Source organism: Tiliqua scincoides, chromosome 3 (assembly GCF_035046505.1).
Source record: "Tiliqua scincoides isolate rTilSci1 chromosome 3, rTilSci1.hap2, whole genome shotgun sequence".
Taxonomy (NCBI): domain Eukaryota; kingdom Metazoa; phylum Chordata; class Lepidosauria; order Squamata; family Scincidae; genus Tiliqua; species Tiliqua scincoides.
In genome coordinates, this window is record NC_089823.1 from 60,818,498 (window position 1) to 60,942,468 (window position 123,971).

The window sequence follows — 123,971 nt, forward strand, 5'->3', positions numbered from 1 at the left end:
CATGTGCTGCATCCTGTGGTGAGGGAGGTGGTCACAGAGGCCTCTTGAAGGTATGGGAACATTTGTTCCCTTACGTCGGGACTGCACTGGTGCTGGAAAGTTGGAGAGGATTGGGCCCATAACTTGAAGAACATATACTGGAATGAAGTTGTGTCAATGTTACTGGAATGTGCACTGAACATGGGAATGCCCTACAGCCCAATCTCACTAATGGGGCTTACTTCTGAGTAGACACGCATGGGCTTGGGCTCTTTGGCACTGGCGTGGTGTTGCCACCTGAAGCCAGACTTGAGCTTGGCGAGTCAGCCAGGCTCCTGCCAGGCCAGCAGGATGGGCTCCCCTGGGCACCTCCGTCTGCGGCTGCTTGGAGAAGGGCTTGCTGCATCCAAGAGGCGGGCTTCACCTGCAGGGGCTCGCTGTGCCGTGACTTCCCCTGTGTGGCCTCAGGAGGGGGAGGAAGGGGGGGGAACGCGGTGGAAATTTCCACTCCCTGCAGTAGTAGCAGCAGCGACCATGCGGAGGGGGGAGGCGCTCGGAAGAAAGGGGGGCGGGCCCGCCTGCAAGCCTGGTGTGCGGCTCGCTCTTTTTCCAGGCAAACAGTGCGCGCCACGCAGGTAGCTGCCCAGATGCCAGAGGAGCTTGGCGGGTCTTACTCCTAGGTAAGTGCATGCAAGTGACACGGTGCCCTGGAGGAAACAGCACTGCGCGCTCGCCAAGCCAGCGGCCGGCCGGAGGAAGCTTCGGGAAGGGCGAGCGGCGGCGCCTGACGCAAGCGATGGGGCGGCCCCACCGCCTGTGCGCAGCTGCCGGTTTGTTTTAAACAGCACCGCCCGCCCGCCCGCCCGCCGCCTCCTAGTCCGCACCACCTGGGACTGGTCGCGCGCAGCCTCCTGCTGCAAAGATGCCCCGCTATGAGCTGGCTTTGATCCTGAAAGCCATGCAGAGGGTGAGTGGCTGTGCGCAACGCCGGCGAAGGGAGTCCGGTCCCCGGGCGGGCGGGTCGGCGCGCCCCTGTCCTTCTCCTTCCCCCTCGTGTCCTCTGCCGCCTCCTCTCTAAGTCCCCGCTTCCAGTCTCGAACCTCCGCCTCTCCACTTCTTCCCGTCAGCCCTGCATGCCCGTCCCCTCCGGGGAGGGAGGGCCTGCTTGCTTCCGTTTCTCGCGGGCCCCTTTGCGCAGTTGCCAAAGGCCTGATCTCCACTGGAGTCCTGTGAAAGGATGGCTGGTGGGGGGGAGGCAGGTGAGGCAGAGCCTCCCCACTGGAGTCCTTTGAAAAGCACCACTGCCGAGGGAGGTGCTTTTCAAAAGACTCCAGTGGGGAGGCTCTGGTTCACCGGTCTCCCCACCCACCACACATCCCTGCTCTAGACCACTGTGTCTCAACCAGTGGTATGAGCACCACCAGTGGTACTTGAGGTGCTGAGCCATGCCAACAAATGGGCAGGAGGCTCGGCTTCATGCTTTTCCATCCTCGAAAATGCCATCCCATCCACCCTGAGCCTCTTACTGGTGTTTGCCACCTTGCATTTGGCCTCCCAACCCCAGAAGTACCTGGTGGTGATGTCATCGCCAGTCACTTCTGGGGTGCTTCGAATAGGTGGATCATGTGAGGTGGTACGGTGGAAGACAAATGTTGAGAAACACTTCTCTAGAGGCATGAACCGGGAAGGGTCTGCTTGCTCACATGTGAGGACCATTTACACAGCAAGACATGGAAACACGCATCCCCCGCTTGCTACCTGGTGCCAGTTCTGGGTGACTGCTCTGCCTGCTGACAACTGCTTCCTAGGATTCCTTCTCTTTCTTGTCTTGGAAACTACCATGATTTGTACTAGATGCTGGGATACTTAATTGGCAAGGGCCATCTGCTTTCTACATACTGCTCCTTTCCCAGAGATTTTGATTTCCGGTGTACACAGAAGCATGAATGAATTGCATCCACTTACATAGGAGAGAGCTTATCTAGGACTGAAGTTGTAAAGGGCTATAGCAGGGAATTCTTTTGACTGTTTCCAAGGTTGACGCATGCTTCACTTCCCTGATGATAGTGACTAAAAAAGTCTTGTAGAAAGCCTTGTTGTCTTCAGTGTCAGTAAAATTGATGTTGAAATACTGGTGGGGGCTGCCTACGCTACTGCCCATATTCATGTTGGTGAAAAGTAACGAGGCAGGTGTGGAGATAATTTAAAAAAGAATCTAGTCTAGGATAGTAAGCCATGTGTGCTCTTAACCCCTGTAGGTGTTGACAGTCACCATCTTCTCATGATGAATTGTTCTCAAAACACTGCCCTGAAATACTTGTATGTATTGACAGAATTGCCTGAATGTAGTGCCCTCTAGTTGTGCTTATGGAGAACCTTGTGTAGTGATACAGATCAGAAGTTGTAATCTGTATATTCTGCACACACAAGCACAATAGTTTAGATTTGGATTTTGTGTTGTAGGCTTTTTGGGTGCTGTATGCATTCTTGTTTTTTGCAGCTACTGGAAAGCCTTGTCTTCTGCTTGTTCTGTGTGTGTCTGTATACTTCTGTATCTTATTCTAATTTGGAATTTTTATAAAACCCCTGGTTTTTGCCATAAGGTAAAGATAAATGCCAAATGATAAATAAAGTGGGCAGAATTTAAAATAACCTAAAGATAAAGTGGGCAGAATTTGAAATACTATAGCTTTAGGGGACCGCAGAATTACAGTCCTGTGAAGTACAGAGATGTGCTCATGTGCAAGTACTATCTTCTTTTTGAGTTATTCTTAGATATTAGAGCAAGGGTGTCCAAAGTTTTTGGCAGGAGGGCCACATCTCTCTCTGACACTGTGTTGGGGGCCAAGGGAAAAAAAGAATTAATTCACATTTCAAATTTGAATAAATTTACATAAATGAATATATAAAGATGAACTTATATGAATGAGTGAAGGTCTTGCAATAGCTAAGGGCTATAAAAGGCCTTGCACAAAGCAAGTCTGGCCTTTCCTTTGCTGCCGCTACTGCATCACAGATGTGAAACAGCAACCAGTGGAGGAAGCCCTCATCCCACAGCTCACGCAAGAGGTCAAACAGTTGCCCTCATGCTGAGAGCAGTTGCCAATGTGGGCCAATGTGGGCTCCAACAAATCACCAGAGGGCCAGAGGCTCATTGAAGACTGGGAGCTCCCTGAGGGCTGCATTGAGAGGACTCAAGGGCCGCAAGTGGCCCCAGGGCCGGGGTTTGGGCACCCCTGTATTAGAGTAATGATATAAAATAACTGTCAAAAAGCATGAAAAAGGGAGTTGTCACTCTGTTGGTGTCAACTCTCCTCTTAATATATAGTATATAATGGTTCTCCCATCAGAGGTGTACAAAGGTTTCCTGCTTACAAAAACATGGGCTGAAGAGAAAGTCTAGCACAGCTACAGTACATTCACTTACTCTTGCCATAAAATGTGCGATTCCAACTGGATTTGACCATTTGCTGATAGTTTTGGGATGATGTCAAAGGAGTGGTTTAACTTTGAATGGTTTGTAGAAATTTTGTGGAAGTTGAGTATATACCTTCAAAAATATAAATTGGGGACTGACTAAGGTAGAAATCACAAAGAAGGAATTGGTAATTTTGGTCTGTATTTAAACTTTGCTATTTTTGTCTAAATAAACACTGGTCATGTGAGTCAATATTCATTTTAGGACATAGGGATCAATTTTTGGGCCATAAAAGGTTGATGGCTATTGATCTAAAGTAGTATTAGTTGTTGTTCAATAAATGTAATGGTCTTTAAAGCCCCATCTGATGAGAAGCTTAGCTTGCAGTCCTAAACATATTTGGAAGTTGCCAAGTTAGTGGCAACTTTGATTTTTAATCGAACTTGTTTCTAAATGAGTGAAAAAGCAGTTTAGCAGGCTAGAGGAAATGGTCTTTCTTTTTTTCTTTTTTCTTTTGGCTTTGTATAGTTGCCAGAAGAGGGTGATAAGAGGCTTCTTGCTAAAACTATTACCTGGCCAGGGCACAACAAGGCTTTTCATCAAACATCATACATAGTAATCTGGTTTGTTACTGAGCTTGTCAACTTGGTTAACAATGGAAAAATTGTAAACCTAGAATTCATTTATTATTAAACTTCTGAGTAAATTTAACTTGCTTCATGATTTCAAATTATTTTGGAACCCTGATCAATTCCATATATAACTTTTTAGTATACATGATTACAACATAGCAACTCCCTTTTCATGAATTCTGAAGTGTTTCTGATGTCTCATTTTGGTAGAAGATAAATGTTCCTAGAGATGTAATCTTATGTGAGTCTGGCAGGCTTCAGTACAGAGGTATGGGTTAATATTGGAAGTGCAAAACTAACGGGGAGGGGTAGACATGGATAAATGAGGGAAAGGAACAAGAATGGTAGGGAAAAAAACAGAAGCTCCCTGAACATCTCACCTGGTCATTATGCGCTCGTTTCCTCAGTTCCTTTGTCAGCTTTTGTGAGGAAAACTGGACATTCACTTGGTTTATGGCTAAGAATCATGTTTTACTTATTAGACAACTACATTGGTAAAATTAGGAGAGGCTAGATCCATCTTTTGTCGTTTGAAGGTGCCCGTTTGTTGTCTCTTGCTAGCTCTGAGTCTCCGTTATTTGATTAAAAATGGATGTGCATTATTGAATATAGCCTCATCAGTATGAGTGGTACTTAATTGCTCACCTTTGGCAAGTAGCAGAATTCTCCAGGTAATCAGGTGAATGACTAATTACATCCCATCCAGCTATATGGCAGTAAACCTTTTAAGTCACAGTGTGACTCGAACCCAAACTGCACATGATGTCATGATGTGACTTTAGAAGTGGGGCTTCCTGATTCACATGTAGAACAGGAGAAAGATGATGTGATTGGGGCAGGCTGGGTAGGAGCATAGATCAGCATCTTCTGCCTGTGTGCCTCTTTGATTTGTTTCAGTACAGAAAGGGAGAGGCCTGCATTTAAAGGTAACAGGATATCTTTAGATATCAGAGAGCTATGTGTGTAACTGACAGATCTTTGAAGTATCTTGAGGTTGGAAGCAGCAGCAGAGACAATTCAGGTTGCCTTTTTCAGTTTTAAATGACTTGCCCTGACTGCTTAGTGGGGTTCATAGTTGGTGGTAGGTGGAAGTAAAGAATTCAGGTGAGCAATGTAGGGTAACTGTCCCCTTGATTTATGGTCAATCTTCCCTCATTAAATGGTGCATTGTGAGACCAGATATGGTCAAATGAAGAGCTGGCATTGTAAAAGTGTAGATTGTGGAATATAAAGCAAAAGGAATTTCACAGACCATAATTAGGTGTAAGAATAGGTTGAAACAGAGTGTAAACAAGCTGAAATGGCCTATATATTTTGGATGAAGGCTTCATTTAGGCCGTAAAACCTTTTATCTTCATTATTAAACATAGGTAAGTGGGAAGCTGCCTTACATGAAATCTTGTACATGTTTACTCAGAAGTCCCACTATGTTCAATGGAGCTTACTCTAAGGTAAGTGAACATAGAATTGCATCCTTAGCCTATTTCTCCCTGTTTCACAGATGTACATATTTGGTCCCTGTTGTGTATATGCAGCGTTGGACAGAAATGACTTAATCTAACTCAGTTTTATCTATACTGACTGTCTGCTGCTTTGCAGGGTTTTAGGCTGGTGTCTTTCCCTGGAGATGGCAGGAATTGAACCTGGGTTCTTCTGCATGCCAAGCAGATTCTTCTAATGAGTTAATGGCAGCATCTCAATCTTGTTACCTATAACAAGAACACTTGCATACTGTTGGATGTAATGATAGAATGGAATCAAGTAGATCTACTCATGCAAGGTGTATGCATATCTGATTTCTTCCAATTTTTTTCTCTCTAGCTCCAGCCTCCATGCTCTTATTCTGGAGGCTGGAGAAGATTGTGAGTGTGTTTAAGGTGGTGAAGGAGGAGGCGGGACAGCCACAGTCATCTGGATCCTGCTCATAGCATTTAATGTGCAGCTTTTATTGAGTACAGGGTGTCCTCATAGAGCTCAATGAGGTTACCTTTTTAAGAAGTGCACTATTTATAGACTAGCCTCCTTTTTGGATTAGCTGGTTAGAGTTTGGGGTAGTACTTAAATATTTATCTACAAAATATTTCAGTAGTTGGCAGCACAAAGTTTTGTAAATGTTTTGTTTACTAGTTTACATGGTGCCTAGTCATTTTAAATGAGGTGTCTGAACCGCAATTGATGATTTATACAGTTGTAATAGATAGCATAAGTTAGTAACTAAACTAGTATATTGTATCTGAATTCTCTATGAGTTTGTTTAGAAAAGTCTCATTGTCATAACAGGTTTTCATTTTCAGTCTTAAAGGGTAGGACAGTGGTTCTCAAACCCTCTGGGAGAGTTTGAGAACCACTGTTTGCTGCAGGCAGCGGGGGCGGGGGGAAGGCAGAGACGTGATGCTCAGCATTGCGCCCTTGATCTGGGCGCAGAAGCGCGCTGCCACTCATCCCTGCCTGCAGCAGCCTCCTGGGGGTTGGGGGAGCCTGGCACCATCCTCAGCAGGGTTCCCCATGCAGTGCAAAGCCCTCCAGAAGACGATCACGACCACTTCCTGTTTCACGATCCCAAAACCAGAAGTGGTCGCGATTGTCTTCTGGTGGGCCCTGTGCTGTTTGGGGAGTCCTGCTGAGGCTGGCGCTGGGCTCCCCCAAGCCCTAGGAGGCTGCTGCTGCAGGCAGGGCTGAGTGGCAGTGTGCCCCTGTGCCCAGATCAGAGGTGCGATGCTGAGCATTGCGTCTCTGCCTTCCCCACGCCCCTCCCCTTAAGGGAGAACTACCCAGGGCTCTCAGGCTGGGGTGTCGTGACGCCCCAGTCTGAAAAGCACTGGGGTAGGACATTGTTGTTTAATCATTGTATTGTGTATGGTTATTTCATTCTTGTTCAGTAATGGAGGCAATGAAAAATGACCAAATGTACTTGTATCAATAATGTTGAAGAGTTATAGTCGCTGTTGCAGTGGGAGAACATTTGATAGCAATAACTCACTGCTGATATTTGGGGTTGTATATATGGTTTCTTAGCAGAGGTAAAATTACCTCTCTAACAAAGTTTGTTAAAGTAATCTCATATTGTAGAGTAGTACTTTTCAAAGTATGGTTCATGGACCAAAGTCAGTCCTTGGTGAAACATCTGAGGCTTTTGGTTTCTCTAGTGGGTTGTGGGCATCCAGAGAGATAGTTACTGTGGGACTTGGACATTGCCTCTTGGGTTGGTGCACCAAACCTAATAAGATACTGTGAGAAAGTGGGGTGCAAGATGAGGGAAGTAGGAGGCTTAAGAGCAGTGGAGGTGTAAGAAACTGGTGGGCCAGGAGACATACTGAGAATGGAATCAAGGGAGGATAAGAGGAGCCTATGTGGAGAATGGGCATTAGACAGGAATAAGACAAGGCTGACCAGAAGGGAAGAGCTTATATGCTATCTGCCTGTGTGAAAATTATACAGGAGGGGCCTTGGGATCCGTTCTCGCATCCCATGAGGGGTCCCTGTAGATACTGAAAACTGCAGATACCGAATTCTCTGGTTTGGCCCCTTTCTGAAGGGAAAACCGGAAGTGACGTTTTTATGCCTTATAAGGTATTCTGAGACCTGGACAAGCCCCTGGAGGGCAGTACTGGAGGACTGCGGAGGCTACTTGGGGGAGGGGAACCGATGCTCCCTTACCCTGTGGTGACTTCTGGCTGCTTCTCCTGCCCCACATGATACAGTGGCTGCTGTTTCAGTGCTGGCTGTACAGCAGGACAGACGTAGGATTGGGCCCCAAGTTTCATGTGCATATTAGTTTGTAATATTAGATACCTCATTCTGTCTCCACCTTGTTTTTGAGGTAGACCTGTTGGACCTGATGATACTTAATTTCACATTTTGGCTCTAGTGCTAAATAACCATTGTGATTTCTGTCTGGTTACTCAGGAGTCTTGTAATCCATGGTAGTGATTTCTTTTTTGGGGAAAAAACCCCCACGACACACTTGTGGGGTTGAATAATATCTGTACAATATCCAATATCTTCAGAGTTCAAATGCAAAATTGCAAAGTAAACATAATTTAATATCTAAAACGTATAAGAAAAAGGGAGGTGAAAAATATAGCAAGCTTGTGTTGAGGAAAACCCAGAGATACTCAGTAAAATAACTCTGTATAGTATCCTGACTGATATTTCTCTGCTAGGCCATGGAAGAAGCTCCCAGTAATGGAAGAGCTTGTTGAAATGACAAGAATAAATTAGTGGCACTTAAGTCTCATTGGTTTTAGTGGCACTTTAATGCAACTAACTTTCATTAGATCAGGCCCATTATCTGTAAATCAAACAGATGTCAGAGAAGTTAATATAGGCGTGCTCCTGTATCCACGGGGCTTCTGTTCTTGGACCCCTGTGGTTACCTGAAGCCGTGGATACTGGGGACGTCTCACCACTATCCAGAGACGAAGGGAACTGTGCTCTTCTGCTAGCTGAGTCCACGGCCTCAGAATGACTGTTAGAAGTGAAAAAAGTCACTTCTGGTTTTTCAGCAAATCCAGAAGTGACATTTTTATGCCTTTGAAAAGGCATTATGAGGGCCATTTGAGCCCTCAGAGGCACAATGTATCTGGGCACAGATGTTAAAAATATTCATATTCAGGGTGCTACCTTGGCATGCTGTCTTGTCAACCATATTATCTGGGCAAAGAGGCACCTTTTTAAAATGGTGGTTATATTTAGCAAAAGGAGAGCAACTATCTCTGTTCAGTCCAGTTAGTATCTTTTCCAGTGGCTATGTATATAAACCACTGTGAAGTCTTTTGTTGAAAAGCAGTATATAAACATTTTTAATCAACATAATTGTACAAACCTGCTTTGGACACTGCCAACTTGTTGCATGGTAGCTGTACCAAAGGGGCCCTTGATTTCTACTTCCCCTACATAGCGCCCCCCAGATCATTGTCTCTTATAGTTCTGATTTGTGTGTGTGTGTGTGTGTGTGTGTGTGTACACACCCTTAACTTCTATTTGTCTTGTGCAGTAACTGCTTAGACATGGATTTAGATGCTGACAGATCCAAGTATGTAGGGAAAGGAGGAATGATGTTCTAAACAATCTTTAAGCCATTTAAGCACTTGAGTTCTTAGCCCTTTAGTAATGTTGCCTTCATGGAATATAAGAGTTGCCCCACCAAAGGCCCATCTAGATCGGCTTCCTGTAGCTCATAGTGCATCTTCCTGTAGTGGCCCATCAGATGTCTCAGGGAGCACACAAGACAAGACAGTGGCATTCTGTTGCCACTCTCTGAAGAGTTCAGTAAACTTTTTTCTGTAAGCTATTCATATTTATTTTCATAGTATGCTGTGTTCTCTGTATAATTTGGGAACATAATAATTAACTGCCATGTTAAGTGAGTTCATACCAACTGGAAACAAGCACACTTGTCTTGCATGTGTCTTAACTCCCTTTACCTTAGCTGACTGCTTCATTTTCTGTGTTTACCCCAATACCTTTTTCCACATTCCCCCTGTTAACGAATTACCTTGTTTGTTCATGTTTTCTGTTAGTTTTCTATGACTTGAACTGACCTTTAAAAGAAGCAAGGGAGATATTATTTTCTAAGAGGTGAGAAAAAAGATGGTAGCTATTTTGAGAAATATTCAAGTTAAATACACAGTCTATAACACTTTACCCTTCCCAGGTGTAGTTGGGAGGGCCAGTTGGGTAGGCCAGGAGTATGCTGCAGTCTAGGACTTCCTTTGGCCTGTAGCCCTATCCACCTTGCATAGATTTGTATTGCATTCTATGCCGGATATTGTACCATTGTAGGAAAGATTATATAGTACTTAGTGGCATATAATGTAACCAGTCTAGTTTTGTATGCTTTTGCCAGGTTTCCCCAGATCTGTCTTCTTTTCCCCTCCCCTTATTTAACAGCAGTCATGTCATGCCTTTTTGGGCACGTGCTGTAAATCAAGTCCAAAAAAGAAGATAGTGTACACATGTATGCCGCCCCTTCTATACATTGGTGTGAGTCTACAGTTTAGTGTTGATTTTGTGTCACAGTTGAGTTGTCCTGCTCCAATCCAGGCAGACTATAAGGCCCTTCTGCTTGTGCTACCAGAGTTTGGTCATCTTTTTTTTTTTTTTTTAAGTTCCTGCATCTTTGATATTTGCAACCTTGTTTGCTTAGACTCCTATCTCCTTTCCTCCCTGATCCTTCCCTTTGTTTGATGCCCACTGCTTGCTGTATTTTTCCTGCTGCTGTAAGCACTGCAGTTGGAGAAATGCAGCATAGTACTACTATATTTGAGTGTTTGTATATTTATTCTTACTTTCATTCCAAGCTTTAAAGTTAGCCTTATAAGTCTGGATTGAGAGAGTAGACATGCATATACATGTGTAGCTGCCATAGTACTACATTTCTTTGATTTAATGCAAGGAGAGTAGTGGTGGTAGTTGTTTGGGGAGGCAAGTAGAAGCCTCCCCACAATTGTTTGACTTGCTTTCAGCTTGTTTTCAACTTGCTTGCCCCTCAGTAAAGCATTTACTCTGAATGTGAGCTGATGGTGGTATATCATAAGTGTGCTACTAACGTGCACATTGGCCAGTTCAGACAACCCAACAACCATGGCTTGTTGGATTGTGAATGCAAAGTAAAGGTGCACTAAGCCACATAGTCCTTCCTCAGTTGTGGTGCGTAGCTAGGGCTGAGGAATTCTTGTTTTAAACTAAAACTTTCCATGTTGTAGAAATCCAGGATCTGTGATTTAGTAACAAGGGTTTAGAAATCAGGATAAAATTCCAGTTTCATATCCTTGTTTGTAAAACTCAGCTCCTAGGTTTAGCCAACACATACAGTTGTGGCTTAAAAAACATGATTTCTTTATGAAGGAGAATGTGTAGGCTTGGTACTCATGATTCAACAAACCATGGCTTGTTGGGTCATCTGAACCAAACTAATGATATTGACCATTCTATAAGTACCATTTGGAATTATATTGTAAGTTGAATATGATCATGTATCACCAAAATAAAGACTCGTAGTGACTGTTATTGATGCTTTCTCATTTTGTACACAATTCTGTTGACTAGAAGCATACATATTGTTTGTATTCAAAGCAAACAACAGGTGTTCTGATAGAGTCTTTGAAAGATATTTCTTTCCTTATTCAAAATGTTACATAAAACTTACAAGGAAAGGAAAGCTCCCGTCAACTAATTATTATTGCAGAACTTTTTTTTTGGTTCTCAGTGAAAGTTTTCTCTAATTCATTCCTTGTCTTTTGTCTTTGCTGCCTTGCAGGGTTGGTACAGTAGGCCTCACTAGACTTAGCTGCAACTAAGAATTTCTCCTACATCAACAAAGTTAATGGTGATGCTCTTGTGGATTGGCGAATAAAAGTGCACGCTAAGTATTTAAGAAGCGGAAAACAAATTTTGTCTTCTCAGAGGTGTACCTACAACCGCTACCATCAAGATAGCAAACTAATGGACAAAGAATTTGATCCAGAGTATTTGTAGAACTAAACTTATTTGTCTTACTGAGGCTTTGGGTTTGTGACCTGGACGTCGACATTTGGAAATTACTTGGTTTACAGAAATGAGGGCGGCATTGGAACCAGCTGACATTGCCATTGTGGCACTGTACTTTGTGCTTGTACTGTGCATAGGCTTTTTTGCCATGTGGAAATACAATCAGAGCACTGTAAGTGGGTACTTCTTGGCGGGGCGATCTATGACCTGGATGGTGATTGGTGCTTCTTTGTTTGTGAGCAACATCGGGAGTGAACACTTCATTGGGCTTGCAGGATCTGGAGCAGCAAGTGGATTTGCTGTAGGGGCATGGGAGTTCAATGCCTTAATGCTTTTGCAGCTCTTAGGATGGGTCTTCGTTCCAGTCTACATACGATGTGGAATATACACAATGCCAGAGTATTTGTCCAAACGTTTTGGAGGGCATCGAATTCAAGTATACATTGCAGTGTTGTCTCTCATTCTGTATATATTCACCAAACTTTCAGTTGACTTGTATTCAGGTGCATTGTTTATTCAAGAATCACTAGGCTGGAACCTTTATCTGTCAGTTATACTGTTGATTGGGATGACTGCACTGTTGACTGTGACTGGAGGCCTTGTGGCAGTCATCTATACGGACACTATTCAAGCCTTGCTTATGATTATTGGTGCTCTCACACTGATGTTCATAAGTATCACAGAAGTTGGTGGGTTTGAAGAGGTTAAAAGAAGGTACATGTTGGCATCACCCAATGTTACATCAATCTTGCTGACATACAATATTTCCAATACAAACTCCTGTCACGTTGACCCAAAGCCTGACTCATTAAAAATGTTGCGTGAACCAACGGATGAAGATATTCCATGGCCTGGGTTCCTTTTGGGACAGACACCAGCTTCTGTATGGTACTGGTGTGCAGATCAAGTCATTGTTCAGAGGGTTTTAGCAGCAAAGAACATTGCTCATGCCAAAGGAGCCACCCTAATGGCAGGGATTTTAAAACTTTTGCCTATGTTTATTATAGTTGTTCCAGGTATGATTTCACGGATACTGTTTACTGATGACATTGCATGTATCAATCCAGAACACTGCATGCAAGTTTGTGGAAACCGAGCTGGATGCTCTAACATTGCTTATCCACGTCTTGTGATGAAACTTGTTCCTGTTGGTCTGCGTGGACTTATGATGGCTGTAATGATTGCTGCACTAATGAGCGATTTGGATTCTATATTTAATAGTGCCAGTACCATATTCACACTTGATGTTTACAAGCTTCTCATTCGTAAGAATGCATCATCTAGAGAGCTAATGGTTGTTGGAAGAGTTTTTGTTGCCTTCATGGTCGTCATAAGCATTGCTTGGGTCCCCATAATAGTGGAAATGCAAGGAGGCCAAATGTATCTCTATATACAAGAAGTAGCAGGCTACCTGACTCCACCAGTGGCTGCTCTCTTTCTCTTGGGCATATTTTGGAAGCGCTGCAATGAGCAAGGGGCCTTCTTTAGTGGAATAGTTGGGTTTGCTTTGGGAGCTGTGCGTCTGATATTGGCATTTGTCTATCGTGCCCCGGAGTGTAACCAACCAGATACTAGGCCGGGCTTCATCAAAAATATCCATTATATGTATGTTGCTACTGCACTGTTCTGGATCACTGGAATCGTAGCTATAACAGTAAGCCTTCTTACACCACCACCTACAAAGGAACAAATTCGGATGACAACGTTCTGGTCTGTAAAAAACAGAACTGTGAAAGAAAACTCTTCAGAAGAAAACTCTTTCAAAACACAAGAGAAGACCGTCTTAAAATATTGTGACACTTCCAATCATATCTCTGTAAATGGGAAATCTGAAGAAAATGCTAAAAACGATCAGCCGGAAAATGTTAATCTTCTAATTACTTGCAGAGATGACAGCAATCCAGGGTTTTCTATAAGTAACTCTGAAGTTGAGACACCAGTTGATAGTTATTCTAACGGGCAAGCGGCTCTTATGGGTGCAAAGAAGACTGAGGAAGAAACTGAAAGTAATGACAAGCACTGGAGTTTCATAGACTGGTTCTGTGGCTTTAAAAGTGAAAACATGAACAAGGACACTTTCCATGAAAAGGTGGAAGAAGAGTCTATTGGTCTGCAAATGTTGGAAGAGACTCCAAAAGTTAAATTGCTCCTAAATATGGGACTGTTTGGTGTGTGTTCACTTGGAATATTCATGCTTGTTTATTTCTCTTTGTGAATGGATTATGAAAGTTAAGGATATGCTTGAGCATATAGAGGTAGAGATGCAGGTCCCTCAAGAAATATTTATGTTTGTAAGAAGTGTGTGAATGTAAGTATGTGTGTGCATCTCAGGCATCTTTTACACTATTATTGTCAACCAAATTACTTTGCAACCAATCTGAAAACCACTGGGTTTATTTCTGCTTTAATGCAGAATGGGGGATTATAAAATTTAAAATGCTGGGTTTTAATGTACCAAAGTAAGAGGTTACTGTGTGCTAAAAGATAAGAATGTTAAAGCGCCCTAAAGAGGTCTAGCAAAGATAAAGTGATAAAATGTAAATGAGATTTTAAGTATACATTATGAATAGTGGTCCAGAATTTTTTTGCATATCAGAAGATGATCTTCTGATCTGTCCCAATATTTCTTTCTATTCTAATAACATTTCTTCCTAATTCACTCCTTCTGCTGTGCTACCAGGTGTTCAAGCACCTGGTCTAGCTAGGTTTCTAACAAAAGCAAATGTTCCAAATGAATGTTAGCTAATCTCTGATATTTTAAAGGGACTGAAATTTTGTAATTAAGCCTACAACTATTCTTCTTCTTCCTAAATAAAATCAAAATAAATTTGCTTTCAATAACTAGAGTGGGGTCTTAGTAGCAATGAATAAACTAACAAGCATATACACAAATATAGATGGTTGTACAGCCATGTAAAAATAATAAACTGGATGATATGGATAGGGGGAAGGCCTAGGAAGAGAGGCAGGAGACCAATTTGTATATGGAAATATGTTGTTTCTGATAACATCTTTGTATTTGAATTATGCTTGCTAATTCTCCTATAGCAGCATTTCTCAGTGTTCTCCTCGGAGCCCAGGAGCAGATGCTCTCCATTCCCGCAGCACTGTGCCACTCTGCACATGCTCTGGGGCTCCCTGATACTCCATTTAGGAGTGTCAAGGCTGTCTGAGACTGAAAAGTTTGAGAATAGCTGCTCTATAGGGTTGCTATCCAACTTCTCCACAATATATAAGAGAGAACCTAGGCACCCCTTTCATAAAACCTGGACCAAACCTTATCTGAAGCTTATCCTTATTATTTCAAGGGCAGCTGGATATTACCTGCAACACAGTGATTTGTGTGAAAATGCTGAGAGATGGATATGGAAGCAACAAATGCAAATGTGTGTCTGCTTATAAGTCTTTACTGGAATTAGGAATACTAAGATAGAAGTTTTTTCTCTTTGTTTATCATACATGTTGGGTTTATTTTTGTTGAGGTGGTGTGGGACCAGGGAGGGAGAAAAGACCTATTTAGTACTTTCCAGTTTGAAGACATTTGTGTTCTTTCAGATTGAGGTTGTATGTCTTGATTCACTGTTATGAAAGCTGCTGTTTAAGTAAGACTACAATTATCAAGGCAGAACCGATTTATACAGGAGTATTCTAGTATAGCTATTTAAGGATTATGAACCAAGGTAGCAATCCAGAACTGTTACACCTTAAATCCCATGGAAATAAAATGTATTTAGTAGTGTATAAGATTATTTCTGCATGAATGTGTTTTAAAATGAATCTCATTGATTCAAGTAAACTTTCCTCTAAGGAGAAACGCTGTACCTATGTGGCTACGATCTGCAATTCCTTGCTTCATAATATGACTCATAATGTTCACTTTCAGTACTAAGGTAAGCATTATGGCCGCTGAGTTTTCTACAGTTGTAACCCACACCAGAGAAAAAGTTCTTTCTACTCACTTAACCTGGTGGCTGCAACATGGAAGGGAAGTCTTGTGCTTTCCTCGCTCAGGTGCATATAGTTTGGGATGTAGTAGTAAATCTTTAACTTTTCAAATCTAATTATATAAATGCATTTCCATGTTATTCCACAAATGCTTAGTCTTGGTCCCAGAGCAACTTACAACATTCCAGAATAACTAAAAATCCCTCTGGGCTGAGATCTTAATTTGTGTCAAGCACCATGTACAGTGATACCTCCTTGTACCCTGCTTCCTTTTGTGTTGATTTATAATACAGGTGGGGCCTCCATATCCGGAGATTGTGTATCTGCAGATCTGGCTCAACGTGGGTCTGGGAGACCCAGGTTGAGCCAGGCTTGACCCCGCCTGAGCCCTCTGGAGGGCTTTCTGAAGCTTGCATAGGCAGCATGTGTCCACCTACTGCCTCTGCACTCTTCAGAATGGCCGTTTTGGCTGAAAAAATGCTATGTCTAGTTTCCTGAGGGTTTCCCTCCAGTGGCTTCCTCGGGTCTCAGAATGCCTTGTATGGCATAAAAACATCACTTCCAGTTTCCCTCCGGAAACCAGAAGTAGTGTTTTTTCAGCTGAAATTGCCATTCTGAAGCCCTCTGGTGGGGACCAGAGCCCCCTTTGGAGGGCTTAAGGGGCTGAAGATAGGAGATTTGATTATCTGCAATTTTCCGCATCTGTGGGGGTACGAGACTGGATCCCCCATGGATAAGCCCCACCTGTAGTTTGTCCTAAAGCAGGGGTCTCTAAACCACAACCAGCTACAAGGTTTTATCTGACTTGCAGCAACTTTTTTTTTTGTTAGAGCTTTTGCTAATGTTTGACATTTTTTACTCCTTATATATCATTTCTCAGTTTAAGCACGACATTGTTTCTATGTAATGTCACATTTTTTTTTTCTGAATTGTATCATGCTGGTTACAAAAAAAGACCCAAAACTTGTTGATCTAAATTTCATTCATGGATTTATAAAACTAAATGTTTTTCAGCCTGCAAAAATGTGTGAAATATACGATGTTTTACTAAACCTACTAAAAATTTGGAGACCCCTGTCCTAAAGTATTTGACAGCTATTCTATCTAATGGGAACAGTACATTCTGGAAGTCGGTCAGTATCAGTTTCCTGCCTTATCTTTAAGAATGTTCCCTATAGTGCTATTTCATACATTCTTGACTTTCTGGTAACATATCTCTTCCTCCCCCTGCATTATAGCAGGTTTTACTGTATATGAATGACACTATAGAAATTGTGCTGCTTTTTCTCCTATGGTTTCAGTGGAACAACTTTTTCAGTAATTTGCAGCACCAACTTCTTACTACGTGGGAATATACATATTCTGCTGAACGGTCTTGGTCTTCTTTAATTGATGTAATTTTAAAGCAGGCAGATGTGTGGTGCACTAGAATGGTTTTGATTAAGTGGCCTCTCTGTTCACAACAAGTACAGTGATGCCTCGCAAGACGAAATTAATTCGTTCCGCGAGTCGTTTCATATTGCGAAAATTTCGTCTTGCGAAGTGCGATTTAAAACAAACCAAAACAAAAAAAAATGCAAAAAAATTCATCTTGCGAAGCACGGCCATAGAAAAATTCATCTTGCGAGTCACCAAAAAAATCACAAAACACTTTCCTCTTGCGAGTTTTTCGTTGCGCGAGGCATTGGTCTTGTGAGGCATCACTGTACATGAATTGAGAGCTTCCTTGTGCACTGAGGCCAAGACCTATTTAATCCAGTAGCATTCCTTGGCCAAAAGGCATGAATAAGGTCTGCTATTCTTTGGATGTGAATAAATATGATCACTGTTAAGTTGTTGCTGGCATTTGCAGAGAAGGTTATGATGAAGATGTGCTGCCTTGTACTAGTGGGTTAGCTCAGGGATCAGTTGTTTGGCTCCCACCCTTTACTCTTCCCCAAGATGCCTTGACTTAAACCATATTCCAGGCCTTACTGCCACATCATAATAGCAATGATTAATACTCCCTCTATCCTAATCCCAGCTCAGTACTTATGCAGTATTATGAATGTATATGGCTCATTCTAGATTGGTTTTTATTTTAAATTAATGCAATACAGCCATGTTTTCAAGTGATAGTACAGTGCATATACTTCTGAATATTGGCCCACCCCAGTTTCAGCAGAATGGAAAACTTTGCCAAAGTTAATGGAAAGAATTTACTTGTCAGTTATTCTATTTGGGCCTTTCAGAAAAAAGCTCATTGTCTACTTAGTTTGTGTATTAGTTGTCATTATTCAGGCAGACATCTGATAAGTTCTGATGCTGCTCTTGGAATCTGCTATGTCCCTGTCACTCAGTGGAGGCAGTGAAAGAATATGTGAGTGTCCCCTCCTGCTCCAGTTATCATCACAGTTGGGGAAATAAGGGTGAGCAAAGGCATTATTGGACCAGTGTGAGATGCTATTGTGTTGAGTACTCTCTTGTGGCATCTAGAATATGAGCGCCTAGAACCTGGCATCCTTATTGCCTGCTGTTGATCTCTTTAGTAGAAGAGTTCTAAATATATCTTACGATGTAACCTCTAATTCAGTTTTATGGCTGCAGGAATCATAATTAATCAGACTTAACCACATTCATTCCTTTTTTGCTGTTTCTTTGCTCTTCTTACTGAACATTCCTGTTAGGATATTCTATAATTCTTTTGTTTCCTTTTAAAGTAAGAAAGTAAATGTGCAGTAGTTTGTTACAGTGCCTTTTAGTAACAAAATATAACTTATTAGGTTAGGGCATCTCATTTGTGATGAAAATACTTATTTCTGACTGATTCTTTACATCATGATTCTTTTTGCTGATTCTTTACATGGATGCTTTACATTTATGTCATGAGAGAGCATTTATATTTTTCTAAATCCTTCTCTTATGTCTTTTTCCAGTCTTAAAGCAGCAGGTTGTAGCCTGAGCAAACTATTAATGGTTGTTTCTTCATTGTTTAGTTTAAAAAGACATACTAATTGTTCTGCATACTAGGTCTAAAGAATTTTTTTTAAGCTATGTATATCAAGATTTTTTGTTATATTATGTAGCCCTATGATATGTGACTATCTTTAGAAGTGAATTTTTTAAAACCCTATCCTTAAGATAAATGTTTCAGCATTCCAGCCTCATAATAGTGCTTTATAGACCCTCGGGGAAGTTTTGCTAATAACTTTTGAGTAAGCAATCTTGAACTTATAAAGCAGTGTAAAGTCTTCTGCTCCATTTAAGTCAGTCTTGCGAATGAGTAAGATTTCTAACTTTGATGATCCTCTAGGCCAGGGGTGTCAAACATAAGGCCCGGGGGCCGGATGCAGCCCACAGAAGTTCTTTATCTGACCCTTGGCCTCTCCCAGCATCACCATCAGCTGCTCCCAGCTGCTAAGCTGGCTGAGGTGTCACTGCTGAAGGGACAGCCCACATGATAATTGGACTCTCTCATAGCTTGCAATTATGATCAAGATTTGTGTATTTTCTTTTCTATTTGGAGCTAATGAGTTCCTAGGTGAAAAAAAAGTGCTTTGTTTCATCATGACCTGCTTAATGACATCACTTTCTGCTTAATGACATCACTTACGCATCACGAATGCTATACGGCCCTCTGTATGATATTAGTTTGACACCCCTGCTCTAGGCTGAATACTATAAAAAGTTTTGTTTCATTCCATAAATATGCCCCTCTGTTTTGAGATTTGCAGTATAGACTGAAGGGATCCTTATTAGCCTCCTACAAAAAAAGTTAATTACAGTTAATTACCCCATAAACTGCCACTGTTTATACAGAGCCTAAGCCAGTAGTTCCCAAACTTTTTTGACTGTTGGCTCCTTGACCTACTGGGCCATTGGTCGCAGCTCCACGTTAGGGATACAGTCCAATGCATTGTAGATACAGTCCAATGCATTGTACAGTCCAATGCCAAGATTCCATGGCTCCCCTGGCTGGTTTCCGCAGCTCCCAGTTTGGAAGCACTTTGGCTTCTTAGTGGCAGGGATTTGACACAGTACCTGGCAAGAAATCACAACAATGGCCCTGGCCAATTGTGCAGCTGTTCCTTTTGGGTCCACTTTTATTGCCTTGCATGTGAATGTGACACTTGATCATGCTGACTTCAGACACTCATACCTTCATTTTTGCATATTTAAATAGTCAAAAGTTTTACCTGAAGAAAGCTATATGAGGGCTTTATTGTTGCACTGTATTCAGGGAAAATATAATTTCTGTCTGGGAAAGCTTCTTGTTCCTTTCATGCCAAAGCTGCTGCTGCTGTGCTTAAACTATTTTCCAGGCATAGAATGATGGAAAGTAAATGTCCACACTCTTGTCTTGTTCCTTCCCTCCTTCCATTATTTCAGAAATCTCAGCATGGTACTTCTATTGTTCCTCAAATAATCTGGCTAGTGTAAAATACCTACCTAAAGAAGGCAAGGGCTGGTGTGTGGGCTATTGTCTATGGTTGATGAACGCACTTATAGATAAAGATGTGGTGGCTTTAAATCTTATAGCTTTATTTTTCAGTCCTTATCCCAGGATAAATTAGGGTGTGTGTGACACATTTTCTTTCCATCTCTTCCTGCAAGAGATTGGGGAAACACTGAATTCACATCTAGTTTTTTAAGGAAAAGCTTAAAACATGGATTATGTATTTAATATGCTGATACTTTGTTCAGTATACTGTATGTTCTGTGCCCTTAAAAGTAAATGTTTTAAAAATAAGTTGTTAAATGTGATGTTTTAAATCAAAGGTGTGTGAAGTGTGTTGAAGATCTTTTTGAGAGAAATTGTTTGTGTATAATTTGGTGGCTTTTAAATGTGCTTTAAACAAGCTCTAGGATAGAGAATAGTTTTAGAATTAAGTCCTGTATCTAGAATTAGGATTTCTAATTTCACTGTGAAGTCTGAAAACTCTTTGTTGGCAGAATTTTCTTTACTTCAAAAACAGTTTTTTGGGGGTGTAAAGCAAATGATTTATTATTTTTGTTCTGATTGTATGTAACACAAAATAAGTTACATAGTGACATCTGGTGACACTCCCCCCCATAGCATTTATTAGCTTTATTGGGTAAGTAAAGTCAAGACCCTGAGCAAAGATGTCTGATGCCCTTTGACAATACTGTGTCTAAATATGTGCTTTTGAATGAGGTGAATATAAAACTAGTTGCTGTGCAAAAATTTAGTAGTCTTCTTCAAGAAGAAAGCAAATTCTTTTCTAATATTGCTAGAGTAATCTTTTTTTGTTCATCCTCTTAGTTTTCAGTCATGTCAATGTGATGATGATTTTACTTTGTACTTTTTTGATATATAAGTATTATAAAAGTTTTTTAGATATGCAAATGTTTTTTCTTCTGTGTTTATTGCTGTTGTACTTTTTGTACAGCTTTTTATAATTCGGTGAATTGCTTTGGTTTTCAAGAGACATTAGAAAAGTGAAAAGATATTGCAGACCAGAACCAAATGATAGTGTGCTGTATGTCAAATCCTTAAAAACCACTCAAATATTTAATAATAATTGAAACAAAGGGGCATACAGGTGCAGTGAGTCAATTCCGGAACGTACTGGACAAGGTTTCTAAAATGTCTGTGATCTGATAAGAAAGGAAACTTGTTTAAAACTTCTTATAGTAGAAATATAGATCTAGAAGTATTAAGAAAACTAATACAATTGTACATTGCTATTCCATAACTACGTTTATGATAAAAAGAATGTTTTGATCCAATATATAGAATATTATCAATGACTCCAGTAAACTCTGATGCAAAACTTGGTTCTCGTTGCTAGCCCTGTGTGTATTGTTATAAATTGTGTGCCACCTATTGTTGGTTTTTTTTTTGCCTCCTGCTGTAGTCTTCAAAATGAAACTCTTATTAGAGAGTATTTGGATAATTAAAACTGTATTTCTTGCAGTTGACATTCTTTTTCAGTATGTCATTTGGTCCTGTCACAAGTTATTGTTTGAACATGTTCTGTACAGTTTCAATAAAAATATAAAATAACCTATAAATATTTCTGGACTTTTTGGGGGTGGGGTGGGGTGGTAGAAAATGAAATAGAATATATTTTCACTGATTTTTAAATACTCTTAGTTGTTGTTTAAATGATTTATATCCTGCTTTTCTCTCTGAGCAATCAGAGCAGTTAAAGCAATATATGGAGTGCTAGCTTTAAGGACCACTTCAGACACTCCTTGAGGTAACACATATATGTTTGTTACTGATTTCCAGAAGAAGGGGAAGGGCTGCTCTTGCCTGATGGCAAATGAGCATGGCTGAGGCTTGTTAGTGCTTAACATTCTTATCCTTTGCCATGCCCCACATTTCTTGCAAAGGAAGGTCTGCTGCTGCTGCTGCGGTATAGTTTTCCCCTTTTTAAGAGGGGGGAACAACCCAACAATTCCCCCCCCCACACACACACACAGACACTGCTGAAGGGACAAACAATAACCAGTAGAACAAAAGGGTTATGAGGAAAGGTAGGAATAACCATCAAAGGCTGATTTTACCAGAAACCTGTATGACACAGGTGCATGTTGCCTGCAAAAGGAGGTTGGATGTCCCAGATGTGTTAGGGCTAAGAATTCTTGAGCCTTGGTAGCTGACTCTCTGCTACTGGGCAAGGGAGCCCCATTCTGCTTTAGAAGGCTAGTTACTGAAAACCAACACACACTGCTTCATGAGAAGGCTGGAAAGTGAAAGAGCCCAGAAAGTAGTTGAAATGCAAGTGTCATTGCAATAGACTAGAGGAGGGAAAGGAGGGGAGAACCCAAAATTTGGGCCAAATTTGAAAAACTACATGATTTATAGCTGATCAAAAATACCACAGCTTCTGTAGGAGATGCAGCTGGTATGAGTCCCCCCCCCCACCCCATGAATGGGGCAGCTGAGCAGGTGTAGGAGCAAAGTTGCAGAAGTGGGTGTCACTTCCTTTAATAGTAGCAAGTGCCTTATCATATATGTGACAATTATGCCAGTGTTATAATGATGTGTGCCACAACTGAGTTGCTTATTGCAAGAGTGAGGTAGAAGCTGTTTTGGAGCATTGTGCATTTTAGTATGTTACCCCTATAATGTCTCCATATGCTGAAGTCGTAGTTACTACTTGTACCTGGCCAAATGTACACTAAAATGCTATTAAGTAGCAAGGTATTTTAACCCCCTTCCCCCTGATGTAAGATACTGGTTGATGCATGGAATTGCTGCTAGTTTAGTGTACCTTGCATACTCTTTTGTACTGAATACAGACCTACTTCAGGTCGGTGGGGGGGGGGAGTCGTTCAGCTATGGCTTGAATAATTGATGGTGAAACCTCCTCTTCCCATTCCAGATGTGGAATTGTGAGTCAGCCAGGTTGGACATAGGCAGTGAGGGCCCATGTCCATCAGGGAACCTACCTGGCCAGGCTGGCCCTCTAGTGGTAGTGCCCAATGCATCACTGGGGGATGGTTGGGGGAATTCCTGGGGACATTAGCAGCCTGGTGTTGTCACTTTCCTGTGCAGCCAGATGTACTTGGAAACTACCACATATTTGAGAGTAGCATGAAACTGTAACTTCTCTATCTCATCTGTTTCTGGTGAGTGATTTTTCCATGAGCAGTGAGAGTGCTTTCTAGAACCAAGTGCCAGTTAAGTGAAGACATAGCGAGTTAACTATCTGTGTGAGGAGAAGGTAGGTACAATCTCTAATTTGTCCAACTTTATTTTAAATTTAAGTTATAAGTTTAGAACTTAATCTAACCTGGGGGAGGGAATTTGAGGATCTAGTGAGTGGGGCACAGGATAGCAGCTAGGTGGGGGATAATAGATATAAATAAAGGGGAGCAGGGCAGAACCTGGGCAGGTGTAGTTTAGGGAACTGATTTTAAAGAGAATTACAGCTCTGCATGTTTAGAATTGATGTCCATTCTGCGTAGGACTAGAGTGAGTAAGGTCTTAGTAAGATTAGTAAGGCAGAGGCATTTGGAAACAACAAAACAGGAGGATAAAAGAAGGGGAGAGAAACAACTTTTAAAGTTTATCTTAAATTCTAAGTTTAGAGTCTAAACTTTAAAGACAAATCAAACTTTGGGTTGAAATACAGTCCAGCCCACAGCCGTTTTAAATAAGAGGGCTAATGACTTGGAGAGAGAGTAAATTTCCAGCTAGCTAAGAGAGAGCTGCAGCCTTGCTGCGTCTGGGGCTATAACTGCTATCTGTTGTTCTGCTAATCCTTTGGCAACCAGCCTTTTTGATCAGTCAGAAGGGTAGGGGGAAAGAACTAGATAAGTGTATAAAACCAGGGCCTGCCTGCTTGCAAGTGACCTCTTTCCAGGAGCAGTGGATGTGCCTTCTGGAACCGTGCCAGGTAAATGACAAAACAGTGAGCTAAGCATCTATACGAGTTGCGCAGCAGGGCGAGGGAACCAGGGCCATAAATATTGTCCTTCCTTTGAGTAAGGAGGATTCCAACTACAGTAAGTGTCCTTTGCTAAACCCATCCAAGAAAGTACCACAACAAAGCTTATTAAGGCAGAAACCAGCAGTGGAGTGGGGGGTTGTCCAGTGTATTGCACACAGTATCATATGTGTGGGTCTTAGCTGTGGGTGTGTCCTCGGTACAAAGAGCTCCAGGCTCTCAGGGAATAGGCTCCTTTGCCACAGGATGTAGCATCCTTGCCTCAGGATGTGATGATGGCACCTGTCCTGGATGCCTTTAAAAGGGAATTGGACAGATTAATGGAGAAAAAGTCCATTGCATGTTACAAATCGTGATGATTAAGGGCCCCGATCCTAGACTCTGTGTCAGTCCGAGATGCCCTACATGGAGTCTCAAGTCTATACTGGCAAAATAGCTGGTGCAGATTTGAGAAGCCCCATTGCAGAGCTTGGGGCTTTCTCTGGGGGAAGGGGAATGAAAGTCCCCTTCCCCCGAGGAGACCTCTGGTAGCCTCGGTGGTATTGCTGAATGCAGTGGTAGCCATTTTGGCACTGCTGCTTCCAGTGGTGCCACGGCTTTAGTATTAGTCTGTAAAACCCCTGTTTTAGAAGTAGCCTATCTCAGAATGGCAGGTGTGTAAGCAAGTGGCAACGGGTTATCTTATTGTCTTGAGTGCTCCCAGAGGCATTTGGTGGGCCACTGTGAGATTCAGGAATCTGGGCTGGATGCACCCTTGGACAGATGCAGCGGGGCCTCTATAGCCCAGGAGTGGGCTGCAAAGCTGCTGCAAGCCCTTGCAGAAGTTGTGGCGATCTGCACCAAAACAAAATGGTGGGCCTGAACTCCGGAGCCCCTGTGTATTCCTATAGGGGCTGTGAAGTTGTTGCTCAACTCCTTCAGCGGCCTGGGTGCTTCATGCCGAAGGGAAAATGGTGGGTGCAAGCTTCAGAGAGGAGCAGGTGCTGCTGCTGCAGTCGTGCCTAAATAAAATGGCAGCCGGCACAGCAGGGAGGAGTGGTTGGGTCCTGCCACCTGCCGGCTACTTCTTAAAGGGACCCCACGCAGTTATGAAATCTTTGGGCAAAAGCCCCTTTGTATCCAAAAAAGTGGCTCAAGTAGCCAAGAGGAAGACTTCAGCCTGTCTCCTATCCAGGCAAAGTTGGTCTTGGAGATGCTAGGAGCCCCTCCCCTCAGGAAGACTTGATCAACTGACCTGTCTACCTGAGAGGAGGAGCTCCCATCAGCAAGGACTGACCCTGCCATGGCACCACCAAGAAGGGGAGTTCACACATAGGCTCAAACCCTCCTGTGCTCATCCATACATATGCTACCTAAAGTAGGAGAAAGGAAAAAAAGTGTTAGGTTTGATCTGTGTCTTGTATCTTCCGTAAGAAAGTTTTCGTCTGGCTCTCCCTAGGCTTGGGAAACTTTAGCTGTGCTACTTTAGAAAGCTGTAGGAGTGTGATTACTATATGAGTTTCTTAACCTTTTTCTGCCCAGTTCACAGGTGTACACATTTGGTCCCTGTTGCGTATATGCATCATTGGGCAGAAATGGCTTAACGTAGCTTCCAGTTATGAAAATGTACTCACTGAAATCTTTTCTTTTTTAAATCAAGGGCAAGCTTTTTACTTTTGTGAATGTTTTGTTTAAAAATGATGTACCGGAGACCCTCATTATTTGCAGGGATTCTGTTCCTGGAACAAATAACTGGTTTTCATGCCCACCCCCACCTCCAAACCTGACAGGAGCTGTGTTTGGTTGGGCCTGCAGAATTTTACTATAAAACTGGAAGTATTTTTTTTTTTTTGTATTTTGGGTCAGTCGTGTGCAACCTCTGTGGGCCTCAGAAAGCCTCCTGACCTGACTGGAGCTGTGCATCTGATTGGTCTTGAAGATGGGGGGGGGGGGTCATTCAGCTCCTGTGGATACCAAACCCGCAGATAATGCAGGCCCCCTGTATTTAAAACGTGGAGGAAATAGCACTCTACCCTGGCCTTCTCCTGAACATGGTCCTTTTTATGTAGGCCCTTTCTGCCTATCCTTAAAAACCACCTGGGGGAGAATTATCCTGGTTTCGAGTTTTAAATAGTCTTTCAGCACTACTTTTAAGAGGAAATCATTGTTAAGAGAATGTTTATTACTGCTTATTTGGCTGGCAAAGAAATGCTGGTATGAAGTCTGTCATGTCCTAAGTCTGTCCTGGCAGCGTTGCATTGGTGCAGGCGCAACAAGGGCCAAATGCCAAGTTTGTCCTGGCAAAGCAATGCTGATGCCGTCCTTCCCAGTAACATCCGCAGCAGCCACAGAAACACCAGTGCAGCCTGTTATCCACAGAGTGGTGTCCTGACGGCAGCATATTCTGCTGTGACATTGGTACGTTGTCCATGTGATGTCTAAGAAGCCAATCATCCCATCCAATCAGCCCTAACTCTGGTGGCTATAGAAGGGCCACCAGGGTAAACAGAGGAGGATGGAGCAGGTGCCAGACCAATGAATGGTCAATGCTGAGGGGTCATCTCCCTTCTTGTCATTGGTAATAAACAGGCACAACCCCCAACTAGTCAATCTTTCCTCGTTGAAACATTGTCATCTTTTGCATAGGTAGTTGCCATATACAGCAGTGTCTACCTCTCTGCCCCATTTGCAGATGTGGTTGTGCTCTGTCCCATGTACAGAGGCAATAGACCTCTGAATACCAGGTGGTGGGAACAAAAATCAGGACAATGGCTAATCATCTCAGCTTGTTCTAACTCTAGTTGCCAAGTTGACATGAAACATGGAACTGTGGTCTGTTCCTAAAGTAAAAGCAGAAGCTTTCACTCTTTCTTCCTCCCATGCAAGCTCATTCTTGTAATGTTAAACAATAGCTTAGCATTACTTAGGGATGAATAGGATCACTGTCATTAGAAAGTTGTTTTGAACATATTCTGACAGAAAATGTGTTTTAAAATGGTACTTTTTGGTTTAGTTAGGAAAAAAATGTGATTCTGATAACCTACACAGCACAAGATTATATGGCAGTTTGGGTTATATTGCTTTTAATAAAAATGTAGTTCTGTGTTGCAGACTTACTAAAATAGCTAACTTTCTTTCAGATTTTTTTTTTTTTTGCCTATTGCAAGTAAAGGGGTGTCATTTGTCTATTAAAAACCCATCTCTGCAAATGAAAGTCTTTAGTTTGGGCAGGAATGTTTTGAACAGTTACATTGAAAAAATAAAATTAGTCTTAATTTTTTTACCTGAAAATGAAAGAGCCACTACTAAAGATTATCTCCTCAACTCTTTCCAACTGAATGTTTTTGTTTTTATTGCATGTAAACGGCTTTGAAATGCCTCAGCCTGGAATGAATACAAATAATCCAGTAAATAGACTATTGCTTTACCAATATATTTTATTATCAGCTCCTTCTATCAGAAGTCAGCAAACTCAGTTCTTTATATTTGTCAAAGTAGAAATAAAAATTTAACAATACAGTATGTAGAAATCAACCCAGATTGTCTTGGGCTAAGGTAAGATAATTCTACATAGCATTCTGAAAACACTTTTCTATATTCTTTTCTATGTGCTGCTCTAATTAATACAATGGGATAGAAGGTATGCAATGACAGGCACTTGTAAATGTATACGGTTTGACTGCAAACCTCAGATATAAAGCTTTTCTCAAAGAGTTCCCTGATCATGTCCAACTTTCCTTCCAAAGATCCATTTAAAATAAAGTATCCTTTTTGTTGTTGTTGCATTTGTTCAATGACATTTTAATGAAGTTGGGATATTGCATAGGTTCTTGTGAGCCCATGTACGATAAAATCAACCTTAACTTCATTAGTTTAACTCCAACATATGTAGCTTTTGAAAAAACCAAAACTTTGGAAAATAACATCTCAAACTGGTTGTATACCACCTTTCCTTCTGATAATGCATTCCTGAAAATGGCTAGCTTTGGGAATTAATAGTTACTTAGGGTGCTAGGCTGTGGTGAATCTGAGCCCACTGCATTTATTTTGCCAGTACAGTTTAACTGTCTTCATAATGGGATACTCCAGTCCTCTACTTTGTATTACCCAGTGACGTTTAGAATAAGAAACACATCCTTATGGTTTCTTCTTTAGATGATTTGTTCCTTTTCTAAGCAGGTGAGTATAAAGGGCAATTGTTGTTAATTGCATTGTAAATACATTTGTGTCTCTTTGTTTTAAAGCCTGAGACAGCGGCAACACTGAAGCGCACAGTGGAGGCTTTGATGGAGAGAGGAGCAGTGGTGAGGAATCTGGAAAACCTGGGAGAAAGAGCACTACCATATAAAATCTCAAAACATAATCAACGGCACACCAGAGGAGGGTATGAGTAACAATAAGCTTTTATAGACTTTGTTAAGAAAGAATGCTTACGGCCATGATCCAAAGAGAAGCTGTGAATGTCGGAAAGAGAAGTGCATGCAGCTGGAAGCAGGCTGTTGTCTCTGCAGCTGCTTCCTGCAGCTTAAGAAACAAACTGGCTGCCAGTCAAAGCTGTGCATTGCCATTCTCCCCCGCATGTATATCGGACCTTCTTTGGACAGTAGCCCATGATCAGAAATGATGGTTGAGATCCTAACTTCCACATAATGTAATTGAGATAGCCATTGTGTTTCATATTTTAAAATGTTAATCTCTTTCCTGTATCTTTGTTCCCAAAAATGAATCTGTTGTGTTAAATCAGCTTCAGGATGTGTTGCACTAAGATTTGGGTAGAGAAAGGCATTGTGCAGATTTGGGTAGAGAAAGGCATTGTGCATATTGATCAGCTAATAAAGCAATGTAGTAAAACATTGACCCATATTGTACATTTAAGACTACTGCTTTTGACAATTGAAATATGTTGCCTTTATGTAGGCTCTTCAATGTAACACTTTTGCCAAAACCAGTCATTTGAGAGTAGTTCCGGACTGACATGTCCTCTGATCTGAACCAAAGTATAGTTTTGAGACTATTTTAATGGTGCTATTCTTTGTTAAAGTTCACTTTGTATGCTTAAATGAACAAAGAAAGTTATTATTTCCATAGTAAACGTCTTCAGCAAAACAAAATCTATTGCCTTGTCATCATTGAAAAATTCAAGATGCTTTAGAGATGTGGTGTGGATGGACTGCAGAATGGACTACAGAATTTAGCCTCTTAATTGCTCAATATTGTTTTTTTTCAGTTTAAACTCCCTGAGAAAACCTTTTGAAAGAGAACTGCCTCCTGGCAAGGATATATAAGTGTTGCTAGGCAACTAGCATTATACAGAGTTGGCATACTGTAATCAAAATAATAATTTTATGTCTTTCTCTGTACCATTTGAATATAAGTATGTATGTGACTTAGGGGGCAATCTGTGCAGTTCAGTACTATTGTGCAAACTGCAGAGATCTCTCTAAGTGGGCAGCCACTCAAAATGTGCTCAGATTAGGTATTGGCAACCTTCAGTCTCGAAAGACTATGGTATCGCACTCTGAAAGGTGGTTCTGGAACAGCATCTAGTGTGGCTGAAAAGGCCAATCAGGGAGTGACAATCCCTTCCACACCAGGAGCAAGGGCAGTCTGTCCCTGGACTGTCTCCCTGGCTATGGGCCTTCCTTCTTTGCCTCAGACTGCTGGCAAAGTGTCTCTTCAAACTGGGAAAGGCCATGCTGCACAGCCTGCCTCCAAGCGGACAGCTCAGAGGCCAGGGTTTCCCACCTGTTGAGGTTCATCCCTAAGGCCTTCAGATCCCTCTTGCAGATGTCCTTGTATAGCAGCTGTGGTCTACCTGTAGGGCGCTTTCCTTGCACAAGTTCTCCATAGAGGAGATCCTTTGGGATCCGGCCATCATCCATTCTCACGACATGACCGAGCCAACGCAGGCGTCTGTTTCAGCAGTGCATACATGCTAGGGATTCCAGCACGTTCCAGGACTGTGTTGTTTGGAACTTTGTCCTGCCAGGTGATAACCGAGAATGCGCCGGAGGCAGCACATGTGGAAAGCGTTCAGTTTCCTCTCCTGTTGTGAGCGGAGAGTCCATGACTCGCTGCAGTACAGAAGTGTACTCAGGACGCAAGCTCTGTAGACCTGGATCTTGGTATGTTCTGTCAGCTTCTTGTTGGACCAGACTCTCTTTGTGAGTCTGGAAAACGTGGTAGCCGCTTTACCGATGCGTTTGTTTAGCTCAGTATCGAGAGAGTTTCGGAGATCGTTGAGCCAAGGTACACAAAGTCATGGACAACCTCCAGTTCATGCGCAGAGATCTCTAAGTGGGCAGCCACTCAAAATGTGCTCAGATTAAGATTTTTAAAAAACCCACAACTCTTCTGTTTTTCACTGTGTGGACTTTTGAACAAAGCATCAGCCCAGCTTTGTTTCCAGTGGAAGAATACTGATGGAAACAGATTATTGCTTCATATGTTGCAAATGTCCTAAATAGGAGGCTCTCCTATGCAGGAAAAAATATGAAATGTTTTACAGATAGAAACTTGCTGGAAAGATGCAGCAAACTCACTAGCTCCTCTATCTTTTGTATTGTCTACTTAGCCTGGGGAGGATAGGGAAGTATTACTGTGGCTGCAATCCTAACCCAACTTTCCAGCACTGACATAAGGGCAGTGAGGCTCCAAGGTAAGGGAGCAAACATTGCCTTACCTTGAGGAGGCCTTCATGACTGCCCCTCAACTGCAGGGTGCAGCACATGCCCCACTGCCACAGCTATGTCAGTGCTGGAAAGTTGTTTAGGATTGCACCCTGTATTTGTGATGCTGAGAGCCAAGCCTGGAATAAGTACTATAGTTTTTGCTATGGCTGAATGGGGTTGGGTGTAAATCATCACTTATTCACCACTAGTATTCTTCCTATAAAACTGTAATGAATATAGTTGCACAGAATCCTGTTCAAGGATTGTACAAGTTAAGGAATTTTGATTCTGGATCTGCTGTTACATTCTAGAATCTGAAGCAATACTATCTCCCTGGTAGTGTGAAATGTTTGTGAGAAAATTATGAGTGGGTAAAATTGAATGGGTCTGCTATTGAAAGAAATCAGCTTCTTTCACAATAAAAGAATGGCTCATAAAATCATTGTTGCAGAGTGCTGGACTGAGTAATACTGTTCATTGAGTATCTCTCATGCCTGACAACTTTGGCAGATAATGACCTATATTATTTTGGAATACTTATTATAGTTATGCTACATTGGAAAGAACTTCATTCTTGCAATGTTGGCATGTATTCTTGTATCATTGTTTGAACAATGAATTAACTTAAAAAAATCTGTTTCAACTTAAATTGAATACAAACTAGAGATATGTTATAAGTAAACCAAAAGGCAATAATTGAAATTAGGTTGCATTTGATAGAGTTGCAATAATCAACTAGTATTTTGCTGTACTACCATCCATTATGTTTGCTTACAAAGTTGTAAGTAGTTGTGTTGGTCACATAGAGGCAAAAATACCCACAGACCACACAGTAGCTCAATACTTCTGGACCAGCTAAAAAGTAGTCAGCAGTAAGCTTCTGAGTTTTCAAGGACTCTTCATCAGGCTAGATGGTAAGCAAAAACACAGGGTCAGTAGAAAAGAAAGGGCTTGTTGGAAGTACATACCCAACATTACATGCTGAGGGTTGCTGGGATAAAAAGACAACAAATGGCTATATCCCTGTATTTTGGAAATATGAAGTCCAAGAGTTAGTCAGATATTACATTTGCTTAAAAATACTAGTTGGAAATGTTATGGCTTGTACATACAAGAATAGGGTCTGATGCTGTTTTTTGGGGAACGCAGAGAAAGATTGGGGCGTGGGAGGGAAAGCAATGTACAAAGCCAGTGCTGGTGATTTCAATGAATTTACAACCACCTGGGCTTGCATTATAGACTACATATGTAGTTTAAATCTATACAGTGAAAATATGAATCACTTTTTGTAAAACATAAGAATGTGGAAATGGTCTTGAAACAAATTTGTCCTTAAATGGCCTTGCAGTATTCCAGAAAAAAATGAAAGACAAAAAACATCTGGGTTTTTTAAAGTCCAGTTGTAGACATAATTGTCTGGAATATGATAGTTATCTGACAGATTGAATCATGAAACACACTTGCTTTGCACAAGGAATTTTTTTTCTGGGTGCGTTTAATATAAATAGATTTTTGTTCAATATTAGAAATTGTCATGAGCTGATATGAGCAGCTAGATATGTATGACTACGCTTTGCTATGGACTTTTCTGTTTCTGCTAAGCTTAAGAATACTATAAAACTAAACACAATTTGATTTTTTTGGGCTTGGAATACACCCTGTACTTCCAAATCAGAACTTCTGATGTTTGTTTTGCCAACTCTGTAAACGCTTAATTCATATTTGCATAAATAGTGACTAAAATCCTCATCCAGTGAGCAACTGCAGATCTTCTCTTAGTGCCTGTAGAGGTCTTTGACCTGATGCTGGATTCTGGCTCTAACCCCTTGTCCAGGTGGGGGTGTGTCCTTGTTTGGAAGGCAGATGTGGCTGACCTGGAGAGCCCTGTTTGTATTGCATTAGAATACTGAGGGGAGGGAATTTAACTTCCATCAAATTCTAATCATGTTTCAGGCACTTAAAAAGGGACATTTGATATTTTTGACACTGGTTCCCAGTTTGGCTCTTGCTTAATGGAGTACAAGAAGCAATTTCCACTGTAGCAATGTTAATAACGGAAGGCATTGTGGAGGATGGGAAGGATGAGCTATTCCTATATTATCCTTGGTTGTGCCTTTTGACCAATCAGAAAATTAATGGAAAAAATACACAAAAAATGCAGCGTTGTGACAAAACCATTAGCTGTATGAAACCTCCCTTCTTTCTGCACTGGAGCTAGGCCATGGATCTCTATCTCTACTCTTGCAATCATTTGTATTAATTTTGACTTGGTGCAGGGCTTAAAAATTATGATAGTTTATTTTAAAAAATGAAGTTCATTTTTATGTCTTATACCCTATGAGACATGGACATTTTCTGGTCTCTATCTCAATCTGAATTTCCCTTGAGCATTCAGTCATACTAGATCAGCTGAGAACTGTTTTCCCAACAGGTTTCTAAAGAATGCCTTGCTCCAGGTGCTTTTATGGTATTGATTAACTTTCAAAAGTCCCTTTTGGGAATATGGTTGTTTTAGAATCTTAATATTTTTTTTTGGCCTGGATGCGGTTAGAAACCCAGTTCTCCCTCTTCCACCTATACTTTGACCTGAAATGACTATTCAGTGAAAATTTCATTTAACTCATAAGTAGTAAATTTAATATTTTGGTAGCAAAAAAGAAAATTATCCAGTAGATTGTTTCATTCTATCTAATGGTCCTTGGTGGTCCTTGCTAATTTTTGGAGATAAAACAGGGCCATCAAACAAAATGGGGTTTCTGCCTAGCTTCCCCTCCCCCAAGGTATGCAGAAGTAGATTTCTTGCAAAATTACCCTCAAATGGGCAAGAAATGAGAGTACATTAGAATGCCACATGCACAAAGGAGCAAGCAAGCTGCAAAGGCTTTTGTCAACTTCTTATTCTAAGACATGGTTACCAAACCAACTTAGTTGGTAACCAAAATTTACCATAATAGCTATAGTATCTACAATGAAACAATGGAATATTCCTGATTAGTTTCTGCACTGGTTGAGTTGCTTGCAGAGAGCTGGAGCTGGTGTTCCTCAGTTCTGCCTTGCAAATGAAGAACACACATCTGTAGTATTACTCCTGGTTTTTCTCCTCCCCAACTCTTTCTTTCCTCCCTTCACCCTTACCAAGTTTTGTTAGTTCACATGAGAAGGGATAGGTATACTATTTACATGTTCATTCACAGCTCATTGCTTTTAAATGAAAGCAGATGTGAAGCTGTTGTGCTCATGGTAGAGCTTTGGGGGCACAAAAATACAGTTGTTGGCTTGAGAACATTTTCCCCTGGAAGACACAGGTCTTACTCTGCAGCCAAATAGTTGCTTTTTCTTTCTTGGTTTTGGGTAAGCATACAGAAAGCAAAGGGGGAAAAAGCAGGCCCTCTCTGAAGGATGGCCTCTTGATCATAGATAGAGATCCATGGCCTAGTTCTAGTGCAGAATGAAGGGAGGTTTCATACAGCTATTGGTTTTGTCACAATGTTACATTTTTTGTGTATTTTTTCCATTAATTTTCTGATTGGTCAAAAGGCACAACCAAGGATAATGTAGGGATAGCTCATCCTTCCCATCCCCCTGCAATGCCTTCAGTTATCAACAGTGCTGCAGTGGAAATTTCCACTGCCTGCCTATTTGAGCAGCAGAAAACAAGTTACCAGAAAACAGAAATCAAGTTCCGTACTAACCTTTTGGGGACAGAATCTGTTTCCTTTTTAAAGGCACAGTAGGAAGTAACACACTGTTCATATGGAGAATTTAGAGAAATGTAGAAAGGGGAGATATTGTGAGTTCATGATAATAATTGCCAGAGGATGCAAATGTACAGGTATCGGTACCTGCAGGAAAATGTTCAGTTAAATGCATGTGCAGGCACATGCACACAGACTAATTTCTCTTTCCCATGTTTGCCATAAGTACTAATCAAGACAAAATGTTGCAGATTTTCCATAAAGCTGTGGAATTGGTCTCTTTCAATCAAGAGTCAGCTAATACTAGGTCCCTAAATCAGCAATATTGGTTGATTTTTGCCTTTGAGATTTCAGATTGAGAACTTCTGTACTTGTGAGTTTGCTGGATCACCGTGAGCCATGTAAATCTGTTGTATGTGGGTTTCTTTTATTCATTTATTGGTGTGTCTTTTCTTATTTTATTCCTTTGGGAGAAATTTCCTGTTGCACATAGCACCAGCACAATAGTATTGTTAATTTGAAAGGTCTACATTAAGGCTTTAGCAGCAAACAGCTTTTTCTGAGCATCTGTGTGACTGAGTTATTTGTAGGGCTTCACAGTTGGTTCATTTAATTGAACAAAGTAGTTTTGATCAAAAATGTGCTCTTGATTAATTCAAAAGCAGACTTATTTTTAGTGCTTTCAAGCACTGTGGATGAGAGGAACCCTTTAAGAGGCATTCCCCATTTATCTCACAAGAGGGAATACCTCTTCAAGATGATGCTTGCTATGGCACATGTGCGTCATAAAGTATCAGTTTCCTTAAAACTATTGCTTTTATACTGTATTATCCAGATTTATGTAGATTTAACTGTTGGTTTGATGTAAGTTTCTACAATTAATTGACTAATTAGATGACAGCCATATCATTTGCCATTCTAGGATATTATTTCAAGTTTTGTATAACAACACTGATGGCCATGTCCATTAAGGAAAAAGCAGTTTGGAAGGGGGGTTTTGAGTAGGAGAAACTGGAGGTATTCAACCCTTCACTTATCAGCCAGTTTCCCACTGCAACTCCTTCTTTCCCCTGCTTCTCCCTCTACCCCCCAAATTTCCAGGTGTGTGTTTGCCCTTGTAACTAGAATGCTTGTGGTGGTGATGAGGAAATTGCAGTTGCTTGAAACTTGTAGAAATGGTGGGAGGAAGATGGCTTAAATCAGTGGTTCTTAAACTCTCAGGGAACACAATTGGAAGTGGAGTGCAATCACTACACTTTCACTTTTACAAGGCTGGGGAGCCTTGCAGATGCTCGCTTAGGGCTCCCCACACCCCCAGGACGCTGCTGCAGGAAGTGGCGAGTACATCCCAGTCCCTGCAGCCCCCTTAGTGATGCAATTATGGGGATTGCATCACTGCCTCCCTACCCACCCCTGCAAGAACTTACTGATTTAACTCACCCTCTTCCCACCATTTCTACAAGTTTCAAGCAACCACCCGCGTTGTCTGGCAGCGAGACCAGCAATGCAATGCGGCAAGCAGCAGGAGTCTCAGCTTTGCAGGCAGAACTCCAGCCTGTGCTTTTTGCATACTCAGAAAAGCCCTGCTGTCTGCCCTGAGTCTCTTACCAGTGTGTGTTGCATTGTGTCTGGCCTCCCAATCCAGATGTAACTAGCAATGACATTATCAGTTACTTCTGATGGTTCTTCCAATAGATGGGCTGTGCAAAGTGGTACAGTGGGGGACAGACACTGAGAAACACTGCCATATGCAGTTTGAGTTGGCATCCTTCAGTCTCGGAAGACTATGGTGTCACGCTCTGAATGGTGGTTCTGGAACAGAGTGTCCTCTCCAGTGCACAAAGCCTGGGTAAAGTAGGTATGGAGCATAGGCTGTTACCCATGCAGCAAATCCCCCCTCTCCACGTCACTGAAATGGTCCAATGGAAAGGCAGAGGCCAATACGGTTGGTTCCAGCGGCGTCGCAGGAGTTGCCAGAACGTGACTGTGTTCAGCCATGAACTGCCTCAGGGACTCCGGCTCCTGATTTTGCCTCGAGGTTGACTCCTGAAGCCTTTTCCATAACTGGATGTAGCCACAAGGCAGTGGAGGTTTGGGATCAGAGTTTTCCTTCTCTCAGATGAGCTGCCTTCCCAGGCTGACGAGCCCCATCTACCCGGTATATATACTATGTATATAGTATATAGTATAGTATATACTATATACTATATATATATAATCCATATATATACTATGCAGTATATATGTGGATTATAGTATAAAGTGTGTGTACATTTTCTTGAGATGCCCAGTAGGTGACTTTTCTATTGTCAGAGGTACAATAATACATTAGCTTTTAAATAGTGGGGAGTTTGTGTTGCTTTATTAGTGTGCGTTATAAAAGCTAAGTAAAAGCATGATTGCAACAGTAGTCTGAAAACTACGTTCTAAGGATGGTTCTATGATTTCAGTCAATTAAAATCTGTTGAGTTGTTTTTCTCTTTTGAGGAGCTTCAAGTAAAATTTGAATTTGAAAAATATGTAGTGATAATTATTAAAGCTTAAAAACTGTTGGCACTTGGTTTTATTTGTTAACTGTGTTTTCTTTATTTCTAGGTACTTTCTGGTTGACTTTGAAGCTCCACCAACAACTGTTTCAGCTGTGACGGGCCATTTAGGACGTGATATTGATATAATCAGATCTACGATCCTCAAGCATCGTGTAGCAAAAACAGAAGAATGTGTGGGCATAATCCCAGTCAACTATGAAGATAGATTAATTACAAAGAGTAAATAAGTACATTCTTCCAAAACTGTTACCATTAATTTGAGCCCAGTTGTAAGCATCTACAGTTTATATAAATGTGAGCTAGTCACAGTATGCTATTTCAGCAGCTTTCAGATGTTGCAAATTGGACTTCATCTCTATTCATACATGATGCCAGTTTGAAAATTATATTATAGTTGTTCACGGTATTGTAATTTTCCTAGCCCCTGAAAAACAAGTAAGGCTTGCAAGTAAATATGCATTCTAGACCAAACTGTAAAACAAGGTGTTTTTCATTCTGGAATTTTCACACTTTGTGCGCTGACACAGTGGTCATATTCTTTTGTAGCGTAAATACTATAAAATGACAAGAGAAAATATGTTGACAAAGGTTATAAAGTTGTAAAAAAGCCACTTATAAATAATTTCTAATGGATATAAAAGGGACACAAAATGTTACTGTAACATTGCCTTATGTGAATCCTGTTCTCTGCCATACCAGTTCAGCAAATGCAGAGATTTGATTTGATTTTAGTAACAACTGCTGTTAGGTCTAGCTCATGGAACTTCAGAACATGATGTGGATACATTTAAAAATACGTTGTGTTGGTTTTTGATTTTTCCCCCCAAATAGGATTTAAGTGATAACTCACATAATCTTAAATGTAACATTTACTGGCTTCTCCCAGTTCTTATTGTGGCAGAGGAATGGAGAAGAAGATACTCAATACTAGTATTTCCTCCCCCCTTCAAAACTGGTTTCATTGATGGATCAATAAAGCATTGAGAATTTCTTCATTTTATTCTCGTTTGTTTTCCTTTTGGGTTTTTTTTTCCATGAAGATTTCCAGTGGTGTTCCATCTTAAGCTGAGAAGAGTTCTTATTTGAGCTTATAGCTCCTGGAGTTCCTCCTTACCTATGAAACAAACTTTATATTTGGGGTAGAAAAAAAGAATACATACATTTAAGTGAATTAATGTTGTGGCTGCTTTTATTATTGGACCACATGCATGATACTAGTAAAAGCTAGTATTTAGGTAATACAGTAACTTGCTCTTTTTACATTCGTTTATTATAATTCATTTCTCATGTAGGAGTAATTAGTATGAGATTAATCAGATCCCTTAAATAAACATTTCTTAGCAGTGCTACAGTATCACATGCTCTGAGGGTATTCACTAGATGGACGCTTGCAACTCTTAAAGTTTGATACATAATGCACTTAATTAGAAGCTATTTCATACTAGTACATATTCATTTCTTCCCATTTTTTTTCCTCCCTGATATACAGGGATATATTCTTTTTCTTTTCTAGATAGAAATAAACTCAGCCTGCTAGCCAGGGGAGCAATTTAGTTATTTTAAGCTGCTGGTATGAAACCGGTTAAAATTGGAATATAACTGGAGCTCTGTTTGGAGAATGCACTGCTTACCAATGGTCATATATTTTTTGGGTAATTGTGAATTTCTTTTTTTAGTTAGCTGAGCAAAGGGCTTGTCATGTTCAAGATTTAAAGCCCTGGAATAAGTCCTCCATGTGAAAATGCACTACCACTTTCAAAAATATTGAGTAGTTGGCAGCTCCCTTCATATATAATCTGTGGTACAAACGCTTTTGCAAAAAATAAATGCCTGTGAGATTTCTCTAAGAGCAAGCTTTGTGGGAAGGCGGGAGAGATGGGGTGGTGAGCACTGCAGGCTTGGTGCCTGATACGAAGGCTTTTACCTCACTGCTGACCTTTTGGTTGGTGGTAAATCAAATAGCCCCATTGCAGGGCTCCTCCCTTTACCCGAGGTGTCACGTGGGTGTGCAGGATGTGGGTTTGCAGGATGTGGCGGCAGCTGTTTTTGGTGCTGCCGCAGCCGCGCACCCCAGGAGCTCAGGATTGGGCTCTAAGGTAGCAGACTCCCCCCACAGAGCAGTAAGCTTGGTTCATGCGGGGGAGGAGTTTTCACGGTCACTGGATCAGCAGACAACCCAACCCCTATCAGAGGTGAAGGTTTCCAGAAAGACTTCAACCCTGTCAGAAAAAGGGTATGGAACGGTAAGCTCTTTTGCTTGGGGAAAGGTTTTTTGGCAGACAGCAGTCCTGAGTTTGGAGACTGCTGTTTTAGATTATTACTATAGATCTTCCATAGCTGAGCCCTAGAATGGAAAGGAATTATGGAGCTGCACTCTGGGAATTCCTTGCTCTGATTAAGCCCTGCTTCTGGAGGAGAACATTGGGAGGAGAAAGGGGTGAATAAAAAGAGGACAAGGGAAGCCGAAAAGGCTAGTGATGCGGTTCAGATATGCACAAGAAAGTATTGAGTAGAGAAGAGCAGAGATCAGGCTTCTCATACATTGTAAATTATTACGAACATGGATGGCATAATGAGTTGTATCCAATAGTTTCTTTCCTTCACAGAAAGATCTTGCTACAGGAGGATGGAAACCTTAGGTCAGTGGTTTTCAGACTGGGACGTTGCGACGCCCCAGCCTGAGGGCCCTGGCCTCTTTCCCCTTAAAGGGCAGGGGCAGGGAGGAGGCAGTGGCATGATCCCCAGGATTGCGCCACTCAGGGAGGCTGCAGGGGCTTGGGTGCACTTACTCGAGCCTCCTGCAGCCTCCCAGGGGTGTGGGGAGCCCTGTGTGACCTTCTCCAAGGCTGCCCAGGTCAGGGAAAGTGAAAGTGGCGCGATTGCACCCCGCTCCGCTAAACCAGAAGTGGGGCGCGATTGCTCCACTTTCTCTTCTGTGAGGTCTGCAGGGACTGGGATGCACGCACCAGTCCCTGCAGCAGCTGTTCTGGGTGTGGGGAGCCCTGCACGAGTGCCTGCAGGGCTCCCCAGGTCAGGGAAAGTGAAAGTAAAGCAATTGTGCCCCACTTTTGGTTTAGTGGAGTGGGATGCAATCACTCCTCTTTCACTTTCCCTGACCTGGGGAGCCCTGCAGGTGATTGCACAGGGCTCCCTGCATTCCAGGACGGCTGCTGCAGGGACTGGTGAGTGCATCCCAGTCCCTGCAGCTTCTTGAGCAACATGATCCTGGGGATTGCCCTGCTGCCTTCCCCTTGCCCCTGCAAAGACTTACTGCGGGTTTCAAACTCCCTGAGAGTTTGAAAACAGCAGCCTTAGGTGATAACCTGATATATTACATTGAAATAACACTTCTAATAGCCTGTTGGAACAGGTTAGCTTTCAGTAATTTTCCAAATAAATGGTGTATCCATCACATCTGTGGTCTTGAATGCCAAATACTGCTCTTCTCAAGCACATAGTACAAGGTGTGGATCTTCTCCAGTAAATTGGTTTTCATCTAGATTTTGTTTATCTCACCTCTGGATTATTTAGATTAATGGAGCTTCAGAAATTAGAACACTTCACCATCAACATAGTAAACACAGAATCTGCTGGAATATCCCAAAACTGTTTTAAAGTTCTTCAGGAACACATGTATATGTATTGGCAACCTTCAGTCTCGAAAGACTATGGTATCGCGCTCTGAAAGGTGGTTCTGGCACAGCGTCTAGTGTGGCTGAAAAGGCCAATCCGGGAGTGACAATCCCTTCCACACCGGGAGCAAGTGCAGTCTGTCCCTGGTCTGTCTCCCTGGCTATGGGCCTTCCTTCTTTGCCTCTTAGCCTCAGACTGTTGGCCAAGTGTCTCTTCAAACTGGGAAAGGCCATGCTGCACAGCCTGCCTCCAAGCGGGCCGCTCAGAGGCCAGGGTTTCCCACTTGTTGAGGTCCATCCCTAAGGCCTTCAGATCCCTCTTGCAGATGTCCTTGTATCGCAGCTGTGGTCTACCTGTAGGGCACTTTCCTTGCACGAGTTCTCCATAGAGGAGATCCTTTGGGATCCGGCCATCATCCATTCTCACGACATGACCAAGCCAACGCAGGCGTCTCTGTTTCAGCAGTGAATACATGCTAGGGATTCCAGCACGTTCCAGGACTGTGTTGTTTGGAACTTTGTCCTGCCAGGTGATGCCGAGGATGCGTCGGAGGCAGCGCATGTGGAAAGCGCTCAGTTTCCTCTCCTGTTGTGGGCGAAGAGTCCATGACTCGCTGCAGTACAGAAGTGTACTCAGGACGCAAGCTCTGTAGACCTGGATCTTGGTATGTTCCGTCAGCTTCTTGTTGGACCAGACTCTCTTTGTGAGTCTGGAAAACGTGGTAGCTGCTTTACCGATGCGCCTGTTTAGCTCGGCATCGAGAGAATGAGTGTCGGAGATTGTTGAGCCAAGGTACACAAAGTCATGGACAACCTCCAGTTCATGCTCAGAGATTGTAATGCAGGGAGGTGAGTCCACATCCTGAACCATGACCTGTGTTTTCTTCAGGCTGATTGTCAGTCCAAAATCTTGGCAGGCCTTGCTAAAACGATCCATGAGCTGCTGGAGATCTTTGGCAGAGTGGGTAGTGACAGCTGCATCGTCGGCAAAGAGGAAGTCACGCAGACATTTCAGCTGGACTTTAGATTTTGCTCTCAGTCTGGAGAGGTTGAAGAGCTTTCCGTCTGATCTGGTCCGGAGATAGATGCCTTCTGTTGCAGTTCCAAAGGCCTGCTTCAGCAGGACAGCGAAGAAAATCCCAAACAAGGTTGGTGCAAGAACACAGCCCTGCTTCACTCCGCTTCGGATGTCAAAAGGGTCTGATGTGGAGCCATCGAAGACAACAGTGCCCTTCATGTCCTTGTGGAAGGATCTGATGATGCTGAGGAGCCTGGGTGGACATCCAATCTTGGGGAGAATCTTGAAGAGGCCGTCTCTGCTGACCAGGTCGAAAGCCTTTGTGAGATCTATGAAGGCTATAAAGAGTGGCTGTCGTTGTTCCCTGCATTTCTCCTGCAGTTGTCTAAGGGAGAATACCATATCAGTGGTGGACCTGTTGGCTCGGAATCCACACTGCGATTCTGGATAGACGCTCTCTGCAAGTACCTGGAGCCTCTTTAGTACAACTCGGGCAAACAGCTTTCCTACAACGCTAAGGAGAGAGATGCCGCGGTAGTTGTTGCAGTCACCCCTGTCACCTTTGTTCTTGTACAGCGTGATGATGTTTGCATCCCTCATGTCTTGAGGTACTCCACCTTCTCTCCAGCAGAGACAGAGGATTTCATGCAGCTCAGTGACGATGATCTCTTTGCAGCATTTTAGGACTTCAGCAGGGATGCTGTCTTTTCCAGGTGCCTTGCCAAAGGCAAGGGAGTCCAGGGCCACGTGAAGTTCTTCTAGGGTTGGTTCACTGTCAAGCTCTTCCAGCACAGGCAGGCACTCAATGTTGTTCAGTGCTTCTTCGGTGACTACATTTTCTCTGGAATATAGCTCAGAGTAGTGCTGCACCCAGCGTTCCATCTGCTGCGCCCGATCCTGGATGACCTCGCCTGTGGCAGACTTCAGAGGGGCAATTTTCTTCTGTGTTGGACCTAGGGCCTGCTTGATACCATCATACATCCCCTTGATGTTGCCCGTGTCAGCTGCTATCTGTATCTCGGAACAGAGCTGGAGCCAGTAGTCGTTAGCACATCTCCTGGCAGTCTGTTGGACTTTGCTGCGAGCAGTTCGGAGGACCTGCAGGTTGCGCTCACTGGGACAGACCTTGTATGCTGCTTGAGCTCTCCTCTTTTCCTCAATGACTGGTGTCAACTCCTCAGAGTGGGCTTCAAACCAGTCTGCCGCCTTGTTGGTCTTCTTGCCGAATATGGACAAGGCGGTGTTGTAAACGGTATTCTTGAAATGTTCCCATCTGCTGGATGCGTTTGCGTCGGCCGGGCCTGGAAGAGATTCCTCAAGCGCTTGTGCAAATTCCTCCACTTTTCTCTGATCCCGGGTCTTGCTGGTATCAATGCGAGGTCTTCCTTCCTTTTTCGTGTGATACAGTCGCTTTGTTTGCAGTTTCACTCTGCTGCACACCAGGGAGTGGTCAGTGTCGCAGGCAGCACCATGATAACTGCGTGTGATCTTGATGCTGGGAAGGCTGGAGCGTCTGGTGAGGATCAGGTCGAGCTGGTGCCAGTGCTTTGATCTTGGATGTCTCCAAGAGACTCTATGTTGGGGCTTTGTGTTGAAGAATGTGTTGCTGACACAGAGACCGTGATGACAGCAAAACTCTAGCAGGCGTTGGCCATTTTCGTTCATCCTCCCAGTGCCAAACTGACCTAAGCAAGTGGGCCATGAACTGTTATCAGCACCAACTCTAGCATTGAAATCGCCGAGGATGAACAATGGCTCTTTTACAGGGATTTTCTTGACAGTGGTGGCCAGGTCATCATAGAATTTGTCTTTGGCTTCTGCTGGAGACGACAGAGTCGGTGCATAAGCACTGATGAGAGTGATAGGTCCTGCTGATGACTGGAGCTGCAGGGACAAAATTCTTTCACTTCCCACAGTAGGTGGGATGATGGATTTCAGCAGGGTATTTCTGACCGCAAAGCCAACGCCATGTTCCCTGGTTTCGTTTGGTGGTTTTCCCTGCCAGAAAAATGAGAAATTTCTCTCCTTGACAGATCCGGAATCTGGCAGCCTAGTCTCTTGAAGGGCGACGATGTCCATCTGCAGTCTGCTCAGCTCCATGTCGATGACAGCTGTTTTGCGTGCGTCGTCTATTTCTTGCAGGTCATCAGAGAAGCCAGGTGTCATTGTCCTAACGTTCCAGGTGCCCAGCTTTAGGGCAGTAGTTTTCTGTTTTCTGTTGCATGGTGCAGAGTTGTCGATCCGCTTGTCGGTTTTCACCCTAAACCCCACGCACCCCATGAGGTTAACGGACCGTGGCGAGGCAACACCTTACTGGCTGGGGACTGCCCAGCTTAAGGCGGGCGGTAGCTGCCCAATGAGATGCAATGATCTCTCCCACCGTCGGAAGCAGCCCCTGGCGTCATGCTCTACGCCAATCGAGCGAAGACTTATAACCGGTAAACTGCTGCTTCCCGTGTTGTGCCGACGCCGTATGGCGAAGTTGGAGTGTCCTCTCCAGTGCGCGAAGCCTGGGTAAAGAAGGTATGGAGGATAGGCTGTTACCCATGCAGCAAATCCCCCCTCTCCACGTCGCTGGAATGGTCCAATGGAAAGGCAGAAGCCAATACGGTTGGTTCCAGCGGCGTCGCAGGAGTTGCCAGAACGTGACTGTGTTCAGCCATGAACTGCCTAAGGGACTCCGGCTCCTGATTTTGCCTCGAGGTTGACTCCTGAAGCCTTTTCCAGAACTGGATGTAGCCACAAGGCAGTGGAGGTTTGGGATCAGAGTTTCCTTCTCTTAGATGAGCTGCCTTCCTAGGCTGACGAGTCCCATCTACCCGGTTAAAATTAAAACTCCTGGTGCAGTACCTCAGTGCTAGTGAATTAAAATGTATTGCAGTCAGTGGATATTTGAATAGTTGTGAGACTGTTTTACAAGGTTCGGAGAATCTGCCAGTGTAGCACTCAATTTGTATGATTGGATGTACGATCACTCAATCATAAATCAGTTGCAGGTAAGCAACTTGACTGTCTACAGGAATTATGGCAACCAGCAGGTATAAATAGTACAATTAAACAGTATACTACAGTCTACTTGCTGTTTCTGAGTTAGGACTCAGTACAGTACTGCTAGGAGTACTAGAAAAGAAAATAGTCTCAAATTCTGCAAGATCGCTTCCTGTCACAGGAATAAGGGCCAACTGTACCAATTTTTTATATCCTGTCCTTCAATATTTCTAGGGTGGCTTACAGAAACAAAAACCTTTAAAACTACACAATATCAAAAAGAAAATCTATTTAGAGTATAAAGACAATCTCACTGGATGTTATAAAACTGGGGAAATATTTTTTAAAGTCTCTAACACCAAAAAGACATTAGAATAGACACCAAGTGAGCCTCCCTGGAGACAGCATTCTACAAGTGAGGCATCCCAGCAAGTCCCCACGTACCTTAGTAGGAGGAGGACCTTCAAAGATAAAGGTCTTAGCAGTCTGATGCAATATGAGGAAGTGCCATATGTCTCTGCTAAAAGATTCCTCATATTAAGATGGAAGCTGTTTGAGTTTAGAGCTCCACTTTCAAAGGTCAAATGCATTTTGAAGGTTACATGCAAATAATGGCAAAGGCTTAGTCACAAGCTTAAATATGCCCTTTGCTTAAAATTGATAGCCATGGTAAGAATTTCAATTTCAATTTACAGGAGTGTGCTGCTTAACAAGCACTTGCTTAACAATGGACTGCATATATGATGGTGGTCAAAGCACAATAAAAATGCTCTTAATGAGGCAATCGCATCTCCCATAGCCTGCAGCAGAGTCCATTTACACAACAGAGAGGCACTTAATGCAAAAAAGAGGCAATCTATCTCCAGTAGCTTGTGCAGCCAGCTAGTGGCTGGCAGAAAGTGTCTGTTTACACAACAAAGGCTATAGATTGGACTGAATGTTCACTTAATGACCTAATTGCATAACAACAGGGATAGGAAAACATATCCCTGTGGTTAAGTGGCACACACCTGTACTCCAAGAGCTGAATTACAGTAAATGCAACTGAACCGATGCATAACCATGTCCTGAGTATGCTCCTTAGCAGCATTTCAGAGTTAGCAAAGCTTAAGGGCAGGAGAGTTAAGTACACAGAGTGTACTTTACACAGAGTAAAGTATTACAAGTTTCTGGTGAGTGTGGGAGCATGCCCACTGAGCTCTGAGTTCAAACACAAGAACTGAAGCCATGCCCTTGACTTAAATCCGACCTAAACTGTTTGATCGTTCAACTTGTTAACTGTTAACTCACATGGAGTTTTTCAGATTGCAGCAGCCATTGACTGGGCATAAAATGTTTTCTTTAAAAATCCTGTCTGAATTATGTCTATCCCTCCATTGATGAGACATTATGCAAGATATGTGTTTGAGCAAAAAAGAGGGGGAAAAACGGTAAACAAATTGTGCAATAAATCAACCCAAGCAATTTTGATCTTGGTTGGATCTTTCTTCACCATGTTAGGAAGACAGAATTCCTGCCAAGGGACTTACTACTGCTTTGACTCTGGATGGGAAAGGCTTAGTTCCCAAGATACTTCAGAGCAAAGGTTAGACAGAAGGGCTCTGTTTGTTTGTAGGGAAGAAGCTTAATGAATGCAGCAGAATTTAAGAAACAGACAGTCAGTAGAATGCAATTTTCATTTGAAGGCCACTCGTGTTAATTCTGCCCAGCTTGTAGGTGCTTTTCATACATAACCTTTCAAATGTACATCTAAACTGTTCAGTGTGCATATGATCGGATGGGAACCTATGGATACATGGGTCAAAACTGCAGAATTGGTTTTGCATCCATCCGATCATACGCACTCTTGGCCTTCCTGCCACATGATTTGTGGAACAATCACAAATAATGATGGACTGAGGTGGTAAATTATTGCATGTTTCCTATTCATCCCCCGAGTTCAAGTACCTACAAAATTAGTTATAGTTTATATAGACAGATTTTATTTTATGATTCGTCCATAGGTAGGAATTTAGACAGCTGGGGATGTGAGAAGGAGGCTGAGGTTGTGAGGCGGGTGTCCCATGAAGGGGGTCTCTGGGGATCATCCGGCAGTGTGCCAAAGGTTCGCTGGTTGGTCTCTTGGGATCCCCTGGGTGGGTGTGTCCACCTCCCTGGGGTTCCCTGCAGGGAGAGCCTCAGACCAAGCCGGGGGAGGGGGTTCACAACACCCTTGTCCTCCTCTCTGCAGGAGGACCTGAAGCCCTTGGTCTTCAGGCAGGGGTTCCAGCTTCCTGCCTTCCCTCTCCAGAACTGCCTGTCATCACAGGCTTCCCTGCTTTTATCCTCCCCAGCCACACCCTCAGCTCCTCCTGTTCCTCCCTCTCTAGGCTTAAAGGGGCCCTGACCCTAGCTTGCTTCCCTCCTCTCTGGTGGTTAATGGGGATCCTGCCCTGCTTACTGCTCCGGTCAGGTGAGCCCTGGAGGGACTGTCAATCCCACCCAGCTGCCCTGCATCTCGCCTGGTCAGCTGGCAAGGTGGCAGTGGCTCTGTGGCTAGGCGGTTATGTTCCTGGCCCACAGCCAGGTAAGGCAGGGGTCGGACAAGGGCTTGACCCCTGACAGAGGTATATATTTTTCTTTACACGTGACTGTTTTTGCTACAAAAGACCAACAAGGCTATTCTGTAATTTAATAGAGAATGCCCCTTTTCCCAACCCAGATTACAAGGCTGCCTTTATAGTTGCAGGCTGATTTAGAGATGTGTGTTCATTCTGAGATGACTGTAACATCAGCTAGTGACTTGCATCACTTGCAAATCTGACTCCGTTGCTGATGTCACTTCCCGCCCTGAAAACCAGAAGTGCCATTTTTTGGCATTCAGAAGGCCTTCTGGGGACTGAGGAGGCTACAGGGCAGCTTCCCTGGCCCTTAAAAGGCTTTCTAAGGCCTTGAAAATAGGCCTGGTAAAAAATAAAAAAAATGGTGGCAGGGAAGTTCGCAGCATTGCCCCCCATGGGGTGGTGCCCCGAGGCGTTTGCTCCCCTGAGCCCCCCCCCAGGAATGCCAGCAGTAGGCAATCTTCAGTCTCGAAAGACTATGGTATCGTGCTCTGAAAGGTGGTTCTGGAACAGCGTCTAGTGTGGCTGAAAAGGCCAATTCGGGAGTGACAATCCCTTCCACACCAGGAGCAAGTGCAGTCTGTCCCTGGTCTGTCTCCCTGGCTATGAGCCTTCCTTCTTTGCCTCTTTGCCTCAGACTGTTGGCCAAGTGTCTCTTCAAACTGGGAAAGGCCATGCTGCACAGCCTGCCTCCAAGCGGGCCGCTCAGAGGCCAAGGTTTCCCACCTGTTGAGGTCCACTCCTAAGGCCTTCAGATCCCTCTTGCAGATGTCCTTGTATCGCAGCTGTGGTCTACCTGTAGGGCGCTTTCCTTGCATGAGTTCTCCATAGAGGAGATCCTTTGGGATCTGGCCATCATCCATTCTCACAACATGACCGAGCCAACGCAGGCGTCTCTGTTTCAGCAGTCTTCATAAATGACCTGGAGACAGGGTTGAGCAGTGAAGTGGCTAAGTTTGCAGACGACACCAAACTTTTCCAAGTGGTAAAGACCAGAAGTGATTGTGAGGAGCTCCAGAAGGATCTCTCCAGACTGGCAGAATGGGCAGCAAAATGGCAGATGCGCTTCAATGTCAGTAAGTGTAAAGTCATGCACATTGGGGCAAAAAATCAAAACTTTAGATATAGGCTGATGGGTTCTGAGCTGTCTGTGACAGATCAGGAGAGAGATCTTGGGGTGGTGGTGGACAGGTCGATGAAAGTGTCGACCCAATGTGCGGCGGCAGTGAAGAAGGCCAATTCTATGCTTGGGATCATTAGGAAGGGTATTGAGAACAAAACGGCTAGTATTATAATGCCGTTGTACAAATTGATGGTAAGGCCACACCTGGAGTATTGTGTCCAGTTCTGGTCGCCGCATCTCAAAAAAGACATAGTGGAAATGGAAAAGGTGTAAAAGAGAGCCACTAAGATGATTACGGGGCTGGGGCACCTTCCTTATGAGGAAAGGCTACAGCATTTGGGCCTCTTCAGCCTAGAGAAGAGACGCTTGAGGGGGGACATGATTGAGACATACAAAATTATGCAGGGAATGGACAGAGTGGATAGGGAGATGCTCTTTACACTCTCACATAATACCAGAACCAGGGGACATCCACTAAAATTGAGTGTTGGGCTGGTTAGGACAGACAAAAGAAAATATTTCTTTACTCAGCGTGTGGTCGGTCTGTGGAACTCCTTGCCACAGGATGTGGTGCTGGCGTCTAGCCTAGACGCCTTTAAAAGGGGATTGGACGAGTTTCTGGAGGAAAAATCCATTATGGGGTACAAGCCATGATGTGTATGCGCAACCTCCTGATTTTAGAAATGGGCTATGTCAGAATGCCAGATGCAAGGGAGGGCACCAGGATGAGGTCTCTTGTTATCTGGTGTGCTCCCTGGGGCATTCTTGGGCCGCTGTGAGATACAGGAAGCTGGACTAGATGGGCCTATGGCCTGATCCAGTGGGGCTGTTCTTATGTTCTTATGTTCAGTGCATACATGCTAGGGATTCCAGCACGTTCCAGGACTGTGTTGTTTGGAACTTTGTCCTGCCAGGTGATGCCGAGAATGCGTCGGAGGCAGCGCATGTGGAAAGCGTTCAGTTTCCTCTCCTGTTGTGAGCGAAGAGTCCATGACACACTGCAGTACAGAGGTGTACTCAGGACACAAGCTCTGTAGACCTGGATCTTGGTATGTTCCGTCAGCTTCTTGTTGGACCAGACTCTCTTTGTGAGTCTGGAAAACGCGGTAGCTGCTTTACCGATACATTTGTTTAGCTCAGTATCGAGAGAAAGAGTGTCAGAGATAGTTGAGCCAAGGTACACAAAGTCATGGACAACCTCCAGTTCATGCGCAGAGATTGTAATGCAGGGAGGTGAGTCCACATCCTGAACCATGACCTGTGTTTTCTTAAGGCTGATCGTCTGAATGCCAGGAATGTCAGTAACTTACATGTGTAAATAAAGTACATTGATCACATACCACAGGTAGAATTTCATAAATGAATACACACTTGTTTGCCAAGGAGTCGGGTCACACATTCAGCTGTGGATTGTCAACGTGGGGTTGTATGAATTGCTGCTGTCACTGTTTTGATTGACCAATGTTAGTTTTTAGATCACCATTGATTATATTGGGCTTTAATTCTTTTTTACTGGACTTTAATGTCTGTTAGCCACCTTAAGATTTTTCCCCCCAATGGAAAGGTGGGGTGCAAATGTTTTAATCAATGTGGATGTACATGCATGAATGAGTCTCAAAAGTAATTTTTCACAATATGCATTTTGTGTAGTTACAACAAGTGAATACATACAATAGCTATAGTCTTTTCACAACTTGTCGCAATGTACGTCCATTGAAATCCAAGTGTTATATAGGGCAGCTATGTGCAGTATTTCATCCAAGAAGTGTTAGCAAATGTGCTTATTAGTTTGGCTAATGAAAGTAAATGCATATCACAAATCCCCTATTTCTTAAGAGTGTGAGTAATGTGTAGCCAAAGACTATGGGGGGAACACAAGGAGTGGGATGGCTGGGATAAGTATATGGGATGTTACACAACCTTCCATTAGAAGTAATGACTGGCAAATTGGAAAATGCACAGCTGAGGGCTGGAGCGACGGAGGAAAGGACCTTCTGTTGAATCCTATTCCAATCTTTTCCAGTATACACACTTGTGCCCCAAAACCTCTTTGAACTTGCTTCTAGAATTTGCTCCCCTCTTAATTTCTCTATCCCGCTAAAGTATGGGCAAATGGCTCTTTATCTGAGTATTCTGATCAACCCTTCTGAACGTCGTGCAATCTCTTTGGCAAGATTCAATGTGTTTCCATCCAAGGTCACAGAAGGCAGATATAGGCAAATACCATATAAAGAATGCATCTGCCCTTGTAATTTGGGAAATGTTGAATCAATCATACACATTCTTTTTTATTGTCCTCGGCACACTAGATCCCGCCACACTTACATGACTCCTCGGCAAAATGAATGGGCTTTCGGAAGAGGCAAATCTGAAGTGTCTCTTAAATGACTGCTCACCAGATGTGCTAGAGGGAATTTCTAAATTTTTACTTTTGGTGATTTCCAAGCCTTCTAAATGTAATTTGTCAAAAATGTTGATATTTTATGTTGAACTGTAAATGTTTTATTAGTAATTTAGTATCTTAACTCCGTTTTTGATAAACGGGATTAGGACTAATTATGTTTGCTTTTATGATTTCTCTATCTATGCCTAATAAAGGTTTATTCTTTCATTCATTCACTTGTGCCCATGAAGGGGATCAGGTCCTCAATTGCCCATTTCTACTGCACTGTGAAATATAGAAAACATCCCCTTCTTGCCCTTAGTTTTTTTTATTTTTTAGAATATGTCTGCCTGCATGCAACCACATATCAACAAAACTAGAGAAAAATTGCTTCTCTTCAAGAACACCAGCTGGACTACAGAGGTGGGGGATGACAAAGAGGGAAGTATAAAATAGTCCTCATAATAAAAAGTCATTTTCTATAGAAGACTTTTCCAACTCTGAAATGGATTACATTTTAAAAAGAGGTCAACCGTGTAGTTAATAAAATCCATTGCTAGCTATTGGGTACAGCAACACAATGCACAATAGAATTTATATGAGTAAGTTTCATCATGATTTTATTGGAATGTTGTAAAATTAACAATGTTGTGGCCTGGTTTGGAAAAACCACTGTAGGCGCCAGTAAAAGGGCTTAACATTTGTTTAAAATGTAATACATAAATGTAGATATCAATCAGCGTCAGAATTACTTTTATGACGCTGTTTTATTGTCACAGCTGGACATCAAGTATTTATTTCATATTCTTCTAAGCTTTTAAAGTTATCATGCCAATTTTCAACATCTGATCATTAAACACTGGAAACATTTTTTACAGATGGGAACCACTAAATGTGTCCATTTAACAAAATCTTTTTAGTTTATTAAAATTGTGCTGCCCTATCCTGTGGTGGTGGTTCTACATTTACTACCACCACCACAATAATAATATAATAGACAAATAGACAAATAGACATCCCAGTCCACTGTTGAAGTCCTGTACAGATTTACTTGGGAGTGAAGTCTATTAAACTCTTTGAGACTTGGGACCCAGTGACGATATAGCCATGCCAGCAAGGTGTGTGCTGTATCCTGTGGTGGAGGATAATTCATGGAGGCCTCCTCAAATTAAGAGAATGTTTACCCCCTTACCTCAGGACTGCATTGTGGCTACTTCGGTGCTGGAAAGTTAGATGGAATTGAACCCTCACCTCTAACTAGTCGTGCATAGGATTACACTGCAAGTATCCTATCATGTTCCATCTGTTAAAAAAAGAAATTATATGTTTCATGACAAAATGCTCATGACTACTTACAAAAATGCAACTGATTAAAATAAGAAAAAAGAAAACAAAAACAACCCCAATATCAGACATAGAGACTGGTGGGGTGGCACATAAAAAATGATGTAAGAGTTCAACATAAAATAATCAGCAACAAGGAGAAACCAGAAGATGTCCTGTTTAAAAAAAAAAGTTTTTTTTCTTGACAGCAGAAGGCCAACTAAGAAGGGCATGGTGTACTTCCTTTGGTAGGGAATTCCACAGCCAAGGTGAAACCACCAAGAAGAGGCTTTTTCTATCATGTTCCAACTAAACCCACCTCAGATGTTGGTGGGACACAGAAAGAACCCCCCATAGAAGACCTTAATAGGTGGGCAGGCTTAGAAGGAGAAAGCAGCCCTTTGCTGCTGTTGCCAAGATCACTCATCACTTATTAAGAAATCTAATAAACAGAATTTTAAGTATCCATTTCTTAGGGAAACAGGTCATAAATTTATGAGTTTTGCATGATTGTGAGGTCAGAATTATTGTAGCTGTTAAGCCAATTCACCCATGTTTCTAGGTCGTCTTTTCATGACCATATAAAAAGATTTCCACCTGCTCTTTGGTGTGAGCGAAGAAGCATCTTGGCTGCCCTTCAAGTGAGAGATGAAGGAGCTGCTTGTCAGCCAGCGTGGGAGGCAACTGGGGGCCTGAAGTGATACCAGATCGTGAAAGATCCATCTGAAATGTTGTGTGGTTCTTGAAAGATAGAACCTTTCTGTTATTGTAAAAATCCCCTTGGGGGTTTAGAGATAGCCTGCCTATGTGAACCGCCTTGAATAAAGTCAGAGGAGTAATCCAATGACCAGAAAGGCAGTATATAAATACCATTATTATTATTATTATTATTATTATTATTATTTAGGGAATCAGTCTAACCACTGAGTTTGTAATTCAAAAGAGAGCATTAAAAAAAAGTATGTATTTAATTTATGTAAATTTATATATTTAATTTATAGATTTCTCTTTTGGTGACACTTAAATTGCCAGGGGTTTTTTTCCCCCCAGTTGAATGGAACTTCTGTTCCATCCAGTTTGTTCCATCTATCCAGTTAGAAAATTTGATATGACAATGAACAGTGAACTTTTTTGTTGAAAAATTGTATATAAATACAGGTGGGCTCTTTTTATCCATGTGTTTATATCCCACAGATTTGACTCACCATGTGTTCCAAACCCACGGTGGAGGGCCCATCTGTTTTCCCAGATCAACTGGAAGCGTGTGGCCTTTCCAGGCCTCAGAAAGCCTCTGGATGTGACCAGATCGTGCTTCTGGTCACATCTGGAAGTAAGGTAAGCCCCAAACCATGGATTCACTTATCTGTGGGTTTCAGCATCTGCGGGGGTTCTGGGAACAGACCCCCCCCCACACACACACAGATGTCCGTTGTATTCTTAATAATAAGCACAGTGGTCCAACTCAGTCATAAGCAGCCCAGTTTGTAGTTGGCATTTGAAATATTGTATGAAAAAAGGATGACTGAGCTCTCTGAAGTGTATGTATTATAATGCCATATTGTGCTTTGGTTCTTTGACAAACTATAAGCTTACATAAATGGTATATTCAGATTTCTATTTGTGTACAAGCTTACAGATAAAATGAAAATGGCATTTACTCAACTGATGAGAAATGTGATATTGGAGTCTTAGAGTAAGCATACAAGTAATGAGGGGGAGAGGAATCCAGCCTCTATTTATGCAACTTTCTGAGGCCAAAAATATTTAGCTTTGCAAATGGAAAAATGGGAGTAGCTTGTATGCTGGGCTAAAGCCCATCTATTTCCCCCCCCCCTTTTCATCTCCATTGCCCTCCCTTATTTGGTATTTTTGGGACTCAAATATTTGTGAATTTCTGACAGAGACCTGTGCAATGTAATATAAATGTACTGGTTTCATCAGTGAAGTTTCACTCTTCTGCAGGGGTGCATGCTGAGACAAGACCACACAGTCACAGGTTTCTCAGCCCTTTTGTTGCCTTGCAGTTTGTGTATGGGGCAGAAAGACATTTTGCGGGTTGGAAATGTTAAACTCCCTCCCCAGCAATTCTTTTCCTGCAGATCTCTGGCATACCTGGGGGTGGGCAAAGGGGACAAATACCCCCAGTGCCAGACTAGGTGGGATGGCACCTTGCCGCCATCCACCCTCCTGTGGTGCACCCCTGCAGCACTCAGTTGGCTGGTGTGCCGATCTGAGGACCTTTCCCCCAGAGGCATTCTGAGGGCCAGAGAAGCCACTCGTGACCTCCCCAACCCTCCGAAGACCTTGTAAAACCCTCCAAGGGTAAAAAAAAATCACTTCCAATTTCACAGAAGGCATTCTGAGGGCCAGGAAAGCCTCTCTAGCCCTCAGAATGCCTTCTAAGGGCATTAAAACATCACTTCCAGTTTCCTCCATGATACTGAAAATGATTTTTTCGGCCCTCTGAGGGCTTTACAAGGCCTTCTGAGAGTCGAGGAGGTTGTGTGTGGCCTCCCTGAGCCTCTGGAAGGGGGCAGGACTGGTGGGATTAGCAACTTGCCCCAAGGCCAGAATTGCCACGGCTGCAGGTGCTTCCCTGGATAACTTTGAGTTTATTCCCCCCATCTCTATAATATGAGATAATTCTGGCTGGGGAGGGGGAGAGATGGGCTGGGAGTTGTTTGCAGGTAGATAAGTGGCAGACACAGAAAGAATTAAGTGTTGTTCTGTCCATCTGCCCATTTTCCCCTGCAAAATACCCCTTCACCATTGCATTTATGTTCTTTTTGCAACATGAGTTTGGGAATGTAGTCTCACCCAGTAAATGGGAAGCAAGGCAGACCCAACCATGAAGAGAATGATGTTTCAGGGCATCGCCGCAGAGGGAGTGGCAGATTTGGGGTACCCTTCAATGGCATCTACTGCTGTCTCCCTCCAGCCAACCATGGACTGGGTCTCATCAATCCTGGTCCTGGAAGATGGATCATCTGCTCCTGCTTTCCTACCCACTCACCATGCTCCTTCCCGTGGGTGGTCCCTTTAAATCATGTAAGGAAGGTGCGAAAGGAATGGGTGAGAAAGTGGATTGCCACTGCCTGCACTAAGTTAAAAAAAACTGTGTGGGAAACAACAATCCAAATGACTCACTTTGTTGCTTCCTCATACTGTCTTAAAGGGACCATGCAAGGAAGGAGCAGTATAATGGGATAGCATCCCTTTTAGAAAGCTTGTTCCCAGTTTGGTAGTTGCATGGTCTACCCTGCACAGACTCCCTTCAGACAACTTATGGCAACCATGCAGTGCATCGAAAAGGTGCATCCAAAAGGCACTGCAGTGCATCCAAAACCATGCAGTGCATCCAAAAGGCACTGGCTACACTCTAAAGCAAAGTTAAGCATGCTTAGTTCATTGGTTTAAAACTAATAGACCTAAGGCCCAATCCTATCCTCGAGATACTCTGGCATATCTCCTCATACACTGGCACAACTGCAGCCCTGCTAATAATAATAGTAATAAAACTTTATTTTTATCTCGCCCTTCTCCCTAACGGGACCCAGGGCGGCTAACAACATATTAAAAACAGATTTTAAAAACATTAATACATAGCAGATAAAAACATTTAAAAACACATTACAGAGGCCATAAAAACAGTAGTCAGATTAAAAGACAGAATAAAAGAGCAAGTCACCAAGGAATCTTGCTGGCATAGAAGTCTACTGGTCGACAGAAGCACCACGGACAGACACAAGCTCAATATTGGAAAAAACACTATGCTGATGTAGCCCAGGTGTCTTTCAGTCACTAGCTTGCATCCACCAGCAAAGAGGCCAAAACAGGAAGGAGATGGGTGTGATGAGGCAGAGATGAGGAGGGTTCAATGTACCTCATATCCTAACTCCTCCTTCAGAAAATGGATATGCTTCTGATGCTGGAAAAGATGCCTGTGAGGAGCAAGGAAAAACACAGAGTGTAACAAGACATAGAAAACAGCATCAGCCACACCTGTTCTTTGCCTTGGGCGAGAGACTCACTGTTTGTGAGGGAGAGTGGTGCCATCAGAGGGTACAGGCACCAGTTCCTGTAGGGAACAGATCATGGAGTGCTTGGAACGTTACTTTTCCCTCTCCTGGGGGAGGGGGCTACAACTGAATTCAATCCCATGTGGCTAAGGTAGAGTCCTGAAAAACAAAAGGGCTTCTGGTGAGTGTCTGACCAGCAGTGGCAAAGGTTGGTGTCCCTGACATGCCCTAAAAGGGAGCAGACATTCTCAGCTCAGCTGTTGCAAAAAGAAGGGATGGTTAGGCAACAAGTTGGATGAGAGAGAATCATTTGATAATCCTAGAGGGTCGGAATGGGAGTGGTCGAGACATGGGAGGGAAATGGAGCATCAGGGCCTGCCCAAGATGTCCTAACACCTGAGGTGAGATGCCAAATGCTGCCTCCCCTGATTCAATGATGCGCCAGCCTCTGCTCCTCCCGCTCTTCAACATTCTAGCTACCACTCCCCTCCCCATTTCTTCTTCCTATCTTTCCCTTTCACCAGGCGTGAAACAGCAAGCAGTGGAGGGAGCTCTTGTCCCACAGCTCATGCAAGAGGTCGAACAGTCTGAAAGCAGTTGCATCAGGCCAGCATGGGCTCCAGCAAGTCTCTGGAGGTCCAGAGGCTCACTGGAGACTGGGGGCTTCCCGCGGGCCGGATTGGGAGATCTTGAGGGCTGCAAGTGGCCCCCGGGCCAGGGTTTGGACACCCCTGCACTAGAGTATGTGGAGATATGCTGGTGTATCTCGAAGATAGGATTTGGCCTCTTGTTAGCATGAATTGATTTATTAGGGGAGAATCAACAATTGGCTAGAGTGGGCATGGACCCTCAGGCAGTGTACAGGGTACCCTCCCGGTTGGGCCAACCCTCAACACCAGTGGCAATCATTGTGCCTGACATACCACGTTGAGATAGGTAAAAGATGCCATAAGTAGTTTTGCACAGAGATTCGCCACAGCGCGCCTGCCCACCCCCCACCCCTCCAGCAACCTGGCACTCCAGCAACCTGGCACAGGAGCTTATCCTGTAGTTATCCCTGACAAATTATCAGTTAACAATAAGATGTAGTTATCAGTGAACAATAAGACTGTCACCAAAAATGTGAATGATCCTTTGTGGCCTCCAATATCAGCCTTGGGAAAATGCCACCTTTCAGAATCCGGGGAGGGACAGAAAGACATATGGGGATATTTGCAGTTTGAACTGCGTCATAGGCAGAGGCAGAGAGTTAGAGTGGAAGCAGCCTGGGAGCGTGTGGGGGGTCTAGAGTGGAAGCAGCTAGGGTTACTGTGGGGAATCTAATCAGGGGTTTTGCTGCGCACTACAGGAGCCTGTTTTCTTGCAGTAGGCTGTGTTTGTATATTTGTAAGTAACTTAGGGCACAATCCTAACCTCTTATGTCAGTGCTTTTCAGCACTGGCATAGCAGTACCAAAGGGGAATGTGCTGCATCCTGCAGTTGGGTGTTGCTCACGGAGGCCTCCTCAAAGTAAGGGAATGTTTGTTCCCTTATCTCAGAGCTTCATTGCCCTTAGTACTGGAAAGTACTGACATAAGGGGTTAGGATTGCGCCCATAGATATTAGAAGGACACCATATGTCTCCACTACTATTAATGAAAGTTAAACCCTGAAGTATGAACCTTGGACATTGCACTGCTTGAGGAAATAAGGAGCACTTATCAGTACAGAACAATTATCTGTTATGAAAAGCACATTTATCCTGTTCTTTAAAATCATGCCTAGCAAAAATACATGAAGGCGTGATGCTTCTCAAGTAGCATGAGCACAAGTGTGGCTTTTAATCTCATTCCATAAAATATCAGGCAAGACAATTAACTAGATATGTGACTGGTATGCTTTACTGCTAATTAAAGTTCTGCATCCTACAAGGTCAGGTGCAGATAAAGTGTATCCTGTTTACTCTCTAGACAAACAATCCAGTCCAGAGGGAGGACAGAACAGCTCCAGTGAGCCCAGGTTAGCTTGGGTTACATGCAGTTTGTGCTTGAAGGGTGGCTTTTTTGCTGGAGGTTTAGTGACATTAGAGTATAATAGACATAACCCTGCAACCGAAATGGACAATGGAAGCTTTTCATTCACATAAATAGGTGTAGGGAGAAACATTGAATGGGACCATTAAGGTACTCCTATGCCAATTTTTTAAAAAAAGAGTATTACATGGCCCATTGAGTCATCTTCATGAGCTGTGAAAGTTAAAACAGTTACACTATTTGCTCTTTACCCCCATTAGGGTACAAGGTTATAATTGTGCATTTCAGAATTTGGCAAAAGCTGTCAATAGAACCAGCTTGTAAATCTTCTGCTGCTTTTTAGCATTCATACAGCACTGTTTTGTGCCATGTCAGTGTGTTCATCCTCACAATAGCTGGGAAGCAGATTGCTGAGGTTGAAAGAAAATTATTTACATCAGCGGTTCTCAAACTGTGGGTCCGGAACCCACCAGTGAGTCATGATCCAATTTTTGTTGGGTCACAAAACTGACAGGGCAGATTAGGTTATGTGCATCAATGGTTAAACAAGCTGCTACTTGGGGGAAGGGAGCACTGCTGCCCAATCACCACTATAACCACATCCCTTTGCTTTAAAGATCAGGCAGCAACTTCTAGGGCCTCTAAAAAGTTTGAGAATCACTGATTTACACAATTAATTCAGTGTTCTTGTTGCCCTGGGCAACCAGGAAGCCTGCCTGGGAAGCCTCAGGTGAGGTGTAAGTAGTTGCTGGATCTGCCTGGGGCTCATTTAGTGGCTGCATTACCAGCAAAGGAGTTGGTAGCAGACTTCATAAAATGCTACTGGGTTACCACGGTCAACACAGCAGCAGGTCAGCAACTGGGGGGGGGGGAACACTGGCAGACACCCATGGAGGCCTAATGGGTGCAAGTCTGGGGGAGGCACTGCAGAGGGCCACATGTTTAAATACTCCCTCATGCCCAAACTTCCTGATATGGAGCATATCAAGAAAAAGGGGTTTAGCATAATTTTCTCTCTGGTTTGATCACTTTTCTCATGCAGGCAATTTTGTGTCGGCATTATCTACAGTCCGAATTGGTATAGTCTAAGGGGGGTATACTATCATTCTTCTGAATGTGTAGCCTGGCATATTCCTGCAGGTGAATTGGTTGTTCCTGATTGGTACTGAAGCTGAAACTGAAGGTTAAACTTCAGGATTTGTTGCTGAGAGAAATCTGCTGGAATTGAGACAGAAGAATGCTCCAGATGGAAGCAGAGGTCAGTGTTCAACAACTTGCTAACTAGCTCTGTGACCAGGTGAAACCTCATTCCCACTGAGACTAATGGAAGTATACTAGTGTACTAGGGCATACTTTGTCTTGGTCTTCTTGATTCTTTCTCACAAAATTATGATATCATTTTATGATTTAACTGAGGATGGGGAGAAAACATTTTTGGCACACAGATACCATTTTAAAGTGAGCAATATGAAATAATTCCAAGCTCGTTGCAGCATTTTCTGTCAGACCTGGGCACCTCAGGAATGGAAAACCTACCTTCCCCACATGGTGTATGGTTTCTTTCCCAATGCTGAATGTGTTACAGGGCAGTTTCCATTTTCAGTGCCTTCAAAATGGCACCTTCAGGAAAGTGATAGGCTCCGATGGAAAACTACAGACTGGCAGACACTGTGGGAGCTTTTGCAAAAATATTGCATCTTGGCATGGCATCATCAAATGCATGCCTAATGAAATAGTTCCCTGGAGGAATTGTGCAGGTTTGCCAATGAGTCAACCTTGGATCATCCGCAGCCAACTGAAATATCCTAGCTAGGTTTAGATAAGTTATTCGAGATATTTTGCAAGATATTCTACTAGCTATATCATCCTTAGGAAGGACTATTGCACATTCACACTGCAGTAACTCCTCCCCCCTCAGGCCATGGTCCTGATTGGATTCAGGTTCCCTCATGGCTGAGTCCAGTCTGTAATGCCTCCCTGTAAATGCCAAGTAGGAACAAGCAGATGACTAGCAGCCCAATCTAGATTTCTACAGGGGGACAGAAGCTAGAGAAAGTTGCGCTGGAAAAACAATGGACAAAAAGGGCTGAGCAACCCTGCCTTGCTCCAGATTGCCTTCTCTCCCATAGCCAATTTTCCTAAGAAGAAGGGATGTTTGGTGTGTTGTTATGCATGCTTGTGCATAAGTATAGCTCAGTCCTAAGAATGCACAGCATTGCTGCCTTTTTCTCTTTACTAAATTTGGCCTATTTTAACCCTTGTTTTAAACATTTTTCATGGCCTGATCTTATGCACTGTGCTGGGATACTGGCTAGTGGGATCAGGTGTAAGGATCCCTGCTAATAAGCTGAGACAATTGGTTCCCTTATGCTGGCGATGGAACCTGACCTCAGTCTCAATGTAACACAAGAGCAAGTGGTGAGGGCACAACATGTCTGGCTGGGAAAGACATGTTAATCATCCTTTCAGTTTGCCATTTTCTTAGCTTGCTCTCCCCATTTGTTGTTTCCTATGGCTTAAATGTATGTAAGTGTCTGTTTAAAAGCTCATCATATTTTATCTTGATTTTGGTTATTTTTGTGTTAGGAGTTTTTACATTTTGTTAGCTGTGTTGTAGATCTTTCTCAGATGGGAGCCCAATCCGACCTAACTCCCCCTTCACCAATGCAGCTGTGACAACAGAGTGCATACTGGATCCTGCAGTGGGGGGTAGTCCTGGAGGCCTCCTGGAGGTAAGGGAACATTTGCTTCCCCAATAAGTTTACTTGGGCATGCACCAACTCTTTGGCTGGCACAACTCCAAGCGAACCTGGGAAGGTAGATTGAGGCCAGAAAACAGGACAGGATATAAGCAGAGCTGGTGCTGCCAATAACTGCCTCCTTCCCACCCGTGAACACACCCACATCCTCCACCCCGGTCTCTGCCCCATTCTTCCCCCTCTTTGTTCCTTGAGTTCTGATGATAGGATTAGGCCCCAAAACTGGGAAGCAAATATTTAGGTAAATAAATAAATGGGTAGGTGAGACCTTGATTGGGCAGCTGAAGTGAAACCCTTGTTATGTGAGGAGAAAATAGTCAGCAGTTAAAATGGTATATTTCACTCTACTTTCATGACTCTCATAGTCAAAACTGTTTGAGAAGTGTAAATAGCTTCCTGCTATTAATTAAAAAGACTTTCTATAAAAGGACCATTGAAGATATCTACAACATGACTAAACTTCTCTCTGGAATGTGAGGCGGCAGAGAGTCTACTTGGCATGGATTCCTGCAGTGCAGGCCTATTCATCAATCATCACTTTCCATTATTGTTACTTATTGCTGCTTCTTTCTACACTGCTGTTATTAGTCTTGTTGCTTGTTCATCTGTGTGCATGTATGTATGTAACATCCCTCATTCCATACATTCTCATAACAGGGATCGCCTTATGAGCTGCCCTCCCCACTAATACACATTACCTCTATTCATAAGTTACACCCTGAACATGTGGAGTTGGGAGCAGGAGCACTTTGACTAATGCGCATGAGACTATGCGGGGGTGGCACACTGGATGGGGAGATAAGTGAGCCCTTTTCTTATCACATGCCGGGCAGCTGCTTGGGTGCTGTTTGTCTGAACTGGCATGTCTGAAAAGCACCACAGGAAAAGGTGTGTGTGGGGGAGACAGAGAGAGAGAGAAGACAAGGGTTATATGTCCAAATAGCAAGCACACAATGGTAAGCACCCAGTTGGAAGCACAGGCATGATCAAGGCTGACCCAACTAGGTCTGTGAACTGACACCACCTCTAACTCATGACTACCGCCATTTCAGACTAGTAGTGAAGGGCACTCTGAATCTTCTGCCCCCTTGCTCCCCTCGCCATCTGCTGCTGACACAAGCTGTAACCATTGCTGCATGGCTAAGCTGCCCCAGGAATGATCTTGACCTTCTGCATATCAGGTGGAGGGCATGGGGTTCCGCCCCCCACTTCTTTCAGTCTTTTACTGCAGCCATGGCAGGCATTATGGCATGAGCATTCAGGTTAGTTTTTTGCAATGTTTTATGAAGATTTGTTATGCATGTTGTGTGTAATTTTTTTTTTAAGTAGTAAATGTTTTACAGTGTCCCTAATGAAAAGTACTTTTTTTTAATGTGTCAACTTTCCAAGAATCCCTTATAAGGCTTTCCTTTCACTGACTTCCACAGCAAATCATATCTGTTGCAACATGTGTTGTCAGGATAGTTCATTTATTTTATGTGTTTGTGCACCTTTTGACATTGTTTTATCTTTTTCTGCTGCCTCTTTTTTAGGCTTAGTTCTGTTCTCCAACAGCCCTGGTTACATTCAGCCAGCATACTGAGCAGAGAAACTTTGAATCCCACTAAAAAAAAACACAAAACTATTTTAGTTGGGTTTTCCCAGTCAGGCATCAAACCAAGGCCAACATGCAAGTGAAGAAATAAGAATGTTGTGTGTGGCAATGTACAAAGAAAATCCTTCTTTCCTTATTTAGGGTAGCTGTAAGACTCATTCATGCTAACTGATGTTATCCACTGTCCCTCTATAAAAGAGGAAATTATGCTCTTTGTCTCTATGACCTTGGGGTCCACTGATTTCCCCAGACTGCTCATCCACTCACTGGTCTCAGCATTCTTTCCTTGCATGCTTTCAGCTGCACTCCCATGTCATTGAGTTTCATTTCATGGAGGGTGTGCTTCTTCTCATACAGTTCTATTGATCTGGATAATACGGATATTAATGCTAATTCTTGCCAGCAGCATCTTTTCTCCACTGTGTTTCTCATTTTTTGTAAATCTCTGCTTAAAGCCCAGAGGCTTTCAATGTAGTTTTCATCTAGAAATGTAATTTTTCCTCATGGGGATTATAATATGGTTGTCTTCAAACAATGGCATTGTCTTTTTACTTATTTTTTTATTTTAAATCATTTCTATCCTGCCTTTCTTGACTATCTAGCCAACCTAAGGTGGCATTCTTGTCTACCATCCAAGGCCCTGATCCAATCAACATGGGCAAAGCAGCTTAACCCATTTCTGCCCAGCCCTAAAGTGTACTCATTTGATCCCTGTTGGTGCAACGTTGGGCAGAAATGGCTTAAACTGTATTCATGGAGACACATTTGGTTACTCTGAATGGATCAGCAGTTCAACGGGCTAGGGGGAGTAAAGCCCCAATGCTGTTGGGAACTAGTGCTGCCAGAACTGTCTCCCAGTAGCACAAGCCACTTTATGGTGGCGTGAATGCCAGGCTCCTGCTTTAGAGCCACTGCTGCAAATGGGCAGTTGACATGCACAGCAGCAGTTCCAGAAACCTCTGTTGGCCCCAGTAAGTTGGAAATGAAGGCCTGTCATGGGTGGGGAAGGGAAGGGTAGGGGGCGTGTCAGAGTGGATCAGGAGGATGGGCAGCTGAGAAGGGGGGGAGGGGGTGGGTCTTGGCAGCACCAGCATGCACCAGATCCTATACCTTCTTTCCCAGGCCACCTCTTTTCGCTTCCCAGACTTACACCAGCAGCCTGGCTGGCATAGATTGAGTGGATCTATAGGCAATCAGGCAGCCTACCAGGGATAAATAAAAGTAAGTTTTTGCTTATCTTCTGCTGGCTGTCCAATTGCTTCCCCCACCATTGGATGCAGTGCACACTCCATCAGAGTGGCTGTATTGCCACCAATGCCGGAGAATAGGGCAGTAAGAGTTTGTCCCCTATACTGTCCTGGTTGTGCTTCTATGCATGGAGTCCTGACTTCTGGATTGGAAGAGAAATGATGCGCACAGGAGCAGTCAGCATATGTGATTCTTCATTCAGTTTAAGATACGTGCTCCCTTCAGCATTCACATGCCACCTAGCTGTATTGGGGCACTGTTTAGCTGCATCATTGTCATTACAGTTCACAGCAAAATATGGGACTACTAGAAATCTCAGGTTGAGATATGTTTAGTTTTAAATTGGCACTTTGTAGTCTCTGGGTAGAGTTCAGAAGCACAAGATCAAAATTCTTGTTCATAACAATATAGGCAGTGTTAAGACACGGTTGTTTCAGTTCATCATGATGATCAACAGCAATTCTGAATTACACAGTCTACTGAGGACAATGATGGCTCTCATCTCAACATCAGAATAGTTGGGTGCTACCTAGTCCCAATCTCTGTGCATTTGGAGTGGTGGTCAGCATTGTCACACCATGACATGCAAAAAGAATTGTATGGCATTAATCACACCTGAAGTTTGAATATAAAGCCTACACTGGCTAGGATATAAATTTAAGGCCTAAACCTAAAGTGGCTTTATGCTGCTAGAACTAGCGCTTTGGTAGTATGAGGTTCTTTACGGCTCTTGCAAAGTGCAGTAAGCCATTCGGTGTGGCCTGGCCACTTGCCAGCAGACAGGGAACGAGCCCAGAGCTGGTAAGTCAGCACAGGGGGTGAGATGGAGGCAGCGAGGGAGAGGAACGGGGTGGAGAGGGGAGGAATGGAGTAGAGATGGTAGTAGGAGACGGGCAAATCAAGGCCAGAAAGGGGGGTGATATCAATGGCAGTGGCACTGCAGATATCCCCCTTCCCAGCCTCAATCCACTTTCCCTAGTCCACTTGGACTTGCACCAACTATATACTCCAAGTAGACCGAGTGGGATACCACGTCCCCTTAACTCGAGACTTTTGCAGCCCAAAACTCTCGTGGGATGCAGCGTGCATCCCACTGGTGTGTTTGCATCGCTATGCAGGGAGTTAGGTAGGATTGGCCTGTTCATCTTATGATGGCTCTTTCCTGCTTCCTAACTGGCATTTCCAATGTTTAGCATGCACATAAATCACTTGAGAGGTTAAAAAAGCTGTATCTGTCTCTTCAGATACTGATATAACTGAAATTTGATCAATTCCTCCTTGATAATGTCACAGTGGTCTTTATTCAAGTCACTAAGTATGACTCTTCTTTGTCCTCTTCTTTATTATGATTATTACTAACACTTCTATCCTCTTTCCAGATCCCAAGGCAGTTTTTTTGAATTTAAATTTGCAGCTCTAAAAAATAGTTGTCTTTTTGTTTTGTTCCATTTGCAAGCTGATCTTTGTTCCCGTTTGATGTTCCACTTTTTGGACTAATCATTGGTGGTTTTTGTTGTTGTTCTGTACTTTGTTGTTCTGGAAGCTACAACTGTAGCTTCCAAAATCCTTTGTTCTTGCTGCATAGCATTGGAGAGACATCCTGTAGAGTTTTCAGTCAAATATATGCTGAACTGGGGAAAACTTGCCCTTTAGCCTCTCTCCTTCCTGCACCTAGGCTATATAGTGAAAACTAAAAGTTCTATTCATAGTCTCTTTTTAATCTATTCTGAAATAATCGCTTCTTTTGAAATCTCTCTATCTCAAAACAAATCATGTCATAAGATGAAATAGATAAAGTCTTTGGAAGCATTTAAAATAGAGAACAATCCAACTATATAGGGGGTGTGGAAATAATTGAGTCATGTGAATAAATACAGCATTTGGTTAGCAAAGAAACGGCTGCCTTTCCTAGGCTGTGTTCTAATGGTGTTTCAAATATTTGCTACCCTTGAAACATATTTCTTAAACTGCACTTGCACTGCAGTAATAAATCACACTATGTGCTGAATATGTTGAGAATGTTCCCAAGCTGGCAGGACTGCATCTGATCACCTTGTTAGCGCCTGAAGGATCTCCTTTTCAGAACTCATTTCTGTAGCATTCTGTTAGTGAATAGGATCAGTCATAAAAAATAAGTGTTTGTTCAGGGAAGAGAAGCACACAGAGACCTGCTCTCTGCTTTCAGGACAAAGACAATCCTACTAGGAGAGTCTGTTGACCAAAGGTATGAAATTAGTCATGAAGAAATACAAGGGACATACAACAAAATGATGCAACTCCCCAACCCTAATGCCCATCTCCAGAACAAAGGATACATTGTGAAATGCTCAAGCATGTTTAATTTCTTTTCATTCATTTGGCTACCAGGAAGCCCAATCCTATAGGCAGGATGAAATGAAGTATCTCACGTAACATCACTGCATCCCACAGGCCGCTGACACAGCAGCATCTCCAGTGAGCTGGTGGCAGTGCAAATGCCCAGAGGATGCATATGGATGCAAGCAGACTCTAGATCAGGGTATGTCAAACCCGTTTCATACCAAGGGCCAAATGGCATTCATAATGCCTATTGAGGGCCAGAAGTGATATCGTTGGGCAGGAAGGGATGTCATTAAACAACTCATAACCAAAAATAAGCACTTTTTCTCACTTAGGAATTCATTAACTACAAATGACAGAAGAGAAAACATGCAAACCTTTATCATATTTCAAAATATGAGAGAGCCCAATTTTTGTGGGGCTGCCCTTTTAGCAGCAACACCTCAGCACTGCTCAGCAGCTGAAAGCCAAAGGGCCGGATAAAAAGCTTCCGCGGGCCGCATCTGGCCCCTGGGCCTTATGTTTGACACCCTTGCTCTAGATAATCCATCATGCTGGAAAGTTGGCGAGGGGGGGATCAGGGTGGAAAATGGGCCAAGCTGGGTGTGGTTCAGGGCTGGGCTGGGGACAGAAAGAGGAGGATCTTGGTGGCAGCAGCAGCTGTTTAGATTCTATGCCCTTGACCCAGGCCTGACATGCCCCCTTGAACCTACCAGATTTATGCAAGCTAAAGACCTTGCGTAGACCTGAGTGGGCCCATTGGGGGCCAGTACATATAGTAGGTATGTAAAACATTTCTTTACTTGACTCTCTTCCTGCCTGGTCCCCAGCCAGTCTGCAGGATGCAGAGCAGGTTGCATTGGCTGTATCAGGCCACAGGCCCACCTAGTCCAGTGTTCTGCTTCCCACAAAGGCCAACTAAATTGCCTCTGGAAAACTTGCAAGAAATGAAGGCATTTGCCTCTTCAGAGTTGCTTTACTGCAACTGGTATTCAAATGTGCCGTAACAAAAATGTGTTACTTTTTGGTATAGCTCTCTGATCACATGATTCAAGTGTCGGTGTCGTAGCTCTTCTAACTATCTTATCCCTGTCATTACCACATATAAAAGGGCATATGATCTGCCTAGTTATCAAACATCTTTCTTCAGCTTGCCTGCTTCCCCCTTGCCTGAGCCTGGCTTCCTTGGCATTGTGACAGTTCTTTCTTCCATGACAATAATTGACAGAAACTTTTAAACCATGTATTTCCTTGTTAAATACATTTAGAAGAAGGAACAATTTCGGCACCATGCCGGTTCCACTCTAGCTAGTGTGCCAAATAGCTAATCATGGTTCTCAGACCTCTTCCCTGTGAATTTGTCAGTCCCCTTTAGAAGCCATCTAGTATCCACAGACTACCACTGTGTCTTGAGTCTGCAAATTAGGTAAGTTTAGCCTTTGAAAGTACAGGTGGATCCTTGTTATATGCAAGGGTTCCGTTCCTGGACGCTCATGGATACCAAATTCTGCATGATACCAAATCACGCACATAGATGAAACACTGATCTGTGCTGACTGGTAACACCTCTCTAAGATCTGAGCCAGCTCTCTTGCTGCTTGAAGACATGGATTGGACCTGGAACTATGATGCAAATGATGTGCTGTCCTACTGAGCTACGGCACCATCACTGAAGCACAGTCTTCCACAAATGCAATACTAGTGGGCTGCAAACCTATTTGTTTTAAGCCCTGTTGATTTTCCTCTGTTTTTGTAATAGACGCAGAATATGACTTCACTTCAGACTGTGATTATGCAGAAATGAAGTGAAATTCTCCTATCACACACAAGGCCTCTCCAGCAATGTGTAGAGACTGTCAACTGTGAATGTAAATTATGTAATTGGAAACAATTGATGGCAATTAGAGCCCAATCCTGAGCTCTTCGGCACCAGTGGTGTGTACCACAGGCTCTGGGTGTCGCAAACATGCCATAAAGCACATTTGCGGCACCCAGGGAGGAGGGCGCACCGGAGCTGGGCTAGTGCCAATTGGCACTGGGCCTCAGTGCTGGGAGGACACCAGCCAAGAGTGGCCAGGGGTAAGTAGCACTGCCAGGAGTAACACTCTCGAGAGGGAGTGAGACCTGCAGAGGAGTCCTTCGCCATATCCTATGCCCTGTGTTGGGCTGAAAAGCCTGACCCAGGGTCTTTCAAGACTGTGCCGGCAAAATAGCTGGCACAGATTCGAGTACCCCTATTGCAGGGTCAGGGGAAGGGGAGAAAAGTCCCCTTCCCCCAAGGAAACTTCTGGCAGCCTCTCTGGCCCCACTGAATACAGCGGTAGCCATTTTGGTGCTGCTGCAACTGGCAGTGCCAGGAAAGATAGGATTGGGCTGTTAAAAAGTCTCAAGAACGTATCTTTTAAAAAATACTCATGGTCACTTGTAAACAGCCCTTTTCCCCCCACGCACTTTTACTGGTGAAGCAGATCTTTGTTCTCAAAGACTAGGTCTGTATTTAGAAGGTACTTAATTGCAGAAAACAGAGAAATGTCAGTGTTTCAACTTCAAAGTCAGTTTTAGCAATTAACTTGTCATGATAGAAACATGTCTGTCTTTACAGATGTTCCAAGTGTTTAATTAAATTAATTTAATTAAATTAATCAACCTAGACTTTACAAAAGAAGCACTGTCTTAAAGTACAATTAAAAACTATATCTTTGAATAGAAATAGACTGATTAATACGAAATATTTAGGCATCTGGCCAGCATAGCATATTTAATCCTCATTTTAAGTATTAAAATCACCATGAGAATCTGTGTTCCCTGGCAGCCCACTCCTATGAGCTTTTGATACTGAGTCAACAACTACTCACAAGATCTAGAAGTAGCATTTCAGCCTTCAGGGCTCATACATTGGCAGCCACTGTGGCACTGGGTGTAATCTAAGACACGAAAGACATGCAAACACTGGGGAAAGTGACTACATGTGGAGAGACCAGGTGCTGTGGTCATGGCATAATTCAGTGGACTAGCATGAAATGAGGAGGATAGGAAAGATATGGGTGCAACAATAAATAGTTTTTATTGTGGGAATAATTGTATAATAACAAAGAAGGAAATAAAAAAAGAATGCAATGCAATGTCTGGAAGTGGAGGGGTGAAATGGGGCAGATATTGGTGGCAGTGATTTGTGCCAATATCCTCAACCCATTTTTCCCTTTCTCCCTCTCCTATACTCACCTCAGACCGGCACCAGTAAAATAGCTGGCAAATATCAGATAACCCATTGGACTAATGGAGGCTTACCCCTGGTAAGAGAATTAATGTTCCCTTACCTGGACTCCCCCTTGCAGGATGCAGTGCATGCTCTGGTGATGCGGCTGCATCTGTGTGTGTGTGGGGGGGGGGGCGCATTTAGTTAGGTTTTGGGTTTTGGCTACAATCCTATGCACACTTTTCTGAGAGTTAGTCCCACTGAACACAATGGGCCTTACTTCTGAGCAGACATGCCTCAGCTTGCTATGTGAGCCTGTCCATTTCCAGATTTTTCTTTGCAGCTATGCTTTTTAGTAGAATTAGAACATTAAGGGCGCAATCCTAATGCCTTATGTCAGTGCTTTCCAGCACTGACATAAGGGCAATGCCGCTCTGAGGTAGGGGAACAAACATTCCCTTACTTTGAGGAGGCCTCCGTGAGTGACACCCAACTGCAGGATGCAGCACATGTCCCATTGGCACTGCTATGCCAGTGCTGGAAAGCACTGACATAAGGGGTTAGGATTGCGCCCTAAACTGTAAAAAAATAACAAATAGCTATAAGAGTAATTCTAAGCTGAATGAAGGGATTCTTTGGATGCTTATTGGAACATCAGGCTGATACTTGCCTGATGTATACAGTGTATGTAATACAAAGGACCCCAAAATGGTGGCAAAATTAAAGTACCTGGTCACTTTAGTATGCTCTGTAATGAACATATCTATTAGTGGAGGAGGTGAAGGTTTGGAGCACTCTGATCATTCTGACTGTTAATGTTGGTGAGGAACAGTTCAGCAAGACTGCTTTGACAGAAGGGTTGGTGAACATCTGTTTGCACTGTTTGCACAAGCACTGGCAGGGCACTATCAGTGCCAACTATGGCTCTTACTATATTGCTAGATCTTACTTTTTTGTTCAAAACTCAGCAAAAAAACCCATTTTTTTGCTCAGAACTCAGTTCCTGAGACTTTTGTTTTTAAAGGTAGGGAATGTTAAATCTCATACCTACATTTTCCAAGTCAAGTTTTAAACTATAATATTTTGAACAAAGGGGAAAACAAATGTTAATAGAAATATTCTAATTTTATTTTTGCATTTTGTTTTTCTATTTATTTTTGTTAATTAAACCTTCTTTAATTTGCTGCAAAATCCCATGCATGTCTATGCCCCATTGAATTCAGAAGAACTAATATCAGATAACTGTGTATAGGATTGCAGTCTAACATCCCAGTCTTACGTGACGGAATTTGTGTTCCATCAGTGCAGAGCCTGAGCCACTGGGACAGCAGCTGCAGCACTGCCAGTGTGAATGTCTGGCATCTCTGTGTGCAGGCCAGTAGAGCACACAGCCCCTGCAGGAGCAGCTAAATTGGTCAAGGTAGTGTTCCAAGTAAGGATTGGGGCAGGGATTGGGGCTGGCTGGGAGCACATCAAAGGCAGACTAGGACAGATATTGGTTGCAGCTGCTCCACCAATATCCTGCGCCCCCAGCCTGGCCTTGACATCACCTTCTGGACCCACTAAGATTTATGCCAGCAAAAGAGCTGGCATAGATCCCATTGGGAATCATGGCATGGTGGAGTAAAACAGTTTTTACTTAACTTGCAGTCACTGTCTATTCCCTGGCTAGCCCATAGCATGCAGCAAAATTTTCTTTTATTAAAAGTAAAAAAAATACATAAATAATTCTTCTACCCATTTATTCCAAAAGTTGCTGCTATGTTAGCTGCAAGAAAATTATCTCCTGTGAGATGTTAAAAGGTGTCTTTAAGACTTTCTCACATGTATTTAATTGAAACATTTTTTTCAGCTGCTTTTTCTGACTGCTCTAAGTGGGCTCACATAAAACAATGTAATACACTCCAGTGAAGCAAGAAAGCAAGCAATCAAATGTATGTTCTTGGCAATGAATCACGGACCAATTTCATAAAAATCTAATTAAAGTTTCACATGTGAAAAAGCCCAGAAATTGTTGTGGCATTTTATCAACTACTTTGTTTCAGCATTTTGTCGGGTTTTGTTTGACTTATGCTCATTTTATTCTTCTCATTCCCCACAGCTAACACAGAGCAATTCCTGATTTAATTCAAGTCATGCATGAAAGAGAGCTTTCCTCTACCCAAGATCATTTGTACCTATGGGAAAGGTTGAAATTATATTTACCTTCCTGGCTTTTAAATAGTGCCTTCACAGTCAAAGAAGGGATCTAATCCTGGCTTCAGTGCAATCTGCAGCACATCCTACACTGAACAGTTTACAGCAGTGGTTCCCAAACGTTTTAGCACCAGGATGGTTGGTTGGCAACCTTCAGTCTCGAAAGACTATGGTATAAGCCTACAGCACCCGGTATTCCCAGGTGGTCTCCCATCCGAGTACTAACCAGGCCTGATCCTGCTTAGCTTCCGAGATCAGACAAGATCAGGCATGTGCAGGGTAACAGTTGCTTGTTATCACTACTTCAACATTCTATTGGGACCCACCAAGGTTTACCAGTCTTTTTAAAAAGAAGATCTAGAAATAAATATTTTGTTTGTTTATCAATAAATAATAATAATAACCAGAAAAAAGTCTTTCAAACTTTCTCTCTCTCGATTTACACAAGCTTGCAAACTGCAGGAGCTCAGCTCTTTGCAGGGCAGTTAGCAGCTATCTTGTAAACTGCAGCAGCTGGGCTCTTTGCAGGATAATTAGCAGCTGCAGTATTTTATTTTTCAGTAGCCTCAGGGCTTGAGGCAATTAGTTATCTTTTCATCACCCTTGGCAAACCACCGAAAATCAGGTTGTGACCCACCAGTGGGTCCTGACCCACAGTTCAGGAACTCATGGTTTAAGGAAAGGAATATGGGGCTGTCAGTCACCTCACCCATGTCTTACTCTCTCTCTCTCTCTTTCTCTCTTTCTCTCTCTCTCTCTCTCACACACACACACACTTTGGAACCCATTTGGGGAATCTCTTCAGTTCATTTTCCCCATTTGTTTTTCATGGTGGTGGCTATTTTTTGAAAAGGACATATGGGGAAAAGAAAATGGCTGTGCCCACCTGGGACATATGGGGGACAAAATGGCCACCACTAGGACATGGTTGTGCATTTATGATGGAAGTGGGCATGAAACTGAAGAGCCCCAAACTTTGAAGTCTTTCCTCATAAGGCAAGTGCCCCAGCCCAGTAGACATTGTGGTCACTCTCTTCTAAAGCACCTTTTCCATTGCCACTATATCCAACAGGTATTTTGTTTTCTTTTAAAGCTCTAACTCAATTAAGGAGAATTGGAGGAGCTGAGCTGTAGCAAATTGAAACAAAGAACAGCAGCAAGGCTTTCAAACAGTTTCATTTCTTCACTGAATTTTGCAAGAGGAGAACAAGGCTTAAGGTTACATTCTTTGGAGCAACTACCCTACACAGTGTTCCATTGAAAACAAAATAAACAGGGTGATTTTCTCACATGATGTCCAGTTGTTAGCCAGTTATAGCAAAAGTTGAAGTATTCAACCCACAATCACTTGTGATTGTTAACCACAAGTACACAATTGTTAACTTGTGGTCAACAATCTATGTGAAGAATCTTGCCTTTTTACTGTAAAAAATAAAATCAGCCGTAAGCATGTCTGGCTTGCCAAAGTTTTTCTCCTACATAGCCCTTCACTGTTGTTTGAGGGAACTCTACTGCAAGCTGGGAATTCTGGGGAGGGAAATATGAAGCCTTGGGTTGTCTGCAGCCAGTCAATGAGTTTTACACAATATGCCTCTGACAGTGATGCTCCTAAGCCACAGAAACCAAATATATCAATATACCCTCTTTTCCCTAAATACCTTTGAAGGGTCAGAGCCAGGTGGAGCCACTGGATAGAGATCTTAGATTATCTCTTTGGGTTAGTGTCTGGGGCTTAATGTTAGTAGAGACTAGTGGGCTGTTCTCTAGGACCGTGGTTCTCACACATTTAGCACCAGGACCCACTTTTTAGAATGATAATCTGTCAGGATCCACCAGAAGTGATGTCATGCCCGGAAGTGGCATCATCAAGCAGGAAAATTTTTAACAATCCTAGGCTACAATCCTACCCACACTTACCCAGGAGTAAGTCCCATTTACTACCATTGTAGCTTATTAAATAGTAGCTTATTAAAAGTACAGGTCTGTAACATTTCCCCCAATGTAGTCACATACCATGTGATGTCACATACCACATCAAGTCTAATATATTAAAAATAAAATATTGAAATGAATGTGGACCCACCTGAAATTGGCTCGCAACCCACCTAGTGGGTCCCAACCCACTGTTTGAGAAACACTGCTCTAGGGTTTTCTTATTTTGTTATTGGCTTTGTTTTTTGTGAGTTGTTGGCTTTTGTCACCTCTGGGTCCCTTTGAGGAGAAGGGCGGGATAAAAATAAAGTTTATTTATTATTATTATTATTTTGTTTTTTGTTAGATTTTGCTTTATGCTGTATTTTGTTCCATTATTCATTATATTGTTGGCTGCCTTGAGTGCCCTCTTGTTGGAAAAGGTGGAAGGTGGGCTCTAAATACGTGAAATAAACAGTTGCGTAGCTGCCTATGAAGCTACAGTACCACCTGGTACCAGGCGGCAGATTAAGAGCTCAATCCTATGCCTGTCTACTCAGAAGTAAGTCCCAATATAGTCAATGTAGTTTCCTCCCAAGAAAGTGTGGATAGGATTGCAGTCTTAGGGCCCAATCCTATCCAAATTTCCAGCACTGGTGCAATCACAACGCAGCACTGAGGTAAGGGAACAAGTATTTCCATATCTCGAGGAGGACTCTGTGACTGCTTCCCCACCACAGGATGCAGTGCATGCCCCATTGGCATGGCTGCACTGGCACTGGCAAATTGGATAGGATTGGGTCCTTAGTCTCCCCCTCCCTGGGGGACAACATCGCTGCCGGGAACTGCTGCAGAGATGATTCTCAGCCACCTCTGCAGCAGCTGTCAGCCGTGTTGCCCCCTCCATGTGGAGGTGCAGTGAATCTCATCAGGAGAGAGGCCAGCTTCTCTCTCGCAGTGACCATGCTGAGAAAGGTTTCAGGGGTGGGCCACCTCTGGAAACTTCCTCAGTGCAGCTGATTGGCAGCAATTGCTTCAGGTGTGGCAATTGTGCTTGAAGTAATTGCAGCCAATCAGCCATGCCGAGGAAGGCTCAGGGGCCAGCAGAATCCATCCCCGGAGCTTTCCTCAGTGTGGCGCAGCTGGAGCGGAGCTGGCCACTTCCTCTGAAGCAGCTGGCTCAGCTCCAACCATGCTGACAAAGGCTCTAGAGGCAGGCGAAACTTGTCCCTGGAGTCTTCCTCGGTGCGGCTGCTTGGCCGTACCGGATGAAATTGCAGTGATGTCATCATGATACTGCAGTTACTTTCAGGTGGTGCGTGGGTGTGGCAGGCTGACCTGTGTGGCCCGGGGTGGTGTGCTCGTTGACTATGCCACTGCAAATAAATAAAACCATTCCTTAACTAAATACAAAAGGAAAGTCCGTTTCTCCCCATATCCCATGATCCTTTCAGCTATTTAGCTGGCAGAATTCTGAGGAGCCTCAGGGGGCCAGACCAGGAAGAGGGGTAAGATCCCGGCATGTGCTGCCGCCGCCACCATAATCTACCCTCTCTTGCTCCCAAAACAGCCCCCTGCCGAGTCCACTCCCTTCCCTGAAAATGCTGCATAAGTGGGGTAGTCACAGAGGTCTCCTCCAGGTAAGAGTGCATTTGTTCCCTTGCCCCGGGATAAGCCTCTGCTACTATGATGGATCTACTTGGACCTGTGACAGCAATTTTGCTGCTGCAAGTCCAAGTGGGCCCAGGAAAGTGGATTGAGGACAGAAAGGGATTCCCTTTTCCACCTTAACTCTTTGTTTCAGAGGGCCCAATCTTATCCAATTTTCCACCATTGGTGCAGCCACAATGCAGCCCCGAGCTAAGGGAACAAATGTTCCCACACCTTGAAGAGGTCTCTGTGACTGTCTCCCCAACACAGGAAGCAGTGCATACCCCATTGGTACAGCAGCACCAGCACTGGAAAATTGGATAGGATTGGGCCCTTAGTTGGCTGAGTATTTAATAGACAGACATTTTAATCTATCAATACATGAATGGTTGTTGAGATGCTGTTGAGGATAGCTGCTAGAGTGAGAGAATGACCCTGGGATATATATTACTTTTCATTATCTTGTGGAGATGAGAGCTCTATTTACATGGTTGGCAATTCCTAAACCTTCATTTCTTGAACATGATTTGAATGAATGAATGTCAATGTAACTTTGATTTATTCTCATTTTTTGTACTGATTTTCCTAGATGCTTTTCCAATGTTTTTTCTAGTCCAATGTTGAAAAGACACACAATGCACAGGTTCCTTAGACCAGTGATTTTCAACCTTTCTCATGGCACACTGACAAGGTACTAAAATTATCAAGGCACACCATCAGTCTTTTGACAATTTGACAAGGCACACCATGTTGTTCATGGGGGTGTCACATCTCCCAATGGCCCTAATAATAAATGACCCTCCCTCAAGCTGCAGCAGCACACCTGCAGACCATTCACAGCACACCAGTGTGCCATGGCACAGTGGTTGAAAATGACTGCTTTCGGCTTTAGAACATTCTATAATCCAATTGTACAATAGCTGTAGGAACGTACAACAGAAAAAGTGTCTTATGTGATGGTTTACAGATGATGAACTGATAGTTTTAGAGGAGTTAAAAGGTGCAAGTGAGGCTGCTAGGCTTTGGCAGAGAAGTGATGGTGAACCTGGATCTGGCTATGGCAGAGGAGACTAGCTAATGACACAAACATCCCCCTCACCACCATCAAAAACCTTCAGTTTGGGAGTAAATGTTTGGTGTCAAAATTTAAGTCTGAGTTGGGGTAAAAGCATTTTTGACACAGCAAACTCTACCTTCTATATGTTTGACACCCTTGCTTTGCCTTGGTTGTGCCTCAGCAATCCTGATCTGTTGCTAAAGTACATTGTCTCCTTTCCAAAATCCCTCAGGTGCATAAATTGTTTTCAGTTTGAATCTCTGGCCTGGAACTAAATTATTGCTGCTTCTCCACACAGGGCCAGTTCATTTTGCTGTCCATGAGACCAATCCTAACTAATGCATGCCAGCAGGGTGCATGCTGCATCATGTGGTTGTGGGGCAGTCATGAATGCCTCCTCAAGGTAAGGGGTAAGCCCCACATCATCATTGGGTCTCTTCAGACCTCTAGAGCTAGCACACACTGGTGAACCTCATCACAAGTTATGATGAACTCCCTTCCTTCTCCAAACTACCTCTTGCCCTCCCCCTCCCAGCCTAGAAACTCACCCATTCCTCTCCCTCCCCACCCACAACCTGCTCCCTGCGTGCCCCTAGTGCCAACTTACAGGACTGGGAGATCAGGGATGGCCACCACCACTCAGCCAGAACTGTGTACTGTTTGTGGTGGCTCCTAAATGGCTGCCGGCAGTGCTCTGCGTGCATCACTGTAAAAGCATTCACAACAGTGGAACTCTATTCTGCTATTGTAGGGCAGCTTGTTGGATTGGGCTGCATGTCTTGGAAACTCTTTCACACAAAGCATGCCTTTCTCATAAATTTCAGTATAATGAGCTATATATAGTTCTCTCCCTTTCCCAAAGAGAAGAGACACTAAACAGCAGTCTTCCAATGCTTTCTCAATATGGTCCTTATAAAACAATGTCCTGTGGCTGTCTGGCTTGTTCACATTGACATCAGAAGTCATGGGAAGAGTTTTCCAATGATATATCTTTAGAAACAGCCCTGGGTTAAAAAGTAAAATTGTACGAAAATACTTGCATTTTATAACATTTTTGCCTAGTACCCTGAAGGTTCCTCTCTTTGTATCACTTGTTTCATGAACAAACGTGACTTTGGGCTATAGGACTTCAAGGTTAATTTTCAAATTTGTTTGGTTCTTTGAAAACCTTGTGAAGCAAATGCCCTAAAAATAGAAATGCCCTGAGGTTACCGTGTAGAATTTTCATTACACAGGAGGAATTGGTTTGGTGGCAACCTTCAGTCTCGAAAGACTATGGTATAAGCCTATAGCACCCGGTATTCCCAGGCAATCTCCCATCCAAGTACTAACCAGGCCTGACCCTGCTTAGCTTCTGAGATCAGATGAGATCAGGCATGTGCAAGGCTGGGCATTGCTACACAGGAGGAATTATAGGACTTGGAATAATGACATCAAAAAGTTAACATGGCTATTAATACAATTTTCTTCATTTGGCTTTGTGAAATTAAAGGATCCAATTGTCAAAATGAATATTGCATGTTATGAGAGTAATACCTTTCAAAAAACAGTGTTCTATCTTTATGTGGTATATTTAGCAATGCCTGCAATTTGATTTTCATATCAATGTCCCTATGATTTGTGAAAATGAAACCTCATATCTGATGGCCAAACATGAGGATTAGGCGAGGGTGACGCTTGGAGGAGTGGGAGGGTTTAAAAGATAAGAAGACTGTGCAGGAGGGTGGACAAGGCTGAAGGGTGGGGGGAGGGGGGAGGGTAAAGTCATTAGCCTCTTGCGACTGAGCCTCTTGTTCAACATGTTTACTTCATTCACAGTCACATATACCTAGAGCAGGGTGAGATCACTTCATGGAGAAGCAGTTTCCCCACTACTGTGGGTGCAAATAAGGTCATAATCACTCAACAAAGGTGAGCCAGTGAGTCCTTGATAGAGGTGAGACTCAAGTCTAAAGTTTCCCAATACAAATCCAATTTTTTCTTCATTGAACTGTTTCAGGTAAACCATTCTGTTAATTTCCTCTGTACACATAAATGGTACATTGCTTCTACTAACTGCATGTAGAACCAGCCAAAGAGGGCTGGAGTGGGTGGATCTCAGCAAATCTGCACACCCCATCCTATACCCCATTTTTCACCCCACCTTGCTCATTTGGCCTCATACCAGCTGTGTGTCCAAGGAGATCCATAAGTAGCCAGGAGGCCTACCCAAAAATAAGTACAAAAGTCTTTTACTTACCTCTGGTTGGCCTTTTGGTCACCCCTCCCACCATTTGGGTCCAGTGTGCACTACATCATCATCAATGGTGGGGGATAGGATTGTGTTGTGAGGCACTTGAAATATACAGTTAGCTCAGTTTTCCAGTATGAGATTTGGCAAATCAAATGTGATTTGACCATCTTATAAAAAAGTCAAAAGTTCTCTAAACTCTTGTTTGCAGGAGAGAGCTACCATGCCCAGCTGATAAATGGGCTTTTCTAGAATGTGTTTGTGGTGCAGAACATTGTGATATACATCAGACATGCTTTCAAGCACATGGAGTCCATTTTTTTTAAATATTGTGACTGTTTGTAGAAGCTGCTTCTGTTGAGTTGGTAGAAAAGCTTAGTAAACATCACCTCATCATGTTATTGCTGCCCATAGCACCATAGAACATCTAACCAGAACAGTCCATGTAATTTAGAATTTTGCTGCTGATTGCAGTGGGATCATAATATGGGTGTTTAGCTGGCATTATTTTCAATATAAACAAAGTTGTTTACCTGACATTGTATATGCAGAATTTTGTGCATGCGCAATGATAGAATGTTCATCCCAGAAAGTCTCCTCTTTTGTTTAAGGAGCAGTGGCATCGCTAGGGGGGTGTGGGGGTGCAGGCCGCACCAGGTGACGTGCAAGGGGGGGCTGACGCGCACTGGGGGGGTGACGCGCTAAAATCACAGTGGTTAGGTGTAACCCCATCGTGTTATATACCGTTGAATGTGGAATTTCCAGCAGAATGCAATGAAGTAAACAGGAGTGAAATATCTCCTTTCTATCAAAAGTTATTGACAAAAAACCCAAAAACAAAAAATGCATGGAGCCCAATGGAAAATGAAACCGAGCCATATCCCGTGTTTACTCGTGAGTAGGTGAACATAGTTCCTCAGAAAGGGCAGGCTGAGAGAAATACTACAACACCTGAATAGTCCTGATCCAATGAATGTAGCCCCAAAAAAACACCAGTGAAGGAGGTACCTCCCTCTAAGCTGGCAAATGTATTGAGCCCCATGGAAAGTGAAACTAAGCCACATGGTCGCGTTTACTCATGAGTAAGCAAACGTGCCTTGGCTCCTGGGCAGGTCAGGCAAAGGGAAATGTGTGGCCACCAGAATGGTCCTGATTTGATGCAACTGGAGCTCAACAAATGCTCCAGAAGGCAGCCCCCCCCCCAGTAAAAAGAATGAAACAGAGACTTGACAGGGTAAAGTGAATTTTATTCTGTTTTAGGTTGCAATCCTATCCACATTTTCCTGGGAGTAAGCCCCACTGACTGTAATGGGACTTACTTCTGAGTAGACAGGCATAGGATTGGGCTCTCAGACTTGCAAAGCCAGGTGGGTCCTGATAGTGATATGCTTGAAATATAAGAACTTAAATTGAACTGGGTATTGGATAGGGGTGAAAATCTTATGATTCTTTTTTGGGGTGGGGGTGGTATTGCAGGCAGGCTACAGAGAAAATTCACTTGGTGGAACAGGGCTGGCTTCCCCTTATTTAATTATTTGTTTTACTTTAATTTAATTATTATTATTTATTTTAATTTGCTTTATGATGGATCCTTGACAGATTGTCATTCTAAAAAGTGGGTCCCAGTGCTAAAAGTTTGAGAACTGCTCCAATAAGGTGTTAGTAAGTTGACACCCTGGGGGGAGGTGACACCACTAGTGACCAAAATCACAGTTTGTAAAAATAATACCATCATGTTATATATCAATAAATGTGTAATTTCATGCAGAATGCAATGAAACAAACTGTGTTGAAATATCTTTATTCTATCAAAAGGTAGAGCCAAAAAACCAGTGGGGGCAGGGTGATGGTAGATGACCACGCCCACCACCTGGAGTGTTGCCCCACCCACTGCATGGGGGTGATGCGCTGGTCTCCCGCACTGGGTGACACGAACCCTAGTGACATCACTGTTAAGGAGGGAACATTCCTCCAACTCTCATTATTTGTGGAAAAGTGTCAATATTGTGTGTGCATGGAAGATCTCTGTATACTGCCTGACTGTCTGCCCAGTCTGATACGTACTGGCCATCATTGTCACACCTCTTCGGCTGGCACTGACTTCTGTAAAGCAGTCAGTGCTAGTTGTAAATCGTGCTCCAGAAGCACTCTACATAACATGATGACTTGAAACATGGTATCAAAAAGGGAACAACTTAAAACAATGAGTTGGAAAAACAAAACAAAAAGCACTTATAATAAGGAAAGGGAAAATGGATGGCCACTTGGGGAACTGAACCTGCAAATCCAGAATTTAGCCGAGGCATGGAGGACTTGGAAAGCAGAATTTAATTTGTATGTGGATGTTCTAATGAGAGATTCAGAGGAAGCCCTGAAGATAAAATTAGTTTTTTACTTGATTGGAGAAAGGAAGAGAAAAATGAGTGAAATACTATGTGCAGATATTCCCCAAACACAGCATACTGTGGCTTGTTTTGAGGCCTTTTGTAACCCCAGAATGAATGAAACTGTGGAAAGATATAACTTTTTCCTGAGATCAAGTGACAGGGGAAGGGGATAATTTATAACAAGCATGGGAAGATCTTGATCAGAAACCTATAGCATTTCTGAAGAGATTTAGAGAGAAGAATATAACATTGAACTGGGATAAACTTAAATGGAGGGTCACAGAGCTATCCTATATTGCAGGGGTGCCCAAACCCCGGCCCGGGGGCCACTTGCGGCCCTCAAGGCCTCTCAATGCGGCCCTCAGGGAGCCCCCAGTCTCCAATGAGCCTCTGGCCCTCCTGAGATTTGTTGAAGCCCACACTGGCCCAGCGCAACTTCTCTCAGCGTGAGGGCGACTGTTTGACCTCTCGTGTGAGCTGTGGGATGAGAGCTCCCTCCACTGCTTGCTGTTTCGCATCTGTGATGCAGCAGTGGCAGCAAAGGAAAGGCCAGCCTTGCTTTGTGCAAGGCCTTTTCTAGGCCTTGAGCTATTGCAAGACCTTCATTTATTCATATAAGTTCATCTTTAATATATTCATGTATGTAAACTTATGTAAATTTATTCAAATTTTAAATGTAAAGTGATTCTTTTTTTGCCCCGGCCCCCGACACAGTGTCAGAGAGCTGATGTGGCCCTCCTGCCAAAAACTTTGGACACCCCTGCTATATTGGATACTTTACTGAGTTCAAGGGGCCTGAAAGTAGATTTGGAAAATATTAGAGCTGTTCAAGAGATCCGGAGACTGCAGGATGTTAACGAAATCCAGAGGTTTCTTGGGATGGTTATCTGCAAGGAACTTTCTGGGGACTGTGAATTCTTGAGGCAAGTAACACACTTTCCAGTACCAAGGTAAGCGCAGTGTATGCCTGAGGTAAGGGAACAAATATTCCCTTACCTTGAGGAGGCCTGCATAACTGCCACATTACTGCAGGATGCAGCACGCACCTCATTGGCACAACTATGTCAGTGGTGGAAAGTTGATTAGGATTTGGGCCTGAGATACACAATGGGTGTGGGTTGAGCAGTATGGCCATCTAAAAAGTGAAAGAGATGGTTGCAAAATGGTTTTGAATTACTATAACTCAGATGAACCACTAATGTTACAGTGTGTTGCATCAGAGACAGGTCTGGGGCATCTGTGTTGAGAACAGCCTGTTCCATTTGCAGGTAGAACCTTGTCTGAAAGAGAAAGGGGCTACGCTCAAATTGAAAGACTATTTGCTATCTTTCATCAGTATATATATGGGCATAAAGTAGATGCTCAAACTGAGCATCAACCTCTGGAAGCTATATGGAAAGGATAGAATGGAGATGTTGTGATAGTTGGAGGTTGGAGTGGTGGTTTCTTGAGAATAGGGGAGAATATGTAAGGCTATTGCAGAATCAACACTGTCAGAGCAACTCAAAGAGTACTATAGGTGTGGGGCACTCCTAAATTATACAATGGCCTTATTTTTCTGGGAGATTTTTCCCAAACCTCTGCATTGGCACTAAAATTACAACTGAGAGGGAGAGAAATTGCCCTGACAGATATAGGGTCCCTGATAATATTTCATATTTCATCTTTTATTCAATGATAAGCTTCAGCCTGGATTCAGTTCTTCAAATTATCAGCTCTGTGTGGTGCCACATTTCTACCTCATTGGTGTGATGCTTTGAGCAAACTGAGAGAAGCCTGACATTTCTTCCATGTCTCAACAGGCAAGAAGATGACTCAGAGAGCAGTGAGGTTTGCTCCCATGGGGGAAAGGATGGTGTGAGTCCTTCTAAGTGGGGCAGCGTGCAACAATGGGCAGCAGATATCAACTCCTGAGGTAACTTCTGGAGGTTTTCATGTGCTAATCCTGAAATCCCAGTTGGCTCTCCTGTTAGAGAGCTAGGTGTCTTTATAGATCTGTTTCCTTCCCATTTATTTTGTTTTAGCATCTCACCTGCAGAGCTCAGAGGCAACATGTAGAATGCATCAGCTGTCAATAAACTCAGAAGGGTTGGCTTTAGGCTTTTGCTTTTTCGCAATAAACTGTATGAAGGCAGAAAGAAAAGAGATTTGTAAAAATCTCTAAGAAAAATGTCCGGAATTCTCTCTGTGCAGATGGTTTTCTTTCATTTTCCATTGATCTGCCGTGGTACACTGTTCTTAGCATTAATAGTAATGCATTGAGCAGGCTCAGTACTTTTCCATGAAATGGTGAGCTCTCTGAGACCAACACTTTATAGCAGAGCCGAAGGGCACATCTGACCTGGCTGCTTTCCAAAGAATAGCAACTGAAAAACCTCACCGCCTGTTGTTGGCATTAACAGACATTTTATCTAACCAGCAGTTTTCATGCTTCATTAGTTCTTTGAAGGGGAAAAAAAAATGCCTAGGTGTCTTCCAAATGCCATAAAGTGGACGGAGAACAGTAACGGATCACAGCAAACAGACACTTAGAGGAAGAATGTCATTGGCTAGAAGGGCCCTCCACCTTTATATATTTCTGGGAAATCCTGTGCTATAGAGAAAACAAAATCACCATGGGGCCTTAAAGTTTAGAAGTTTTGCCACCTGTTTCGTTGTGTGACATATGAAGACCTTTGTTAAGAATAATCCTATGAGGACATTCTCAGTCATGCTGTCTAAACTGCCATCGAATGTATGATCAACGTCAGGATTGCCCAAACTCCAGCCCGGGGCCACTTGCGGCCCTCAGGGGCTCCCAATCTGGCCCTTGGGAAGCCCCCAGTGTCCAATAAGCCTCTGGCCCTCCAGAGACTTACTGGAGCCCATGCTGGCCTGACGCAACTGCTCTCAGCATGAGGACGACTGTTCGACCTCTCACCTGAGCTGTGGAACAAGGGCTCCCTCCACTACTTGTTGTTTCACGTCTGTGATCCAGCAGTGGCAGCAAAGGAAAGGCTGACCTTGCTTTGTGCAAGGCCTTTTATAGGCCTTGAGCTACTGCAAAACCTTCATTCATTCATATAAGTTCCATTTCTAATAAATTCATTTATGTAAATATAAGTTTTAAATGTCAATTACCGTATTTTTCGCTCCATAAGACGCACCTGACCATAAGACACACCTATTTTTTAGAGGAGGAAAACAGGGGAAAAAATATTCTGAACCAAATAGTGTAATAAAATATTTAATAAACTATAACAGAATAACATTTGAACCATGTAAAGTGAACAGCAGTCAACAGTGGCATTAAGAACCATTATCACTGTCATTAACAAATGGAGAGACTTAAAGGTTTGAGTACTCTAGTTTTCTGGAAACCCCAAGAACTCATCATCGCTAGAGTCAGAATTAGGGTGAATGGGATCATAAACTGGCATGAAGATCCCCCCCCTTCTTAGGGTGAATGGGATCATAAACTGGCATGAAGATCCCCCCCTTCTTAGGGTGAATGGGATCATAAACTGGCATGAAGATCCCTCCCTTTATTAGGGTGAATGGGATCATAAACTGGCATGAAGATCCCGCCTTCATTAAGGTCCCCAACGTGCACTCTTTTATGAAGTATTCGCTCCATAAGATGCACACACTTTTCCCTCCACTTTTTGGGGGGGAAAAAGTGCGTCTTATGGAGCGAAAAATACGGTAATTCTTTTTTTTCTCAGCCCCCAACACAGTGTCAGGGAGATGATGTGGCCCTCCTGCCAAAATGTTTGGACACCCCGATCAACGTTAATACAAAAACACCAAATCAAAAGAAGTGGTGGAAATTTGCATGGGCATTCCAGGTACCTTAAGAATTACATTTGCATAGGAAAAGATTTTAGCCCTCCCTCTTCAAATGCCTTAAACCCAGGGCTGGCCCATTCATGAGGTCAACTGAGGCAGTCGCCCCAGGCACCAGATTGGCAGGTGGCACCAACTTGCCTGGTTGCTTCCACTGACCCTTCTGTTCCCACTCCTGGGATTGGAAAAGTAATAGGGGCCAGAGCAGAAGTGTGGAGGCAAGGAAGGCAGAAGGCTACAATATTAGAAGAGCAGAATTTGGCATGGCACCAGGTCAGGAGGGCAGTATTTGGCATGCTGGCTCAGGTGCAAGGTGGTCTTGGGCTGGCCCTGCTTAAACACCATGAAGGAAAATGTTCTTACAACCAAATTATGTGTGCTCCTTAGCCATTTGTAGTACCACCCAAAACACCTCTGAGGCTTAGGGGCCAAACTGCACATGATATCAGAGATTGGTGACTGCATCTCCACTGTCCCTTTTTCCTCTTTCTGTAAGCAACTCAGGATGTACTTTGAAATGGGTCCACAGCATCTGGAGAGCAGTCACTCTCACAGAGCTGCTGTTAACTGAAGAAGTGGAAACATACAGACACAAGCTAATAGAGTTGTGGGAGGGAGTCGGTGTGAGGGGAAAGGATAATCCCATGCCAGGATTCAAAATGCCTCCCCCAATTGCTTTTAGCAACCCTCCCTCAAAATAATACCACCAAAAATGGAGGTAGATGCACTTGTCCTCAGCTTCATTTCTAGTCTGGCCATAATCGAGCAGGGGCCAGCCAAACTACTCACAATAAAAGAAAACCTGAAAAGGAGCAACATAACATACACAGGTATGTTGAAGGTCAAATACCTTTTCTAATGGTGAAAACATGTTGAAATTACAGTTTCCCTTTTACTATTACTGTATTTGAACTCCAGAAATCAGATTATCTATAATTAAAAAAAAAAAAAAAAGACAGAGAATTCCTGTTTTTATTGCCACAGACAGGCTATTGTGTCCATGGTACTATAGGGATTACATCAGCAATTTTCAACCAGTATGCCATGGCACATTGGTGTGCCACAAATGGTCCACAGGTGTGCCACAGGAGTTTGGGGTATGGTCATTTATTAGTAGGGCCATTGGAGGATGTGAGCCCCCACTGGCAGCATGGGGTATCTTGTCAATTGTCAAAAAAACTGATGGTATGCCTTGAAAATTTTAGCGCCTCATCAGTGTGCAGTGAAATAAAAAGGTTGAAAAATGCTGGACTACATGTAGCTTTCAAAGTTTCATTTGGGCAGGTCACTCTTAATCCATATCATCAATCCCCTTGTATACAACAGGAGTTATACTTTAGCCTGCCAGGCTTTTGTGTAAATGATTCAGCTGAAAATTCTCTGAATGCTTTATGGCCAGGAGTAAAAAGACAAAAAGACTGATAATAAGACTCCGCTGTACTACCTGATTATTTATGTAGATAGTCTCCTGTCTTCAACCTATTCATTTAGATGACACATCAGCCCTACCAACCAGGTCACAATGTCCTTTTAGATAAGGGGAGCCAATACTAATAATAGTACCTGCAAAAGTGCAGGCAGTAAGTATTAAAATACTTGAACCCAGATGAACCAAGTCCACATCCAACATGCTAGTTCCAAGATCAGATTGGTTCTAACTTGTAACTGCTCTGCAGTATTGGGAGGTACTAACTTCCAGCCTCCAGTAGTGGGAAAATGAGGATGCAACTTTGAAAGTGAGTCTGGACATCAGCCATGATCAAATTAGATCAACCAGAAAACTGTTTGACCTACTCTTGAAAGAACACTAGATCCTGGCCATTGGCAACGATGAATCAATAGAGTGTATTATTTTCACTCTGTAGGGATGGCAAGAGAAACATTTTACTTTAATGATCATGATAAATATGAAGAGTGAGAACCACAGTTTTGTTGCTTTGGAGTCCCCTTGTTTTTGTGGATCGGTTTCTCTTTTTGGCGTTTGTCTCCCTTACAAAGGTCAACTGAGACATTACAAGGAGATACACAAAGTTCCCAATTCCTATGGGGCTAGCAGGGGGACTGGGAGGGTCTCTGGTGACTGGGAGGGTCAGGGACAACAGTTGCACAACTATCAAACAGGAGGGGGCTAAATTTAGTCTGCCACTAAAATTGAGTGTCGAGAGAATTAGGACAGACAAAAAGAAAATATTTATTTACCCAGTGTGTAATTAGTCTGTGGAACTCCTTGCCAGAAGATGTGGTGATGGCATCTGGGCTGGATGCCTTTAAAAAGGGATTGGACAAATTTCTGGAGGAAAAGTTCATCACAGGTTACAAGTCATGACGAGTATATGCAACCTCCTGATTTTAGAAGTGGTCTACCTTAGAATGCCAGATGCAAGGGAGGGTACCAGGATGTAGGTCTCTTGTTGTCTTGTGTGCTCCTTGAGGCATCTGGTGGGCCTCTGTGAGATACAGGAAGCTGGACTAGATGGGCCTTTGGCCTGATCCAGCAGAACTCTTATCAGTCAACAGTCAACAAAACCTTTATTAGGCATAAACATTTGATAGGTGAGAACTCTTATGTTCTTACAGAAACCTCTCCATCCAAATAAATATGATGATAGTTTAGCAGTTTCAGCCCACCAGTAGCCTTTGTGAGATTCTACATCAGCTGCTTTTGCTTGTCCATAATAAATAGAGGCCAGTGGGCATTTCAAACTGGTCTGTGATATATCTTGTTAAAAGAGATGATGATTCTTCTGTTTTGATGATCTACAACTTACCAAATAAAATCTGGAGAGCGGAGACTCTGAGAAAGATCAGGGAGTACTGCACAATTCAAGGTTGTTTTGATTCATTTAGTCCCCTTGATTTAATACACAGTGGGAACTGATTTCATTTGCCTTCTGCTTGACATTGTTTTCTTCTCCCTCCTCACAACACAGTAAGTTGTTTTATCTTGCCCCCAAGGTGATTGCTTTCTGGAAAGCTGGCAATTGTGCCTCTGTCATTTTTTGCAAGCTAGTATCTGTTTCATGTGCCAGAAGCCTCATTTAGATGTTAGGCTAATGTAAGACTAACTAGTCTGCTACCTCATTGAATCTTTGTTCAACCAATGTCCAAAGAACATGACACGTGTTTGACTTATAAAACCAAAGTATTTAAGAATTAAGGCACAGGTTCCTTGGCATGGCTTTATGTTTAGGGTTAGAGGAAAACAAAAGGTGAGACTATGAAGGAGATTGGAAAGTCTCAAAACTGTGTGTGTGAGTGAAATACATGGTCTCCTCCCAGCTGAAGGAAACAAATGTTCAGATGATGGCCTGGCATATCTTCGACCTGATCATCAGTTTTGAAAAGGGTTCTAGCATTGAGGGAGAGGGGCAGAAAGTGTGCTATACATCAGATCTGTTCAATAGATTCCAATGACAGGTACACCAAAATGCACACAAATGTTGCAATTGCTGATTGTGCTTCTGGATTTATTTTGACTGCATAGGGGACAGCATGAAACACTAAAAACGGAATGCGTGTACCGCCAGCAACTACATTGTTTCCCATATGCATAAATGCTGATACTAGTATTTAGGAAAGTGTTAGAAAATCCAGTGGGATTTAAAGGGTCTTTTTTTCTTTGCAATTTACTCATCTTTTTCCTTCCATAATATTTTGGAGATGATATACATTTCTGTATATTTGTTTGAGGCTCTTCTCTTATATCATCCATTGAAAGAGCAATCCTAACTACGAGTCACAAATGGGTCACAAATGTGTCATAAAGCATGTTTGCGCCTCCTCTATAGCAGCCAGCCGTGACAGCCCACAGAGGTGTGCTGGCACACAGAGGCTGTATCCAGCCGGCATCCAGCCCATGTGGTGGCTTGCGGAGCGAGCCTTGCGTCGGCCAAGCTTGGCCGATGCAAGGCTCTGGGCTGGGCAGGGAGGAGATAGGAGGGAGGCGTTCAGGGGCTGGGGAGGTTGGCCGGAGGGTGGTCCTGGGAATGGATGGGCAGGGAGCAGGAGGTGGGGCTGGGAACAGCCCTGCTGGATCAGGCCATAGGCCCATTTAGTTCAGCTTCCCGTATCCTACAGTAGCCCACCAAATGCCCCAGGGAGAACACAACAAGATACCTGCATCCTGGTGCCCTCCCTTGTATCTGGCATTCTGACATAGCCCATTTCTAAAATCAGGTGGTTGCACATACACATCATGGCTTGTAACCCATGATGGATTTTTCCTCCAGAAATTTGTCCAATCCCCTTTTAAAGGCATCTAGGCCAGATGCCATCATCACATCCTGTGGCAACCCCCGTTCCCAAGCAGCGCAGAGCGGCTTCAATCCACTCTGCTCTCCTCTGACTTCTGCCATCCCAGGAGGTGGCGCAAGTCTAAGGAGACCCGTAGGGGCTGCAGTGGCTTATCCAGGGGTAAGAGGAAGAGTTTCTCCTTACCTTTGGCTGAGCCACTGTGGAACCCTGTCTTGCGCTGGATACAGTGCAAGCCTCCTGGAGAGAGAAGCATCGATGGATTGTTAGCCTGCTGCCCCCCCCTCATTAAGGGGGCTGTTGTTAAAGGACTGTTCAGTTTTTTAAACTGATTTCAAAGGGATACATTTTTTCCCCTTCTCCAGGGATCAGCACATTCCTTCTCATTTGCAGGGGCCATTACTGTTGAGTCAAATCCGTGTCTAAAAAATCCGTGTATAAATGGGCTGGACCAGGGATGGAAATGGTGTGCCTAGCCCCAGAAGGTGGATGTTGCTTGAGACCATACAAAGCACCTCTTCACAAGCACACTGCCCAGTCCAACAGAGAATGCATGCAGAAGCAATTCCACCTTCAGGTACTGAATTTGATCTCTTCCATTTTCCTTATGCTCTTTCTTTTAGCAGCTCAGAACATTTTTGTATGTTTACTGCAAACTTAGCCCAGCTTCTTTAAATACAGCAATTAGTGTCATGATTTGGGAGTCAAGTGCTTAAGAATAATACATTCATGTCTCTGTAATGAACGTTATGTCTTCATCCTCCAGCTCTACATTTTTGGGGTCTTTGCCTTTCGTTTGTCAATGAAATCTGTAGGGAAGGAATGATTTGCTAATTATCGAAAAGCTATTCATGATTTCGGAAGATGCTTGAAAGATAAGCCTTTGCAAATGTTGAAAAGCAAATGGACATTAAAGGGAGTGAGGTAGTGAGGATGGGTCACAGAGATCTTGAGCTTGCGATGTTCTTGGTTTCTCTGGAAACTGTTATTAAAAATCTGTGTATTGAAACAGGTTTATCTTTCTCAGAAACTACATGGATGCAAATGAACTCTAAAGTCACATAAATGATGTCAGATAAATGCCTTGGTGTGGAAAGTACCATGCGAAGAGGAAGGAGGAAGAAGAAACAGGAAGCAAGAAGATATAGGCCTCCATTGCCACCACTGCTGCTGTGCCTTTAACAGCCCAATCCTATCCTTTCTCCCCCCCCCCCACTACCGCAGCTGCACAGTAAAAGTGCACACTGTATCCAGTGGAGGGAAGGGTGGAGCAAGAGACTTTGGAAGAGAAAGGGGATTTAAATCCCCTCCCCCTAAACCTCCTGCCCTGTGATGGGTCTCCTTGGACCTACACCAGTAAAATCGCTGGCACAAGTCCCATGAGAGAAAGGGGACAGGGAATCTGCTGCTGGAGGGGATAGGAGTTGGTGTGTGCCTTTGCCACTGGAACCACCCCCTTTTAAAACCCAATGCCCTGTCTCTCCCCACCCATTTGCCCTCTCTCCACCCTGTTCTGCCTTCCCTACCCCCCCCCCCGTCTCCCCCACCATCTTACCTTTGCAGGTCCTTTTGGGTCCATTGACATCAATGGCAAGGCTCCACCCTTCTCATTGGTGCTCAGACAGTGCTTGGCACACTGCCGGAGCATGCTTCATGGCTGTTTTTTTGCAGTTGCCACCAGTGGCACATGTTGCCACACATTCTGCTGGCAGCAAGGCCCAATAGGATTGGGCTGTTAGAGCAGAATTGTTTTTAAAACGGAATCATTCTGAGGACTTCTCAGGAGATGGAAAGGTGGCATATAAATACCCTAGTAAATAATAAAGGGCATCCTTGTCAGAGGGAACATCCTTTCATGCTGGTACCCCATGTCTTTGAAATGCAAGCAATAATCAGCACCTCTCCTGCAGTATGCATTAAGTCAAATTGGAAGGGACCATATTTTTGCTTATGTGTCATAACGGCAGGAAGTCACAGCGTGTGCCGCTTTTTGATTAGTTTCTGTTTGAAGAGGGCATTTCTTTTCTTTTTTTTCCCCCTCCAGGATTTCCTGTGACAAACCTTTCTCTTTGCCCTACCCTGCAGTAGGAAAACAAGATTTCTCTTAGGTGAGGCCAGTTACAATCTTTTCAGAATCAGTGAGGAAATGCACTCATTTTTAAAAAATGATCCGTCCATACACAGTAGTGTTTGTGTTTGTTGGTTGTGGGCTGTGGAATGTGTAAGTGGGTGAATGTGAACAGCTCGGTACAGCAGGAAAGTGTTGCCTCTTTGCTATGCTTTCAGGACATTTGTGGGACACTTGCAATGGTTCACACTGTCCTTTTCACACACAACATCAACTGCGCTCCACTGCAGAAGCACAACATGTGACTAGATGGCAAAGGAAACATGCTGTCATGTTCATACTGTGTTCCCTGGTTCACACATTGTTTTTCCATGGATATGTGTGCATAAACCAGCTGTGAGAATGAAGATCTTAGAATGAAAGCCATAACCAACAATGAAGTATTTTATTTATATATTGATTTTATTTACATCGTAGTATCAGGTTCTCAGCACAGTTTACAAATCTGGCCCAGCCAAAGTTTGGATGCTGCCTGTGGCAGCCTAATTCTCCACCCCTCTGTGCTTTCTGTAGGTGTGCTACTGTCTGAACATTCTCACATCACTGTCCCTCCAACCTCCTCTCCTATTGGTGTGTTTCCAAAACTGAGTGGCATAAGGGGATCATGGAAAAGATCCACCCTGAGCCAGCTGATTTTGAGCAAATGCCAGCTGGAGAGGAGGTTAGAAGGAGGTGAGCTGGAGGGAGAGTCATTGGAAACAGGAGTGCCGTGGCGGCTACCTCTTCTTTCAGTTCCATGGTCATAATTCTTGGCAGCAGCAATGGAGCAGACAGCAAGCCCCACACCTTCTTTGTGAGCAGAAAAAAAAAAGAAGAAAAAAAAAAGGATTAGGGCAGTGGCTGGGTGGTGAAACTGGCAGGTGATGGGCTAGGAGAGGTAGCAGGAAGGTGTTGGGTATCAGGCACCCTCTATCAGCTTGCAGCCTCCTCCAGTCCACCACTTGAGGTGAGTTCTTCAGTCAGCCACATGGCTAGGCTGCATTTATAACATTGTGGGCCCTATCCTATCCAATTTTCCAGCACTGATGCAGCCATGTGCACTGCATCCTGCAGTGTGAGTATGGGGGGGGGGCATTCACAGAGGCCTCCTTAAGGTAAGGGAAACATTTGTTCCTTTACCTTGGGGCTGCATTGAGGCTGCATCAGCACTGGAAAGTTGGATAGGATTAGGCCCTTTAAAATAGAATTTTAACTATAGTACTTATTAACCCATTTCTGCCTGTCAGGTATACACATTTGATCCCTGTTCCGTATATGCAGCGTTGGGCAGAAATGACTTAAGCCCCTCCACCAATAACTTAGCCTGTACTGGGTCAGTTTGGATGATACTAGCCAAACCAACCTCCTACCGCTTGAAAACTCCCCTCTCAGCACATCTTCTTTGTTTTTCTAATTGTGTGTGTGTGTGTGTGTGTGTGTGTGTGTGTGTGTGTGTGTGTGTGTGTGTGTGTGTTGGGGGTTGTCCAAACCCCTCCCTCTCACATATAGATTGTGTGTGAGAGGGAGGTTTAGATGAACTCTCCAAGCCTGCTCCGACCTGCTTATAAGTGGGACCTGGAAAGCGTGCCAGGAGAAGAAGGGGGTGGACTTGTGCATACCCCTAATTGTGGAGAAGGGGGCTAGTTTTGCCCACTACGGAGATTAGTTATGCTGTAGCTGTTCCCTCCCCCACCATTTTGAAACCAGTTAAAGAAAAATCTACACTATGATCCTCTAAAGCACGATTCCCAAATATAGTTACATGTGTCCAATGGGTCAACACTCTTAGGTATCACTCATTGATAGTTGCCAGAGAGAGAGAACTCTAGGGCTGCAGAGCAATTTTGAAGTCCCAGGAGTCAAAGCAGGGAGGAGTCATTCTTCTTCTTCTTTTTAAAATAAAATTAGAAAAACCTTCCTGATCTCAATAATCAGAAAACACATCAAGTAAAAGGATTTAAGCATTTGAAGATACAAATAGGATGAGGATTCCACAGGTCTTAGGAATCCTTGCTATTTGCAATGAATTTATTTAATCAGAACCAATCCATTTTAATTTAATCTTTGACAACCAGAGCAAATTGAGACGGGATAAGCTTCAACAGGAGAAGGTAAAACATAAAAATGAGAACTCCCACTGGGAGTCTCTTGTTTTGGAAATCATTTGAGATGTGCTTGCAAATCAATGTGCATTTAAGGTATCCATGGCCTAAATAAAATAGCTAATAAATGTAAAGATATAAATGTAACATTACAGAAGGCCCAAGTTTGGAAAACAGCCTTATAACTCAAAGCCCTCTATGAGAAAAATCCTGGAAAGTATTAATCTGGACCTGAGGGTGGGAAGGAGGCATCTCAGCTTTCTTATTTCCTTTGAATTTCCTTGACTTGGACTGGGCTAGTCAGCAACACAGTTGGTAGGAACGGGGTGCAAAACCAGTTTCCTTTTTGCAGCCAGAGGATCTAGCTCAGAAGAGGATAAGAACAGATCTTGCTCCTTTTTTGTCTTCCCTTCCCAAAGACAAGACCAACCATTAGTCAAGGTGATGTGGGTTGCATCAACAGTTGATTGTAGGGGGGGCAAGAGGGGGACAGATTCAGGTTGTCCTTCACCCCATGTCTGCTGCCACCATCTCCCTCCAGCCTGCCATTGATGCAAGCTGCATTGACCCACTTTCACTCGATAAAAGTGATGATCACCTGCCTCCTTACCTTGCACTTGGAGAAGATTCTTCAAACATGGGAGTGCAGGACTTCCAATTAGTAACCTGTAAGACTTGTGTGGTAACCGAGGCCTATAAAAGTTTGGGGAATGCACTTCTCTTGCCACAAGTGGCATGAAAGCACTTTTCGCCATGGGGAATGCCCTGTGATGCACCACAAGAATGACATTCTGACAACCTTTGCTAATAACAGCATGTGGTACTCGCTTGTGTAAACAGTACAGCCATGAGTAATTAATATCCACATTGGAATAATACCTACTATGTTATGGGTACCACAAGAAACTTTTTTTTCAGCAACAACCATGTCAACCTCTCTGGAAGATGTTAAAACTGCTACCTAAAAAGAGCTCTGTATGCGGGGCTTAGTAGAAAGCCATCAGGCCAATTTTATCAGTTACTTCCACCTTCTTCCCCCTCCCTTATTGTTCAGTCATTCCATCACTGCTGTGCAATTATTAATGCCTGTGCTCTAACATTCATGGTGCAATGGGACACCCTAGCAACCAGGGAACAAACTCTTTTTTTCTCAATAGTCCTTTACTGTCTTTAGTAGAGATGGTTTCAAATGCTGTCCACAGTGTTAGAGGCTCCGCTATATATTTTATACTTTTTACTGAACAGGTGTCAGTAAAAAGTTGAATTGAAAATTCTCCATGTTTTCAGTGGAATGTAATTAACTGACTTGGCAGGCATAAAATCTCTTGCAGGAAAACTAAAACATGCTGACATGGGAAATTATTCCATCTGAAAAAGCCTTTTTAAAAAGCAGATTAGGTGCAAATTCTTAGAACAGCCTTTGAAACTGAATACATTTTAATTCACAAAGCTTGGCATTGGCTCCTGATATTAATACTGTTATTTATTCCATTTATTACCCAATGCTTCATTGTGGCAGTCTCATTACCAACACTGCTGGTGGATGCTAGTAAGCCTTTCTTAGGAAAACCAGAAACCACATTAAAACCATTAAGGTTTGTAGTTGAACATGAAAACACAAAGAATCTGGATTTTATGCCAAACTTCCATTGGCTTTAGAATTTGTCCACAAAGGAAAAAAAATGTGCATAAAGATTAAAAGAACAGCTTGTTGAACATGCTTCAATTTTAGTAAATGAAATTTGTGTTTTGTTTGGTAACTTCATGAAAATAGTTTCTTATTGTAAGTTGTATAACAGGTCTCTTGGTATGCTGAATATAGAAGAACACAATAAAATATAACAACAAAAAATTCAAAAATTAACAACAAAAATCCCCAGTCCTCTTCTCATTTTCTGACAGTGAGCAAGAAGACTGGAGCAGTGGTGACCAGGACCAGCCAAAGCCCCCCTGGTGCTGAGGTGGTGGGCCAATCCAAATACTGCCCCCACCCTTACCTGGGGATGTGACAGACTCTACTCCTCCCACCCCCTGAATGGGAAAAGGGACAGAGCAGGAGAGGAAGTATTTAGAGGAGGCAATGCCTTAGCCCACTGTTCTCTCTGCCACACTTCCTGCAGTGGAGACAAGTGGGCAGATGAAGGAGGGTGCCCTGTGCCAATCTGCAGCCTGAGGTGGCTGATTTAGTTGGCCCCAAGGACACATCATCTTGGTGATGATCCTCCTTCTCTCCCAGTGCTACTACTGTAACCAAGCAAGCAATCATGGTAGCAAGGCTGGAGTAGAAAGGAGTAGAAAGCAGGGGAGGAGTCTTCTGCACTAGCAATCCAATTACTTCACTGCACCTCTTCCTGCAGACTCGCACGACTATTCTTCCAAACAGACTGTGTGTGCATGCTGGAGGTGGGAAGAGTCTTACTCTTTGCTCCCAGCTGCCTAGCCTGCTTTGAAGAAGTGGCTGGCTTGGCCAAGGCAAGAGATGGCAGCAATGGCAGAGGTAGGGACCTGCACTGATGCACGGGGATCAAGTTGGGCCTGTCTCTGAAGCAGGCTCCTGTCAAAGTGGGCATGTTCCATTTGCCATCTTTCATTGTCGAGGAGGGAGTAGCTCCTTATCTGGTTGTCCTGCGGAATGCAGCTTCAAGGACACAGCTCACACGATAGAGAGTACACAGACACAAGGAAATCCTTTACCATTTCAGTCTGTATTTACAAGTTAACAAAAATAGCAGCAGCGTAACAAAATAAAATAGAGACAGCAAAATATACAACACACATGACCACCAACAACCCCACACATGAGGGCTCTCACAGTTCCTTATAAATCACTGTGCACAAATCAGGATGGGTGGTGTCTCCTCCTCCTGCCACGCCCTGTCTCATGATGCTAGCTCATCACCTGTCTCATCAGCTAGCTCCCTTTACACCTGAGTCCTGGTGACTCAGCACTTCACAAAGATTAGGCCCTACCTTATTCAGGCCTGCAAATTTACCCTGGGTTATGTTCTAACCCTGACATCATGTCATGAGAAAACCAAAGTGCTGTGTCCGTGTTCTCAGATGTGGGCCTGCCAGGGGTGTCTGGCTGCTCTGAGGCTGCAGGCACCGTGTCGGCCTGGCATCCGCTGGCCCTCCTGTCATGGGGATGTGGGGCTGGGGTTGCTGGGCTGCCTCTGTTTGTTGCCCATGGCGCCTTGGGGTTGACAGGCAACATGGAGGGAGTGGCCTTGTGGCTCTCTGCCCTGGCTCTCCTCCCCTGGTAAGTCGGGGGTCTTAGGGTGTAGAGGGACACCGACACACTGCAAAACTCTTCAAATAAAAGTAAAAAAGCAATACTAGATTATAACGAGGCATATGATTTTGCAGCCGTGAAGCTGACTAACATCTGATGATACAATCTGAAATCACAGGACAGCAAAGTGGAAGGCGATCTCTCACAGATCCTGATCTTTTCTGTTTTTGCCTCCCAGAAGATTTTGCTTCAGGCTCCAATGTACGAGTCTCAACAGGTACATTTCAATGCACAAATATGTTTCAATAATTAAATGTATTCACACATGTGGCTCTCTGGCTTTATTTTTAGTGCTACCAATGACTCCTTAGACTCTCTTATTTCAAGGTTCATAGATGTAATAGATGTAGGAAGGGAATGCTACTGTTGTCTTGTGGTAAAGTGCCAGGAACAAATCAGCATCCTAAAGCTATTATCAGGAGAATCCAATATAAGGGAAGGGAAATTTCATTTAATAATAATAATAAAAAACTTTATTTTTATCCCGCCCTTCTCCCTAACAGGACCCAGGGCGGCTATTTATGTAGAAGAACACTTGGGGCTAGTTATACTGGAAAAACTATGCTCATCAGAGCTTGCTGCATCTTCTATCTGTCCTATAAACATGATCCCTTATGTCACATATCTCTCTCTGTTCTTTCAGACAGATTTAGTTGCTCTGGTAGCACGTGGCAATCACTTTAGTAGTCTCACTATTCAGCAGCTGGATCAACATGGGAAGACAGAGATCGCTACACTTCCTCATGAAGTAGTGAAGAAGGACAGGTTCCCCATGCAGCTGGTTACTTGCAACCAATGTCCAGGCTTCCACTTGGGGATTCAGTAACCATGCAGGAAGATCAGAAGCTGCCACCAGAAGGCAGTGAGTTGTCTGACCCCCTCCCAACCCACCCTTTGCAAACAGGCCATAGACTTAACATTCTGTATTCCAACTGGGAGAGCACGTGCTTTGCATTCAGAAACTTCCAAATTCAAGTCTTCCGATTCCTCGTGGAAGCAAGTGATCAGAATAGGATCCCCTCTCCACTCCATACTGCAGTACAGTTGGCCCTCCTTATCCATGGGTTCAGTATCCATAGGTTTGACCTGCAGATTTTGGTATCTGTGGGGGGTCTTGGACTAGAACCCCATGGATAATGAGGGCCCACTGTACTTAAGAGTTGCCATAGCCACAATTCTCCTCTTGCTCCCTCCCAGACAATGAGGATTGGAATGCTGATTGAAGTGAGTGGGTGCCTTGTGGGTCAGAGGGAGGCAGCAGATGGACTGAGGGGCATGGAATACCTCTCGTCAGTTTACCACGCCTTCGAGCCTCTGCTTGAAGTGGCTGCTTCAGACAGCCTTATGGACAGGCCAGTCCTGTCCACCTATGGCTGATGTGCATATATGTGTATCCCTCAAATGTTCATCATTCAGGACTTCAAATGATCAAGCATTCTATAATATATGCATTTCTTCTGATATGTTTAATATCAGGGAGTTGTAGCCAGTCCTAGTTACCTGGTATGTCTCTGTTCAATACATGCATTTGTGAACAACAAAATGATGTTGCACAAATTATTTTTGTATGTCTACATGCCAAGCTAGTCAGATGGAAAATGTGTATGAGAGGGCCTTTGCAATGGTGAACACTTGAAAATAAAGAGCCAGAGCTGTGAATTCCCCCCCCCCCAAAAAAAAACTGATTATATTTAAGGTGATAGGAAAGTTCTGTCCAATCTGACAGCTGCATCATGCATGCTAACTATCATCTGATGGTGCAATGGTTGAGTGATAAAGTTGCACCATTGAACCATCAGCATTGTTTTAAAAGATTCCAGTGTAAGTCTGAAACTGCAGTCATATTTGTTTAGTAGTAGCACCGCACAGAGAGCCATGTGTAATATCGTTTAACTAGGCTTAAAGTGTCAGAACCATTTTTTGTTGCTGAAAGTGATCTGGACTGGCTGGCCCACGTACTACATCTGTTTTGTTATTTAAAGGGGGGTCATACAAAGAAACCTATTGTGTTCCCATTTTTTTATAGTGCACTTTGGCATGCAATATCTGCATGGATAAAATTAGCTCCAAAAGGAGCGTAGTGGGAATGTGAGAGTTTAATACTGTCAACCTTATCCTTACAAGCTTATTAAAGATTTTATTAAGTTTTTGAGTGCTAGATGATCCAGAATCCTTACCTTCCTTGAAATGTCTCCTCCAACCAAATTAGACAAGAAAAGTCTTTTAATAAACATTGAGGGAAATGTACATGTCCAGTGACATGTCATACTTGTTTATAATATTCAGAATTCTGTCACATGAATACTGGATCTTGTCAGCAATTCCTTAACAACACTGGCATAGCTGGGGGGAGGGTCAAGGGGTGCAATTGCCCCAGGGCACCATGCAGGAGGGGCAGTGCCACAATTCACTCCCAGGTTATTTGATACATCTTTGTAAACTCTTAAAATACACCACTGTTCCCAATTTATCCAATGCAGTGCACAATTGCTGCTAAGTGAAACTGCCTTGTTTATTGTCTACAGTCATATGAATTTCATATTCTTGCGCAATTGTTAAAGAAACACTTTGAAGTTTGCTTATGAGCAAAAAAGCCAAGAGGCATTGGTCAGTCATATGTTGTATGACTTCCAGTATTTTTAGAAACCAATTTAAGTTCAATTGCCAACTGATAGATGGGGAGGCACATAAGATATCAGGGAGATGCAGCAGCTAGTACATAAAGTTTGCTCTTGAAGGACTAGAAGAACAAGGCATTTCAAGTCATCTTTCCACCCCTTAGAGTCACAGAAATTAAATATAGCTCAGAAATAATAACTCATGTAGACCACTACACTATAGGGCAGGGTGTCCAAACGTTTTGGCAGGAGGGCCACATCATCTTTCTGACACTGTGTCGGGGGGGGGGGCCTGGAAAAAAAAAAAGAATTAATTTACATTTCAAATTTGAATAAATTTACATAAATGAATATATTAGAGATGCTACTTATATGAATGAATGACGCTCATGCAATAGCTCAAGGCCTATAAAAGGTCTTGCACAAAGCAAGGCCAGCCTTTCCTTTGCTGCTGCATCACAGACGTGAAACAGCAAGTAGTGGAGGGAGCCCTCATCCCACAGCTCATACAGAGGTTGAACAGTTGGCTGTCACGCTGAGAGCAGTTACATCAGGCCAGCACGGGCTCCCGCAAGTCTCCGGAGGGCCAGAAGTTCATTGGAGACAGGGGTCTTCCTGAGGGTCAGATTAGGAGTCCTTGAGGGCCGCAAGTGGCCCCAGGGCCGGGGTTTGGGCACCCCTGCTATAGGGTATTCATAGCAGTTTTGTGTCGTAAGTAACTGAGGCCCAAATCCTAACCAGCTTTCCAGTACTGGCATAGCGGTGCCAGTGGAACATGTGCTGCATCCTGCAGTTGGGTGGCACTCACAGAGGCCTCCTCAAAGTAAGGAACTGTTTGTTCCCTTACCTCGGAGCTGCATTGCCCTTATGTTGGTGCTAGGAAGTGGGTTAGGATTGCACCCTGAAATATTTATTGTTTATAAGTGCTATGGGAAATATCCAAGAATGGAAGCCAGTGAATGGAAACCAATGTAGAACTAGCGTAAGCTGCAATGATGACCACCACTAGCTTGGATGACCTTAAAAACCAGTTAGAGAAATTCATGAATGATATTCAGTAAATAACTGTAATGAGCCCTGGCATTAGCCCTATCCATGTTGTGTGTATTCATGGTTTTTGTATGAGAATTTTAGCGGTCACAACAATGAAGGTACACACCTTCATATTGTAAAATGTATATTGTAAGGAGATCTGGGGTAATAAACTTGGCAGCTTGGTTTTCAGCTGAATTCCTGGTTAGCCTCAGTCCTGGGTCTGTGTCCATGGGATCCTTCCAACCCCTGAGAGGACTGAGTGGAAAGTCTCACCTGGCCCCCTACTGGGCATGTAGGGCTGAATAGGATAATGCCACCTTTTTTCTCCTTTATTTGCAGACATGGCTTTAGCTCCCCCCCTTTCAGGTTCTTCACCCCTCCCACTTGGATCTACCTACCCTACTCCTTCCCTCTGCCTCTTTTTCAACAGCCCTTTTAGTTTGTCTTTTCTCTTTTTCCCCTCTTGCTTTGTTCCTTGAGACTCACCTTCTTCCTCTCTACCCCTTTTTCCTCCAAAGGTCATCTCTGCCTCCCAGTCCACCACCTCCTTGGTTCCAACTTCTTCCTTTTCCTTGTCTTTCATCCTTCTCTTCTGGCTACCTCCTCCACCTTGCTGCGTCTCCTGGTATCAGCCCTTTTAAAGGGATGGCAGCACACTCTTAGTCCTCCAGAGCAGAGTAGTTTTTCAATTCACTTCAAAGGAAGAGCAGCTCAGCTTCCCCTTTGCTGCTCAAGAGTTTTCTAAGCACTGGACATCACATAGACACACTGGGCCATGGTCAAAATGTGTTCACAAATCAGTCATATTGGCTAAAATACCATCTGAAGTCTATTAGATATGTGAGAACAGTAGCACACACCAGACTTATTTCAATAACTCAGTTGTCAGTCTGTTATTTTGGGGTAGCACAAACTAGGGTTATCCACCCTCCAGGACTGACCTGGAGTTGTATCAATGTCCACAAGTGAATAAAATGTATATTTGTAGATTGGGGAGCTTGCAGATTCCCTGGACCTCTTAGACCCACAAAGATTTGTATAAAGGCATTGTCTTTTCTTTTCCAACACTGAAAATATGGTGGGAGTAAGAATTGTTTGTTCTGGAATCTTGTAAGATTTTTGTTTTGTTTTTGGTCAATCTTTTCAAAGGGCAAATACATTGCAGTCCCAAGCTCACATTCATTTTCTCTTTCATATTTTCTCTGATGATGTGGCTGCATCTCAAATACATCTCAAACTCCCTGCAAATACACTTCAAAAATATCAGCACACAAGAACATTCTTAATACAGACACTTTTCTCAGATTCTTCATACTCCATCTATTCATTCCATCTCCATGTGACATGGCTGGCAGCTGTATAAGGCACTCAACTTTACACCCATGGGGTGAGCTCTCCCTGATGTTCCTTGCAGTCCAACAACTGCTTCCCTATGATTTTGAATCAGTTGTATTACCTTGTCTTCCCACCTATTAGTTAGTACCATTGAAAAGAACTGTCTGGCTGTTCCATAATATACTTCAGATCCCTCTAAAACAGGGGTGGCCAACCTTTCAGCTTTAGGGCTCCTGGACCTTTAATGATTGTGCAGAACAGGGAATTTCAGCAGGTCCAGCTTCTCATCTGTGAAAGGACCTGGACCTTTAACAGAGGTCACCTGGACCTTTAACAATTGTCTGGAGGTGGGAATTTCCACAGGTGCAGCTTGTCATCTGTGAGATGACACAGGGTCCACTTGCAGTTGTGCCAGCTAAACAACTGGTGCAGGTCCAAGTAGACCTTATTTATTAAGTGTATGGCATATAATACATGGACTGATATATCAGTTAGACTAGATTAAATGTCAATGTCCAGTTCATGCAGCCATTCAAGGACAGAGTTACCTTCACAGAAAAAGTCAGACTATGGGCCAGTATACGCCCTCAGTTTGCAGCCAGACACAATGTGGTACATGGTTTGGTGGGAAAACCCGCAATCACACTGAGGGGTAGATACTAGCCCCCTTTTAAACAATGAGTCCTGACAAACACCATGTAGGGTACGTATCATATTCAAAGTTTTCCAGTGCTGACAAGGTAAGTCGAAACCTGGCACCTTAAGTGTAGGATCGTCTATATATCTACCTGTTTCTGGGTGTTCGACTGCCCATTTAGCTTTCCATTGGGCACTGATGTTAAAATTGTTGTGCAGATGTTGTGCGAGTGCCAGAGAAGTCTTCCTGGATTTGAGCCTACCAATTGATAGATGAGGAAGATCTGCATGCATTGGTAAAAGTGGGTTTTTGGTGATTTTTCTGTATTCTTTCACTAAAGCTTCTTGTTTCCATAGGGCTGGTGGTGCTATGTGGCTCAAAACAGGGAGCCAACAGACAGGAGTGGGTCTTATACAGCCGCTTATGATCCTTATGGTTTCATTTAATCTGGCATCAATCTTGCCAATCAATCTAAACAATGGCCTCCCACAAGGCTCTGTAATGGCACCCATGCTATTTAACCTGTTTATCTCAGACTTGCCAGTGACAAGGGGACATAAATTTGGATATGCCAAGTAGACCTATTCAGGCAGCATAGGCATAGGTGAACAAATGTTCCCTTATACAGAGGAGACTTCTGAGACTGCCCACTCTGTAGTATTCACAGTATTCAGCTCCAGTAGCATGGCTGCTTTGGTGGGAGAGTAGGGTTTGATAGAATTGGGCTGTGAGAATTTGAATCAGTTTGGAACAGTGAGGTCCAAGGCTAGTTATAGCATATGTAGAAAAAGAAGTACATAAACAGAGACCGACTTATTGAAATACCCATTTGTTGCCTGATACTTGATTTTGCAAGAGTCATCCTATGTGACTGAATGGCAATGCTGCTACTATTTCATCTTCTTTGCAAAGGGGTTACCAGAATCAGTGCCAAGGCCAGGTTGCTGGCGACCCTGGGGCAATGCCCTGCACGGGTCCACATGACATGTCCCCTGTTGTCACAGTGGGCATTAGCAGTGCCGATGGAACTGAGGTTTCACAGGTTGAACCAACCAGGTGGGCCCTTGGCCTGGGCCCTGCTTGGCCAGCCTGATACTGGAGAACCCATTATGCTCTCCAGAATGGCAACCCTTATTCTGAGATCATGTCAACATTTGGAGAGATTGTGTGTCATGAAAGTCCATTGAGCCCTAAAAAGTGCTTATTCATATTTCATGTATTGGAGCAAATTGAATTAGATGCTTTGCTTCTAATAATTTATTTCATCTCTCCTTATTGTTCATAAGACATGAAACAGCTGGACTTGTTTGTCAAATACAATGAAATTAAATCCAGGGTAGAAGGACTGCTGCCTCTGGCTTGTTTTTGAAAAGTACTTGATACTTGAGCTTAATGAAGAACAGTTTGTATTATGTATTAGTAAAAGAAGGGCTTGTAAAATGGTGCCATGTGTTGCAATTATTGTCTTGATTTCTGTTTAATTTTTCATTGCAGTCATCTTAAAAAGCTCAGGAGAAAAACATTTTATATGGGATTGGCATCCATGCAAAATGTTTTTCTTGATGTAAGTGATCTTCATGATGTTTGTAAGGAGACTTAAAGCTTCTCTTTTTTCTGCTGTTTATTGTTTGGATGGACAGTAAAGTGCCAAGAATTAAAAAAAAATTGGGGGGGGGGGGGAATAAAACAGATGCTGTGGTACAATTAGGCCTAATTCTCACAACAGCAGATGAAAAAGGTAGACTTGTGTTGGTCTATCATTATTCTAAAGAATATATGTTCAACACAGCAATACTCTACATATGTTCAGCACAGCAATACTCTACATGTTTAAAGGGTCCAATCTCCTATCTTGACTTCTACAATTGTTCACATAAAAATATGTGTTCATATATGCATAGTGTAATATGTGAATACTTCTCTGCATGGATTCATTTGAACTTCTGCAAAGAGTCAATGGATATGCAATACTCTATAGGATATGTTGGCTTCTGCAGTTGGGAACTCCTGTATTCCATGGGTTGCAATTGAGTGGAAAGAGCTATAGCATGTTGACTCAATGCAGGTGCTCAATCTGTGTGGATCCAGGGTGAATTCTGGCACCACAATTCCACTTGCCACTCATGTCTGAGTTCACTCAACTTGGCAGTGTTGTGATCACCCTCAGGGCAGAACTGTGAGATACATCTTGGCTTCATATCTGGTCATCATTTCCATTCAAACACCACTTGCTGTTTGTGGAACCTGTGAACATGCCTTAAGTCAGTGAGTGGTTTCACCTATGGATTTTTGACCCATTGTTGTTACAATATGTCATATATAGTACTGAGCAACTAACAACACTAGAGAAGGCACGGTCCATTTAAACAAAAAGAAATTTAAAAGCCTAGAATTGTCTTATTACTGAAGTTGCTATCCATAATACTCTGGTTGTTATGTAAGTTTATTAACAAGGAGGGGGAATCGTGGAGAATGACTCTGTTGGCTGGGACTAAATACTGAAAATAAATGTACTGTTAGTTGAAACCAATGTTTTGGTCTTTTCCTTCCTTTGCAAAAGGACATAAAGGCCATTGAGAAAACTGGTTTTCCATTTTTCTGGCAACCAAGGCCATCATAATTATGGTCTCAGGATGTGATAAGAAACTGATTATATGATTAGTGGATTTTAAAAGATTGCATAATCACACATATCTAATGTCAACACATTTGAAAGCCAAAAGTGTTTTTAACTGTTTGGATGATGTAGCAATCTGAAAGGGGTTCAATTCAACAGCTATATATAGCATAATTATGCTAGCATTTGTGTCATCTTCATCCATTTTCAGGAGGCCCACTCAACATGGCAGGTGAATGTTTGAGGCAGGAAACTGGAGGAACTGCTTGTCAATGAAATGTAACTGCTGTTCCTTATGAAATCTCTTTGTTCCTAAAGAACAAGGCTTTTAAGAAACTACAGGTTGAGACTAATTATTCTCTTGGGTTCTGTTCCAAGCACTCATGTGGGTGGCAAAAAACGGCACTATAGCAAATCAATTTAAAAAACAAAGTTTCTTTGCTCCAGTGATTTAAAAACAGCCTTGCTGACCTTTGTGATGTTAAGATAGAGTCATTAAGATGACAATCCAACAATCAGTCTCTCTCAAGGTGCTTAGGAATGCTTCACTCTGACCCCTCCCTTCACCAATGCTAAGTATCTTTCTTTCAGGTGCTCAGGGGGAAGGGAGGGGTCACCTGGAGAGAGAAGGATTGATGGATTGTCAGCCAGTGCCCCCCCTCTCACTAAGGAGGCTATTGTTAAAAGACTGTTCAGTTTTTGAAACGGATTTTAAAGGGTGCTTTTTCCCCCTTCTCCAGGGATCAGCACATTCCTTCTCAGTTCAGTTCAGTTTATTATGGTCACTGACCAGCATAAAAATAACACTGAACATACATACGACCCATCACAGCATCCTAACATAGGCACTTAACAACATAAAATAGTAACAATTAATAGACCTAAGTCTAGATAAGACTAAGTTTGGTCTAGTTACTGTGAATTGAATGGAGTACAGTAACTGAGGAAGGTACTTCTGAAAGGTTTGTAACTGTGGTAGATGTGTCATCTCAGGATAATCTTGAGTCCTGTTGGTATTAGGTTCCTGAATCACAGTTGCATCTTTTTCCAATGCTTTTTCCCAGGGGGCCTCGATAATGCTATTCAGATCTTGAGACAGTATTGCTCCTTGGGTTGAGAAGGAAGAGTCTTGCCTTGGGAGGTTTCCTATTGGTTGCTGGAACTGTAGAGGATGACATAGTCTAACAGACGGAGGCACTACCTGCTGCAGATCACACGAAGGTTGAGCATATTCATCCCCAGGCTCGGCAGTAACTTCCAATTCCATAGGAGTTAAATCATGACTTTCAGCTCTGGGCCTCCCTTGTTGCGCTCTTGCAATACTTTCTGAAGAAAATGAGTTCTATCTGCTAGCTCCTCAGGGACCTTGCCCATCTGGGCACCATTCAAATTTGCCTTTGGACAGGGTTGCATCCCAGCTGGACTGTCAGAGACATTCTGGTCTGGACCAGCAGTAGCTGTTCTATCTGTTGGCGGCATGCCTGACTGCTGTGACCTTGCAATGTCTCAGGTGCAGAGGAGGGGATTTACTTGCCAGAGACAAAGGGTTGATATCTATATCAGCAAAGACTCTCTTGGCTGTTATACAAAAACTGCCCAGCAACCTTTGCATTCTGAAAAGTGTCATAGGAATTACGCAGCTATTGAACTTCAGATGGACTCTCACTTTAAACTGCTGGCATGGCAATTTCTCTAGAGATAAGAGATCCACCTGCCCCAAATAAATTCTCAGGAGCTCCGCCAGAGATCTCCGGGCTCTAAATTTGTTGTACCAACGACCCTGATTCGGTGGCTGATCCTGTACTGTTATTATAATCCGATCGTTCTGTACACACTGTCTAGTGCCGCCCTTGGCCTGCATCTTATTGAAGGCACCGGGAGGTACTGGGGAGACTGCCTGGGATACTGTTGCTGAATGGTCAGTGTTTTGATGATTTGAAACAGCTGCTGGAGGCCTGCATTGCCCTCTTTGCTCCTTCTCCATAAAATAAACAATGCTTTGAAGTTCTTGGAATATTGCCAATAAGGACCGTCCGGTTAGAATGCAGTGCTCTGCCAGGACCTTCATCAAATATTTGGCAGAGTATGGTGAGTTCTCTGTCATATCTTCTGAGCCCCCATCCAAATTCTCAGAGACCTGAACAGTTTGTGATGCTGTACACTTTAATACTGCTCCTTTTGAATCTATGCAAGAAGCACTACTAGTCAACAGTGCTGAGTTCTTAGAGCCAATTTCAACTGCATCTGAGGCTGACGCTATCATGCAACAAGTAACTAAAGAGTTACTATCTTGGGCACAGTTCTTATTAACACTGTTATAATTAGTAGAAAGCCCCAAAATTTCCTCAGTAGTTGACTCACTGTTTGCCCAGTCCGGGAGCTCTGCCAAACAAACCTGTCTTGTTTTGCTTTTTGCAGGTGGGCTCTTATCTGCCAGTCCCAATGGAGTTCTCTGGCGTTTCTTCTTCCTCGCCATTGTTTATATCTATTCCTTCTCATTTGCAGGTGCCATTGAGTCAAATCCGTGAGTCAAATCCGTGTATAAATAGGCTGGACCTGTATTTCAGAAATGGCTTGCGATAGCTCTCTAATTTGTACAAGCTTGTGAATATTGTTGAGAAATTGAGAACACAATGAACAAAAAAAGACCCAAGAGGCCTTGTGAAGATAGTGAAGATAGAAAGCACCTACAGATGTGCATGTATGTACAGGGGAGGGGGGTCACTGACAGGTCCTCCTCAACTCACCTAACCTCCGACATTGGGTTGATGCAGGGGCCAACACATGTACACCCTAATAAGTTTTACTGTAACTTTGATGAACAGAGGGTACAAATGGCATATTAGTAGCATATGCCTGCTGGGGTTATTCACCTGACAGCTCAATCCTATGCATGTCTACTCAGAAGCAAGCCCCACTGAGTTCAATAGGACCTACTCCCAGGTAAGTGTGGATAGCCTGAGCCTTAGGACCCTGACTGAATAGGTTGCCAGTATGCTGAGGAGCTGGGACAGGCTTGTGTGATCCTGATCCTCCCCGTGTATAATTTGTATAGTCTGATCATCTGCACAGGTTTGTAAAGCACAAGGTTTGTAATGAATGTTTTCCTTATGAAAGAGGAAGGACATTGCATAAAATGTCACAAAAGGCAACATTAGATACTAGAAAGATTGTGGCCCAGTCTGCATATTTAGTGATATTGTACCCATCCACATTACTTTTTCATCATTGTTGCTCTTGCTCAAAATAGTGAGTTTGGCTTGTGTACACCCTGTGTAGGAAGCTGAAACGGGAGAGGAAATGCACTCCTTCAAGCAACAGTGGGCAACTATTTCAAAATGCATATTTTAAACCTTTTTTTCTGTTTCTTATGCAGTCCTCTTCAGTTTTATCCACACCCAGTGTCCACATAATAATAGAAAAGAAAGTACTGTACATCCCAAAGACCTCTATTCAATTAGGAAAACAGGGAAAGGGGAAGAAATTACAATTCTGCTCATCATAGTGTTGCATTCTGAGGTCTGATGGAGTCCATTGGGTCTCAGGCGTGCATGACTGCCTGTAGAATTGCCTTCATTGAATTAAAAACCATGAGTTCTCACTGTGCAGGCTTATTTAGAACTTTCCAAAATAGAGATCAGTGGTTTGTGCTTCTACATAATATTAGAATTAAGGCATTGTCTGCTGAAATCCATTTGAAGCCATTTTAACATCACTAGGAAGAGAAAATGTTTCTTTATGGCACGCCTAGTTGACCCATGGAGCAAAGCATAGCAAATACCAATGGCTATAGAGTAATGGCAGATCATCCTGTGTATGTGCACATGCGCTACTTCAGTTGCCAAAGTTTCATCTTTCTTTGGTGATAGCATCTACCATTAGCCTAATGTCTTGTCATAGCAAGAGTAATTATTTTACAAAAAGACTATGCAGCTGCCTTATACTAAGGCCCATACAGATGTGACATACAGCTGCAAATACATTTTTCCTGCTGTTTTAAAAAACAAAACCAACCTCTAAAGTAGTGGTTCTCACACATTGAGCACCAGGACCCACATTTTAGAATGAGAATCTGTTGGGACCCACCAGAAGTGATGTAATGACCAGAAGTGATGTCATGACCAGAACTTGGATGCCACATTGACAATGTCTGACGATGTCCCCGTGGCAACTGCTTGTCCGGTGTTGTGGGATTCTTTTCAGCTTGTACAGCCTGAGGATGTGGACAGACTCTTTTGGAGTGTGAGGCCATCTGCCTGCCTGCTTGACCCTTGCCCAGCTTGGCTGATAAGAGCTGCCCAGGGTGGACTGGCTGAGTGGACGGGGAGGGTGGTCAACTCTTCCTTGATGGAGGGGATGTTACCACATGCTTTGAAACAGGTGGTGGTTCACCCCCTCCTGAAGAGGCCCTCCCTGGATTCCACTGTATTAGACAACTACCAGCCAGTCTCCAACATCCCGTTTCTGGGCAAGGTAATTGAGCGGGTGGTGGTGTCTCAACTCCAGACGGTCTTGGATGAAGCGGATTATCTGGATCCTTTTCAATCTGGTTTCAGGCCAGGCTTTGGGACGGAAACCACCTTGGTTGCCTTGGTGGATAACCTACGCCGGGGACTGGACAGGGGGAGTGCGTCCCTGTTGGTCCTGCTAGACCTCTCAGCGGCTTTTGATACCATCTACCATGGTATCCTTCTGGGCCGATTGGCTGAGCTGGGAGTTGGAGGCACAGTTTTGTGGTGGTTCCGCTCCTACTTGGAGGATTGGTCCCAGATGGTGGTACTGGGGGATGCCTGTTCGACACCCTGGCCCTTGAGGTGCAGGGTGCCACAAGGTTCAATTCTGTCCCCCATGCTATTTAACATCTACATGAAACCGCTGGGAGAGGTCAGCTGGGGGTTTGGAGTGGGGTGCCATCAATATGCTGACGACACCCAGCTCTATCTCTCCTTTCCTCCAGACTCCAGGGTGGCGGTTGAGGTCCTGGAGTGCTTTCTGGAGGCAGTGAGGATCTGAATGGGGGCTAACAAGCTGAAATTAAATCCGGATAAGACGAAGGCTCTCCTGGTTCGGAAACCCTCGATGCAGGTACTGGAGTATCGGCTTGCACTGAATCAAGGGTTGCACTCCCACTGAAGGAGCAGGTCTGCAGCTTGGGGGTCCACCTGGACTCGCAGCTGCTCCTGGATTCCCCGGTGGCGGCTGTGGCCAGGGGGGCCTTTGCTCAGCTTTGGCTGGTGCGCCAGCTGCGTCCGTACTTGGATCGTGCAGACCTGGCCACGGTGATCCATGCCACGGTGACATTGAGGCTAGATTACTGTAACACGCTCTACGTGGGGCTGCCCTTGAAGATGGCTCGGAAACTGCAACTAGTGTAGAATGCGGCGGCCCGCATGGTTACTGGAGGTAGGCGGTTTGACTCTGTCAGTCCGCTTCTCCAGCAGCTGCACTGGCTGCCCATTCGTTTCCGGGCCCAATTCAAGGTGCTGGTTTTGACTTTAAAGCCCTGTACTGCTCTGGGCCAGGGTATCTTAGAGATCGCCTACTCCCATACAATCCGGCTCGTCCTCTTAGGTCATCAGAGAAGGCCTTTTTACAAGTGACGCCACCTAGGGAGGTAAGTGGGGTGGCGGCAAGAAATAGGGCCTTCTTAGTAGTGGCACCAACGCTATGGAATTCCCCTTGACTTAAGAACGGCTCCCTCTCTTGTAACTTTCCGGTGAGGCCTGAAGACCCTTCTGTTTAGACAAGCCTTCTGAGTTCCTGGCCTTTTTAACATCTCTTAACATTTTTTAACATCTGCTCACAGGCCTGATCCTTTTCTAATTTGCTGCCCTATGCTCTTACCTGATTAGTTTTTATCTGACTACTGTTTTTATGATATGTTTATCTGCTTTTAAATTATGTTTTTAACTTGTTTTAACCTTGTTTTGTAAGCCGCCTTGAGTCCCTTCGGGGAGAAAGATGGGGTAAAAATAAAGTATAATAATAATAATAATAATAATAAGTGACGTCATCAAAGAGGAAAATTTTTAGCAATTCTAGGCTGCAATCCTATCCACACTTACCCAGGGGTAGGTCCCATTTACTATCATTGTTAAAAGAATATGCATAGTAGCTTGTTAAAGTACTGGTCTGTAACATTTCCCCAAATGCAGTCACATACCATGGGAGCATCAAGTCTAATATATTAAAAATAAGACATTGAAATGAATGGGGACCCACCTGAAATTGGCTCGTGACCCACAGTTTGAGAAACACTGCTCTAAAGGTTGTGAGTTCAAGCAGAAGAACTGGGGAGAGAAGAGCTAAACCTTGCCCTCTGGTTATTATTATGCACAAAATCATCTGCCCCTTCCTACTGTTTTTCCATCCCTAGGGGAAAAAATATGGGTACCCAGGCAGTGGCAAAAGCAGACTCCACTTGTTAGAATGTAGATTTGACCTGGAAAGGAGGTTATTTTTGCTGACTCACCACATCTGAATACTTTGGGACTGTTTCATCAGGATTTGGCTCACAGCATGATCTCTGAAACAGTAATTGACATTTATAGTCCATGTAGTCATGCAAAGCTGTAAGCAACTGTTAAATATTTGAGCATCCAAAGGAATAAAGATGACTAGGCCAATTAATCTCTTTCATGGCTTCATGGTTTCCTGTAATCCTGTGCTTGTTTTCTCTATAATGGTAAGTGACCTGGTAAAGCTTTATGCAAAGAATAGATTTCATCGCCCGGAGGTTCCTTAGTTCAGATACTACAGCATCCCCTCCTCACATGATCCCCTCCTCTCTTTGTTTGGTGCATTTTAATAATCAAGCATGTTTTACTCATAATTTCTTTATGAGGAGACATAAGGAAGCTCCATTTTCATATGTTTGAAATGGAGATCTGCTTTTCTTCTCACAAGGAGCAGCTGTTGTGACCAAACACATGGCTCGGCTGGCCACACACATACACAAATACACACACACACTCTTTATCATACAGAAAAATTGTCCTTGAAAATTGAAGAGTCATGCAATGGAACTGTGTTCATTTATAAATATATTTGAATACTGTCTTAGGTTGCAATCCTGTCCACACATTCCTGGGAGTAAGCCCCATTGGACACTATGGGACTTACTTCCAACTAGACATGCATAGGCTTGGTACTCTTGGTTTCCTAATTTGTGATATTCCACTTATTCCATTTTATGCCTATGCATGTCTACTCAGAAGGCTTCATTTAGAACCAATTTACATTCATTCCCCAAAAGACATACTTTAAGTGCAGTGGTGTCAAAAGTTTTGTGCTAATGTGATATACCACTTTTTTCTTGTGTTCTTCTTAAACAGTTCCAGTCACACCCAACTAAAAAAGGATATAGTGGGAAAAGTGTTACCAAGTGTTACCCCCTTAGGGCACAGTCCTAACCCCTTATGTCAGTCTTTCCAGCACTGGCATAGCGGTGCCAATGGGACGTGTGCTGCATCCTGCAGTTGGGTGTCATTCACAGTCAGGGTGTCACTCACTCAAAGTCAGGGAATGTTTGTTCCCTTACCTCAGAGCTGCATTGCCTTTATGTTGCTTGCTTATATTTCCAGTGCTTGCCTGGAAAGCACTGACATAAGGGGTTAGGATTGTGCCTTCAGAGGCACAAGTTTTGGGCACATAAGTGACTATGATTCTCATAAAGAAATATTTGACAGTTGGCTTGAGGTGCACTCGCAACATGTATTGGCAAAAAGAGAAGGGAGTCAGAAGGAAATGAAGATGCTATATTTTGAGGAATTGTTTACAATATTCGGGACTGGGAAGGAAGCACTAGAATTAAGTGGAGGCAATAGAAATCACTGTGATTTGCAAGTGAGAGAAAGAGAGAGTGCCAGGTGATAGAGGAGAGGGAAAAGGAGTACAGAAATCTGAGGACAACTAAGCAGGATGCCTTTCCTTGTGCCTGCTGGTTGGCATGTCACCAAAGATGATGTGCTCAACCAGAAGCTTAAGGGATTGGGGGACTCAAGGGCCAAGATGTTCCAGCTTGTAATGCTGATGCATGTGAGATGGTGCAACTCACATGCATCATACTGTATTTTCCCCTAGAAACTGGAGTTCCCATTACCAGCTATGACAGAGAGTCACTAGGAAATTCAATCCTGCCCCCTTATTTCCAGATCAAGTACAGCCTAGAACAAGAGCAGGTTTTAAATCTAGATGTGAAAATCTATTATGAAATGTTTGCAAGAACCAAACCTAGTTCTTGGTGAGCCCGAGGGTTGTCTTCACTTTTAATTCAATTTAAGGTCCAATCCATCTAACATTCCAGCACTGATGCAGCTGCGATACAGCCTCGAGGTAAGAGAACAAATGTTCCCTTACCTTGGGGAGTTCTCTGTGACTGCCCTCCCACTGCAGGATGCAGCACATGCCTAGTTGGCACTGCTGCATCAGTGCTGGAAAGCTAAAAGGATTGGGCCCTTAATTAAAGAAATTGAGCTAAGATGGCATGAAATATATCTCTGCCTTAAAGATATCTTAAGTGGGGAACAATTAATATGTATCTCCTCTTCGTTATAATATTGGGTCTATTTATTCTAATATGGCAAACATTTGGGGGGGGAGGGGATTTTCTTCTCTAAGCATCTCCCATGGGGATCCAAAATATCCTGGTGTTCTTCTTGGGACATTTTGAATACCAACTAAATGATAGATTATATGTAACATCTGGTCAAATAAATGAAAAACTCATTTGTTGGCATGGGAGGAAATAATGAAAAGAGACACAATGCAAATTTCAGATGTACAAACCAACTCTTAAGGGGAGAAAAAAAAATTTGAAAAGGTCTGGAATTTATGCCATTCCAGATGTTCTGGGTAAAGCAGTAAAGAAAATGGGGTCACCATATTTTAGGCCAATACTACAGTGAAAATCAAATTCTTGTTACAGAGTCATTCTGAAATATTTCACCACAGCCATTTTAAAAGTAAAGCCCATTGTCTTGTGTAGTTCCAGAATAAGAGTTCTCTTATTCTTATGGGAACAATTCAAATTCCTCACTTGTCAGTTATGCAATATCAGGAAAACTAAAGGTTCACAATAAGAAAATTTAACTGTAATGGAAGACAAACATCCCTTCATTTTAAAAAAAGAAACATATAAATCTAACAAAACACATACACAAGTGAATTAATATACAGGCAGGCCCCTGTATGCATGGGGATTCTGTTCCAGTCATGAACCTTATTCAAACAGCAGCCCTTGCACCACCACCGCACTGCACCCCTTACCTTAGATTTTGTTTCGTAGGGCTGGAAGCACTGGTGTCTCCTCCTTAAACAAAGTGACTTGCTTGCTTCATTCTTGCTGAACTGGAAAGTGATGTGCAGGCATCCAGCTTGTATGCTACAGGAAAGAGACCCTGTGGAACAAAACTGCAGGAAGAAAAAAGGTTGTGACCCCTGGGGAAATGTTCTAACCAAGCCTCAATGAGCCACATCATCAGCCACTCTGCTTGCTTTCAAGTTGCCCCCTTCAAACCTTTGCTGTGTGCTGTTTCCTTTTCCCTGAGGAATCATAGTGCATTGTGAAAGGCAGGCACCCCTGCCTACCAGCAGGAGCCAAATAAACTTTCTAAGCCCTTTGCGAGTAGCCTAAGGGGTGAGCAGCATCCCCCCACCACAAGTTTTGCCTCCTCTCCTCAAGGAAAATGGCATGGCCACTCTTTGCTGGATAACAGCCACTGGCTTCTTGCCTTTGGCTGGCAGAGCCCCCTACCCCACCCCACCCCACCGCTTTTCAAAGAAAAAGACTTCACTTTTCCGTGTTGATCCAACCTTCGCCCTTCAGCAAGAAGTTGAGCAAAGCTGCCAGTACTGCTCTCCCCACACACAGCATGGGCTGGATAGCATTGTCGCCCTGACACCCTTACATACTACCTACACATTAAGATTCAGGAATAGGGTTGGATATATTTCCTCATTTTGTTCTGGTTGCTAGGCTCTCCTCTGTCAGCTAAAAGTAGGTCCTCTGTTGACTCTGTGTAACTAATACTAAAGAGATAGTATCACTATTTACTGCAATCATTTGACAGATGATGAGTGGTTTGTTAATAATATATATGTAGCATTAAACACTACATTATATAGTTGACCAATAATATATTAAAATAAGTTATTTCTGTAGTCCAAAGGTTATTTGCTTCCTCTGACAGATAGGTTAAATAAAGAGGCAGGCACTCCTGCCTTTTAATACTGGCAGCTATGGAAACCCCCTGGATCCACAGTCCTGAGAAGTTGTAAAAACTGAAGGCATTTATTTCAGTGTCACTTCTCAGGGGACTGGTAACAACCTAGTGCTATAAACGGCTAGATTTTTTCTCAGGTACATTTGATAGTCTGTTATCTTCTCACGGAAACCCTGTTATTACTTTCATAGAAGAAGCTGATTTGTGGAAATTTGTTTTTAAGATGAATTAACAAGCAGCATAAGGTGTTTGGACTAGAAGGATGGGGTGTCACCTCCATGGCTGGGGCCCACCCCTCCTCCCCAAGGGGCAGGGCTTCCTCCTGTGCGTCAAGGGCCCTCTCACACTTACTGCACCAAGGAAGAAGACATCAAGTCTTCTTCCAGAAGAGAGGCTGTGGTAGGCGGTTTAATACAGTAAATGAATTTACATTCATGGGGGTGCCTTGTTATGTCAAAAGGCCTACCTCCCTCGCAATTGTACAATTGCGATGTCATGGCCAAAGGGTGATGCCTTATCCCAGAATTGCCTACCTACCACCCCACGGCTGGGAGGCCTCAATGGTTGGCCTGGTGCTGACAGCAGTTTCTTGGCCCAGCTGGGGAGCTCCTACTGGGGGTCCACTGGCTTCACAAGGCTCCTGCACCCTCCAAAAGTGCCAGGAACCTTCCCCTCCTGGAGCTAGGGGCCAAGTGCCCCTGATTGAGGCTCCTCCAACCTCTTCAGGGCTGGATAAGGGCAGCAGGATGGGCCAGGGGCTGCTTTTGCCTCCCGTAACCACCCTCCCTAAGCAGGAGCCCAAGGAGGAGTGACCTCTCCCTCTGCCTGCCGGACTCCTTATGAAGCCGCAGCTGGCCCAGCCAGCCCTACCCTTTCCAGCTATGTGACTGGCCTGAGATCTTGCGAGATCTCAGTCCCTACTCCCTGGGAGACCTCCTGCCTGGGGGCCAGACTTGCTCCACCCTCCTACTCCTGAGGAGCCCCTTGCTTCTGAGGAGCCCTTTACTCCTGAGGAAGCCCATGTTACTGGAGCCAGGGCTGGGCCCAGGCAACATGGGGTGATGGAAGTATCCTAGCTTCAAAACAGATGCACACACAGCTTACTCTGTGTCAATTCTGGCTAGAGGTGTTCTTAAACATTTTTATTGTTCACAGATTTCATTTTTTTTCTAAAGAGGAAAAACTCAGAAAGTGGTGTTATGTGCTTTTATTCCAAGGGTGCATTTTTATAAATTAGAATTATAAATTATAATCGCTTTAAAAGTGTACAAGGTAGGAGATATAGGTGTCAGCAGATGCAGCCAGTCCAGCCCAACCAGCCTACAGTGACCAATATGTAGAGGTGTTTTATTCTTTTTCAGACTTTTGTTTCTTTCCAAAAATGAGAAGTCCAGAAAGTGGTGTTATGTGTTTTTATTTGGTTATCAGCGGAAAAAATCACATTTCTACTTATGGCCCAATCCTGTTGTAGGAGAATCCACTTTCCAGCTGCCATGAACAGCAGTCTAGAAGTGCATGTAGCCATGAAGTTCCAAATAGCAGCCAGAGAGGCCATGGAGTTCCAGTATGTGATGGCAGAAAGAGGAACACCCACCAATGACAGTGAGTTAGGATGGAGGGAAGAACGGGTGGACGGAGGGTGGAATGGGGCAGAACTGGGAGAGGGCTGGAGGCATGTTGGAGGTGGGATGGGGTGGCACCCGGTGTGGGTAACTCACGTGAGATCTACCCCTTACTCTTCTCCTGTCATAAGCCTTCTGATCTGCACCCCCCCCCATAGCATGCAGTACTGTCTGTTTTGGCACAGCTCCATGGTATGGCAGGTAAACTAGAATTGTGCTGCTAATATATCTGTGGTGGTCAACCATGCAATATCTCTTTCTGAGGAAAAAATTAAATTTTCATATAACTTACTTGTCTGTTTGTGAGGTTTTCTGACATGATAAAGAACCCACAACAGGAAGAGTACTGTATTGTGGTGAACATCAGAAAGTACTGTGAGCCTATCTATCATTCTACATGGAGACAAAGACTTCAATGATTATTGGTGTCCCAAAGGCAATATAATGGTATCATTATGTTTATAAAAATTTGAGCAACTTAGGTTTGCTCTATCCCCTCATGAAATTTTGTTTTGAAGTCTTTCCTCCCACATGGGTTAGGCTAAAGTTACTGTTTTTCTTAGGAAAACATTTTGCACATTTTTGGATCAATGTAGAATACAGTATTTAAATTTCACACAAGCCCTTGTTTAAACATATCCCGCTGTGTTGGACATGCTTTGGTTTACAATGGTCTGACTGGTGGAATGAACATTTTATTTTATTCATTTCTCAATGCTGATATATCATTTTAGGATAATATTCAACAGAGAAGGCTATGAACTTCCTCTGGTGAAACAACTTAAGTATTTGTTTTTCGCAAAAAATTCCTAAGAGTTTTTCAGAAGTCCAAAATGGAATAGGTAGAAAAATACAAAGCAGTGGTTTTTGGATGAAAACGGAATCAAATGCCAGTCAAAGAGTTTTTCATTAGGGACCATACTAATTAAAAGTTGCTGGAAAGTGAAATGTTATTCAAAAACTTTGTCCTTGGTACAAGTCTTTTCTAAACATATTGCAGTGGATTATATTGGGGATGAAGAGATTGTGTATTTGAACCACAGCATATGGCCAGCCAGAGAAACTGTACTGTCATCTATATAGCAAGTTGAACCGGACCCAAACTTGAACCCAGAAACCTGTTAGGTATGGTTTTTCGGTGAACTGGAGCTGAAATGGAACCTAAAATCCAGGGATGGGCAAGTCCAGCGCAGCTTGACTCGAGTCAAAAGTTTTCACCCATGCGACTCGATTGAAAAATGAGTCACAATGGGGACACTTTCCATCACGCAGAGTGCTTTCGCGGCTTAAAAAGACTCGAGTCACAAGTCATTCCTTCTAAAAAGCCAGCAGTGGAAAAAAATGGAGCTGCTACCAGTGTGTGTGTTGGAGTTCTCTATTACCACTCCCATGATGTCCTCATCTCATCTGTAAACAAGGTGGGAGGGAGTGAGATGGATTGCGAGAGAGCAGGACAGAAGCAGCAAGAGAGAGAAGGGTCACGCACATCAGCTGCAAGGCTTACCAGGATGACCAAATCCTCTGCAGCTCTACTCAGAAGTAGTCCCATTACAGCCAGTCATTCAATTAGGCTTCCTCTTCCCCAGTAACAATGGATTCCACCAGTAGAATAGTTAGAGGGGGGTGCAAAGCACTTTGCAGGGAGCCTCATCACAGGCATGCAAGCAGCCCCCTCTCCTTCACAGCGGGGGCGGTAGGTGAGGCAGAAATGCCCCCTCGTTGTTCATGGAAAAGCACTGCAACTGCCCCATCTGCTTACACCCGAAGAGACTCTCCTTACACCTGAATAGGCTCTTCTTACACCCACTTTCTTCAGGGTAAGGAGAGCGTCCTCGGGTGTAAGCAGGTGGGGTAGCTGTGGTGCTTTCCCATGTACTACAATTGGGCGTTTCTGCCACACCTGACTCGTGTTCCCATCCCTGCTAAAGTCTCCTGGTTGCCTTGAACCTGGGGCCCGAAATACAAAATGTGGTAACTGGTTCAAAATCAATCCAATAATAAGTAAAAATAATCAGGCTCCCAGAGATTCTTTGAAGGGGCCGTAAGGGCCCCTCACTGCTCCTGTGGTATTTGGAGAGACTATATTTCCCAGTGAGCTGTCTGAAAAGGAGGAAAGGTGAAGCAAAAGAAATTGGCAGGCAGGGCCTGTTAGTGGAGATTTTTGAAAACAAAGACCCAGCCCTAAGGAGTTGGGGACAGGGGAGATTATACTTTAAAGAAAGAAAAGCTATGGGATTGAGAAGGAGGGGAAAGGAAGCTCAATTTGAAAGTGTATTTGTGAGGGTGGGTGGGAGTTTAGGGGTTTTACCCTGAAGAAAATAATCACTTTGCTATTTTGCCTGAGGCTTCCTTGGTTAACTGGGCCTAAAGCTTTTCCCCGCTGGCCACTAGCTGAGACTTTCTGCCCAGAATAGACTAATTGCATATTATTATTATTTTACCAATTTTCCACAAAAAAATCACAGAACAGATTACATTGGAAATGGCATGAGAACACAAAACCCCAGCATTTGTCTGAAGGTACTTGTCCTGATGCCTGCTCCAAGTATAAGAGGAGGCATAAAAACAGCAACATTAATTTCAGTTTTTTTGTTATAGATTTAAATCAGTTATGGGTTTGATGTTGCTCTGCATGAGACGCACTTAAACCAATTCAAAACTGGTTCAAGGTAGCAAAACAGTTCCAAACCATTTTTAAAAGTATCATCTGAACAAAAACTGAACCTGGAGTGTTTTTAAAATACAGATGAACCATAACTGGGCCAATTTAATATAAATGCTAAGGCTTTCACCGCTGGCATTCGTGACACTGAAATAAATAATGTTCCTGCTGTTAGGCCGTGGTCAATAAAGCTGTTCACACCTAATGTTTTGCCTACTGCTTTGGTAAGCATTTCTAAAGGTGAAGCTACAGCAAGTAACTCTTCAAACTACCCAGTATAACTGATGTAATGGATGTTCTGATTTTAACCCATTTTTTCCTGACTCACAAGTGTACACATTTGGTCCCTGTTGTGTATATGCAGTGTTGGGCAGAAATGGCTTGAAGTCCCAAGTATCTGTTGTTCTACCCCAGTTCTTAAAGTCCTGGATGCTTGTATTTTTGAGCACTGGTATCCAAGAGCCATTTATGCTCAACATCTCCTCTCTCCTGTTTATGTTGTGTTTTTTTCTGTTTATAGCATCTCTATAACTCTGTGTGTGAAAATAACTGGGAGCAGACAATGCCTGTGTTCACTTAAAATCCATTCTGTGCCCGGTCTCAGTGACCAGTCTCACTGATGGCCCGGATCAGGCGGGTCTTGCAGCCACAACATCTAGAACAGGGGTGACCAGTCATCTCACAGATGACAAGCTGCACCTGCTGAAATTCCCTCCTCTACACAATTGTTATGGTCCAGGAGCCCAAAGTTGAAAGGTTGGCCATCCCAGACCTAGAAGGTGAGCATGCGATACTAGCCTTGCAGGCTAATGGGTATTCCATGCAAAAAAATTGAGAGAGCAATATATCCCTGGTGGTTTAATAGATCTTAAAATGCAGAATAACCTGTTCCAAGAGATCTAGCCTTTCTCCCTTATCTTAGAAATATGACAGACCGTATTGAGAGACTGTTGGAGAAGGGTAACATCAGGTCAATTTATAAACCCACCATCAAAGTACCACAGGCTCTGTGATCAGCTAAGGATGCAAGAAATCCTCTCTTTATGGCAGGAGTATATTGGGTCCCATGCAGCTGTGGACAGGTATATATTGGTACCACCATGAGAAGTACAAAAACAAGGATAACATAACATGAGAGATACTGCCAATTGCAATAAGCTGAACAATCGGCCATTGTGGAGCATGTAGCTGAGACTGGGCACAGAATGGATTTTAAGTGAACACAGGCATTATCCACTGCCAGTCATTTTCACACTTGGATTTACAGAGAGGCTACAGAGATTTATAAACATAAAAAAAAAATTGAACAGGAGAGAGGAGATGTTGAGTGTAAATGATAAGAACTTGAAGAACTGAGGTAGAACAACAGGTACTTGGGACTTTAAGATCAGAACATCAGTTACATAAATTATAATGGGTAGTTTGAACAGCTACTTGCTATAGCTTCCTCCTTTGAAAATGCCTAACAAAGTAGTAGGTGAAACAGGTGTGAACTGCTTTATTTGTCTGTAGCCCAACAGCCCAAACATTGTTCATTTCAATGGACCGGTTTACAGCCCAATCCTGAGCTGCCTGGGGCGCCTATGCTCAGCAGCACCAAGAGTGCACCCCAAGCTACTGCAGGAGGTGCCTTGGGCTAAGGGAACTTCGTCCCCTTCTCCTGGGTAAGGGAAGCAGCTCTGTAATGGGGCTACTCTTTTTACAGCCAACTAAAATGTTGGCAGTAAAGGCGCTCGTGTAGGGCGCTGAGCCCTGCACGAGCGACTTGGATTCTGCGGAGAGGAGCTCCACAGACCCGCCTCCCTCCCTCCCCCCGGCACGCCTCCAGCCTGCCCCCCTCCCTGCATCACACCTCCTCGTCATGCCTCCCCCCTCCCCAGAATGCCTCCTCCCCACCCCCACTTACTGTGCCGCAGCTCAGTGGTCCGGGAGACTGCCGAGCAGCGGAGGCTGCACGACCGCCCCATGCTAGCACAGCACCAGCCGACGCTGGGCTAGTACGGGTGGGAGTCCAGCAGAGAGGCTTGCAAACGTGCCTTATGGCACATTTACGACAGTGCTCAGCGGCACAAAGCCGTGCCGCTGAGCACAGGACTATTTAGAAAGCCTTTCTCTCCCAAATGTGTGGTCAATGCAGTCACTGCAGACAGTACCACCACCATGTGATCGTCACTGTTGGACACATACATGTCTATATGGTTGGGACTCAAGATATATCATTTGTTGTTCAGAAGCCGTAAGATTGCATTCCAAAATTGAAAACAATTCAACCAAAAATGTGTTTGAAAGGAACCAGAGCCCCATTTCCATAAGATTCTTTTAAAAAAAGAAGGAATACAAGTAATTCCTTAAAGCTGAAGTATATATTCTAGGGTGCAAACACTAATGACCCTGTGAGGGAGAGGAAGGAAGAGGAAAACAAAGCAGCAGGGGGAAAACCACCAATGCCACCTCACCTTATTGTCACTTTCTTAAACAGACTGTTCCTTCTCCTCACAGTGGCACAGAAACACCAACTGCCTTTGGGAAGCATGATCATATGATGATTTTTATGTGTCTATTATTGTGTATTATTATTTTTAGACGTTAGTCACAGTGGCACAAAAATTTGAACCACCCTGCAGGACAGATGATCGTCTGATGATTTTTATGTTTGTATCATTTTTATGTTACTATTTTTAGATGTTGGTTCTAGTTTGCTTGTACCATTGCTGTGTTTTAATATCTGCTGTAAGCTGCCCTGGTGGCCCCTCTGTGAGTGAGAGGGTGGGATAGAAATCTCTTCAGTAAAGACATATCATGACAAGATTTGATATCACTGGTGTGCATGCACTCTCCTTCAAGGCTGTACGGAGGAAGAGACAGAAACTGTCTTCCTCCAGAATGTTCTAGCAAGAGGACTAAGGGAGGGACTGATTTGGCAGCAGAGAGAAAACAATCTTGATGGCAGTTTGTGTAGCATTCCTTGGAGTAGGCCTGGAGGGGAGGCAAAATCCCTGGGGACCAGGCTTCCAGAGGGCCTGGGCCATGACAAAACAAACTGTACAGTACAGAACAAATTTAGGAAGGGGAGCCCCAATTAGGCATCTTGCACCAGGCACAATACTAGCTCTAAGGGAACCTGGTAATAGGTACGGGAGGTGAGGTTACCTGTCTTGCCAGTGTTGCATGCATGACTTTGCTGCCTAGTCAACAAGAAAGAAACTCTTGTGGCATCAAACAGGTCTCTTTATAAAGAACCAACATGAGGACATACGATCTACTTTGTTTTCAGCAAACATATTGAGGAATACCACCAAACATAGGCCACAAGTGGGAAAAGGATATTGAACTCTGGCAAGCCTTTTAGAAAGCAGACTCAAATCACGTCACTTCCCAGTTTGTGCTAATGTATAAAATGGGAAAAGCTTAAGTGAAAAGAGTGGCGTTAGGAGATGAACACCACTGAATTATAGAATTACAATCCAAATCCAAAGTAATTTTGGCCTCTGTCCTACTTACGCTTATTTGGGTGCAAGTCCCACTGAAGTTGATGGGACTTAGAACTAGGGACCCAAGGCGGCTTACAACAATGAATAAAACAATACAAAAAAAACATAAAAACAATTAAAAACACAATTTAAAAAGTTAAAAACACTTCACAAAAACAGAATGGCAGAATGTTTTGTGACACCTTTACTGAAGGCTGACCTAGACATGATGTAGCTCCTGGTGTCCTTTTCTTTTTCAAAGACACATTTGAATTTCAAGTTTGGAAACAGCTCAGTCATAGATCACCTGCTTTGCATTCCGAAGGCCCCAGCTTCAAATTCTGGCACCTCCAGGTAGGGCTGAGGAACGCACAGGCACTTGCACAGGCCCAGCTCCTTGCACAGGCACTGTCAGCACTGAGAGTCCAATCCTGTGCTTGGTGGCACGGCTCTGTGCTGCTGAGTACTATTGCAAACGTGCCGTAAGGCATGTTTGCGAGCCTCACCGCCAGACTCCCGTCCATGTGCTGGGTTAGCGTGGGGTGGTCGCCCAGCTTCTGCAGCTCGGTGGTAGGTGGGGGTGGGGACGGGGCGGGAAGGAGGCTTTCTGGGGAGGGGGGAGGCCGGCGGGGGTGGAGAGAGAGCGGGGGAGGCGTGACCGGGAGGCGTTAGGCAGGGAGGGGGCGGGCTGGAGGTGTGCCAGGGGAGGGATGCTGGTCTGCGGAGCTCCTCTCTGCAGGATCCAAGGCACTCGGAGAGGGCTCTGCGTCCTACATGAGCATCTTTTCTTTACCGCTGACCTTTTGGTCGGTGGTAAAGTGAGTAGCCCCATTGCAGGGCTGCTTACCTTACCGAGGTGCCTCTCGCGGTAGCCTGGGGTGTGCAGGATCCAGCGTCAGCTGTTCTCGGTGCCGCTGAGCTTGGGCGCCCTAGGCAGCTCAGGTTTGGGCTGATAGGTAGCACTGAGCTAGACAGACACTGGTCTCCTGCAGTATAAGGCACCTTCATATCCAACCAGATAGAAGCTGCAAGTGGCCAGGAGTAGTGCCGGGATGAGACCATGACTTCCTAGCAGCAACTTAGGGGGATGGCTTGGCTTACCTGGCCTTACCTGGCAGCATCATGGTGGAGCTACCACACTCTTCTTCCTCTTCCTCCTTCCTCCTATCACTTGAAAAGCAGCCTAAAGCAGTTCATCTCTCCCTCTCTCCTTCCTCTGTCCTCTCTGCCTTTTCAAAGAGCAGAGAGTGGGGAGGAGATGGGTGATGGTGGCAGGAAGAAGAGGAAGTGGAGGTAGGTGAAAGGGGGTGGGAGGGGGCAGGAGGGGGATGATCTGCTAACTGGGCAGAGAAGCATTTTTTCAAATGGTGCTCCTCTTTTACATTTAGCAGGGGGAGATCAACTGTCACAGGCACAGTGCCTTTTCTCATGGCTATTTGCAGGTGCTTCTTCTGCATTTTTAAAAATTGTGAGCCCTTTTGGGACACCGCACCATTTATTTATTTACTTTATTTTTCTCTCTAAATCAATTTGTGAACTTTTTGTTGAAAAACAGTATATAAATATTCATGATCATCATCATTGCAACCTGGGGAATAACAGGAGTGATCTGGGGCAGGAGAGAAACATTTGCACACCACACCATAGGGATACAGTGCCAGGCTTCAGTCTCAAGTGCTGGGGGGGAGGCTTGTGGGGGTGAGGGTTGTGGCAGTGTGGGGGGCAGTGTCTCAAGTGCTGGGGGAAAGGTGGCAGTTGGGGTGAGGGTT

The 123,971-nt window shown here is 43.5% G+C and overlaps 2 protein-coding genes and 1 pseudogene across 4 annotated transcripts; 2 read left to right on the plus strand and 1 right to left on the minus strand.

Moving 5' to 3' along the window:
* The first annotated feature begins 822 nt into the window (after positions 1-822).
* Positions 823-37,761, plus strand: MRPS6 (mitochondrial ribosomal protein S6). The gene is made up of 3 exons (XM_066621843.1): positions 823-946; positions 28,091-28,230; positions 36,808-37,761. Exons 1-3 carry the CDS (start codon positions 902-904, stop codon positions 36,986-36,988), a joined length of 366 nt encoding a protein of 121 aa, XP_066477940.1. The 5' UTR covers positions 823-901; the 3' UTR covers positions 36,989-37,761.
* Positions 11,588-14,032, plus strand: SLC5A3 (solute carrier family 5 member 3). Of its 3 annotated transcripts, none has more exons than XM_066620236.1 (2): positions 11,708-12,561; positions 12,670-14,032. In XM_066620236.1, the coding sequence occupies exons 1-2, from the start codon at positions 11,723-11,725 to the stop codon at positions 13,733-13,735; spliced, it is 1,905 nt and encodes a 634-aa protein (XP_066476333.1). In that variant the 5' UTR covers positions 11,708-11,722; the 3' UTR covers positions 13,736-14,032. The 3 variants fall into 3 exon arrangements, with proteins under 3 accessions (XP_066476331.1, XP_066476333.1, XP_066476332.1); XM_066620235.1 differs by having other exon boundaries at positions 11,708-12,116; positions 12,204-14,032; XM_066620234.1 differs by having other exon boundaries at positions 11,588-14,032.
* A 39,311-nt stretch (positions 37,762-77,072) lies between the features above and the next one.
* On the minus strand, positions 77,073-77,193 carry LOC136646520 (5S ribosomal RNA; annotated as a pseudogene).
* Between the last annotated feature and the right edge of the window lie 46,778 nt (positions 77,194-123,971).

Excerpts from the sequence above, each read along its gene's own strand:
- MRPS6 (XM_066621843.1), top strand. The coding sequence starts at position 902 with ATGCCCCGCTATGAGCTGGCTTTGATCCTGAAAGCCATGCAGAGG. Across the intron at positions 947-28,090 it reads TCCTGAAAGCCATGCAGAGG|CCTGAGACAGCGGCAACACT; the intron begins GTGAGTGGCTGT and ends TTTGTTTTAAAG. Across the intron at positions 28,231-36,807 it reads CAACGGCACACCAGAGGAGG|GTACTTTCTGGTTGACTTTG; the intron begins GTATGAGTAACA and ends CTTTATTTCTAG.
- SLC5A3 (XM_066620234.1), top strand. The coding sequence starts at position 11,588 with ATGAGGGCGGCATTGGAACCAGCTGACATTGCCATTGTGGCACTGTAC.